General features: G+C 35.5%; 13 protein-coding genes and 1 long non-coding RNA gene across 20 annotated transcripts; 8 read left to right on the top strand and 6 right to left on the bottom strand.

Moving 5' to 3' along the window:
- The first annotated feature begins 13,490 nt into the window (after positions 1-13,490).
- Positions 13,491-15,070, top strand: LOC117787507. The gene is made up of 3 exons (XM_034626054.1): positions 13,491-13,773; positions 13,832-13,867; positions 13,920-15,070. Exons 1-3 carry the CDS (start codon positions 13,561-13,563, stop codon positions 14,574-14,576), a joined length of 906 nt encoding a protein of 301 aa, XP_034481945.1. The 5' UTR covers positions 13,491-13,560; the 3' UTR covers positions 14,577-15,070.
- Positions 15,071-18,794: 3,724 nt separating this feature from the next.
- On the top strand, positions 18,795-20,826 carry LOC117787408 (alpha-ketoglutarate-dependent dioxygenase alkB homolog 7, mitochondrial). 2 transcript variants are annotated; one of them, XM_034625922.1, is made up of 4 exons: positions 18,795-18,924; positions 19,036-19,226; positions 19,287-19,454; positions 20,273-20,826. In XM_034625922.1, exons 1-4 carry the CDS (start codon positions 18,864-18,866, stop codon positions 20,618-20,620), a joined length of 768 nt encoding a protein of 255 aa, XP_034481813.1. In that variant the 5' UTR covers positions 18,795-18,863; the 3' UTR covers positions 20,621-20,826. The 2 variants fall into 2 exon arrangements, with proteins under 2 accessions (XP_034481813.1, XP_034481814.1); XM_034625923.1 differs by having other exon boundaries at positions 18,810-18,924; positions 19,002-19,226.
- Positions 20,827-25,317: 4,491 nt separating this feature from the next.
- On the top strand, positions 25,318-29,030 carry LOC117787491 (lysosomal alpha-mannosidase-like). Its single transcript, XM_034626033.1, has 5 exons — positions 25,318-25,468; positions 25,533-25,903; positions 25,964-26,434; positions 26,848-27,730; positions 27,791-29,030. The coding sequence occupies exons 1-5, from the start codon at positions 25,385-25,387 to the stop codon at positions 28,988-28,990; spliced, it is 3,009 nt and encodes a 1,002-aa protein (XP_034481924.1). The 5' UTR covers positions 25,318-25,384; the 3' UTR covers positions 28,991-29,030.
- Positions 29,031-34,326: 5,296 nt separating this feature from the next.
- LOC117788726 lies at positions 34,327-34,680 on the bottom strand. The gene is made up of 3 exons (XR_004617790.1): positions 34,641-34,680; positions 34,505-34,583; positions 34,327-34,435 (listed from the first exon to the last, which is right to left on the bottom strand). It is a non-coding gene; the product is annotated as an uncharacterized LOC117788726 (long non-coding RNA).
- Positions 34,681-37,262: 2,582 nt separating this feature from the next.
- On the top strand, positions 37,263-46,581 carry LOC117786705 (G2/mitotic-specific cyclin-A). Its single transcript, XM_034625056.1, has 7 exons — positions 37,263-38,088; positions 38,839-39,053; positions 39,132-39,417; positions 44,479-44,702; positions 45,012-45,216; positions 45,283-45,536; positions 45,605-46,581. The coding sequence occupies exons 1-7, from the start codon at positions 37,879-37,881 to the stop codon at positions 45,756-45,758; spliced, it is 1,548 nt and encodes a 515-aa protein (XP_034480947.1). The 5' UTR covers positions 37,263-37,878; the 3' UTR covers positions 45,759-46,581.
- LOC117786706 (RIB43A-like with coiled-coils protein 2) lies at positions 40,872-42,407 on the bottom strand. The gene is made up of 2 exons (XM_034625057.1): positions 42,162-42,407; positions 40,872-42,101 (listed from the first exon to the last, which is right to left on the bottom strand). Exons 1-2 carry the CDS (start codon positions 42,285-42,287, stop codon positions 41,082-41,084), a joined length of 1,146 nt encoding a protein of 381 aa, XP_034480948.1. The 5' UTR covers positions 42,288-42,407; the 3' UTR covers positions 40,872-41,081.
- An 842-nt stretch (positions 46,582-47,423) lies between the features above and the next one.
- On the bottom strand, positions 47,424-52,036 carry LOC117787643 (NADH-cytochrome b5 reductase 3). Of its 4 annotated transcripts, none has more exons than XM_034626216.1 (4): positions 51,689-51,946; positions 49,257-49,910; positions 49,098-49,197; positions 47,424-48,240 (listed from the first exon to the last, which is right to left on the bottom strand). In XM_034626216.1, exons 1-4 carry the CDS (start codon positions 51,710-51,712, stop codon positions 48,068-48,070), a joined length of 951 nt encoding a protein of 316 aa, XP_034482107.1. In that variant the 5' UTR covers positions 51,713-51,946; the 3' UTR covers positions 47,424-48,067. The 4 variants fall into 4 exon arrangements, with proteins under 4 accessions (XP_034482107.1, XP_034482108.1, XP_034482109.1 ...); XM_034626217.1 differs by lacking the exon at positions 51,689-51,946 and adding an exon at positions 50,469-50,627; XM_034626218.1 differs by lacking the exon at positions 47,424-48,240 and adding an exon at positions 48,355-48,617 and having other exon boundaries at positions 49,099-49,197; positions 51,689-52,036.
- A 278-nt stretch (positions 52,037-52,314) lies between these two features.
- On the top strand, positions 52,315-53,804 carry LOC117787339 (60S ribosomal protein L10a-2). Its single transcript, XM_034625839.1, has 3 exons — positions 52,315-52,427; positions 52,752-52,907; positions 53,250-53,804. The coding sequence occupies exons 1-3, from the start codon at positions 52,423-52,425 to the stop codon at positions 53,740-53,742; spliced, it is 654 nt and encodes a 217-aa protein (XP_034481730.1). The 5' UTR covers positions 52,315-52,422; the 3' UTR covers positions 53,743-53,804.
- A 532-nt stretch (positions 53,805-54,336) lies between these two features.
- On the bottom strand, positions 54,337-56,244 carry LOC117787193. The gene has a single exon (XM_034625645.1). It carries the CDS (start codon positions 56,212-56,214, stop codon positions 54,793-54,795), a length of 1,422 nt encoding a protein of 473 aa, XP_034481536.1. The 5' UTR covers positions 56,215-56,244; the 3' UTR covers positions 54,337-54,792.
- A 3,811-nt stretch (positions 56,245-60,055) lies between these two features.
- LOC117786629 (ral guanine nucleotide dissociation stimulator-like 1) lies at positions 60,056-86,546 on the top strand. 3 transcript variants are annotated; one of them, XM_034624967.1, is made up of 6 exons: positions 60,056-60,388; positions 63,726-64,051; positions 78,507-78,608; positions 78,737-79,609; positions 79,669-79,821; positions 84,598-86,546. In XM_034624967.1, exons 2-6 carry the CDS (start codon positions 64,025-64,027, stop codon positions 85,780-85,782), a joined length of 2,340 nt encoding a protein of 779 aa, XP_034480858.1. In that variant the 5' UTR covers positions 60,056-60,388; positions 63,726-64,024; the 3' UTR covers positions 85,783-86,546. The 3 variants fall into 3 exon arrangements, with proteins under 3 accessions (XP_034480858.1, XP_034480857.1, XP_034480859.1); XM_034624966.1 differs by lacking the exons at positions 60,056-60,388; positions 63,726-64,051 and adding exons at positions 67,218-68,166; positions 73,682-74,248; XM_034624968.1 differs by lacking the exons at positions 60,056-60,388; positions 63,726-64,051 and adding an exon at positions 67,218-68,166.
- Positions 80,678-82,089, bottom strand: LOC117786631. Its single transcript, XM_034624969.1, has 4 exons — positions 81,597-82,089; positions 81,414-81,544; positions 80,928-81,305; positions 80,678-80,872 (listed from the first exon to the last, which is right to left on the bottom strand). The coding sequence occupies exons 1-4, from the start codon at positions 81,832-81,834 to the stop codon at positions 80,831-80,833; spliced, it is 789 nt and encodes a 262-aa protein (XP_034480860.1). The 5' UTR covers positions 81,835-82,089; the 3' UTR covers positions 80,678-80,830.
- A 5,811-nt stretch (positions 86,547-92,357) lies between the features above and the next one.
- On the top strand, positions 92,358-132,650 carry LOC117786977. Its single transcript, XM_034625411.1, is given in 15 exon segments — positions 92,358-92,519; positions 110,057-110,945; positions 111,022-111,154; positions 112,797-112,927; positions 114,661-114,947; positions 115,010-115,330; positions 115,394-115,565; positions 115,636-115,746; positions 115,827-115,856; positions 118,449-118,520; positions 125,889-125,894; positions 130,385-130,471; positions 131,238-131,432; positions 131,496-131,588; positions 131,653-132,650. Coding segments are annotated over 14 exon segments (3,501 nt in total). The 5' UTR covers positions 92,358-92,519; positions 110,057-110,072; the 3' UTR covers positions 132,643-132,650.
- LOC117786976 (forkhead box protein B2) lies at positions 118,779-124,395 on the bottom strand. The gene is made up of 2 exons (XM_034625410.1): positions 124,219-124,395; positions 118,779-119,470 (listed from the first exon to the last, which is right to left on the bottom strand). The coding sequence occupies exon 2, from the start codon at positions 119,431-119,433 to the stop codon at positions 119,116-119,118; it is 318 nt and encodes a 105-aa protein (XP_034481301.1). The 5' UTR covers positions 119,434-119,470; positions 124,219-124,395; the 3' UTR covers positions 118,779-119,115.
- Positions 132,651-137,423: 4,773 nt separating the features above from the next.
- LOC117786975 (tetratricopeptide repeat protein 36 homolog) lies at positions 137,424-142,968 on the top strand. The gene is made up of 3 exons (XM_034625408.1): positions 137,424-137,771; positions 142,584-142,759; positions 142,821-142,968. Exons 1-3 carry the CDS (start codon positions 137,459-137,461, stop codon positions 142,890-142,892), a joined length of 561 nt encoding a protein of 186 aa, XP_034481299.1. The 5' UTR covers positions 137,424-137,458; the 3' UTR covers positions 142,893-142,968.
- The last annotated feature ends 1,211 nt before the right edge of the window (positions 142,969-144,179 follow it).

Below are 144,179 nucleotides of genomic sequence, written 5' to 3'. Positions count from 1 at the left end.
TTGGAAGTCGGGACAAATCTTGCTGAATGTTTCGCATAGTTTCTGAAAATCAAAACCGTTGTGTGGTCGTGCCTCTCCAAGTGCCATTATTCTGCTGCGTAAATTCGAGATCAGAATTGGTTTAAGTGTAAACAAATCAGGAGAATACACATGCATACATACTCCTAATCTGTCGCGATGAAAACAAAATATATCTTTCGCTTCAGGCGTTCAATACTCGACTGCTTGTTTCCGCCTCAGCTCGTAAAATATAAACTCTTGAAATAATGAGAGAATGCACACTTATATTGCGGCAGTTCCTCCTTTGCTTTATACCCTGTACTAAGGCGTTTCTTATATTTGTTGTAAAGTATGTAACAGGCAGAGAGAGGCGTGGCAAGTCTTATATAATACAAGGGAGCAAAATTCAACTTGTTTTTATTGCTTGGAACTGTATGCCTGTTGGTTCCTAATTTTAGTACGCTGACTTCAAATCTACCCTCATTTTTTCTGTAGCAGCCTTAGTTTTTGAGATAGAGATAGCAAAAAAATTCAAAATTAAAAAAAACAGCTAAACTTAGTCGGAATTTTTACTGGTTCACAAATAAAAAGTTTGATAAAGGAGGAAAAATTTAATAGTAACACAACCGATTTTGAAAAAAAATTACTTAAATGAATTTGTTTGTAATGCACAAAATTTTCAAGGACTGATTTTGTTACACTTCCAGCAGCTTGGTTGTAACAGCATTAAGGTACACTACCTACAGACATTTGGACCGAATTTGATAAGTATTAGTTTTTTTGCAAATGGTTTTCGTAATTAAAAATAGAGCTTTCTTTACAAAACGCTTTAATTATATTTCAAAAACTAAAGCTGATACAAACAATCTAACTTTAGAAATCAGCACCTTGAGAAAGTATTATAAAATTAAAGACATAATATTTCGTGCAACAAAAATGAAGTTCCGTTGTATTATCGTCAGCGACAAAATCCAAATTGATTAAGATATGCTCGACCGTCTGCCTGTCTGAAGAAAGTCGTCGTTCTGTGCTGTGTAGGTGCCTTTCAGACATTCATAAACCAAATATAAAAGATATTTCAAAGCTATATGAGTAGTCCTATGTTTTGTAAATATATACGCATAAGTATGTATTTCATATCAAATTTGGATCCAGTAGTATGACACCTTGCAATAATTTTATCGCACGAGCGCTGTAAAAACGTAGTAGGCTGATTTGTAAATAATTTATATATATATTAAATCATTTTTATTATAATTTTTATTGAAATTATGCAAAATAAAAATTAAATTTAATTTAGCGAAGTAGGTATTATATATTATGCTTATTGGCAAACTAAACACCAATAGATACTAACAACTCCAAGAGAACTAAAAAATATTTATTTTTGATTTAAAAAAATTTTTGCGGAATGACTTTTAAAAAAACAAGTATATTTTGAACTCTTAAGTTAAAATAAAAGTTTAATTATAATTTTTCAGTTTTTAAATACAAATTAAAAATTAAGAAATAATTGGTGGACTAAAATTTTTATTCTTAAACTTATAAGTGTTACGGTCTCTGGGAAAAACGCAGGGTATCTCGTATTTGAGGGCACTTAACAATAATGTAATGACTTGTTGCTGTAAGATTCTATTCAATAACTTCTCCAGCCCTGGTTGCATTTAAATATCAAAGCCACGTCATGTATATATATGTATATATGTGCACATGTATCACCATATCCAGTGTATCAGTTGAGTTCTCGGCGTGTGTGCATAAAGAACGAACTTCAGTTCGTGATATAAAATCAAAACGAAAACATTGAAATATCGTCCAGTCCTTAATGTAAGATCTAAGCAAATTAAACAAATTTAATAATATTAAATTTAAAAAATATAACAAATAGACACTTTTTAATTTTTATGGCAAAAGCTCTAATACAAAAGTTCTCAAAGAAATATTTATATATTTATATTTGTTAAATTATTCATTGAAATAATAAAAACAAAAGTATATTTTCATACACAAAATTGGATTCGTTTATACCCTGTACTAAGGAGTATCTTAATTTTATGCAAAAGTGTGTAACTGTCAGAGACACAAGTGGCAAGCCTTATGTAAACTATTCGCGATGAGCGTCAAAAGCCAAATGGATTAAGATATGTGTCTGTAGAAAGCCGTCGATCTCAGCAACTACAAGAAACACTCTAAAATACAATTTAAATACATAAAAAGAAGATATGTATAATATTCATTGTTAAGAATAACATAAGTTATACTTATATTAGCGATATCAGCTATAAACTCTTATTTACGATTAATACATCTGTATAATGTTAAATATAAGACTCTTTGTCCTCACTCACTATATCACTTTACTATGGGAAAAAAGCCCAATATTTAGGCATTACCTTTAAATTTAAAGCTAGAGACTTAAAATTTGGCATGGATATTCTTCTAATCACCACTGCTTCCCAATCCGAGTATAACATAAAGGGTAATTATAGGTGGTTTTGTTAATAAACTTAGTTTCGCGTTTTCCTTAAACATATACATTCTTGTGTGCTTTACAGTGTACAGTGCTCGCACAAGTTTGTTGTTATTGTAAGTAGAGCGATTTTTTGCTTGCGCTTTCATTTCCTTATCTCAGTTTCGGTGCTTCCCATATCTTTTAACAAGTGTTTGTATTCTCTTTTTTTTTGCATCGCGCTCCTTTAAGCAATTGTTTTTGTCTTTCGCTCTTGAATACGATTTATTTACTAATAGGTGACGCCTTCCGATGTGCTGTGGTCCGATAAACTATATTCATCTCGCTCTTTCGGCAAGCACTAAAAAGATATAGAAAAAGACAATTTGGAACCTCGAAAGAAACGAGCTGTAGTTTTTGGTTTTGAATGCCTGCCGCTCTATTTACGCGCGCCGTTTTTATACTTATTTACACTGGTCGGCATATTTATTTTGACAAAACTTAAGGTTAAATCTACTCATAATTTGAACTAACTTTTTTAAACATTTTCGCATCAGTGAAAAGGTCATTTAAATCCTGTTTGAATGATACAAAATGTTCCTTAACCCATTAAGTACCCATTGAAAATCTTGAATTTGAAACTTTTTTTCTCGGGTTTAAACGAAAAATGTTTTGATGCAAAAAGTTTCTTCAAACCATTCTAATAGTGACTGAATTTTTTAAATCTTTTTGTTTATATTTTTTATGATTTTTTGTATGGTATGATCTTAGAAAAATTTATATGAAAAAGAGGAAAAGGTGGCTAAAATAGTAATTTTTAGTCATTTTAGGCAATTTAAAAAAAAAAATAAAAAATATATATTCTTTTGAAGTTTAAATGGCGAAAGTAACTACGCTATTTATCTCACATGGGCTTTATACTTTATAAATCGAGGGCAAGACAGATAGACAAGACAGAACTACAAGTTTGCATTTCCTTAAAATAATTTCGAAGTTTTTGCACAATTCGGCTATTGAATTAAGTGTGTTAATAATTATGTTAAGTAATCTATTATGTTCGTTGTATTTACTACTTTTTTACAAATTGGCTTAGAAGAATATATAGTCTTTCCGGCACATTCGCAGCCGTTGCTCTCTAAAAATCCATGGATTTAAAACCCAATATCGTACTCATCATCTGATACTATTAAACTGCGTTTCACATAATTGTCCGTCCATAAATCCAATGTTATCTATTGATTAGCTCTGTTTTTTGTCTTCAGCTCTTTTTTTTTTTGGCATTTACGTTCAATCGTTGTTCCTTTGGGCTACAAGTCGTCCACGTAAACAAACTCTCGTAGGTAGCACCCATCTTAATAAAATTGGCACCATTGCCTCAAAACAAGACCCACTAACGGACGTAAAGAGGTGACAATCCGCGATAATCCACTTGCAATTCGGTCCAAAGCAAATTGCATTTTAGTATTTTTATAGCAACACGTCTGCTTCACAAAATCTTAAGCGCATTACTAAGCTACATATTACTGAACAGATCACTGGTAAAGAAAATAAAACAAGTTGGCGGCTACAGTACTCAGGTACTCTGTACTAAAAGTTGATTTTCGACCGTTTGTTCCTATGGCAGCTATATGATATGGGAAACTGATCTCTACCAAATTTGGTCAAGATAAATAACACCAACTTAAATGCATATTTTATGAGTTTGGTTAAGATATCTCAAAAAACAAAAATTACTGCGGACGGCAGTTCGCGTTAGTGACGAAAGCAGCACGAAGGGTGCGAAAGGCGATTAACTATATATACAGCTAAGTTGGAAAATTTGCTCGACTGTCCGATCAGATTTCGCTTTTTTTTTTATTAATTTATATTTTTATTTAAAATTTTTAGATTAAACTGAATTTTGTTCGTCACAAAATTGGATATCAGAAATTTTGGTTCTATAAATTGCTTTCGTCACTAGACTTTTACCTCGTGTAGAGGTTTTTTTGTGGGATATCAGAAATTTTTGCAATTGCTTTTGCTTTTGACATTGTAACTTTATCATTGATGCAGGCAAATAGTAAAATATAAAAATTCAGTTGTTGAACGTATTCCATATTAAAAAAAATTTTTTTCTTTAATTATAAAGAAAAACTAGTGGGCTCCGCCCCCTGATCGATATAAACCGATCGACAGGTTTAGTTCTAACTTACAAAATGGCGTACTAAAACTTTTTCTAACCAACCTGGGTCATGAGATACGGGGGTGTAAGTGGGAGGGGAAAAATTTTGATAATTGCAGCTTATGGGGCTGTTGAAGCTTTTTGGTAAAATTTTTTATTTTTTAAAAATTCTACTTAAAAATACGCGTCGATTGATACCTCAATCACCCAAATCCGATAACTGGTTCAAAAGATAAATAAATTTGAAAATTTTAGTGGACTTCTCAAAATAAAATGAAAAGTCAGTTTGTTTGTCTGTTTGTCTGTTTGCATCAAAGCGCTAAAGAAGCTAAAATGTAATGATGGGGATTTATTCCTTTTCAAAAATCTAGAAATGTTTGTTCTACGACTTTTTTAAGAAACCGCTAGTTTAGCGGGAAAACGCTAAATCCCGCTAAAATTGAAACCTCAACAGATTCCAAACCAAACAAACCATAAAAGCTACCGATATGTTCTATATACCATTGAAAAGGTGTGATTGAGGGCTCTTATGCGTACCTTTAGACTTTATTTCTAAAGTACTCAGATAAAATTATACAGATGAAATAAAGTTTTTTAGCTTACATTTTGGCGATTTTGGACAAAACGGCTCTAACTTTTGTTAAATTTTAATATGTTGTAATACGTACAATTTCGCGTTTTTTGGTATATGAAACATTAATTTTGGTTGAGTGGTTTGGAAGGTATTACCTGTTAAGTGAATAAATACATATTTCTATCGGTCGAAAATCACGTTTTAGTACACTGATAAAAATAATGTTCTAAAATCAAGATTTTGGTCTCAGAACTAAGATTTTTGGTCTAAAAAATGCGTCGAGAACATCAAATTCTTGAATTAAGAGAACACATCTTGATTTTAAGAACATTTTAAATAAGACCAAGTTCTTATTTTAAGAATAAATGTTCTTAAAATTAAAATCAAAAAATAAAATAAATGAATATTATTTTTTATATTTATATTTTTTTTATTTTTAAATTTTGATTTATTTATATTTTATTCTGTTGTAGTAATTTTATAAATGCTATTTTAATTTGTTACGAGGGGGATTCGAACCGCCGCCTACTGCTTCACAACTGAAGCGGCCTCTCTAACCAGAGCGCCACGCTGCCATCATTTATTTGATACGAAATAGTACCTATTTATACTTTCCTAACAATTTAAGATTTTTATTCTTATATTAAGATTATAAGATTTTTTAGATTAATAATCTTAGTTTTAGTAATTTGGTCTTAAAATAATCTTATTTTAAGAACAAAATATTTAAGATGAATGTTCTTGATTTTAGAACTTGGTCTTTTTTTTCAGTGTACGAAAAACTTTTTGGTTTTATGAGATATCTCAACCCAACTGATACAATATGCATTTAACTTGGTTTTATATATCCTGACCAAAGTTGGTTCAAATCGGACCACTATATCATATAGCTGTCATAGGACCGATCGGTTCAAAATTAGGTTTTAGTATTAAAAACTTTTTTGTTTAATGAGAAATCTTAACCAAACTAATACAATATGCATTTCACTTGGTTTTATATATCCTGACCAAAGTTGGTTCAAATCGGACCACTATATCATATAGCTGTTATAGGACCGATCGGTCCAATATTAAGTCTTAATATGAAAAACTTTTTTGTTTTACTAGATATCGTAACCAAACTAATAGAACATGCATTTAATTTAGACTTATATATCCTGACCATAGTTTGTATTAATCGAACCACTATATCATATAGCTGTCATAGGACCGATCGGGCGAAATCCAAGTCTTAGTATGAAAAACTTTTTTTTTCATAGTAAGTACGAGGTCCCCGACATTAGAGTATGCTCGGCTGCACTATGGTCCGGATGAAGATTTTTTAGGAATAAAGTCATTTTAAAAACATGTTCAAAGTACCGATATTTTGATGGCGATGTATTCAAAACACAGCAAGCTCAAATCTTGCATAACTAAAATTTTTACATTTCTCAACACTGTTCAGCAATCAGCTGTTGAACAGAGTTGATTTGAACAAAGAGCACATGAAACGGATTTTCTCATTTTTAAGGTTAATTTGAATTGTCTTACAGCACGTACCTAAAAGCTTTATTAACAAAATTAATCATGGATTATATTCATTGTGGTTTGTATTTTGTGTTTATATATCTGTGTTGCTTAAAATGAAAATGCTATATATTGCCATCTGTAATTTAAAAACTTGCCTCGAAAAAAAATTTTTCAATCAAATTTTATCTTTAATAAGATATAACTAATTTTGTCAGCTCTTGTCAGCAATATGACTATATGCATTTTGAAGATTTTGTCAATTCTTAAATTGTACTGTTAAGCTCAAATTGCGCATTTTTGCGCAATTTTCACAATTTAACTTTATTTCAGCTTACCTCACGTTATAAAATGCGTATTCGCTTAAAGTGTGGCAACAACACATGAGACAAAATGACCAAAATTATGATTTTTGGCTTATTTTATTGGGCGCATTGGCGAAAATTACTAAAACTTGTGTTTACGTATTAAATAAATGTTAAATCTTTACAATCGAAAAAAAATAGAAATTTCTTGTTTCATACAAAAAGTCAGTTCACGACCGATTTTAATAATTTGAACAATATGATATTATAAATGTGGGGAATGTGGGGAGCATAATATCACTTATATACGATCAGTTTAGTTAGATATTTTGGAAAAAAATTGCGTATTTATAAAAAAAGTGACTTTTCGACTGATAATTCCTATTATTTTTATATGATATAGTTGTCCGATTTGGATGAAATTTTGCCAACACGCTACGGGCATAGTAACACGTAAGTTTGGTCCTGATAGCTTGAAAAACAAAAAATTTACATATCGCAGAATCCGAAATAAAGGCGGGACCACGCCCACTTTTCTTGGCTATTTGCGTATTTATATCATAGGCCCAATGCAAAAGACTAGACCAAAAAAACTCTATTCGTTCTCGAGTTATTAATTTATTCCTAAAAAATCTTCATCCGGACCATAGTGGGCTGTAGCAACGCGAGCAAAGCGAGCAGGGGGCGGAGCCCACTAGTTTTTCTTTATAATTAAAGAAAAAAATTTTTTTAAATATGAAATACGTTCAACAACTAAATTTTTATATTTTACTATTTGCCTGCATTAATGATAAAGTTACAATGTCAAAAGCAAAAGCAAAAGCAATTGCAAAAATTTCTGATTTCATAGTACCCGTAAAACTTGATTTTCGACTGAGCATCTCTAATTGAACCAAATTTGATCAGAATGTATAATACCAGCCCAGATGTATATTGTGTCAGATTGGTCGAGATATCCCAAAAAACCAAGAAGTTTTTCATTCTTAAACTTCATATTCGATCTATCGCTCCTATGGCAGCTATATGATGTAAAGGTGCGATTCAAAAAAAAAAAAAAACTTTATCTGCGTACGGTATCCAGGAACATACTTATCAAGTTTGAAGTCTCTAGCTCTTATGGTCTCTGCGATCGACGCGTTCAAACAGACGGACAGACGGACATGGCTCAATCGACTCGGCTGTTGATCCTGATCAAGAATATATATTCTTTGAAAAGTCTGCCACGCCCTCTTCTGCCTGTTACATACATTCTGCCAAACACATTATACCCTTTCAAGTATCACAAAAATTGTATGCTACTGAAACTTTCTGCCAACTGCTGATAATCCAATTATCGATATTAAAGGTTACGAACAGCGCAGATAGGAAATTAAATTAAAACTATCTAAAAAAATTAAAATAAATTATATGGAATTGAAAAAACTGCAGCTGCAGTTGTACATTGATACCAAAGTAAACTTTGAAAACATATTTAAAAATGGCTGACAGAAACAGAAAGAAGAACAAAGTAGAAGTCTTTTTTTATGATACATGCTCAGGTATGATGATACACAAAATTTGGTATCATGATACGGTATTAGTTTCGTTCACCAGAAGTATCAGAGGTATCACAAAAATGATCAGGAATCAAACGTGCCTGGTGAACGCGACACATCAGTCGAAAATTAATTTTTAGTATAAAAAACATATATACATATATTTAAGTTGGTCTCATACATCCTGACCGAAGTTAGTTCAAATCGGCTTGCTACATCATATAGCGTGCCAAGTCGACCAAGTACAGTCGACTAATCTAAATATTTAATTTTTACCAGTTTAAGCGTCTTCCATAATCCCAAAAAAAAACCTCTACACGAGGTAAAAGTCTAGTGACGAAAGCAATTTCTAGCCCCAAAATTTCTGATATCCAATTTTGTGACGAACAAAATTCAGTTTAATCTAAAAATTTTAAATAAAAATATAAATTAATAAAAAAAAAGCGAAAATAAATAATTTTACCAAAAGGCCCCAACAGCCCCATAAGCTGCAATCATCTTAATTTTTCCCCTCCCACTTACACCCCGTATCTCATGACCCAGGTGAATTAGAAAAAGTTTTAGTATGCCATTTTGTAAGTTAGAACTAAACCTTTCGATCAATATATAACTTGATAGTCGCCTTTCGCACCCTTCGTGCTGCTTTCGTCACTAACGCGAACTGCCGTCCGCAGTGATAAGTACGGGGTCTCCGACAGTCGCGTATGATCGACTGTAGCACCGCGAGCTATTTGCTAACTTCTTCCAATCAACCTACTCTCCTATTCTCCCAACCAACTTATCTTAACCTTTAACTATATTTCCATCTAACACAATGTTTACTCCGTATATTTCATATAACACCAAAGGCAACTCCGTTGACCTATAAGGAACTACAAGCCATTATTCTTATCTACATGCACAACTGATTACGCTTTGCACAATTAATTTCGTACTTTGTGCACAACTTACAATAATCATTTCCACGTATGCTACAAAGTAGAGATGGGCACGGGCCTTTTCGTGCTTCGTGTCCCGCGGTCCTCGTAAGCGGTCCTTTTTTGCGTTCGGGCCCGGGTCGCAGCAAAAAGCCGGTAGGCCCGGAAAGTCACGATTTCACAGTTTCTTTTAATATGGATTGATAGAATTTTTTCTGTAATAATTCGCTGTTAATATCATTTCCGCATTTCTTTAATCGATTTGCATCAATATTTTTATTAAGCTTAATTTTTTACCTATCAAATGCGTAAATAAGAGGATACAAATATGAATCCATCTCTGGTCCGAAGAACTCCCTCTCACTTCCTTAAAATCCACCCTTATTTTTCCTTGACCTTATTATAACTAATACTTGTGCCATCACTAGTAACTATTTCTACTATCTATTGATCTGATGTTAGTTTTCTGGGTTTTCCCCCAATCGTTGCAACACATGTTGGAACATTTAATCATTTTTTAACACCTCAAACTTTTCAGCTTTAAATATTTGTTAATTTTCTTTCAGTTTTTTAATTAATATATATGTATACCTTTATTTCTTTTAATATTGGTAATTGAAAGAATTTAATTCGTAACATTATTTTACATTTTTGATAAAATGGCAATGATATGTAAAATATGTAAAATAAAATATATATTTTTTGCAGAAGATGACCGAAGGAACTTTCAATTTCCAAAAGTTAGTGCAGACATTTACGGAAATATGTCCGGATTTCATCGATGAACCTGATTTTAAAAATGCAACTGTTAGTCGGCGATTTGCGGAGCAGGTGATCTTCGAGTACAGCAAACAGGCAAAACTAGCCAAACACCTACGAATGGATAAAACATGGAGAATGAGACTGGATACTGAAGGAAAGCAAGGCAAGTTAGGAGCGGAGCTGATCATAACAAGTTATGTTACCAAGTCACCTCCGCTGTATCAGCCTTTCATGCTGCATGGGTATCTTCAGCTCACATTCAAGCAGGCTAGTCTATTGGCGGTGGCCAAGTATTGCCAGATGGTTCCCCATCTGGTAGAGCGCAATCTGATTGCGTTAACCCCCTTAGCCGGGCGTGTTTTTACGAAGGATAATATGTCAAAGCTGGCTTCGGCATTGGGCGAACCTCTGCCAAAGGTGGTAATGGCTGTCATCAGCAGTTGCCAAACAGACGGATATTATTTGGAGCACAGTCGTTGTTACATAGCTCTCCGTGCGCTTCAAAAGACGGTCGTTGATCGGGATATGCGTGTCTCCTTGTTAAAAAAATGTTTGAAATTGTACCAGCTTCATGGAAAATACTTTGATCTAGAGAAATATATAATATGCTGCAGGTTCGTTCAGCCCAACAGCAGCTCAAGTAGCACTTCTCCACCCGATGACTTGGACTATCTGGTTTCCGAAGTAATGTCGCTGGATAATCTTATCAAATTCCAACTGAAGAATTCTTCGCCTGTAACCGTTAAGAAGAAGCCGAGATGCGCTGCAGTCTTTAATGGTCAAAGTAACAAAAATACAAACAAATGAAAAAAAAAACACAAAAAAAAAGAACTAAAAAGATTGGCAAGTGTAAACGATTAAAGGTTGCACTATTAAGACCCTTTAATTTTGGTAAGTATACCAACAAAACTAAAGAGTGTACCAAATTACCACAATTACTCTTTAATTTAAAACAACCATTTGGCTCTGTATACTATGGTTTTGGTTGAAATACAACCAATTAACATATGTATATTTAATATGTGAAATACATAAATTTTAAATATACTTCTTAATAAAGAGCAAATGCGTTCAATAAATCTTCTTAAAAAGTACTACAAAAAAAATAATATAACACAAAACACTTTAAAAATATATATCTTACATTCAATTCTACATATATACATTTTATATTCTGTATTATCCTGTTTATCTAAAAAAATTGTTTCTAAAAATAATTACTTATCAACACAAAAATATAAATAATACTTTAATATAATCATTATAATCATGGTATTATAATAACTTATATTTTCACACATTATTTTTATTCAATATATACCTGTCATTTAAAATTATATCTCAGTTGTTAAACGACTTCTTTCATTATGAATATATTTTGTGTCGCTTAAAAATGTATATGCAAATTAATTTTATTTTTATAAAAAAAAAAGAGTAAATAATAATAACATAATCATTATATTCATGTCACTTTAATTATACTACTTTTCTTTCATGAACATTAAATTTTATTGTCTTTAAAAATTATATGAAAAAAATGTATATCTATTTTCAATACATATTTTGAATCGTTCAAAGGTATTAATTACAAAAAATGTTATATTTTTAAAACTAAAATGAAAATAAAAATGTATAATTACTATATTTACTTTAATAATATCATGATGATTTATTCATGTTATTTTCTATATTATCCTGTCAAATGTAAACGATTACTTTCAATAAATAAATATTTAAAATCGTTTAAATACATACATATATATTATTAATTATATTTATAAAATACTGATGAAAGGATCATAATAGAATTATATTTATAAAATACTGATGAAAGGATCATAATAGAAGTCACTTGCAATCAAGAGAATTTGTTTGAATAAGTTTGCTTTGTTGTTCGCCATTTTGAGTTGAACGAAAGAGCTTAGGTAAGATTTCAGCTTGTTCTTTGTGGTGTTTTCTGGTTAAAGTTTTGCAACGAGTAATGTTGCTGTGGCGACGCCAAAGCCACTCGAAGATTATTGCGTCTGGTCAAAAGGAAGTGAGACTGGCAGACCCTTTTGCGGTCTGTGCGTCGCTAAGGAAAACTTTTCCACTGTGTATGCCAACGCCGTAAAGCCTTTAAGTTGCGAAGGATATCGCAAAACAGGCATTAAGACTATCCGAGAGACGGTCAGAGCAAACAATGCATAGTTGATAAGCGTAAAGGGACCCAGACTAAATATCCAACAACAAATGCCGAGTGTCCTACGCCTACGGCATCCAAAAAGGGAACAAATATAGTACATGTTAAATTATTATGTATAAACGTAACTTTTGTGTCGTATCTATTATTAAATTAATCTTTCTGTCGCACATCATATTTTAACATTTTATTAATTGGCAAATGTTTTCAAAGCCTGCTAATTGATACTAGAGAACATTACAAGTTTTCGAATAAATTTGGTTTTATATAATTTGAGCAAATGTCTTAATAGTACGTAGACATTATTTTATTTTCTGTGACATTGATTGGGAACATTCAGCTGGTTCAATCAATTAGTGCATAATTAAATAGCAATTATTTCTTCCATTCACATGAGTAAACAATACAATCATATGTTAACACACACACATACATATCTACAATGTGTGTATGTACGTGTATCTGTGTGTGTATGTGGTATACCAAAGCACATCAGTGGCATTCAGCCACAGCCAGGGTAATTAATCATATTTACATCACTAATGTGAGGGGAGTTGAGAGCTTTGTCGTGGTTCGAAAATGCAGTACTACGAAATTCGTCTTAATTATTGTAAAAATTTAATTTTGCTCTAGTGTCGATCAATGCCAAATTCAGGGCTGCATTTCATGAAAGTGTACTTTAATGCATTGCCAGCAATTTATTAGAACAATACATTTTGAACAACTGCTTAATTTTGAAATAAGATTATAGTTGAATGAATGCTTTGATCGACCTTATTTTTATTAATTAACTAGAATAAAAAAATTCTACTTAAAATGCATGCAAAATCATTAAATTTTCTAACTTTAAAATTGAAAAATGACAAAAGAAAAAGATCCTTTTAGAAACTTGACCTTAAAATGGATATCTGGGAACAGTTTTAACAGTTCGCAAAAACACCACCTAAAATAGCTTAAATGGCAACACTGGCCGGCACACGATCGAACGAATAAAAGAACTAAACGACTGAACTAATGACCCACAATCAGAGATTCAGCTCGCTCATTTACTTTAGTGATTAGTTCAATTGAACTTAATCCGAACGATTCGATGCAACTCTATACACAAAATAAGCGGCAAAAATAGCATCAAAACAACTAAAAATAAAAATAACAATTGTTTGTATTAAATGGAGTGCATTAATTTTAATGATTTTTCTGTAAAAGAGCGCCATGAAATTATCACAGCGTTTCTTATCAAAATGCGCAAGGCCAATTCAATGCAGAGTGCGCACAGCTTTTTCGAGTATTACTTAAAGCAGTTCTATAAAATGCCCGCCAAGCTTATCGAAGATATAATCTACTGTCAGCGCGCTATGAAAACCTATTTAAGTGTACATCAGGTGTGTAATTAGTGTATTATTCTATAAAAAAAAAGTTATCTATTAATCAATATTTCAGAGAATTTCACGCTTCTATTACCGGAAAACGGATGCTGTAAGTTTACATTGTTATCACACAACTGTATCTCAATAAAATATTCTTTTAGGATTCCGAAGCCAAGAAGAGGTATCTACTGGAGATAGAAGACGTGCTGCACGAGATAAATGCAGAGTGCAAGTATATGGTGATTTGTCTGGAGGATGATATCGAGCAGTTCTGTTTGCCATTTACGGAGCAACAGCTGCAACCAAATGGGATCTTGATCAGTGAAATGGTTAGTAAAGCCATTGTCCCTCATGTCTGTGCTAGCCCTTTGCAATTCAGGCCGCACTTTGTGGCTGAACGGCCAACGGAAAGTCAGTTGCTGAACAAGTACCTCATCACCAGCAGCAATGACACAAAGACTTCGTTGAACGCCAAAGATGAAAGCGCTAAACCAACAAGGATTGTGGCGCCAAACAAGAAGCCTCTTGTAAGTGCAGCAACAAATGCAGCACGACCAGCTCCCAAACAAGCAGCAATCCCAATCTCGGCAGAGGTTGCCAGCAAGAACGATGCGGTAAATGCCAGTCGCCTTCATTTGCAGGAAGCCTTGAAGCGAGCCCGTTCAAAAAACCAAATTTTAAAATGCGAACCAAAAGCACCGAGTGCAAAAGAATTGTTTCTGCACTCCATTGGCCTTTGCACACATCTGGAACACAAGAGCATAATGTTGTCCCAAACTCTCAGTCATAAGCGAAAGCCAAAACCTTTTAAAAAATAGATTTCTTATAGTTATGTAGTTTAGCAAGATAAGTAGTTACTAATTTTTATAAAGCAGCTGCGGCGAAAATATCTGTTTTTACAAACTTGACTCAGGCTTTAAGTTTTCTGTGAATTAATACTAAGCTCATAAACTCGAGAGTACAATAACTTTTTGTACATTATGAAAAATATAGAACAATAATTTCATAGTAATTAACTGTTATATAAAGTAATCTTTTATCTATGTGCCATTTTTGCCGCTGAACCAGAGAAGTTAATTCAAAAAATATCGCATGAAAATATTTTATAATTTAAAAATAGATTTCGTATATGCATTATAAAAACTTTTATTGTAAATGACGTAGCTGTTGGCTAACTTATTTTACTATAGATCTACACAAAGATCATATAGGTTTTTAAGCACAGAAATTTGGATATTTAATAATTATTTGTACAATATCGAACATGAAGAAAGAAAAAAAGGTAAAGTAATAAACTTAAGGTACAACTGTATGTACATATTTTTTATCCATGTGCCGAAAGATATTCACCAAAGAATTTATTTTAAAAAGAAACAACTTGAGAAAAAGACAGGGTAATGGCCAGGAAAACGGCATTTCACGGTAGCTTTCAGTGTGCAAGTTGAAAGCACGAAAAAAACGAGTGAAACAAAACAGAGTAAAAGGACAATAGCGCGTAATGGTCCGTTAGTGGTGGTGTTGCTTTAGGTGCCGGAGCAGTTGAACGTTCGGATGACGGTGTCGCTCATTTATCATTTACACACCAACGCACGGTAACACAGATGAACAATGCTAGATACACATATACAGACGAAAGTTCCAGGAGACTTCTTTTGTAGACTGAAAGAAAAATGCCATTAACATTTAATATAGGCCCAAAGTATTGTACAGGCTAACGGCCAGTAGGAAGCCCAATTTCATTCACTTCCTTCTACCACCGAGCATGACATTTGCATTGATGAAATCAGCTTGCGGACGGTTTGCCAAATTGGTTCAAAGCAAAAAAGTAAATCCGACTTTCAATTACCTACAAATGTTTGTATGAAATCGCAACTTTAGAAAACATCTTAAATTAATTCTGATAATGTTAAATCTTATGAAAACAGAATGATTGAAATAATTCATGGCTTTGCTTTGTACCGAAACCTTTACAAAACTTTTTTGAAACCATTTTTCCCTTCCCATTTCCATGAGTAGAGGGTATAAAAATATCAACCCATTTTCCGCTCAATTGCTGTGCCGGCATTTTAGGTCCTTGCCCCATATCGTCCCTTTTAAATTGCGTTACAAATTGTTTGTTTTTGTACGCAACCCTTTTAATTTTGTGGCAGGTAAAATCTGTCTACGTAAATTGTAATATATTAGGTTTTACGATATTTCTGAATTGATTGGACTGAATCTTGATTTTAAAACAAAGTTTATGTAGTATAAATTTATTTTTTGTATTTATTGTAATGCATATGGGCATTTCTGTAATGCCGAATGCCACAACTTTTTTTTATTTTGATTAAATTGATTAATTTGTATATTAATACAATAATTAGTTTATGAATACTATAAGGTTGATATTGGGCCATTTTATTTTTTAAGATAACGCGACATGTCACAAGTGACATTTGGTTCCATCAAACTTTTTATGTTTTTTGTTTACCTCGTTTTAAAGTATATATTTTAACTTCTTTAGTCATTAACAAGCTGTATTACCAGAATTGAAGTGTGCTCATTTGCATTGTCATTAACTTTTTGATGCTGGAAGAAAGGGTTCGTCAAATAATCATTATGCTATGCACACTCCATTTTGGAAGTACATTTTATAGAAAATAGACATAAATATCAGGGACTGTAATCATTATAAGTTTTATTAAAGAAATCACTGGGGTCGGCAGTTCTCGCTAGTGACGAAAGCAGCACGAAGGGTGCGAAAGGCGACTAGCAATATATACAGCGAATTTGGAAAATTTTCTATGACTGTCCGATCAGATCAAGTTATGTACCGATCGTAAGGTTTAGTCCTAACTTTCAAAATGGCATAATAAAATTTTATCTATCTCACTTGGGTAATGAGATAAGGGGGTGTAAGTGGGAGGGCAAAATTTAAATTAGAAATTCGCGTTGATTGATACCTCGATAACCCAAAGCAATAACTGGTTCAAAAAATACTTAAATTGGAAATTTTTAGTGGACTTCTCAAAATTAAATGAAATTCAGTTTGTTTGTTTGTCTGTTTGCATCAAAACGCTAAAGAAGCTTAGATGTAATGATGGGGACTTATTCTTTTTCGAAAATCTAGAAATGCTTGTTCTACGACTTTTTAAAAAAACGCTAGTTTAGCGGGAAAACGCTAGATCCCGCTAAAATTGAAACCTCAACAGTTTTCAAACCATAGAAGCTACAGATATGTTCTATACATCATTGGAAAGATGTGTGTATGTACTCAGTTAACATTTGACAGGTGAAAAAAAATTTTTAGCTTACATTTTGGCGATTTCTGACAAAACAGCTGTAAGGATTTGTATTAAATTTGAGTATGTTGTAGTACGTAAAAATTTGCATTTATTACCTGTTTACTGAATATATAAATTTTTCTATCGGTCGAAAATCACGTTTTAGTACGAAAATCTTTTTGGTTTTATGAGATATCCCAACCAAACTGATACAATATGCATTTAGCTTGGTTTTATATATCCTGACCAAAGTTGGTATGAAAAACTTTTCTGTTTAATGAGATATTTTAACCAAATTGATAGAATATGCATTTAAGTTAGTTTTATACATCCTCACCGAAGTTGGTTCAAATCGGACCAGTATATCATATAGCTGTCATAGGACCAATCGGGCGAATATCAAGTTTTACTGTGAAAAACTTTTTTGTTTTATGAGATATCATAACCAAACTTATACAATATGCAATAAACTTAGTTTTATATATCCTGACCAAAGTTGGTTCGAATCGGACCACTATATCATATAGCTGTCACACTATCGTTACCAAACGAATGGAATATGCATTTGAGTAAGACTTATAGATCCTGACCAAAGTTGGTTCTAATCGAACCACTATATCATATAGCTGTCGTAGGACCGATCGGGCGAAATCTAAGTCTTGGTATGAAAAACTTTTTTTTTCATAATAAGTACAGGGTCTCCGACAGTAGAGTATGCTCGACTGGAGCCCCCTCGTTTTCTTTATAAATGAAAAACAACATTTTTTTAAATATGAAAGAAATTCAACAACTAAATTTGTATATTTTACTATCTGACTGCATTAATGATGCAAAAGCAATTGCAAAAATTTACACGAGGTAAAAGTCTAGTGATGAAAGAAATTTCTAGCCCCAAAATTTCTTATATCTAATTTTGTGACGAACAAAATTCAGTTTAATATTAAATATTAATTTAAAAAAAAAATAAACGAAAATTGGCATTCGGCATTGCGCAAAAAGTAATTTTTATGTACAAAAAAGCTCACCCTTTTTGAGCACAGTGGACAATGCCAATTTTCGTTCTTTTTTTATTAATTTATATTTTTATTTAAAATTTTTATATTGAACTGAATTTTGATCGTCACAAAATTGGATGTCAGAAATTTTGGGGCTACAAATTGCTTTTGTCACTAGATATTACTGGGATATCAGAAATTTTTGCAATTGCTTTTGCATCATAAATGCAATAAATAGTAAAATATATAAATTTAGTTGTTGAATAAAAAAATCAAAATAACGCCTTGAGTTTCAATTTTTGATTCAAAAAAATAAAACTCAAGAAATAATTACTATTATATGAGTTTTATTTCTTTGACTCAAAATTAATGATTATTTCTTAAGTTTTATTTTTTTGCTCAAAAATAATGATTATTTCATAAGTTTTTTACAGTTACAAGAGGTGATGATTATTTCATTTGAAAAAAAAAATCATTATTTACTGTCCCTGATAAATATACAATAAAATTGCTAAACCTATTAAAGTCGGTAGGCTCATCCAACTGAATTAATTAATGTGTATTGTATATTAAGTATATTTCTCTTATCTAAATCTTCTCTAATTTTCTATAAAATTAATATAGTCCATTTGCATTCAAAAACATTGAAAATATATAGTGCAAATGACCTTTGTAGTATTTTGAAAAGGCCGATAACAATAACTTGACGACACAAATGCGCGCGCATCGCACCAGGGCTGGGTTGTTACTCAGATGTATCTGATGTCAAATAGCCGAAACAGCTGTTTACCCCCGTCAGTTGGTTACTGCAACTTGTTTTGTTTTCGTAATATTTGTTGGATACAACATGGTTATTTTTAATAGAAGTGCAGCAATTGGAAAAATTCTGCGACGTTGTCATCGTGCAGGTATTTAGTTAGATGTTTTTTAATTGTTGAATCAGTGTTGTAACGTCTTTTTTCATGTGTGAATCTTGTTGTCGCAGCATTATGACATTCAAAATGCGTATTTACTTTTAGTTGCAGCAAAGAATAGCGGCAACCACTTGACATGTTTTCATGGTCTATGGCCAGTATCGGAACAAAATGATTTCGAGCAGCACATGCGCATTATTCCAGACTTTATCAGCGAGACGGAGGAGAAGCAACTACACGAGGAAATCGAGCCATATATGAGTCGCTTGCGCTACGAGTTTGACCATTGGGATGATGTGAGTACATGATCCACAACATTTAATGGTTTCTCAATAAGCATCTTTCCTCTCTTGCAGGCCATTCACGGATTTAGGGAGACTGAGCGTAAAAAATGGTACCCAACAAATCGAGATGTCTTGGAGCGTGTGCGTCAAGTGGCTTTTGAAGGCGCTATTATGCCCTATGTACACGTTCTAGATCTGGCTGCCGACGGCGTCATCAAGCCACATGTGGATAGTACCCGTGTAAGTCTAAAAATCACTAAATGATAAGGAAATCAGATGCCGTAGATAAGGCAAGTCGAGAATTTGAACAGATTTGCAGAGCCCTAAATTCAACTTTCGACTGATCAGTCCTACAGCATCTATATAATGTAGTGATCCTATATAAAACAAATTTGGTCAGAAGTGCATAATCTGTGAGATTGGTTGAGATATGTCCAGGAACAACAAAGTTCAAACTTAAGTTTAATAACTGTTTCTATAGCTGCTATATTATGTCGAGCCCTATTTGCAAGAATGACGCAAGCGATATTTATCCGAAGTTTGTTTTTCTATGAAAATGTATTCATAATTACCATTAACATCCGCACTCAAAATATTAATATTTAATTGTATATATTTACGGAAATATTGGCCTGTCAATTATAACGTAAGCGACACATCACATACGATGTTTGAAAAAAAAATATCCTGTAAAATTTGCTTTTTGTCGCTTGCGTCATTTTTGCAAATAGGGCTCGATAAAAAATTTTGATACGGCCGGAATTGCTTATAACAATTGAGCTCTATATCCAGATCAAGAATACATATACATATAAACAGTATGTCAAGTAAACAAAATAAATTAATGTTTTTTATTTTTTTAAATAAAGTTAAGCCTAATAGATCTGGCTTAAAGTAAAAAAAAAAGAATATCAAAGAAAATTATTTTGTTTGCAAGATGAAATATTGAAAAATTTTTAATTTTAATTTAAAACAGTCTATTGACCAACTGAACAAAATTATAGTACACTCTGCAATGACATGAAAAGGTTGCTCAAATGACTTTATTTTACCCACAGTACTGCGGCAATACCATTTCAGGAATAAGTTTGCTCAGCGATAGCGTGATGCGTCTGGTACGCGCAGATGCCGAAAAGTATCAACAAAGTAGCACAGGTACTACGAGTAAAGAAAATGATGTGGACGCCGATGCAAATGATGCCGCATACCGCCATCAACCGGAGGCAAAGCTGGAAAACAATTTCTATGCGGATCTGCTGCTGCCACGTCGGTCCCTCTACATAATGAGCCACACGGCGCGCTACAACTTTACACATGAGATCTTGGCAAACGAGCGTTCACTGTTTTTGGGCAAACCAATTAAGAAGACGCGTCGCATTTCCATCATTTGCCGCAATGATCCTTAAATTCTGGAATTCTATTATTATTAATATTGTTGACATTTTCAAGTTAAAACGTTAATTATACATCATTTTTTTTAAAACTGTGATATATGTAAAAAAAATTTTATTTATGAATTCAATTCGATATTTTTCTCGCAGTTATTGTATAAATTTAAAAATGTATGAGGTAATGTGGTAATAAATAATTATTCTGATTATAATCAGAAAAATATCTTTAATTACAATCGAAACACAGATAAATCCCGGGCGTATGAATATTTTTGAGTAGAATGGAAAAGCTTGGTCAAACAGATTTATTTTGGTTCTGTCAATGACCATCTAATAGAATTTATTTGTCTAGCGCTTGACACCTTTTTCCCAAATATTTTGTTTACTGGAGGCTTTTCCCACCCCTGTATGCATGAATTTATACGATTGGGAATCAACCCGCCCTATTCTGATTCCAACCTCACAAAATCCCTGTGTCAATACATTTGGATGCTCCACTGTTGACGCTTTTAGACATTGCCGATAACAAAGCGTGACGATTTGCAAATGATACCATTAATTTGATGGAAAACAACATAAAACGAGAGCGGGCAGGCAAAGCGCTCCTTATGACTATTGTTTATGATGTATGATGAATGAAAGGCAGACGAAGAATAAGCAAGAAAAAGCGCTAAACATTTTTCATTTTGTCACTCTCTTAACCCACATTGGGATGTAGTAAGAAAAGCTCGCTCTCTCTCGCTCTCTTAAGCTGTTACGCGGCAGAAATGCCATCCACATTACTGTTAACTTAATTCTTAATAGTAAACAGATTAAATGTAGTTCGAAATCGTATAGGAGGAATGTAGAAGCAATAATAATGGGAAGATTCATCAGACCGAGTATTCATAATACTTTTGAGTGATTATTTTAAAGATAAATTAATAGATTAAGAATGTTATGTTTGAGGATAAATACCCAATTTACAGAATGACTACTTAGATTAAGAATTTTAATCGGATTCTAATTGAAAAGCTTGGCTTATTAAGAAGTTCTTTATAAGTTACGAGCCGGTCCCAGACGCTTAAGAGCTCAAATCACTTTAAATGAAAACAGAAATAAGGAAAACACCTGAACTTCTCTCCTGCTGCCTGCTGCAGGTGAGTCAATAAAAAGACCATCAACATTTAGTGCTTCTCGAAAATCAGCTCAACAACAATGCGAAAACTTGAGAACAGAAAAGTGGCCAACCTGCCTACCCCCCCCCCCCCCTTGAAGCAGACCTCAGCAATACAGGAAAACATTGAGAGAAACCCAACAGCAGCTGAAACTTTGTACAAATTATCAACAGTTAAACAGTTTGCAACTGGGACGACATTTTCAAGTGGCAACCCTAAAAAAGGGACAAAATGCTGAAAAACTTTTATTTGAATTGCCTTTTTTCGGCTATTTGGCCGTTATTATTATTTGTATGGAAAACCGCAGACCTATTCAAGGAATCCACTCATAACAATTTCATCCTTTCTGAAAGTCAGAAAGTTGCATATTTCAATTTCGAACTTTTTTCTATCTATCTATCTCTCTCTTTTTCTCTCTCTCTCTCTCTCTCTCTCTTATTATTTCATTTGGATTTTCTGCATTTAACACTAAATCGTGATATAATATTAATATGGTAGGAACAGAATATACAAAAACCAAAAATACTCAATTTTTATTAGTTTCCTACCAAATTACTAATTTGAAGCCTACAAGTTAAATTGTACACTTCTTATTTCAAAGGTCACACTTCTTAAGTATATGAAACCGCAAGAATTCGCTTTGAATTTTAATAAAGAGGTTGATGTCAGAGCAGTTGAAAGTGGCAAAAGGCAGTTGCATAGAATCAAAAGGAATTTCGCTTGAGGCGCAACTTTGTAGACGATGTTAAAAAGGACACATTTCTGTCGCGTTTTCAAGTGGATTGCAGTGAAAGACTAAATACTTTTTTAAGTGCCAATGCTACTTCAGGGCAGCTAAAGCGCATTTTCTGCGATTCCTCATCCTCCATTCTACCATCTTAGAAGAAATCCAATTAAATTGCATCTTTTTTCCTGATTTTTTTCAACTATTTTCTGTCATAATACTCTACAGATAAGCAGTTAACTTTGGGAGTATATCAGTACTCGGTTCGGTTGAGAATAAAAATATAATTCAAACTATTTTTGTTTGTTTAATTATAAATCTTGGATAAATAATATCAAAATACTTTCTTAAGTTAGAATCCTAAAAAAGTTATGTTTATTTAATTAGGTTATAAACTTGAAAATAAATTATTAAAATATAAAAATGTTCCCCGCAGCACTAGGAATAAGTAGATACCCTACAAATTGGTTAACCTTAAGATAAAGATATTGTCTTTATACTAAGAAGAAGCCTCATAAATGAGCAACACATTTAACGAGGCATTCTCGATTTCATAAAGCTTCACATTCTGATAATGTTAATCAAGAATTGATAAGGCAATTCCTATCTATCTTGGTTGTTTCGAAGTATGACTCTTTTGAAACGCATGGTTTTTTTCAGTACAACATTACTTCTTAAGACATTTGATCAGACTGCTTCCTTTTAATACACTGCCCTTTCTTGGCAAGTAAGCGAAATGCGCATTTTCCATTACGGAAGGGCACTGTCAAACCCTCTATTAAATATTTCACTGACAGTTGAAGCACAATGGACTCGACATGTAATTTTCCACAAAAAAATCAGCAACTGTTTTTAATTGCAATAAAAATAACATGTTTTTTTCTTTACCTTTTTTCTCCAAATATTGGCATTGATTAAATTACTGATTAAATATATAAATTGCAAATTATGTAGTTATTATTTACAGAAGCAAGTGCCAATATTTTTGTTCGAGTTATGGAGGTATTCGAATTATGGAAGTTCGAGTTACGGAAGCAGATTTGTTTGTAATTTGATCAGTAAACGCTATTGCCACTCAGTTCGAAAATTTTCGTTCGAGCCAGGGAAGTTCGACTGTATATTAATATTAATATTTTCTTGCAAATGCTTCCATTGTAAGCGGCTATCTATGAATTGTGCATTGTGTCAAACTGTCAGAAGCCAAGTCCTTTCTACGACTTGTCAATTTTTTTCCACTTACCCACATTAATTGTGCATAATTTGTTAATGTTCGTCGCTGGAATTATTGAGCAAAATGATGTCTGGACAGGGATAAGAGTGAAACACCAAGCGGAATAATTTAATAGACTTTTAAGTCACCTCCATTGAAAGCACGAGATTAAGTGTGCAAATCTTTTACGTGAAATTTTTTTATCGGGTCCTGTCAAGGACACACGTCTGAAATGGGTGCCACATTCTTTATTCATTAATCATAGTCGTGATGCGACCCTCTTCCATTTTCATCCAATCATAATTTAATATTATTTATTGACATTCCGTTTTCAATATTTTAAATTAAATCGGACAACTTGCACAGTTGCCTATAAGAAATTGGCCAATGATTGATCTACGTACTAATTTGAAAGATACGGTCGTGTTTTGAAATTTTAAAGTGATCGTATCTTCCTTAAATCTACTTTTAAGTTGGGTTAAAAATTCCGTCCAATAAATGGTTAATCATTTAAGAATGAAGGTGTACACATCCTTATCTAGAATGCTTAATGTATATTTTTGGTAGCTTAGTACGAATTCATAAAAATAGTAAAGCAGTTGGTAAAATAATCAATAATCAATTAAAATCCAATTAAGTGAAACCAATAAGCCAAAGATTACTTATATTATGACTTTGAAATTTGAAGTGCTTTTCGTATGTGAAATATCATTAATTATAATTGCCACTTAAGATTACGCTTATTATGATTGTATTACGCAAAAACGATCAACATTGGACACCTAAAGACCCCTACCCGGATTAGAGGTTGTTTTGTTATTTGTTGAGCCGAAACTTATCTACTCCTGGAAACTTATACAATTCGAGTGACTATTAAAAACAAAAAAAAAATAAAACTTGTACTGGCTCTAAAATTAAGTTTTCATTCAGGAATCATGGTTACTGGTCCGTTTTCTCAATCTCTCGTTAATGTCTAAGTTAACTAACTAGAAACTTGATGAAAATGTATAGAAATTATTATCACATCACATACTAAGAATAAAGTGTTTAATATACTATAGAACTGCGGTGAAGAGCCAGTAGTTCAATTTGGTTTTATAGCTTAAGACGCTGTTTTTAAAATTATACGTTTTTATCCTCTAGAAAACACAAGCGCCATCTTATTTTTCAGCGCAGCTTACAAATAAATGATGACCCTACCCAAAACAAGAAAACAGAGAAAGTGCGGTGATTCGAGTTGAGGCGCAGAGCACAGTTAATTTATGACCCTGCTTGCAGCAATTACAAAACAAGAATTTCTGATATTGTCGATGGTTTTGCAGAGTTCCCTTGCAAAATTTGGAGGCACATTCCTGCTATAGAGTGAACTTAACCAATTGACAATGAGCACAAATGGTATCCAAGCTAGTTAAGCCCTACTGTTCAGCGCTTATCATCAACTTAAAGAGCTCAATTCACACTTCAAATTTATACATACACATCAGTACTCTCATATATAGTATGTTTGAGTATGTGCCTAATCCGGTCGTTTTTTCCTTATCGCTAGAAGGCGCTCGTTGTGGGGTCTAATCGAGGGGTTGAGCACATATAAAAGCAGTTTGATTTGCCTTAGTTCCCAGTTGTTATTTGGAGTCGTTAGTGGATCTGACGTCTGAGTAAAGCATTTGTGAATACGGGTACCCGAAACCATGCAGTTTCTTTGGGGCGTACGTTGTTTATTGGCTGTGCTATTGCTGGGCACAGGTCAATCCGAGGCGGTGTGCGGATACGAGGTAGATTCTGTATGGATTAAGTTTCCCAATGGTTTCTTATGCATCTCATTACATGTTATTACAGTCATGTCCGGATACAAAAGCAAACATGATCAATGTACATTTAGTGCCGCATTCGCACGACGACGTCGGCTGGCTTAAGACAGTGGATCAGTATTATTATGGAGCTAAGAACAATATACAACACGCCGGAGTCCAGTATATTTTAGACTCGGTGGTGGCGGAACTTCTTAAGGATTCAAAGCGTCGATTCATTCAGGTGGAGACCGCATTCTTCTTCAAGTGGTACCAGGAGCAAACGGAGCAAGTTCAGCGGCTGGTCAAAAAACTGGTCAACGAAGGTCGCCTGGAGTTCACTGGAGGTGCCTGGAGTATGAATGATGAGGCCGCCGTTCACTATCAGAGCGTCATCGATCAGTTTTCTCTCGGCTTAAAGTATGTGACAATTTGGGATGCATTTGCTGACTATTGATTGTTATATTTTTACCCCAACAGGGTTCTTAATGACACCTTTGGAGCATGTGCCAGACCACGTATTGGCTGGCAGATTGATCCCTTTGGTCATTCCAGGGAAATGGCATCCATATTTGCCCAGATGGGCTACAACGGTGAGTTCTTTGCCCGCATGGATCATGTGGAGAAGAAACAGCGACTGAACGATGTAGCTATGGAAATGATTTGGCAATCGAGTGAGTCCTTAAAGGACTCGGATATCTTTACCGGACTCCTCTACCGCCACTACTCGGCTCCTCCTGGCTTCTGCTTCGACATACTCTGCAGTGATGAGCCTATCATCGATAGCAAGAGCTACGACAATAATGTCAAGTCTCGAGTTGATGACTTTATCAACTACGTCAAGACCCTGTCAAAGTCTTATCGAGCTACGCATGTTATGGTGCCGATGGGAGATGACTTCCAATACGAGGATGCTGAAATCAATTTCAAGAACATGGACAAACTGATTAAGTAAGTAATTACCACAATCAAATTAATGTTAACATATTTATATTTTTAATCAGTATCAAGAGTCGAGTCGAACGAACAGTTTTCAAAGATGTTGTGAACTAAAAGAACCAAATTTGTTATTCATATTCCGTATATGGTATGTTCAGGTATATTAAGTTTATTTTAAATTTTGAATACCCTCCTCTCCGTGGAATCGAAGAAGATATAAAACCTTCCACGAATCATTTGATTAAAAACATGAAAGTTTTTTAAGAAGCAATTTCCCCTATCAATGCAAAACGAAACAAGAAGAAGTATACACTAAAACATAAAAAGAAAATTTGTGCAAATACATGTTAGAGTATCTAAGCTTCGGGGCTCAGGGTATCTGTTGTTCAAACACTCTCAACTAAAGCCCCCTTACTAATTAATAGATATGTCAATGAGCGACAAGTGGAGGGATCCAAGGTGAATGTGTTCTATTCGACGCCCTCGTGCTATCTCTACGAGTTGCATCAGATGATGCAAACTTGGCCTAATAAGACGCAGGACTTCTTCCCATACTCGAGTGATTCACACTCCTACTGGACGGGCTACTTCACCTCGCGTCCAACCCAAAAGCGATTCGAACGGGATGGCAACCACTTGCTTCAAACCGTGAAGCAACTGAGCGCATTTGCCCATTTGACAAACGAGAAGCAGACCGAAGATTTGGATGCACTGCGTCAGGTGATGGGTATCATGCAACATCACGATGCCATCACTGGCACTGAGAAACAGGCCGTTGCCCGTGATTATGATCGTCTCCTGACCGATGCCATCGTCGACTCCCAGGACAACGCTCGAGATGCGCTTCGTGTCCTGACCAATCTAACGACCGGCGAGTTCGACAGCTGCCTTGAGCTGAACATAAGTGTCTGTGCCTTCACCCGGGATAGTGCCAACAATGTGGTGGTTACTCTGTTTAATCCCTTGGCCCATCCCTCATCCCAATATGTACGCGTGCCCGTCAAAAAGGATAACTACCTGGTCACGGATGAGAAGGGTCACGAAGTTCCTTCGGAGGTGGTGCCAGTGCCATGGCAAGTCCTGGCAATCCAGTACCGTTCAAACAACACTCAACACGAGCTGGTCTTCAAAGCATCTGTGGACAAGATTGCCAACTTCTACATACGTGTGATGCCCGCTCCAAAGGATGCTGAGATGCCGACTCTCACTCGCTTCGAGAGATTGCACTCCATCAAGCAAAAGCTATCCAGGGCTCGTCCCGACGATAGAGCCGACGCAGATGCGGATGAATTCGTAGTCCAGAACTCGGTAAGGTTTTCAAATATTAATATGATTTAACTTACCCATCTCCAACCATATCCATTACAGCTAGTCAAGCTGGTATTCCTGAGTAAAACAGGACGGTTAAAGACGGTGGAGATGAACGGGGTATCGGAAAATATTGAGCAGACCTTTGCCATCTACAAAGGAGCTCGAGGCGACAACGGAGCATCCGAAAGACGATCTTCTGGCGCATATATTTTCCGGCCCGACGGGGACGTCAATATTCTGGCAGATAAGGTTGACTATACGGTTTATGAGGGTGATCAAGTAAAGGAGGTTCATCAGCACTTTAACCAATGGATCTCGCAAGTGGTGCGCATCTATGAAGGCATCAGTCGGGTTGAGTTTGAATGGCTTATTGGTCCAATTCCAATTGATGACGATACTGGCCGAGAGATTGTCACCCGCTTCAAAAGTGATTTATCCTCGAATGGCGTCTTTTACACAGATTCAAATGGTCGTGAGATGATCAAGCGTGAAAGAAATAAGCGGGAATACTTTGAACCAGATATGTCCGAGTCTGTGAGTGGCAACTATTATCCTGTTACAGCTCGAATCGCTCTGCAGGATGAACAAAGGCGAATTGCTCTTTTGAACGATCGTGCCCAGGGCGGATCTAGCCTAGAAGATGGTCAGCTGGAACTCATGCTTCATCGCCGCCTTCTTAACGACGATGCCTTTGGCGTGGGTGAAGCCCTGAACGAGCAACAGTTTGGCACAGGTCTGATCGCTCGTGGTAAAGTTTATCTGATCCTCAACTCGGTTGCGGATAAGTCAACTTCTGTGGAACGCTTAGCTCAACAGGAAATTCATTTGCCCTTCTGGAAGTTCTTCAGCGGCTCAAACACCGCCAGCGCGGTGAAACCCCAAAGGATTCCCGATTTCAGCGACTTCCCTCAGTCGGTTAATCTACTTACCTTGGAGCCCTATTCCAGCAACGAACTTTTGATGCGCGTTGAGAACTTTATGGATGAAACGGAGGGACACATCGTCAGCTTTAATATTCGTCACATCTTCGACACGTTGGGTGGCAAGGAGATTCGGGAAACCACATTGGATGGCAACATGCCGCTAAGTGACATGAAGAGGTTCAAGTTCCACCACGATGGCTCAATGCCAAAGGCGCTTGAATACTTCACCTCTCCATTTGACCCGTTGCACTCTTACGCGTGGGACGACTCCTCCAGATTCAGCGTCACATTAAATCCCATGCAAATTCGCACCTTTATCATAAAGTGGCAATAAGATTCCTCCGCATTAATAAAACAAATATATCGAAAGTTAATTGTCTTCCCATTTAAATTTTTTAGATCTTTAACAGATATTCATGTATAAGGATTAAAACTTTCTGTCGCTTTTCAACAGCAACAAAAGGCAACTAAGCCAAGTCGAAAGTTTTCGCATTGAGGAGATTGAAGTTTGAAGATAGCCCTCCCTCAACCTGACCAATTAAAGTCGTGACCCTTCGTACTCTTCAATTTCACACCACAACGAAGGGGTTGACAAACCACCCACGTGTGGGGACAACAAGACAACAGCCTGGCCACTAAGACAAGGATGTCGGTTGAGCCACATCTGAACGCTTGTTCGAGTATTTCCAGAAAGTGATCAATTATTGCCTGCTTTCAGTCTAGCTACACTGAAAGCGAAATGACCGCGAAATGAAAACCTTCATACAACAAAAAAAAAACAATTGTTTACTGTTATTATAGGTTAGTATGCAAATTTACATACAATACTTCAACATGAAAACCATCAACCACTTAAATTTTCGTCGAGTCCTGTATATATCTCATAAAATATTTTAGAAACTCTAAATCAATAAAAACAAGATTTTGGACTTAAACTGGAAACAGTTTAATACACCCAGAGAAAAATGTTGTCAAATTTTAATATTTACACTTTGATATGAATGATATGAATTTAGTCAGTTTAGACTCAATCTTAATATATTTCACAATAGAAATGTAAAGTTTGTATAAACTTAATTTTAGTAATGTAATAATTAATTTAAATAGACCAAAGATTTTAAACAAATATAATTTTCATTTTGTTCAACTAATTTTATATTTCCATTAAAGTGCAAAAACATTTAATTCAAACCAAAAGCAAATAATACAGCAGGAGTGTTCATTTGTGCACAAGGAGGTCAAATTTATTCGGCTTTTCACACAGGCACGAAGTCGCACGAAATCGTCTCTCAATCTCTATTTTCAATTTATCGCAACTAAATCGATTAAATAGAAAGGCAGAAATGGTTGTTTTTATTTTTCTATCAATACAAGCTCCTCCAAGTATGTAACGGGTATTCTAATGGTCGGGGTCTCGACTATAGCCTTTCCCACTTGTTTAATTATTTTTTTGATTTTATATACTAGGTTTACTATCAATGATAAGATAAATTTTTATTTAATTTTTAGTTATTTTATTTCAATGGATGTCAATGGATTTGAAAATGACCATGTTTAAGTACTCGTGTATAGGTATGTACGTATGTACATTGTACAATCGATGAGATTTGCCGCTCTGCAGATGTTTATCACTGCCACCAGGAGCCAAAAGACAATCAACCGACAGCTGTGTGACCAGAAGTCTTTCTTGTCCTTAACTCTGCTCTACCTGAGGTCAGGTCGCTCTCATTTTTTGGTGCGATTCGCAGCACAAAATTGTTGCGCAAAATGCACAATAGAAAACTGCAGATCCTTTTTGCTATTCTTATCACACAAACAGTACATAATCTTATGTACTCTCATTATTTACGGATCAAGGTATATTTCGAGCTGCATTTTTATTGTTGTTTTAATTTAGCATTCGAATTCAGGATATCCTAATACCTTACAAATACAGGTAGAGAGTGTAAGCGAGACTTTATGCATAGCTAATTTGAGTTGTCACACTGTATAAGATTTTAAGTTAAAACGGAAACAAATGTATGCACAAAATTTAATCGCAAAATTGATAAGTTTAATTTTTAATTGTTAAAATTTATCCAGCCTCCTAGCACTAGAAGGGTTACTAGATTTATTGTATTTGGGAGAATTACATATGTTTTTTTCATAAAATATTTTTAGTTCGGTAAAAGCCCATTGTTTAATATCTTGTCAATATCAGTTAAATAACCTAAGCTTTATAAAACGCTCATCATTCCAGTGCTGCTATATACTGTGGAAGCTTGGTCAGTAGCACAATCAGATATTCTAAACTTCTAGGCGCAGGATATCCGATGAACAATTTGAATTTTTTTATATAAAATGTATGAAATTCAGAATTTGAAAAGATATTTAATAAATAGTAATGGCAGAAAGGAAATCAATAAGGATTTTGACATTATCTTTTTCCATTGTTGCAGACATCCTCCAACTTGGTTCCATTGTAGATTTCAGGCGACTCGCAGCGGATATCATGCTGATCCTTTATCTGTTAAAGCATATGTGTAATTAATTGCTTGCATTTTTTCAATATATGAATAACTTCTTACTTTTAATTGATTGGCCGTGTCGAGTTTTTAGAATTAAAGCCCTGGAAAGTTTTGCTTCGTATGGTGGAAATCCTGTACAGATGGAAGGACCGAAGAGATCAGTAATGTCTTTTATAACTATATATATATATATATATATCCTTTTTTTTTTTGTTAAACCGTTTGCCAACAAGTTGGAAAAGTTGGACGGCGTTTTTAAAAATCGACCTCAATCAAAGTTCGCATTTACTTTGAATATACATTTGATAGTCTCAGAGTTCGAATGATGCTTAGTCATATTTAAAAGATGGAGAATTTTATTGATTTTAAAAATTTATTTCAGGAAACAAAGACACACAAAGACTTGTACTACAGGTGTAAGAAAATATAAAATTTTCCTTTTTGCTTGAATAAGTATAACTTTTAGAACTGAGTAAATAATATTCACAACTATAATTTCGTCAATAATTTTGAATAAAGCTTTAAATTAACTTCTAGGAATAAGTTAATAATAATTAGTTTCTTTCGTTTAATTTACTTTTAAAATGCAGGCAGTAAAATGCTTAAGGCATAAGTACATTTTTAAAATGCAAAAATAATATTTATTATTAATAACACGTTTTTTTTTTAATATCTTCAAAATAAAATAATTCATATGTTTTCAATTATTATTTCTTTGTCATACAATTTATTTTGCCATTCAATAATAATTATAATACAAACTAATTAACAAGAGTACAAAAAATACATACGCGTACGTATAAGCTCTCAAGCCTGCATAACCATACCCATACTTATGGGTATAAGTACCCATACTCATACCCATACTAGTGATGTAAATCCAAACTTTAGATCGAGTTTTATGTCGAAATAGAAAATCGACAAAAATAAGTATCGAGATGGCGATGTATCGGAAAATAGTAGATCGAGTTGCAAATATACAGCTTTTCAATAGAAACATTTTTTTATTTGAAAACGCAATTGTAATCACAAAATACACGCAGCGCCGTTTCGAGGAAGGGGCAAGGGGGCAACCGCCCCGTGCGCTAAGATATTAGGGGCGCCGATATTTCAAAAAGAGTTTAAACTTAGAAAAAATTGAAGGGTTGAGTCTGAAATTAAATAAATCAGACAACGAAAAGTGCGAAAACAACTTTAATATGTGGCTGCAGATGATATCAAAAACATACCAAAAACTGCTACATTTCGAATTCCATTTTTAGAATCAATCGATCCCATCATTTAGCAACTAAAATTGAGATTTGAGGCACTTTTTATTGTTTCTGATGATTTGAATTAATAAACAGGACCTTAACACTAAATCCAAATTGGACAGTGAACTTGAAAAGCATACAACGAATTTGACAACGATTTTTTAACGATTCACATCACATCCTTCACATCACATCAGCATTAGCACATCGTTTATTTAGCAAACTTCAAATAAATTTGAACCACTTACGATCATCAATTGGACAAGATAACTTAGCAGTCTCCGTTTGCTATCAATCGAATATCTCCAAATATGGGTAAAGTAATTTATGATTTTGCTTTCATAAAAGCTATCAATTAATACCTCAATTTGGGGGACCTTAAATCAATTCACAATTTTACAATTTTAGAAATAATAAACCATTATAAAAATAAAGTTTAAAATTCTTAATTTTATCATGTTTTTTTAAAGCATGTATTCAGGATGTTATTGTTAAACTCAGACAATATGCTGATAAAATGGCAACGACTTAGCATTTTAAAAGTCAAAGAAGTCTAAAATATTTGATTTAACTAAAAAAACATGGGCTGACGTGGGCCTGCCCAAATTTTTAAATTAACTTCCGATAGGTCAACATCCTGAGAGCATTGTCACCCAATTTGGTTCCTCTAACTCGAATAGTCTCGGACATAAAAGTTTTCAAACTGGTATACCATTATCTGTCACGAATCTAATAGTACCCATTTTTTTGTAACGAGCTAATTATCATGTTATAAGTTTTTATTGTAGTAACATTTAATTAATTTTAGTAAACATTTTTGACACTGGAGTTGTCAATTTAATATATCTTTGTTTTGTTTATTTGGTTAAAAAATGTGTTGCTAAAAAGAAATTGTAGGGGGAAGAGGGGGCGACGACAAAATCTTTGCCCGGGAACAACTTTTAGTCGCAACGGCGCGTACTTTTATTAGAAATCTTATTTTTTTTGAACAGTTTTCATGTTTTATTCAAACATTGTAAATTTAGTAGGTTATTCATTACGGTCGTTCAACAAAAATTGAACGACCAAACTCAATTCTACATATTAACTACGATGTACAATCCTCTGTGAGTTGTCGATTTTTAATGGAAATCCATTTATTCCATTAATAGATCGTCAAAAAAATCATTGAGTTGAAGTACTCGATAATTGCTTCCGCGATATATTTTTACATCACTAGTTAAAACTCTTCAATGTATCATTGTGGTCGGCAGTTCGCGCTAGTGACGATAGCAGCACGAAGGCCGCAAAAGGCGACTAGCAATATTTACAGATAATATTGAAAATTTTCTACGACTATCCCAACAGATCGATCTATCGAGTCTTTATACCCAAAATAAATAAAATAAAATAGCTTTTTTGCACAATGCCGATTGCCGAACAATTTTTATTTATAACTATACCCGGTAATAAAAAAATATGTAAAAGGGTATATTTTGTTCGTTGGAAAGTATGTAACAGGAAGAAACGACCCAATAAAGTATATATATTCTTAATCAGCATCAACAGCCGAGTCTACATAGCCATGTGTGTCTCAGAGACTATAAAAGGTAGAGTAACGAAATATGGCACCTCCACTCAGATCAAGTTTGCTTCAAATTTAAGCCACGCCCCTCTCCGCCCCCACAAATCACGAAAAACCACCACACCCACAGTTTTTAAGATAATAAGTATTTTGGTAATTACATAAATATATTTTTATTATTTATTATTCCACTGAAACGCATCAAGATCGGACAAGTGGAACGGCATCTATGGCGAAATATTTTTTCAAAGTAATACGAGTAATTTCTTTAAAGTAATCTTATTTATATAGAAGTAAGTAACGGGTATTCTATGGTCGGGATCTCGACAATAGCCTTTCCGACTAGTTCACTTAATGAGTGTAATATTATTTTACATATAATAATTTTTTGACAATTTTTTATTTGTAAACGCCATATTTGGTCAGCATGTAAAGGACAAACCCAGCTGAATAATCTGTATAAATAAATAAATCGGTCCACTATATTATAAAGCTGCCATAGAAACGATCGGTCGAATACTCACATTCTTATGCTGCTCACCGAAGGCTAGGAATAGTTTCGTGGTTTCTTTGAATTCAACGTAGATTCCGATTGGAATTCCACTGTAACAAGTTGACCCGCATTAATATACATATAGTAATTTTATGTTGTTTTCTTACTTTATTCAATAAGTTCCATTAACAAAATAAATTATTCGCAAAATTTTTCTGCAAAACAAAAAACGCTTTTCCATTTTTTATTTTAATAAAAAATCGAATTTTTAAGTGAACGAACAAGATTTTTTGGGTTTTAGTATATTTTAAATTAAAATTAACAGTCATAAATTTATTCTGACAACAAAATCCAAAATTGACAATGTCGAGTCGACATGTACACGTAAATGATAAAATTATTGACTCCAATCTTATAAGACTGTAAATAAAATAATACATTATTTTGAAAAGAAAAAAATTTTAATTAAAATTTTAAACAAATTTAGCTTAGATATTAACCGCTAATTATTAATTCAAAAATTCTTCAACGATTTTATTCACTTTAAGATAAAACTAAAATAATATTTCAATTAATACTAGATGATTTTTTTAGTTTAAAAAGAAGTATAGATGTTGCAATGTGGACAATAATTTTTGTGTCCAATGCATGAGTTACCAAAGTGATGTCCACATGACAACACTACCAAACGATGAGAACCACTCAACATCGTAGGCTCGTGGCATAAAAGGCAATGTACTCGGGATTTAAATTCTTTAAGCTGGTGTTTTAGCTCCAAGCACATTTTATCTTTTTCCTCCAATCCACTTTTAAATTCTTCAAGTTGTCGCTTTAGCTCCAAACACATTTTATCTTTTTTATCCAATTCAATTTTAGATTGTTCCTTCAACTTTTTTATTTCATGCAAATAGTTTTCATTTAATAGCTTTGGTAACTCTTTTATTGGGTGCAAAAATAAATCTCTTTGAATTTTTAGACCAGCTACGAAATCCTGACACAATTTATCCATCTCCTTTTTAGATTGTTCCTTTAACTCTTCAATTGTATGCAAATACGTATCCTTCTGAGTTTTAAGGCCAGCTCCTGTAAGTCTTTAGACCTTTCATCAGACCGGAGTTCTAAAGCTTGAAATTTCTGCTTTTGTTTTTCCATGTCAAGCAAAAAATTTTCATTTTGATTTTTTAGATCAGTTATCAATTTTTGACACATTTGATCCTTCTGCAATATTTGCTTCTGAAAGTCTTTAGCCTGCATATTGTGCATGGATGTCAGATTAGCGACGTGCTCTTGCCACAGACGGTGAATATCATAATGAGATATCATGATGTTTTGTTGATCAACTTCTTTCTGATCATCATTAAATGTCTCCTCTGATTCCAGAGTTTTCTCTTCATTTGGATTGACCTGTATTTGAATTCCGAAATTTAACTTACTTGAGAGTTTGAAAAAATGAAATAGCTTCATGCGCAGAAACCAATTGACTTCAAAAAAGTAAGTGCGCAGCGAATTTGAATCGAAACATTCATTACGGGCAAAGTTGTCACATGAGTTTCAAAAAAAATATGTCTGGCAACGCCCGCTTTCAAATGTGTGCACAAGCTTTTGTTTTTGTAGGGTTGAGATCAGTGCTGCCAACATGTTAGGGGAAAAATAGCTGTTTCTGGTGGGAAAGCGTAAAAAAAATAGCTCTATTTGTTGTTATTGTTAATTGCATTTTAAATTTTGATAAATAAATAGCTTGAGTAATTTTTTTGCATTGCTATAGCTGTCACAGATGGATTTGACAGCAAAAAAAGGTCTAAAACTGAAACACAAAAATAGGTTAAGGAAAATAGAGATAAAGAGGACGTGATCATGGAATTGCAGCTGAAGAAATAAAACTATATAATAACATTCTAATTATACTATTCTGCAAGCAAAATATTATTAAAAAATATAATAATAAAAGTGGTCACACTTTCTCGTAGAATTTTTCTCGTTTTTCTTTCAATTCAAGAAAAACAAAGCCAGTGTGCAGTAGTATGGTAAAAAAAAAAACATCGTTGCATCGATTATAATTAATGGGTGATGCTTCGCGATTTTTTTTGATGATACCGATGTCCATAGATGCATCAAAAACATCGGTCGTTTAATTTTACAATTATTCAAATAGAAACATGTTAAGACCAGACCGACTAAGTCTCATTTTATGTTTGCAAAGTATCGGCAAAAAGTATTATATCTGAAAATGTGGTTTTAATAATTAAGAGTGCTATGAAAGCACAACATACATAAAATATGACTACTACGGAAGCATAAATTGTTATACTTTTAAATTAAAACATTGTTAATCAAAAATTCGGATCAACGGAATTAAATCAACCGAATTTATTGTGATAATTTAAATTTTAAACATTGTCAGTAAAAAATTGTTAATGTTGTGAAAACTAAAATTTTATTGTTTTATTAAATTGGAATAATAGATATACGATATCAACGCTTAACTAGTAAGCTTTTTTCTCAAATAAATTACGTTGAAATACCGGAACATCAGACACCATCGATGCATAAAAGTTTCTGGCCGATTTTGTATTATTTGTTGTCGTTACTGCAATTAATTAAGTTTTGGTTAAATATAATCAATATTTAATCATAGTCGGTTTCAGGAATACCCCATCAATTTCAAAATGCATTAATTTACGCGATACTTTTTTCTTATCGAAATTGACAAGCTCAACATATCGATAGGTCGATTATTATTCGAGATCGAAAATAAAGGAACGCACAAACTCGCTCGCTTGTTTGACCGGGAAAAAATCAAAAACCAATTGCTCTTTGGCCGCGCGACAAGCATAATTTCGGGACTCGCGAAAGGTGACGGAATAAAACCAGTGCGATCTAAGGCAAAGCGTGTCTATGTAGATGTGAGCGAGGTCTTGTCATTTTTGTATGTAAATTGAATTCAGCCGCCTTTAAGACGCAACAATGCTGTAATACATTTGGATTTTAAATGTTGAAAGTCAAACAAATTTATATCGTGTGCGTCGTGAATGTTGATTGTAATTGTGCTTCCAATTTTTATGATAAATCTTCATTGTGTATGTGAATGTGTACAAACGACTTCGAGCATATGTACTTACACATACTTTAGCATTTATGTTGGTGTGTGTAAAAAATTAAGCGACTCAAAAAAACGACGATTCGAAGTCGAAGTCGACAACGACGACGCCGACGCAGCAGCTGAGAAAAAAAGAAACAAAATAACGCGCACAGAGTAAAGAGAGAAGCGCCGATAAAGCCACCATTTTACAGTGACGCAGAAAGAGAGAGCAAAGGCGCATGTTAAACTAGTCAGCGCCTTAGGATACAAGTTAAACAAATTAAAGCATTTAAGATTGTCGTGTAATACTAATACAAACACGAAATATGGCTCATTTTCAAATACATCGTGACAACGAAAAGGAGAATCCCAGCATGCTGAATCTTAAGGAGAAAACTGCTGGTGCAAAGCAGCCACTGGCTGTCATCGGTGGCAAGGAGAAGGCGATGCAAGCGCGCGCAAATTTGGCCGTGCTAAATTCGAATATCAACCATGGCAATGTGCAACGCCCCATTCCCGCGCCTTCCGGCAAAGTGGTAAGGTTCCATCGCAATTTCATCCCAACTTTGTTGTTGAGTGTACATACGTGTGTGTGTGTGTTAGTGCAGCTGCCTTGTTCCAACATTGTTGGTGGTGCGATCGTTACGAGGATTGGACACAACGGTGGTGGTTTTTTGTCTGTCTATCTGTCTGTCAGCTCGTCTGTTTCTGTGTTGATATCACTATGCTTTCTCATTTAGTGCGGCACCTTAAAGCATGCATTTCAAATGTGTTTAAAACATATTTACAGATAAGCATTTGCAGTTTGGAATTTCATACACACACACACACACATACACATGCAATTTTGAGTGCGCGCCTAATCTGCAAAACTAACCTAGAAATGCACACTCCAACTGCGAATCTTGCGCGCTTTTTTTTTTGTCAAACAACTACAAAAACAAAAGAGCAGGGACTTGCAAAGAGTAAAAGCAAATGCAATTACAACGCTCACACATGCACAGTATGTGTGTGTGTGTGAGAGATAGAGAGAAAGATAGAGAGTGAGCCCTGGGAAGCCAGCAAAGGGCGCGCATAGCGAAGCAAATACAAAAGTGACAGCGACTGCGCGACTCACGTAACAGGATTTTTCCCAAGAGTGGAAAACGAATAGGCGAGACAGAAACTGATGTTCGCTCTCCTGCTGTTGTCATGCTGTTCTCCCTTTAAGCACACACACACCCAGTGAATTGATTTTTATTTATTAATGCATTTGTTTTGTGTGTGTATTTGTTTTTACTATCCAGGCTTTTCGTGAAGTTGGAAATCTTAGGGTAGATGAAAATGCGGGCTATTGCAACGCCAAAAAATCGAATGTGGTGCCTGTGGAAAAATTCAAGACATTCTCTGTTTACGAGGACAACATTGATACACAGGTGCAGTTGCAACTGCAACCTCACGTTGGAAAGCCCGCTTCCAATGCCGCCGAGAAGGAGAATGTGCACAATGACACTTGCAAGTTGTAAGTACTCTTCCAGAGTTGCCACCTTCTCTTTATAATTACTCCACATTGAACTCTCTTCACTTGATATTTCACCAGTGACTCGATCCACAAGGAGTATGCCATGCAGCATGGCTTTGATCTGGACACCACGCCCATGTCCGTCACCGATGTGCTCTCTCCAATGTCGGTGGACCGTTCCATGGCAGACGCCAGCAATGGCCAATTGTCGAGCGAGAACAGTCTGACCGAGAACAGTTTGGCCAATTCCATTGATGCTTCTGTTGCCTCCAAGTTGGAGCTGTTGCCACGCAACGATCGTCAACGCTTCTTCGAGGTGGTTCAGTATCAACACGACATTTTGCAATATTTCCGCGAGAGCGAGGTAAGTTAAGAGAGTAAAGAGAAAACTAACACATAATTTTACCATATTTATGGGAATTACGTATGGACAAGTAAAGTTGTGAATCCTCTGTACACAAACAAAACTAATTTCCATTTCCCTCGAATAATCCATACTGTTACTCAAGTAATTTTTCTGACACATTTTTAAAAAAAAAAAAAAAGGAAAAATTTTTGTTTTTTAAATATAATTATTTAAATTTTATTTTATATAGTTGCTTATGGTTCTTAAAACAATTTGAGTAAAATAATGAAATCCATTATATTTTACTATTAAAAAAAAAAAAAAAGAAAAACCAAATATATGCATATTTTATCTGTCAAAACAATTACTTGACTCACTGTATGTGCACGTACTTGCACACACGCACTCACACATACACTGAGACACAGAACCCTGTCGCACCCTAATGGTTAATGGTCTCTTCGCGCGTCGATGCCTTTTTCTTTTCTTTCCTTTCCTTTTCTCTGCCTGCACCGCTGGTTTTGTGTCTTTACCATGTGTGTTTATAATAGGAACAACTCGGGGCATTAACTGAGCGCCTTCTTCATTTGTTTATTATACGAACCCTATTTCTGTCCCTGTCTTACTTGGACTGCAATGTATTCCTAGAAGAAGACGCCTCAATGCGTTCCTGTTTTGGGTTGATTGCGCATCTGAAACAAACGCAGCTGGCCAACAATTTTAAGTTGTGTTCAGAAAAGGGTCTAAATTTATTAAGTTTAGTTGGTGAGCTCAACACTCAGACTCCCTGTTAATATTTAATATAATGGATTTTATTGTACCCGCTAGTTTTAAATTTAGATTTGTGCATTATTGCATATAATTCAAATTTGTACATTTAAAAGAATTTAATTAATTTAAATAATTTTCTTTTAGTAATATGTCTAATATATCTTCAAAAATCTAAAATTAAATAAATGTAAATTATGATGAGTACAATGTAATAATTAAAGGTATAACTCCACATTTGGTCAATTCTGACCGATTTCCGGAATGAAATTAGAAAACGTTAACATTATCATTTCGATAAATTTTTTTAAAAGTGAAAACCAGAACAGGCCTGTATAAGTTTCTTAGTGCATTTAGCAAATTATATTGCAATTATATTAAAATCAAGGCTGAAAACCTCCAAAATGTTGTTGAAGGTTAGGATTGGTGGCTCGAACCATAGAGCAAGACTTCGGTTCGCGAATCGGTTTATATATCGCCTGAACCCAAGGTTTGGGTTCAAAAATAATTTTTTTTTTCGAACCTTTTATTTGAGAAAGCTGTTTGGTTAAGGTTCGTGTTCGCGAAGTAAATAATTTCAAGGGTTCGGTTTATGCTCTGGTTCAGGCTGCTTAAAAACCCGAACCGTTTCTACGATGTTCGGTTCAGAACCGGCTTGCGGAATTGATTATAATTAATGTTAATATCGACTGCAAACGAAACACTCAACATTTAATTTAAGCTTTATTAACTTGTTCTGTAGGGACTTCAATTTTCGAGGGTATTAGCCAAGTTGCCTCTCTGATTGTGACAGTGTCCGCCAATTTATCGTGTGTGGAACTGCGTCCGCAGCCAAGTACAGTGCCTGCCAAAGCAGTTCCACACACGGTTGAAATGGATGACAGACGGACAGATGGATTAAGTAAATGAAGAAATTAACGTGAAGTCTTGTTGAACTGATCGTAGAAATCGTCGTAGACGGCATTGCTGAGCTTCTCCAGGGAATCCTTGCGCTGCTGATCCTGTTCAATGGCCAGTTTGGCATTGTCCCTAACGAGATCGTCCAGCTGTTGTTTGTGCTTGCGATCCATGTCGATCTGTTTGTGCATGAGTGTGCGATCCATGTTGATGGCATACTGCTCCCACTGCTTGTCCATGAGCTGGGCCTCTGTCTTTCGCTGCAGGGTGTCGGCCAACTGCTGCTCCTGACCCTTGCGAAAGTCCCGCAACTCGTCGGCCGTCATGCCGCGATACATGAACGCGATTTTCTTGTTGGGATTAGTACGGGACTGGGCTACGTCCGGATTCTCAGTCAACATATCACTGGACAACATGTTGTAGATCTCGGCCATATCATCCTCGTAGGTCTCCTGCTTGTTGCGCAATCGATTCTCCTGCTTCTGCTTGGCCAGATTGATGTTGAACTGGCGAATCTTGTGTATGATCTGATGGCGCATGCGGTGATCCGACTTGGCCATATCCTCCAAGTGCTTGTCGCGACACCAGATGCTCTCCATGTAGACATTATCGGCCTTGCGACGCGCTTCCTCCGCCTGCTTGCGCTCCATAACCTGCTGATCGAGCCAGGCACGTTGCTGTTCACGCTGACGGACCTGTCGATCGCTCTTGTTTAGATCCTCGCCGTAGAAGATCTGGGCACTGGATACGCCCAGTGTAAGGTCGGCATCGGCAATGCGCACAGGCGTGGATTTCTTAAGGAAATTAGGATCATTGAGATCAAATTCTCGGCGCTGATCTTTGCGTTGGTAGCGGCAACGATAAAAATTAAGATCCGAGTCGACAATGCGTTTCTCCTTCTCCAGTTCCTTTTCTTTGGCTGTAATCAGGCGCTTCTGCAATTGCTCCTGTTCCTCAAATCGCTTATCACACTCTAGCTTTTCACTCTCCTGCTTCTTTTTTTCCCTTATCTGTCGCTCCAGCGTATCTAAATCGAGCTAATGACAATGTAATATAAGTAAAAATGCAGCTCCTTTCCTTCTTATGTCTATGCTCACCCCAAAAAGACGCTGCTTAGCATTGAAAATGCGCTTCTTGCGTTCCTCCTCGTACTGCTCCCGCTTCTGCAGCTTGATGGCCTCACTGAGGTCATCCTGGGTACATAATGCCATTTTGAGCGTCATCTTGATCCTTTACTTTATCTCGTATCTAAAAAATATACACATACAAATATTGTTTGTTCCAGTGTGAAATAAGTTTGCTTTCTGAAATTCAAACTGGTTTTGAGTTCCGAGTTTGTTTGCTTGGTTGCCGTGTAGATTGTTGGTAGGTTGTTAGTTTTTATAGCATAACAAACAAACTGAACAACACAATATGGTATGGTTAATGGGACTGCTGTCATCTCTATAATTATTTCAGATATTGGGAATTGCACCTCAAATATATTTTAAACAATTTCATTTTTAAAAGAAGTACTCTTAATTTAATGATAAATACATGAAATATTGGTTGCACAACTTTGCTCGTGCCATTTTTCTAAAGATGTCTACAGGTGTAAATGCTGATTGATATGAATTGATTAAAAACTTTATACAGTTAGCTTCGACATTTGTCATCATAATCACACTAAAAAAATTTGTTGATATCTGTTCGAATAATAATCTTTTTCGTCATTGAACACATCGATTTGGGAAGATTTCTTTCTTTTCCAATTCAAAAAAATAGTGCAGCCGAATGCTCTCGGATACGTACGACGAGGCTGCTCTTAGTGAAAGAAAGTGTCACAAAGGGTTTTTACGCTTAAATATTGGTGATTTTGACGTTGATTACCTAACATTCATGGCGCAAAGGTCACGCTCTGCATTTGGTTGACCAGCTAGGTGCTATAATTAATAATGTCATTATCCATCATGAAAATTTTCAACCACACGTCGCAAAAGTGGTCAAAAAGTACTTGGAAAGGAGATCTAACTCCACCCGCTGTACTTTGCAGACATTGCTCCATCTGACTACCACATTTTCCGATCAATGGCACACGGTCTAGCTTACGAGCACTTCCGAAATTATGAAGAAGTCAAAAATTGGATTGATTCTTGGATCGACTCGCTACCCGAAAGATGGGCAAAAGTAGTAGCTAGCAACGGTTGTTGTACACCTAATAGTTTAATTTGTTAAAAACAAAATAAAAAATTCAACCAACGCGGATTTCGATTCATTTAATTTATTTTAAATTAATTCTAGCAGACCACACAAAGTATTTGCATAACTTGGATACGCCTTGATAGTGTGAAGTCCATAACTTAATTTTCTGCCCTTCTTCGGCATCACTGCTTTAATTTGATCTACCTAAAAAAACTTATTGATTCAAGTCTTAAGTAAAAAGCTTCATCATCTATATTAAAGGTTGGGAATTAGAAGATTTTAAAATGGTTCAACAAGGGACTCATTTAAAAATTAGGTTGCCGCAGTTTGCAGAATATTTAAAAAAAAATTATACTAAAAATAATTGAAACCATGTTGCGGGTGCCTACATCTTTACTGCCATATTTGATGGCGTTTGGCGTGTCCAATAATCGTTAAGCTGACCATTAAATAAACACCTAATGTACATCAAGCTCGAATTGGCGTTTCGGAAAAAGATTTGTGCGCTGGGAGTGGCGCATATCACAAATTTGAATGTGGCTCACGTACTTCGAAATAACCAATAAACAAATAAAAATTGGTAAATTCGATTTCCTACAACTGAGGAGAGGAAAGGAGCAGGCAATGAGGGGAAATGTTGCTTGCGGACAAGTTTAGTTCCCAAGCGTAGTCAAAGTTTGCAAGTTTTTTGGTTACCTGAATGAAACACACACAACTACGAATACTAACGAGTGCGAAAACTAGAAAGAAGCGAGAAAGGGTTAAAAGATATTCGTATGCTATGAAATAAGTAAACAAATATTCGTTTTTTCTTTGTTTTAACAAATTTGATTATAGTTAAATCTGTCAGCCATCAATTTTATGTTTACACAATCAATATTGATAGACACTTATTGTTAACGCAAAGCTTTGTATTTACCTCTTAACACCTGAAAAAATCATAATTTATACAGGCAATACAATAAAAAAAAAAAAATTTTAAAATTAATTAAATCGATTATTAAATACAATAAAATACTTTAAACTATGTATAGAATAAGGTAACAATTAATCAACGGCATTTCATGTTAAGTCTATAGTTTACTATAGCTTAAATTAGATAAATTGTGTAGCACATGGTCCTAGACAAGAGTGCTGCCATGTTAACTGAATAAATAAATAAATAACACTTAAAAGACTCTTGTTTACGTATCCACACATATGTTAACTTGGCTCCTCTTATTATATTTGCAGAAAAAGCATCGGCCAAAGCCACAGTACATGCGTCGACAGACTGACATCAATCACTCGATGCGTACAATTCTGGTTGATTGGCTGGTTGAGGTCGGCGAGGAGTACAAATTGGACACGGAGACACTGTATCTAACTGTCTCATATCTGGACCGCTTTCTCAGTCAGATGTCGGTGCAACGCTCCAAGCTTCAATTGGTTGGCACTGCGGCCATGTACGTTGCTGCGTAAGTACACCAATGTTGCCACCCACATTTAACTGTTTTCAGCCAAGTTATGCTCAAGTTGTTGCTTAGGGACAAACATGTCACCATTTATCTTAATGTGCACTGACTGCAAGCATATTATGATTGATTGATAGTTTGTGAAAGCGTACTTAGCTAATCAAATTATTGTGTCACGTAAGCCAAATAGATGGACACATCACAACATGTTGCAAAACTGTTGCCACATGGCCTCTTGACCACATTATAACATAGTTGTTCAAACTTGTATAAATAAAATATAAATTAAACACGAAATTCGTTTATTTACAGTAAATATGAGGAGATTTACCCACCAGATGTTGGTGAGTTTGTCTTCCTTACTGACGACAGCTATACGAAGGCCCAAGTGCTTCGCATGGAGCAAGCTTTTCTAAAAATTCTGTCCTTCAACTTGTGCACACCGACAGCCTATGTGTTCATCAACACTTATGCTGTGCTTTGCGATATGCCAGAGAAGCTAAAGAACTTAACTTTGGTAAGTACTTAGCACAACTTTTTTAAGAAATGTATAGTATACTAATTCTATTGACTTGTTATGCAGTTCCTTTGTGAGCTATCACTGATGGAGGGAGATTCCTATATGCAATATTTGCCATCACTAATGTCATCTGCTTCGCTCGCTTTATCGCGTCACATTTTGGGCATGCCGATGTGGACAGCACAGTTGGAAGAGATAACCACATACTCTTTGGACCAATTAAAGGATGTGGTGCTAATGCTGTGCAAGACACACAAGGCTTCGAGCTCCAAAGAGCTAACCACTACGGCCATACGGGAAAAGTACAAGAGAGACAAGTAAGATCAGTGTTCATTAATTATCGGTGTAAGAACATTGATTCTAATAGTCTATTCCTCTTTTACAGATACAAGAAGGTGGCTTCAATCGAGTCTATAGAACTGAGCGATCAAGAATTCGATGGTCTTTTGCAGTCTTACAAGGCGGCAAGCCGATGCTTAGCGGATCCGTTGCCTGGACTGAATATGAATTCGAAAGTCAATTTGTTTTATAAGTTTTAAGTGTTTTACAACAGCATCAGCCATGATCAAATTGTATTGTAGTGTAGTTTAGCGTTTTCATTGTAATCTTTCGATTAGTTTTATTCGTTTTAAGTGTAAGTACGAGTATTATAAGAACTGCTGCCAGCTGCCAAGACGCACGCGGAATGAGAAGAGCACTGCCATCTAGATTAGAAGCAGCATATGAATTGAATTTGAAACAATTTACACTGGCGAGCTATTGGACAATTAAATATGCTGACATGAGCTACCACCAAGAACTCAACACACATTACTGAAGAAAAACAAACAACGAAGAACAAAGTCCAAGTCCTCAGCGCAAGTTTGTCACGCAAAGCGTGCGCAGCAGCAGATGATTTCTAAAGAGCACCACAAGATGAAATGAATAAATACTATAAACATAACTAACAATTATCTTAAGCTACCTAAACACACATTTTTAGTTATTTAGTTGTTTTATTGGCTCGATTTCCTTGTATTTTTGTTTTATTCGTATTTATACACCAATATATGATATGTATACCAGATGACTTTCAAATATGCAACTAAAACTCGGTCAAAATAACATAATATATTTATGCTATATGCTAACAAAATAGGCTATAAATGTTCTGTGAACCACTCAACAAATGTAACAAATATATCAAGTTTACTACCAATATAAATTACATTTTACTCAGCCATTAAATGTAAGCTAGAAACTCGCCAATTAACAATACTAGTTCTTACATTATCTATAAATATTTAAACACGCTTACTAAACGTTTAGTTCAACTTTTTATCGTAATAAATCACTATTTATTTGCCAAGAGCAGCAAATCGAGATCAATTTGGCCAGCGCTACATTAGGTTAATTTCAATTCAACAACTATTTACACTTAAATAGAATCTGTTTTACTTGTAACTACATTTGTAAGTCGAATTTTACTAATCACAAATAAAATTTAAACGTATCAGCCCATAATAGCTACACAACCTCTTTTATACATAAAATACAAGTGAGATCGTTATAGTCTAGATCCCGACTATGAGACCACTACACAATTTAGATCAGTGATCGTCATGGCCAATGAGAGCTGCGGAGGATGCGGATGCAAACATATAGATACAGAGCAAGATCACGCAGCGAAAGCTCAACAAAATAAACTATCAAACAAAATACCCTTTTTTTTATTAAAAAAAATATGGAGGGAGATGCACAATCCGTTATTTGCCATAATATTTTTTGGAGATCAACTTTAAAAAACAGATTATCTTTCTACAATACGATCGCATCTTTCAGTGCAAAGCAGAGGTAGACAGTCAATCTCTGCAAGTGATCTCTACTAGTTCAACAAAGACAAACATGCAGTTATAAAATACGAGTATATCAATATGAATTCCTGAAGCAAATACATTGAGCGAAATAAGAAATTTAAAAACGAATGACAGCTGTTTTGAATTTTTTCAAGTCATACAATAAGCAAATTTTTGTGAACTCAATCCACTTTATTTTGTACACATGGTGCTCAAATAGGGGAATATTTAGGTGCTAACTTTAAGTGTATCCGAAAATCCTGTACATTCGGAAATTTAATTTTCGTATGAATAACTTTTTAACGGCTGCAGATTTAGCAGTAGAAAATTAGATAAGTGAAATTTATAAAAGAATAAATACTAGCGGTTTTGTTTTTAATAATCTTTATTAGTATTTGTTTAAAATTATGCGTGGCCAATTGTCTTTTAGTCAAATTGAAGCCTTACAGTTTATTCACACATTTCGATAGATACACGTATTGTCATAAAGCTTGCTTGGAAATTGAAAATAAGGAGCTCAGACTTGAATCAAAGGGTTGATGATATTTAATTATATGAAAAGCAACGATCAAATGACTCATATTAGCATACTCGTGCTGAATTAAAGCGAATGAATGAATGAATTGAATGCAAATGAATAGACAAATCGATCGATTCGAACTGAATGTCAGATCAGAGTTCATCGACTACAAATTGTTTGTTATGGAAATTAGATAACAATTGAATTTGTTCTGGTTTCTTCTTGTAACAGTTGTTTATTAAAAAAATAAAATAAAAATAATGTTCTAGGAGAAAGCATATGTATCCTCAGAGCCTAATTCAGTGGGTATCGGACCCAAGTACAGATGTGGCTACTCGGTTGAGAGTATTCATTGTTAATTCATCTTGATTCGGATACAGTTAAAAATGCAACTCTTGAGCGTAAAGAAATTGACAAACAGAAATGCAAATAATGTCTCCAATGCATGTGTTCCCATATATAACGGAGGAATCGATCCACGGGTCCTTATTCTCTAGTAGGCAAATCGTGTGTCCGGATGATAGCCGAGCTTGTCTAGCGCTGGATTGCAGGCAAAGTTGATCATGGGCGGTGGGCCGCAAAGCAGGACAATTGTCTCATCGTTGGCCGGCAACAGATGAGCGCCAATCATTTCGTCATTGATGAAGCCCACGCTGTAGGTCCAGCCTGTGTTAGAGAACACAAAAAAAGAAGAAAGCGATTAGATTGAACACTCCACTAAATATTGAGAGACTAAAGGAATAAGACCTACGATTATACGTTAACTTTTCCCTTGCATTGTGAAATCAAAGCAAAACTCTGTGTAACTAGTTGCTAGCGGGTTAGACTTAATAGCTAAAACGTTGCTCGGACCGATGGCCAAGCCGCTCCAGACCCGGTATACATGTGTAGTTGACCATTGGCGGTGGCCCACATAGCAGACACAGCGTCTCTGGGTCGGGCGGATGCAGATGCTCTTGCATCATCTCATCGTTGACGTGGCCAGTATTGTAGGACCAGGCTAAAAAGCGCGCGTGCGCCGTGCGGGGCATCCGTTTGAGGGCAGCATGTGACCAAGGGGGGCAAACACGAAAATTTCAACATAATAGATTGCTAAACTTATTCGACCGGTGATAATATCAATGAGATCTAATTGTGAATGGTTTCAATGAGCTCCTTCTTCTATAATTTAATCAATAAAAACCTTTATGAATACAAAAGATAATTAAATCTATGAATAAACATAGAGCATTCTTTGATTTAAATTAAACAACTATATAAATATCCTTTACTATTCCATCTATAAATATCTTTAAGTATCAAAATGAAGAATTCGTTATTGTATAAGAACTTATCCCTACAATTGTTACGTTCTTTGCATATGAATATGGTTAAAATGGGTTTTTACTATTATGTAATAAATGAAACGTTGCTTACACTTAAAAAATTAAATTCCAAGTGTTATACTAAAATAAGTGTGAGTTGCTAAGTGCACACAAGTGATTATGGATAAGAAGGGGGATACTCTGGAATCAGCTTCTCACCTTCGGCAGATTTATCAACGGTGTACCAGACCTTAAACTGGTCAGGATGTTTCTTGGCTAATTCATCCAGCTCGTCACGCAGCAAAATATCCTTTTCACTCTATAAAATAAATAAGTAAGAGGCTATGGAATTATAAATGTTTAAATATGGAAACTAACCTGGTTGGCAAATAGAAGAGCTATTTGGGTTTTGTCCTTGTCGTTTCGCTTGAGCACTTCGCGTACCAGCTGCAACATGGGAGTGATTCCTGTGCCACCGGCAATCATGTTGACATACTTGGCAGTCACATGCTTGGGAGGATCCTTGCGCAGTTTCTTTATGGAGAAGGTACCATTGCCCAGATATTGCAAACGGCCTGAAGGTCCACGGAACGAAATCTTATCACCAAGCTCCATTTGCTCCAAGTGTTGCGTCATTTTGCCGCCGGCTGGGAACTTGGGATGCACATCCTTGAAGTACACCTTCACAACTAGGTCCACGTAGCCTACATCCTCATCGGAAGAGATGGGCGTGTACGGGCGAATAACAAGCTCGTTGTCAATCGTGGCTATCAGATGAATATGCTGGCCAACAGGCAGTCCCAATATGTGTTGCTTGGAGGGCAGTCCAAAGCGGAATCGTCGTGTATCATGACTGAGCACCTCCTTCTCAATCAGTGGCAGTTGATACTTATCATTGGGATCTACAAGCGTGCGCAGACGTGCTGTCCGGTTGGGTTCCCGGCGGGGCTTTGTCGACTTCTTGTTGATGAAATAGTGGACTATCAGGGCGCCAGCGACTACGGCTATAACGCCCACAGCAATCGGAACAAACTGTAAATGGACAGATATGATTGAAATTGTGTAAGTCGTATGTTTATTTGCTATAAATAACTATTAAGATTATACATAGTTAATTTGCCAGACTGATGCCTTTGCTGATTAAAGGTCGAATTGCGTTATGTGAAAATTTTCCTAATGAAATACATGAATGATAATTTTACAATCGTCGTCAAAGCAACATGAATTTAAAAGTATCTATCAGCTACACTATGTATCTGCGGCTTTTTTAAACTTTAAGCGCTGTCTGTGAAGCCATACAATAATTGAGGTTATTTATATAGCTTAAACCACAACGACTTGGCCGCGACCTTGAAATCATAGTCCATTTTAGGAGTACGGTTCTCTCCACAATTATTAAAAATTGCACAGGCACTTAAAGCGCTCTGGGTGATAATCTACATACATATGTATATATAATTATCTATGACGTCACAATACACTCAAAGATAAACAGAGAGCGCCAGCTGTGCAGCTAAGAGAGCGGCAACATTAAGTGCGTGGCAACTCTCGTATTTTCTCTCGCTCTTTCAAAATGTATTATGCACTTACATCGAATTCCGTCATTTTGCACACACTTGTTAAAATGTGTTTGTTTTTTGTAATTTGTATTTGTAATTTAAATTTTCCAGCTATTGAACTTGACCGACTATTAGAAGTAGCAAGCGTTTGATGAACCGACCGCGTTCGAGCACAATTTCCAATTGAAATTGAAATGAAGTCAACGCGGTGAAGTCAACACGAGGGCTGGTGCCGCAGTCACACAGTGAGTGCGCAAAGTATGCTGGTGAGTCAGGCACTATCAAAAATTGAATTTAATTCAATTCAATAAAAATTTGCCATTTGTAAATAATGTATGAATTGAAAATGTCATCTGAAATATTTTGATTTCATTTTATTTTAAATAAATTAAAAGTTCAAGTTACTTGTTTTTATGTAAATACGTATTTAAAACACTGTCCCACAGTAAACGTTTAATAATGATGATAAGCTAAAATTAGCACTGCGAGAGAGCTGACACAGCACGCCAGTAAGAGAGCGAACTTACAATGACGGTTGACAAAAAAAAAATTGCTGGTTCAATTTCAATTTATTAAAGAGAGTTATTCCGTTTTGCCCAAAGAGAAAATATATTTGTGAACAGCTGATTTTCGAAGAGTGACTCTGTAAACTGTAACTTTACCTATGCCAAGTTTATACAACTTAAGTCGATTCACAAGAAATTAGTTAAGTTACATCGCATAAACTCTTTTTTAACGCACTTTGACTTAAAAAAAGATTTATCGAAGATGGCTTTAAAATTTATTATTTTTTGAAGTTGGTTTAAATTGTGGTATAAGAACACAATTAAGTCTGCACGAATTTGGGCAAATTAGGTTTACCTGCCTTATAAACTTTATATATCAGCTGTTTTTGTAAGATTGGGGTGTCAGTTCACTATATATAATCATTTAATACATGACGTCATTAAACGATGTGTGAGTTATTGCTTAAATAAACTTCGATAGCAGCGACTACAGGCATAAATATAAATGTATTTATATATAGCCAAGTACAACACATTTTTAATATTATAGAATTCTTTTGTGGGAGATGACAAATGGTAAATACTTGCATAAATAAAAATGTATATTTTTAACAATTATGAAATGTGCTGTACGATACGTGCAGTTAATGGATAAGGGGCGGGGGGCGGGCAGGAGGTTGCTCGGCAAATGGGGGAATATCAAGAATTATGCAAAAGCTGCATTGCAATGTGTTTCGTAACTTACATTGCTCTCAATGAGACGCGCCATATCCAAAGGCTGGAGACGCTGCTGCTATCCTTGGCTGTCAGAAAATCAATCAGTGCACTTTTGGATAAATTATATAATTTGTGAATTTGAATTGCACCGATGGAGCAACCTCACGCACAGACAGCAGTTTTATTTTAAAACGCAAAGCAGGCCCAACGCGAATGTCAGCACAGAGCAGAGATAGTGAAAGCAATTGTTTTGTTTGACCACCAAAATGTACGCTTCCACTCTTTCTCTCTCTCTCTCTCTGTCTTGAAGCAAGAGACACCGTGAGACTCTTGCAATTCTCTTGCGGTGCTCTTTCTTTTGTGAGTTGGAGCGTTTTTGATGAAATAAATTTAAATTACAAATAAATATACATATGTCATGAGATCATTAAGCTGAAATTCTGTCGAACAAGAGCTAAATGATATGCATAACAGATAACAAATTTATTGTAATAACAAACACTTGCAATTTGTTGAAAAACTTGTTTATTTCTTGTCTGTTCGTTCAGAACAAATTCTTTTGAACGAGTCAATCACTGGAGCTTCGGAACTGGTTCAGTGGAACTATGAACAAACAAATATAGTGCTGCCACTGCGTCAAACCAGAGGTGTATATCAAATAAAATGGTACCGCATCAACTCTGCTAAAAAGAATCGATAGTCATAAGTTTATCGCTGGAACTCTTTTCTTTCTTTCTGAAACGCACGTCGCAAGGTGTAGACATGTCGTAAGTAATTCCGTAAAAATAAATCTTTAAAAATATTATGCATCCGGAAAAGTGTAAAGAAATATTCAGGGCATGTTCATAAATAATATGCTGATTTAAATTCTCCGCACTGTATTTTTGGTGTGCGGCAATCAGAAACCAGCTTTTTGGACCAACATCAATGACCACATCAGTTTGGAAATGATTGCAATATTAACTTAAAATGCTGTGTTAAATATGTGACTACTCATGCAAGTTGCAACCATTTACACAATTCTTATACATTTCTACACAATTGTACACAATGTGAATGTATGTATCTAATTTGTACTTTTTCTATTACAGGTCGAAAGTTTCACGTGACACGCTCCTCGAGGGCGTCAGCGCTCTGTTGGAGCACTCGCTGAAGAAGAAGCGCGGCTTCCTGGAGTCTGTGGAACTGCAAATTGGCCTGAAGAACTACGATCCCCAAAAGGACAAGCGTTTCTCTGGCACTGTCAAGTACGTTGGCTAAAATACCTGCGCTGCAAGACTCCCTCCAACTCCCCTCACCAGTGTGTGTGTGTAAGGGGGAGAGAGATGGCTTCAGTGTTAGGAAGTCGAGAGAGTGTTGTCACACTCACACTCTCGGCGGACCTGCACTCAGGGTCTTTAAATCAAATTGAGTAGGCATCAGAAATGATTCCGAACACCTTAATTAAATAGATATATTAACAAACGCCTGCTCCTCTGCGAGCTGTGTAAGTTTTGCCTAATGAAATGATGCACAAGCCTTGAACCAAATTTTATTTGTTATTCACATTGACATGTTGCTAATCTTCGCATTTTAATTACCATTTTCAGGTTGAAGCACATCCCACGTCCCAAGATGAAGGTGTGCATTCTGGGCGATCAGCAGCATTGCGATGAGGCCAAGGCCAATGGCGTTGAGTTCATGGATGCTGAGGCTCTCAAGAAGCTGAACAAGAACAAGAAGCTGGTCAAGAAACTGGCCAAGTCTTATGACGCCTTCTTGGCCTCCGAGTCTCTGATCAAGCAGATCCCACGTCTGTTGGGTCCCGGTCTGAACAAGGCTGGCAAGTTCCCTGGTCTTTTGTCCCACCAGGAGTCGATGATGGCCAAAATCGAGGAGGTCAAGTCCACCATCAAGTTCCAGATGAAGAAGGTTCTGTGTCTGTCCGTTGCCGTTGGACACGTTGCCATGAAGCAGGATGAGCTCTCCCAGAACGTCAGCTTGTCGATCAATTTCTTGGTCTCCCTGCTCAAGAAGAATTGGCAGAACGTGCGCTCCCTGCACATCAAGTCATCCATGGGTCCACCACAGCGTCTGTACTAAATTATGTACTATGTTGAACTTAAAAACATTTTAAAAACAAATAAAATTTACATTGCAATGTATCTAAATTCGCTTGTATTAATTTCTGTATATGTAGTACATATTATGTTTTCGGTAGATATCAATGGTGTCCACCCATCTGAAGGAAACGGCCCGGAATTTTTATAAATAACGACAAGGGAATTTAAATTGCGAGTTCCTACGGTCTAGGAATGAAGAATCTTCCTTCTAATTAACACAAATATTAGCCATCAAGAATGAACATTCCGAATGCCTATTTGAATAAATTGAGTTTTTCTGTATTTTGCCCGTTTTCTTTAAAATCGAATTCCAAAATAGAGAGTATGAATTAAAAGGATTACTTGACAAAATATTTTTTCCATCAACAAAAGCTGATCAAAATGCAAAGAAAACACTTCAATTAAAAATTACAAGTTTGTTAATTCCTAAAAAAAATTTAATATTTATTAGTTTATGCATGCATCAATTCTCTATAAAATGATAGAGAAATTATGTAATAAAATGAAAAGAGATTTATAAATTAAAAAACCTGCAAAATTAGCTAACATTTTTTCAGATGATATTAAACAAAAGTTTTATGCAAAAAGGTTTTCCCTTTTTCGGAGAGTTTTCCTTTATTCAATTCCAACTTAAAACCAACCTCTAAGTTTGTAACGTAGTGTCATCTCATATTTATGACTTTCGTCTTTTAATCGGAAGGGTCGATTGTTGTCATCTTTTTTACTAAATCTAGTCCAACTGAATAATTACTATTATTTAAAAAAACAGCTTAACAAAAAACTGATAATTTTACAATCGTTGTCAAAGCAGTATTTGAAGTAGCAAAGTATCTAAATACCGATACAGATACCGAGTGTATCTGATAAATACTTTTAAATTCATTTTGCTTTGACAACTATTGTATAATTATCAAATCATACGTGATTAGTCTATTTTCTAATTGTGAATTACGTTTAGATATAAGAATTACTCGGTAGATTTCGAAGTTGTCTAGTTATCTGCTATTATCTATTATTACAAATTATTCTACTACATTTCAGTAGAACTAATGGTTCGTGCTAGGAAATCGCGTACTTCCACGGCACGATTCAAATCCTCGCTGGTGTCTCGTCTAGGGGCGATTGGCGGTGACCTGAACCTGGACACGTCCACTGTGTTGCCCCATTCGAGCATGTGGGGCTCACTCAGTTCCTCCAGGAGATTGTGCAACACAGTGGCAGCTGTGATAATACAAGATGCGGTCTGGAAACTGATGTCAAGGGGTTGGCTGAGGAAACGCCAGCGAGACATCAGGCGGTGCAGGGCGCAGTCGCTCAGCTCGTGCAGATGGTCGGCCACCTCGTTGAAGTCGTACTCGTGAGGAGCCACAGGATCGGAGAACTGTTGCAGCAGCCAAGGACGCATGGGATAGTTCTGATTGACGGGCGCCAGGACAAAGGCGGGCACCATACGCCTATTTATACAACGGGCGGGCAGCTGGGACAGTGGATTCGGTGGCTCCGCAAACATGGGCGCCTTGGGGCCATTGCCGTTTCCATTGCTTAGCTGTAGCTCACGGAAGAGCATTCGATCGTCTAAGAGGAACTCCATGCGCAGCATTGGCACAAATTCAGCATCACTTTTGCCCTTGCCACGCAGTGGGATGCAGCAGACGCCGAGGACACCGACGAGGGCAGCTGGCATGTTGCATTCCCTCTGGAAACCTGCCACCACATTGACGCAGTCTGCCTCGCTTTGGGGCAGCAGACGGAGAGCTTTGCCCAAGTTGGTCATCACGGCATTGCAAAAGACCTTGAGGCATTTGATGGTGCGGGCACGCGGCAGTGCAAACTGCTCCGCTATGATTGAGATTCGCTCTCCACTGGCCAGAAAGTAAAGCGCCAGTCCCACGCATTTCTCCGCCGAGATCCTGTCCAAATGGGGAGCTGCCAACTCCGGAACGCTGCGTAAGGTGGGCGCCAATTGACCGCAGAGCGACTTGAAGGTGCTGCGGGTCACGTGCAGACTGTTGAGGAACTCCTCGTCGTTGTACTGGGGAATGGTGTCCTCCCAGAACTGCGTCTGACTAACGCCCACAAATTCCGACTCTGAGTTGTCCAGATTGAGATCATCATGAGTGTCCGGCTGGGTATTGTCCGTGTGAGTGTTGTCCAACTGGGCGTGCTTCATGCGCAGCATGGCAAACATGTGCAGGTATCTGGACTGCAGCTCCATCATTTGTTGCATGAAAAACGATCGCAATTGTTTCAAGCGTCTTCGAGATTTTTGCTGCCGTCGCCTTCGATTTGTTATCACTGTTTGTTGCACGTGACGCACGTGAACTTTTATCAGCATGGCGATTTTCTGTTTGCGCTCCTGCAGAGCTGAGTCCGCGCCTGCCGAATCATCGTTAAGCAACTTGTACAATGCATCATTTAATTCGCTGTTTATTAATTTTAGTCCTTTATCCATATTTTAAGACCATACGGCACAGCTGATTTCCAAATGTAGTTTCAGCGCTGCCAACTGGTTTTAATACAAAATAACAACCAAACAAAACAATAAAACGGGCTGGCAGGCTTATGATCAATTTCCAAAATGGACTTAAATATGAAACTTTTATAATTTTAAAGCTAGGATTTTAAAAAAATTTTTCAGAATTTTTGTTATAATTTTGTAAAGATGTTGGATTTACCTTAACTTATCCTGGTTGTACAAATTCTTTTCCTCAGGCACAAAAAACTCCCAACATTCATAAAAAACTTCGCCTTTATTTGATCATATTTTGATTTCATAATTTTTTAATAAATTGTTTATTTTCGGCCAAATTATTGCTTAATAAATAAAAAAAAGTTTTATTACGCGCCGTCTAGATTGTGCTCAAACTATGCACTATTGCCAACTTAGCTGTTCTGGCTACTTTGTGAGTTTGTTTGCTAGAATAATTGCAACATCGGCTATTAGTTGAAAATCAGGATATTTTATGGCTATTTGCAGAATTTTTGTTAGAATTTTGGCAATTTTATTTATGTTTTTTTTTTTAAATTAAATTTGTAACTTCTCTGCCTTTGGGGGACGAACTTTAAACCTTCATTATATTGTTTTCCTTAATTTTATCTAATTTCGAGATTTTGATTTTCATCAAAATATTAATTTATTGCAAGGCTATTGCGTTTTGAAATTTGCAATACCTAAAATTTACATTTATAAGTATTTAGTAATTAACAATGTTCTGGTATATTTTAGGTATAAAATTTGACGACATTACTCCTCATTATCAATTTTCTCCTCACTTAACTCTTGCAAACGCGCGCAGTTTAATATTTTTTTTTTAGTATTTTTGCAATCATTTTTCGACAGGCCGGTGCTAAAAAAGTTTATTTTAGCTATTTTGAATCAAATTTTTAGCTGTTTTTCGAATATTTTCAAGCCAGAAACATCTATTTATTCCTCTAAAAAGTTGGCAGCAGCACTGTAACTCCGAAGTATAGATGAAAACGAAACAGTTTTTTTTTAATTTTTTTTTTCTAAAAAGTTGGCAGGACTGATTTAACGTTTCACGAACAAAATAGGTGACTTACAAGTTATTTTTTAATGAACAATTTGTATTGATTGTTATGCAAAAATTGCATTAAAGCTGTAAAGCGGTCCGAAATAGTTTTTTTTTTTTTTTTGCAGTGTTGCTGAATGTTAAAATTTATTGTGCTTCAACTTTTTAAACAAACAAATAAAGGACAAAAAAAGGACGAATGAATGAAAAAATTAATGATGTTATTATGAATGAGGATTCAGCATTGCACAAGGAACTGATTGAACTGATTGATCATGCAGACTGCTGTTCATTCAGGATGATTCCGACTTTGCGAATTTCAAGTCAATTTTCAGCGAATTCAACGATCTGTCGGTAATGGAGCTTAAGGCAATTGTTCCACACGACGTTTTGCCAAGAATACATTCCTACAACTTGACGGAAACAGTTAATAAGCGATTGAAACTCTGGGATTTGCATACAGGCTTTCAAAAACTCCCCAAGGATATCAATATGCCGCACTACACATGGGAGCCTCATTTGTTTTGACGCCAAGGTGAGATTTTAGTCACGCTGAGCAGCTGCCCCAACTGCTGGTAAGCTTGAGTTCGAGTTCGAATCCGAAAAGGTAACATACCCTCGCAAAGGGTATCACAGTGCTCTCACAAGGTGTCTAATGCTTCAAAAAGAAACACCGTCAAGTAATTGTTTCGACAAAGAAAGTATTTTGATTTATGGTTAACTTCTTATACGCTGTGCGGGTATATTAAGTTTGCGGAAAGTATGATCAGCAGTCGATATACGCTTGTCCATCTGTCCGTATAAACGAAAAGATCTCAAAAAGGGTAAGAACTAAGAGCTCCAAATTTGAAATGTAGTCTTCTTATGATGTCAGGCAGATCAAGTTTATTTTAAGTTTTTGCAACACCTACTGTGAGCGGAGCAATTCGCAAAAAACCGTGACTATTATAAAACTTGATGGTGAGTTTTTAATACCCGCAAGTGTCTGGCTATGTCGTTTACTTTCCAAGTTTGGTTCAAATCGGACCACTATATCATATAGCTTTCATAGTAGCGATCGGTCGAAAATAAAGTATTAGTATGTTTTCTGAGATATCTCAACCAGGGTAGCCGACCGTCGAGTGCGCTCGACTAATCTGCTGCTTAAAAATATATTTATAAATATACACTATATGCTTTTGTTTCAACGATAGGATGTACAACGATGTAGTGCCGCATGCGACTCCCAAGGTTCAACTTAGTTCAGAAATTGAAATACTGCTGTCGACCATGGTATCTACTGATCTGGAGTTGTCTTCTGCTTCTGCAACGGCAGGATGCTGCCCTTTCGAAACAATCTTGAGCATCTTAAGCATTATATCGTTTTGTTCGAGAATCTCAAGATCAAACTTTGCAGGGCATTAGATAGTTTTTAGTTTGCATTACGTGATGACACTTATTTTTTAATTGCAAAGGTGTAGTTTAAGTAATTTAAATAAAGTATTATGATATATTGTTTGTTTATTTCAGAGATTATATCGCTTGTTTAATAAGGCTATATCGTTATTTTAAAAAACGCTTTTTAATTATTAAAACATTTCCATTCTCGTGACTTAATGTTGACAACGTTTGTTATTGAGTCCTCTTCAGCGTTAATATAATATATAAGTTTCAAGTAGTAATTTTGACAAAATTTAAGAGTTTGCATTTTCTTAGTTATACCCATTAAAAATGGCCAATAAAGGGTATCATGTGTTTGACAGAATGGCAGAAGGAGGCGTAACAGACCCCATATAGTATATGTGTTCTTAATCAGTACTAACAGCCGAGTCGATTTACCCATGTAATAGATTATAAGAGCTAGAGACTTTGAGCTTGGTACTTAGGTTCGTTGACCAAGTTTGTTTACATTTTTGGATAGGACCACTATGTATATCATATAGCTGCCATAGGAACAATTGATCAAAAATCAAGTTTTAGCATTCAAAATTCCTTTGTCCTTGAGATATCTCATCCAATCTGGTCCTGTACATCCTGACAAAATTTGGTTCAAATCTGTCAACTATATAATATAACTGTCATAGGAAAGCTCGGTCGAAAACTAGGTCATAGTACAAAAAACATTTTTGTTTCTTAAGATATCTCAACTAATCTGACAGAATAAGCTTCCGTGTTGATCATATACATCCTGCTCGAATTTGGTTCAAATTGTATGTTTCTTTATTATTTTAGTTGCTAGTTGCTAATGGTTAGAACAAATTTAATAAAACACAAATAATTAGATTTTTGGGCTTTAGCTATGTATTTCTAAATATTATTATTGTTTTTTTTTTATAAAAATAAATTTTTTTTTTATTGAATACGCTCGTGCTACTCAAAGCACTTTCGTGTCATGATCATGGTTTTATCTATGCAGGGAGATTATAGGTTCTTGGTATGATGGGGATTTAAATAAACGCGTTAGAACATGACTCCATCAAAGGACAAGGCGAAGCCTGTAGCTCTAAATAAAAACAAAAAAGGGCTGTTAACTTGGCTTAAGTTTTTATATTATTGTGCGATGAATCCCTTTTAGTGTTAATTAAATATCAACTCTGAAAATGAAATTTTTCTCTGAAGAGACCTACGATCATCGCTCATTGACGGCAACAGGTAGCCAGGTATGTAGGTAGACGGAGTGTGTTGCCCCTTGCTCTCTCGCTCTCTCTGTGTTTGGCTAAGAGTATGTGGTCTCTGGGTGCACACTCTCCAAGCCAGCTTCAGTTTGTGGTTTGATTCAGTCGCAAACTACGAGTAACCAAAGATAGTCGAGGTGCGGATGCGAAGTACCACGAGTCCGTCGCTTGGGTTCGTTTACGTTTCGGTCTCAAAAAAAGCCAACAGTCGGCAGTTGGGAGAGCGGAAGAGCGGGACGCGAAAGTGCGGAGCGTGGATCGTAATGTCTGACAAAGCGTAACGAAAATTTTCAAGACAACAAAAGCGGCAGCAGCAGAAGCAGTAACAATAACAGCAGCAACAACAACACATCATTTATGGCATTCGAGTTTGTGTGTGAAAAGTGCACAAAAGTAGTAGCTAAGCAACAGCAACAATAAATGATAAATGAAAATGTAAAAGGTATACGAAAAGTTTCTGCAAAATGTAAAATAATCAAATATTATTAAAATTAATTGCAAAATTGACGTGCGGGCTTTTTAACGAAAAAACCAACAAATTGGTCAAAATGAATGAGAAAATTTCTACTTAAAATAAAAATGGTATATTTGCCATTTACACACCTGCAGCTCTGTAGCTGTGTGTGTGTGTATTGGTTGTGCGCTTGTGTGTGTGCGTGTCGTTGCATAGCTGTAAACCAGTTGCCAATTGCAACGTGTTTTCTGTTTTTTCTTATTTCTCCCAAGAGACGATCATAAAAATGCAACAGTCGCGATTATATGAAAAATTTGGGATATAATCATTTAATGAAGTGCAATAATAATTTCGATATATTTTGTAAAACCTTAAAGGAAAATCAAAATTGACAAAAAATAAAATTGGAAAAAAGCTTCAAAAATAAAACCTAAAAAAATAAAAACTTTATCTTTACTCGCGGATTTCTGTTGCCAAGTTGGCCAATCTCGATATGTGACCAATGAAACACGTCCGAAACGAGTGTCGAGTCCAAAATCATCGCTTAAGCTGCAAAGAATATCAAAAACAAAAAATTAAATAAAATAACAGCAAAAAATTCCAAAAACTATGAAGAGAGAATCGTATATAAAAGATTTAACTGCTTTTTTTTGGTTATTGTCTTTTTTGGCTAATAAAGCAATTTGATATCGTAAACTGAGAGTAAAAACAGTGAGATCATTAATATTTTAAGAGAGCACACAACTACATACATACATTAATAGAGCTGAGCGAGATTCAAACGTACGCTGCGCGAGAGAGAGTGTGAGAGAGAGAGAGTTTTCAAGCTGTGCTCTGCTGGAGCGTAAAAGGCCAGTGCAATTGTTGTTGTCCAAAATAAAAAGAATGAAAGCCATGAAATACGTTTTCATTTCAAAAAATTGCAAAGTGACAAAATGATACAGATACAAAATCATCAGCTGTTTGCATAAGTGTACTTATATCGTATATGAGCTTCAATCAGTGTGGAGGTGTAAAAAGCAAACGATCAAAAAGCGCGCGTCATTTTTTTATTTGCAAGCAAAAAACGAAAAGTTGAAAGCTCTCTGTATCTCACAGAACAGTGGGAAGAAGAAGCAGCAGATACAGCTTGTTTTAATTTGAAATGCTAATGAATTTGATGCTCGTCAGTTTCACGGAAGATCGCCCAAACAAGGCAATACATACACACAAGCAAATATACATATCTGTATAAATATGTATAAAGTGGCAGCAACTATTCATAATTAAGACCTCTCTTATTCTTCCACATAATCTGATCATTCTTCTGCCTGCCAAGTTGTCAGTTTGTGAAAGGGTCAGTTAGTTCTCAAGGTAATCAAGGTTGATGATGTCTTGTTTTGACAAAAAGAATTGCCCCAAATGAGCATTCTGTTGAATATCGTAATCTGAATGAGTAAAGTCCGGAAGTAGGTGAAAAGTCAAGTCATATTAACTAATATATGGATGTGTTTATATTATATCCATACCGTATTATATACAAATGTATATTATTATCTAAGTCATAGTCAACTAAAAGCTTCATTTTACAGACAACAGTTAATGGTTCTACGCTTGCGCTCTGCGTTTTAAAATTACGATATTCGCTTAGGCACTCTCTCATTATGCAAAGATCCGCTTACAAAACTCAGCTGATGCTCGACCGTCCTCTCTTTTAATCTCTTGAGCGCTGCTTACGATATTCGTGGTCTACCTGTTGCTTCTTTTGTTTTGCTTTATGTGTTTGCTTTAACGCGTATTCACATTGTCTGCACAAACATTTTCCGCATTTTTTCATGTGCCCCGTTGAGGTATTCAGAACACACACCAACAATGAAGCAACAACAGCAACTATAGTACATGTTAACTTCGCAAAGCACAAGAGATTGGCGAAAATAACTTTCATTAGCGTTTTGAGTTTGCTAAACATTTAGACAAGGCCCGCTATCTTTTGGAACTGCGTACAGCAGACAAGCAATACGATTACGACTGGCAAAAAAGAAATTCATCATTTGCGCGAGTGACAAGCGTCGCCGTTGACGTCGACGTTTCGCGACATCGCCTTGCACAGTGGTAACACATCAGCCACACTTAACTTCATGATACGAAAAAATGGATGCATTTACAATATGAATTTAAGTTGAGCTTAAGAAAATTTAATGTAATTTGCACTTACGATCGCATTTAATATATGGATAAGAATATTTAAATAAGCATCTAATGTAGATGCAGTCCTGTCAGACTAAGCAGTAACCGTCCCTAAAGTAAAGATATGATATTGGGAACCAAAAACTTGAAATTAGTTCAAAATTCACATCAAATCATTTCCAAAAACTATAGAAATCCAAACTAACCGGAACTCATACATTTTTGGGAGACTTTCGGTTGGTTTCATTTCTGTGGCAACCCTGACTAAAATAAGCCTATTCAAATAATTTCAATTAAATTCAAAATTATATGATAATGAGCATAACGACTGCACATGTGTAGAAGTTAATCCATGTTATTAATTATTTTCGTTAATACTCAATAAAAAATGTTTACACCGAAAATCTCTTGCAGCTTTAATAAACTAATCAAAAATGTCAAGAAATCTCTTTAATTCGGATAAAAATGTTTATTTATCACTAAAAAAGTTCCAAAAAAAAGAAAAGTGTTTTTTAAATTTCTGTAACATTGAAAATAGCTTACATTATTCCAAATTCATCGGAATCAACTCAAAATTTCCTTAACGTAATGTCATCATATTCAATCATAAAAAAATTTGACCTTTAGAAAGAATATTATTCTAATTTTTTTTTTAACTAAAGGTCGGTTATATTTTGTATTGCAAATTTTTAATTTTTTGTGTGTGGTTCCACAGTGCACAGTGGTAGGTTATGCCACTACTTTCTGTCGCTTAATATCGTAAATCAGCTGCTCGTCACGTTCAGCTCGGCGGTGCTCAGTTGTTATTGTGGGACGATGGGAGTCGCTTGGGTCTACAATCCAGTAATCCATGGAATGGGTCTCGAGGCTTTTGGACTATAGGCTTTGGTCTTTGGCAGTCTTTGGTATGCGAGCAATGTGTATGAGTTTTATTGGCCATTTCAGTTGCGCAGCGTCGCGCACTTTCCTTTGAGCGGTATAGAAAACGCGTTTACTGTGCGAGTTTAAATGCTTTTCACTGCTTTTACCAATTTGTTGTTTTTGTTTTTTTTTGTCTCTTGGCTTTCTTACAGTTGCTGACAAAAGAAAACTTGAAATTCGGTGCGACGCATCGATCCCATTCCAAGTTTTGGCCGCAGATACTTACATCCGCTTACAGCAAGTTGCACAACTTTAACGACTACTACAAAAATAAAAATAATCATACAAAAAAACAAATAAAAATAAAAGGAAAAAAAAAAACAAAATTATCTGTGTGTCGTCGCTAGACGTTAGTCGTATATATCGAGTCAAAATGCGCGTATCCAACAGATACAAGTCATCGTCATCATCATCATCATCATCATCATCATCATCAGCAGCAACAGCAACGGCAACAACAGCAATTGCATCTTACCAAAGTCTAAGCACGCACATTCAAGTAATTGCAGCAGCTGGACGCCTTCGAGTACTCGTATAATGAGTCAAAATGTGGCCGATAGTCTGGTGAGTACCACAGTCATTATCTATGTATACGAGCGTAATCTTAAAATATGCATAACCAACTATGTGTAAGTAAGTGTGTATGTGTGTGTGTTCAAATTATATAGAAAGTATATCGAAAAAGCATAGAAAGTATCGCGAAAGTTGCTTTAAGGTCATGCGTATCTGTATCTGACCACTTTTCTTGAGCCTCTAAAAAGGCAAGTCCCCAGCCTCATGTGCGACCCACTTGAACTGCTAATTACTATGGCTAATATTTGACGCCTTTGGGCTCAAAAAATATTCACATCGCCTATAAATAGCTAATGATAAGTGAGAATGCAGAGCGCTAAACTGAAATGTACAATCAAAAATTAAAATTAGTATCAGCGACCATATTCCTTATAAGTGTTAGTTTTACTATAAAAAGTACATCATAATCATTATTTGTAATTTGTATTATTTCATATTTAATTTATGCAGCAAAAATTAAACAATCATTATTTTTTGGCAAAAAAAAAATAAAATTCATAACTCAATTTTGACTTTTTTATTTTTGAATTTTTTTTATATGAATATGGACAACATTTATATATGTTCCTAGTCAGTAGACTAAAACAAAGATCTGAAATACATTTTTAAATTTAAAAAGATTCTGAAAAAAAGCTTCTTCTGTGATGATAATACCAATATTAGGGCAGAAAATGCCCTTTTGACTCTGACTTGCTTTGGTGTGTGATAATAGTGATTGATGATCATGGGGAAATTGCAAAGATTACACTTAAACAAAAATATTGGTATATTTTACGCTCTTTTAAAATTACTATAAGTGAATTTTTTCAGTTAAAAAAAAAAAAAAAAAATAGTCAATATTTACTGTCCCTGATTAATATTATAACACTTTGGCTAGCATTGTTAACGAATATTGTTGAGCGTATATTGTCAACTTAAAGGTACAATAAAAAAGTATCTTTTATTATGTTATTTTATTCATATTTAAATTGAGTTCGTTAAACGGTTCCACAAATATTTGCATTATAAATAATCAATGATCTCATGGTTTTATTATCATTATTGTCGTTAACTTTATTCATTTTTTTAAAAGCCTTTAGCTGGGTTCACACGATTAAGTTCATGGAGATTTTTTTATTTATCTTTCAACTTCCAAGTTGACATTATTTGTAATTCTTATCAAACGATCATGTTATTTTTGGTTTCCGTCCTATCAGAATTTTCTTTTGTGGCATTCAACATTTGATTGCATCGCTTGCCGCCTTGACTTTTGTCATTGCATCTCCTATTGATCAATTGACTTGAGTTATATTTTACCTCACAAATAGAAAAGAAAACAAAACGTTTGATTTGCGCTTACGTAAATTAACATTTATTAATATTCGTTTTCTCTTTCATTGCATTGCCATTCAACTGGCTCTCTCTATTATTGTCGGCACCTCAAAAAGACACCAGGCCGGTCCAAACTTGGCTGGTAAATGATTTAGCTATGCGTATTTACATAATTATATCATAGAGTATCATATATTTGTGGTTTTTTGGTACACAAAACGGAACGTGAAAAAATTTAATTTTCTTTATCGCATAAATCAAAGTTGATAAATAATGCTGGGGACTGTCTAGATATTTTAACAGGTTCATAAATATTGTTGAGCCAAGCGCCACGTTAATGAAAACAAATGTAAATTCTTTTTTCTTTTTTTCATCTAGTGAATGGAAAACTCCAATTATTTTTGTGGAAAATAATTTTAATAATATTTAATGATTATTTCATAATTATCAGGGACCGTAATGATTATATTTTTCTTATAAAAAATTAGAAAACAAAAATAATTTTTTTAGTTTTTTTTTAAGAAATCATTCTTAATTCATTAAATTAATTTAAATAATAATAATTAAAAATATTAATACTATATTATGTTTAAATTTTTATAATAAAAATTAAACTCAAATATTTTTGAAGCCGAATTTAATTTTTTTTTTCAATTTTTATTATAAGAGTTGAGAAGTTATTCTTAGTTTTAATTCGAGCATACTCGACTGTCGGAGACCCCGTACTTACTATGGCAAAAACTAACAATGAAAAAAATTAATAAATAGTTAATTTAACTGCATATTCTATCATATTGGTTACAATGTCTCATAAAACATAAAAGATTTTCATACTAAGACTTGATTATCGCCCGATCGGTCCTATGCCAGCTATATGATATAGTGGTCCGATTTAAACCAACTTTAGACAGGATATATAAAACCAAGTCACATGCTTATTGTATCAGTTTGCTTTAGATATCTCATAAAACAAAAAAATTGTTCATACTAAAACGTGATTTTCGACCGATTGTTCCTATATGATATAGTGGTCCGATTCAAAAAAGAAACAAACTTGACCTGCCTGCAAGATAGAGGAATGGTCTGCCACGCCTCTTATTCTCCTTTTCGTTAAAACAAACCCAATAGACCCCTGTACTTTTTTTAAGTACGGGGTCTAAAAATAAAAATTGATAATATAAGTATTGGTTCAGTTTTTTATAAGAATATAAAAATGGAAATACCAAATTTATGTTTTAAAACAATAACAAATTTTAACAATTAAAAATAATTTTGCAATTGAAAATAAAAGTACATCATGCTTTCTTATTTGCAATTACAAAAATATATTATGCGTTTATCCCCAATCTTTTTGAAGACTTTTTGAGCGAAAATTTGTTTAAACTCATAACTATAACTTGCGGTCCCTGATAATTATGCACCTTATTTTTCAACCAAATTGATGGCAATTTTAGCAATGATTTTTTGCTTTACTAATTCATCAAAAGCATTAAGAGCAGAATGTCCACTCTATTAAAATTTCCCTCTCACGTTCGTATGTGTGTGTGTAAGTAAGTGACGCAGAGAGGGAACACAAAGTTCTGAAAAGAACGCACAAGAGATGAGAAGCGGCCCATCAAAAACATAAACAGAGCGAAATGGGAATAACGAGTGGGTGCGAAATTCCCACGACCCAAACAAATTACCTGAGAGCAAACTGTGGAGGCAGGTACTGTGCATACGCCGACGCGACGCGTGAGCAGAGGTTGCTCGACCAACCCTCGTTCGTTCTGTTCTGAGAGAGAGAGAGAACGAGAGCCAGAACAAAAGCCGAGTGCTGTTTATAGCGACGTTGGGGCTGTCACGGATCTCGGGTCGACCTGCCCGTTGAGTGCGTTTTCGACAGTTGTTGGCGACGGTTGCCCCGTCACTGTCTCGGTATCGGTATCGCCAGAGAACTTTTTTCCCAGTGTAATGTTCCGTGTGTGATACGAAACTCAGAAAATCCCCCCGAAACGTGAAATTTTGTATAATGTTTTCATAACAATCGTTCCTGCTGCGAAACAAGAGAAACATGGCGTAAAATGTAGCTACTTGCTTGTTTTTTTTATGTATGAACGCGAAAATAAATAAATAAATAAATTGAGAGAATTTACAAGCAGACGCCACGCGGTGACCGAAGGCGTACAACGTGATAAAGTGCAATACCTAACTACGAAAATAAGCAAAAGAATAGTCGAAGAAGAAAGACAGAATCGCAGACAAGGAGGACGCCTGCAAATTGAACGTAGTGCAACGAACCCAAACCGAACTCGAAGTCCAAAGCCCGAACCCCAACCCTTAGTTAAGCGAGGGTTGCACGAGCATCAGCCCAGTCACCCCCTTGCCGCAGCTGACTGACTGACTGACTGACTCATCATCAGAGTTAGACTCAGCGACGACGTCAACGTCAGAGTTCAGGACAGAGAAGCTGGCGCTGTTGCTGCATTCGCTTGCGGTGCGTAGCCAAAAACAAGAAAAAAAAAAACAACAAAACAACTGGCCAAAGCAAAAACCAAAGCATAAAGCATAGCTTCTTTTATCGAATTGTACTCGTACTTCTACATCGCAGCAGCTTACAACAAAAAATCAAATAAATAACAAAAAAGGGCAGCGATTTTATTGATTTTGCTTTTTTACATTCATTCTATCGATATCGAATCCATTAAACCGCATTTGTAAAAAGTAAACATAGCAAAAAGCAAAACAATCGGACGTCGTGTAAATTACAAACATCTCTACGGCATTTTCCCAAGGAAAAAAGTCAATTTCAAATGGTAAAGCTGCGAATAAAACAACACAACCGTCTACTGAGACCCAAACAAAAGACGCGCGCATAAAAAAGTATGCGAACGGCAAGAAGCAACAACTCTTCCAAGCCGAAGTTTAGATACTCTTGAAATTATGTATAAATAAACCATTTTAACAGTAAAAATTAAACAGAAGCAAAACTATTTGCAGTGTTTCGCAAAAATACTTACAACGCATTCAAATTGCAAGAGTATCAAACAAAGCAAATGGAAAACCACAGACATTCTGAGTATATGCATATACATCGAATGTTATATGGGGAAACCCAACCCACCACAAAAATTCCAACAATAACAACAACGACTCATTTCGAGCCTACGCCAATTTTATGCGCACTCTTTATTTTTTGTAAATATTTCCCATAACCATTAACCCATCCCAACTAGAATCAGCGTGTTTTGTACTTGATTTTGATAGCATTTGGACAGGGCATACATATTTACCGAATTATAAATATATAGCCGATTATCTTTGAGTAGTACATAGTAATTTATTACGTTTTTTCTTCATCTTGCTGTGCGAGTCTCAACGATTCATGGAAAATGTCAACAACAATTATGTGCAAACACATGAAACTATAGACAAAGCCACTGGCATGGAAAATTAGCGTGTAGGCGGGGAAAAGATTGACTTGGAAGCTTCTCACTGGTAATCAATGTTAAGTATTTACACTTGAGAGTACTTTCAAGCGGCCCGAATTGCGACAATGTGGTAACATATTGACCATACACTGAAGTTTTTTAAATATGTTTCTGTTTTAGCAAAATATAAATAAGTCGATTAGAGAGCGATCTGGAATGTTAACATAATTAAATAAATTATAACTTAACTGCAAAATTAAAATAACTTTACTAAGGACATGAATAATCGAAAATAAATTTCTTAATATTAATATGTATTTCCAAATATTGTGTTGAACTAGACTGGTCTACACAATAGGACAACTGAAGGTAGTGGCTTTGGGTTCAGATGAATTCGCTTACAACTTTAGGTGTATCTTTAGCTGTTGTAATAATGACTGAAATCTCGAGTATCTTGTTTGGATGTAATTTTGAGTACCTAACAGCTAATTCATACGCTCAATGAATGTTCATAAGTATATTGCTTCACTTTCATTCATCACTTGTAAGATTCCCAAGCAATTTATCATCCAAATCTCAGACTTTTACTCGTACTACAGACTTGTATCTGTACATATGTTAATAGGTTTCTCAAGCGCCTTCATTCATTGAGCTGTGCCAACAAAGAATGCATACACATAATTTACGAGTATAAACATGCCTATACATATACCGAAATATATACTATATATAAATAAATACATTTGTATTAAATTTACAACAAAAGTTTTTGCTTTCATTTCTTGTTATGCTCATTGCCTAAAGCTCTAATTCAAGTTGATATTTTTATATCCGCTGTTTGTTATGTCTGCTATATAATACTACATATATATCATTTCTGCTGCACAGCGGATGTGGTTTGATAATAGCCTCTACCAGATAGAGATGGCACTCGAGGTGAGTGAAACAGAGAGAGAGAGAGAGAAAGAGACTGCATTGGATGCAGTCAGTTGTAACTGACGAAACAAATGGACACGGGATGTTGTTCACTCATTTAGTCAGTCAGTCAAAAATGAGACATGAGACGTGAGTGCAACGTTTTAGTTATACTTACTCGTAGTATTATTATTTTTGTTTTGTATTTTACATCTTCTACGAGTACAGTTTTTATTTTCAATTTTGTTTTGTGCTTTTGCATTGTCTGCTCACTGTTTATCAATGCAAGAGCCAACTCGTGTCAGGGCTTTGGGGTCGTATCGTTATAAATAGAGACAGCAATCCAACAGCAACAACCTCCTCCCATCGAATATTCACTTTGATGTTGTTACTGGTGGTGCTATTTCTGCAACATCTTTTGCATTTGCGTCGTAGCCATGTCAATTAAGCCGTATCAACTGTCCACACAACGCGTCATTCAATAGCTTTTGCCATTAGCCATAAAGCCGCACAAAGGTTAAATCCCACAGATCTATTTATAGCCGGAAAGTTCATTTGAAGTGCCTTGTCGTCGCCATCATCATCATCTTGAGCAATTTGACATAATTCAAGTTTATTTTAATATAATAACAGCAAAAAAAATAAAAAAATACTTTAAGAACATTTGACAATTGATATGAAAAAATTATTTAATTGTAGCTAACATATGCTTACTACATTTATTTATAGCTTTATTATTAGCTCCCGCGCACTTTTGTTGTTATTATTATTTGGGCAATTTTTGCTGGTGATTCATATCGCCTGCTCGTAATTTGAAACTTTGTTATTTCCTCGATTTTATTGTTTTTTGTTCCGAATGTAAATGACGCCGGCGAGTCGACTCGAGTCTCGGTCAAATGAATCGAGAGGTGTTCCAACGGGTACTCAATTTGCATTATTACTATGTACGAGTGCGAGTCCGAGTCCGAGTAATAATAAACCCGAGTGAGTCTTTCAACAGAGTGCAATGTATGTGCATACTGATTGGGGGGCAAGTCATATGTATCTGATTTACAAGTATTTACATACAACTATACATATGTATGTGGTATATTGAAACTATGGAACTAGATCTAGGTCTGGGCTATGTTTATACATAGATAATGTCAATCAAACCTTGTATTGATATAAACTATATTGCACATAATTAGAATCGAAGGCATAATTACATTCAATTACCAATTTATATATAGCTCCGAGTTAATTAGAAATAACAAGTATACAGGTGTGTACCCGTATTATGTACCCATTTGACCTAAATGTTGCTTGATAAGTTTTTACAGTAGTCACAAAGGACTTGGTTTTGCTGACAAAGTCCTTAGCTTCCTGTCATAATGGGGTGACACCATTTCCTAGGAATTTTCTGACAGTTTCTGTTTACTGTCTGTTTGTGTTTACTGTCCTCTTAGATTATACTTTTTCTTTGAAGACACAATGGAGTTTTCTATTATAAATAGATCAAAAGTGTTAGTAAGGCTATCTAAATACATCGCAAAAAAGAGTTACATTTTAAAAAGTAGAACCTAAAAACTAAAAGGAAAATTAGTATTCTGGAAACAAATTAAAGTTTTGTTTTAAATTGTTATCAAAAATTAGCTCTTATTTTAAAATTAAATTATGCAGTTTCGGAATAATCTTAACATGTTTTTAAAGTCGTAGAACAGATCTTTTAAATCGTTTATAATTACTTTTTAATCAAATTTTTCTGTTTTATAAAATACATTTTCAATTAAAAAGTTAATTAAAAAGGAGTTAAAATTAGTTTTTATCATATAAATCAAAGAATAAATTGTATTTATAATTTCTATTTTAAAATATTGTGGCTCTCATTTCTCTTGTCCCTTGGATGCCTTTACCATGTGTGCTACTCGTATGTCAATTGCTTCAGTTTAACTACTGCGTGTTGGGGCAGCCTTTTTGTTATGCCACAGCATCTGCTAGTACGTGTCTGATTAACTGGCAATTTTTATATTTTATTGCCCTCGATTTAATTTTATTATGACTGTGAATCTGTGTGTGGTTAGCTTAATGCCTAATGCGTTTATATTGGGATTCTATGAGGCAGTCGAGAGTATTATTTCAGCGATTGTAGCACTTATTGTTGATGCATTTGTTACATTTACAATGTGATGTGTGCCGCCGAATAAGGCACGTTTCATACTGAAGCTGTTTCCATAGACTTTTATAGACGACAAGCTCCTCCCCCCGTTACGCACGGTTTGGGCTCTGACCTCCTGATCTGTTTACTCAGATAACTGACCAGTCGTATGACATTTTCAAGTGAAAGAGCAGCCATTAAGAAAACAAGTTACACACAAGCACAGGTATATAATTTGGAAGAGTGTGGCTAGTGTCCAAATTGAGCTCACTGGAAATTGTTGGCCTAAATTTATGGCTAAATTCGACATGAAATGGGCTGGTCCATGGCAGTCAGTCAACACAATACTGGCAATAACAACACCATATAAACGATGAAATGTGTGTGTGCTTCAAGGCAACATGCAACATGCCATAAACTGGTGCGAAAACTAGGAAAACGAAACGCATTTTCCGGCACTGACGCTACAAAAATAGCATAAATGTATGGAAATGGAAATTGCACATAGTTGCTTATGTTTAGCAAGTCGAAGCTTAAATACTCTTAAATTGTAACAGTTGCTTAGTTAATCTTTAATTAACGAAAACATAATTACATCAGTGATGTCCAAGAGTAGTATAAAGTAGGCTGTAAAATATTTTTTCGCAGCAAGTGTGATAGGAAAATGTAATTTATAGCCTACTTTGGACAACACTGATTAAGAATCAATGGAAAAATTTAAATGGTAAATGATACTACTGTGGTTTTTACTACCACTAAATATAAATATGAATGTGAATGAATTTTCAGTACGTATTTTGTAGTGATTTTCAACTCCACTAATTGATTAACTGTGATTTCTTACTGTTACTAAATATTTAGCTAAGAGATTATTGTCAAAAAATCCTTGCATAAAAATTCCTCTTATAAAACGGCAGCTTAATTTGAATTGATTTAAAAAATAGTTGAGGGAAGAAGTATACTTTTTGGTAAAATACTCAGCTAACTATTTCAAATAATTATGTAGTGCTAGAAAATCGCCAGTAAATAAACAACAAATTTTAGTTTGCAGGGGCTGCTTGAAAATAAATAAAGACTACTGCTAGCTCAGTTTAAAAGTATCTTTAAAATTACATTTTACTATTTTTGAATGCTTATCATACGTCGTATAATTTGTTTAACGTATTCAAACATCTTGGCTGTCTCCTTTCGCCTGGGTATTGAAATGAATGGGCGTAAAACAACAAAACACGCCACAATAATAACAACTTCCTGGAAAAGTTGCGTTGCACGTTTGGGGCCATTACCTTATGTTGTTTATGAAGGTGGCAAGACAGGGTCGAGAAAAGGGGCAGGGGCAGCATGCCTAATAAGACAATGTAAAATTGTTAAACAAAGTCACTGACAAAGCAGTAAGAGCCACATTAAATTGCTGCTGCCTCTAATTGCAATTGGGGAAGCGAAAGTATTTATCCAAATATGGAAGGTGGTGAGTGAGTAGCATCTCGAGACGCCACTTGACTTGTTGTTGCTATTGCGGTTGTCTATTTGTTGCCGATCATAAAGACAGCTGTGTGTTCGTCTAAGTCAAATTGTAGCCAAGGTCAGAGTCATAGTCATAGTCAGAGTCAGGGGCGGACACAAGCCCTAGGCATTGTTGCAGACTCAACTCTCGAATTGACTCTCAAGTGTGTGGTGAGTGATGAGTTAACCGAACGCATGTGAATGAACTCGCTTCACGGTTAGTCAATATGTCCAATGCCAATCAATGAACCAAGATCAAGTACAAAACTCAGCAACAGTTTGAGGTCTCAGCTCCCAGTATCCCCAATTTCTCAATCTCTCAATGACCCATACAACAATTTACAGAATTTCACAAGCCAAGCGAACTGTAATTGCCAACACAACAATCACCGTCATCATCATCATCATCAGCAGCAGCAGCCGACGCTTATCAAGAGCCATACTTGCGCGTATCAGTTGCAGGATTTGGCTGGCTATAATCGTGCGCTCATGCCACCGCTGGACAATACGGATTTCAGCAGCGCCTGGCGACATGTCAACAACAACAGCAACACACCATGTGCCTACCATCAGCAGCATTGGGCCAAGGCAAAGTCATCGCCACAGCACAGACAGTATCATCACCACACGTGCCCGCGCCAAAAGAAATCAGCCACATCCACACCGACGTCTACCATGTGCCGACAGCAATCGCAGCAGCGTCGTTCACGCTCCACATCCTCGGCGAGCAAACAGCGTCGGAATAGCTCATATCATTCCTATGATGACTTGGATTCATCCTCTGCGGTGACGAACGCGGAGCGCAAAGTGGTCGCCAGTCTCAAATATTTGTGTGCTTGCACCGGCGCCACACTGCGCAATTTATCGAAGAAGACGAAAGATTTGCATGCCAAGAACTATACCTACACCAAGGTAAATGCCAAATGGGGAAATGCATGCAATCAGATATATCTGACATACATATGCATTTATCTACACACATATGTGTGTGTCTTTCCTATTTGTAGTTTGCAATTTGACTTGCCATTAATATTTGTTGATTTTCTGTTTACCTTTTATCTTTTTGGGCGCAGCTGTGTCAGTCGTTGACTGACGGCGACATCGCCAATGCGTCTGTCTCTTATTGCGCTTCATGTTTGTTGAAATTCTTTATTTTATATGCATCAATTAAATAGTTGATTTTATTTATGCCCAGAATTGCATCAAGGCCTATGGCATAAGTTCAACTGAACGACTTAACGAGTGTTCAAAATACCTGACTATGGATCAACAAGTTCGTTCGTGCAGTTGTTGCGCTCACTCGTTCGTTCTTTTGAGTCCCAAGAACGTCGACTGCTCGAGTTCTAAGCCTGTCAATCGATATACTTTGCAATTATCGATACTATGCTTACTATTTGATTGATTAATGCTGTTAAGCGACTGCAGCTACAGCCGTTAATTTTTTAAAGTGTACATTTCAAATACTATACTTCCTTATTAGTAGTTAGTTTAACTATTATTAAATTGTATTTTTAATAAACATTGCGATTTTTTGACGCAAATTAAAGTGATATAAGCTGCTATAGTGCGTCATTAATTAAACAACAAAATAAATGAAGCAAACATATGTACATGCGATAGCCACAGCCGGCAGCAACATTTAAACAAAAAAAAAAAACATACAAAATACCAAATAAATAACAAATAAATTAAATAAATACATACTTACACACAAAAATATAAAGACAACACCAGAAACAACAAATTTCTTTTTTTTTTTTGGCAGCCGCTGAAAAAAGTCAAGCGACTTTGCTGATCTTTTTCTGTGAATTGATTAAAAGTTGCCTTCACATGCATACAGCTACAAACAAGATGTATTTATTTATTTGGGAAGTAGTAATCATACATACATATGTATTCGTAGATCAACCACCCGAAGAAAACAGCGCACAATTAGAGGCTAAGTACGCAGCAATTAGATGAAAACAATTGCAATTTGTTTTCGTTGCTTTTACTTTGAATTCGTGTAGTTTTATGTATTTTGCAGGAAGCAAAAAAAACCACAATGTTTTTGCAGCTGTTGTTTTTTAAATGTATTTTCGCTTGATTTCGCTATTCACTTAATTTTCAACCATCTTTACATTTTAAATAGTAACTGCAAATTAGCCCTAATATATTACTTACTATTTCGACATCTTGCTAACTTTACAAAACTTGTCAAGGCCATATATTTTAAGCATTTTGAAAAACTTTCAACTGTTTACTATATCTTAATCAAATTTATGCACAATTTCACAAGCAAATAAAAAGTGTTTGTTGCAGTGTAAAATACCCTGTATTTTTATGAGACCATTGCAAGACACTCTATGATTTATAAGTACTTCCTGTTATTAAAAGTAGCATAGAAACAGTCTATTGTGTCTCTATTTACAAAATTGGGCGATCTGATCTCTAATATATGTTTACTTATGTATATGTACTTGTCTGGTATTTGAGATTGCGTGACGAAATTCGTATACACTGCGATTTGTGAGGGTATAGGAAGAAACATAAAACAATTTGTGCCGACCACTTAACGCCCAAATGTTTTTTGTTGTATTTTTACGAAATACTCAAACAGTCCACGAAACTTTACGAAATGGGGCCAGACCTCAGACATGGCACAGCCAACAGAAAAGTAAACTAAACATTTAATTTTTTTTGTTGTTGTGTTGGATTTGTACGTGTAATTAAAGCATGCGGGCAATTAATTGGTCGAACAACGAACAAGAAATTCGTGTGTAACAGTTGTCCATTTGTCCAGAGATCCGTGTAAGTAGTATCCCGATCTATACATAAATGCATGTACAGACGTGAACAAAATAATAAGAGCAGCATAATTTCTACTAATTAATTCTTGAACACTTATTCTAAGATATTCTTTTATTATTTTTATTATTTGAATATTAAGTAAGCTTTTAAAATTCGTCAGTATAAATATTTTGATATGTCCAATAGGATGCATCGGTTTGTATAGGCCAACAAAAAAAATTTAAAAATGGTATCCCAAACTCTTTATCTATTTAAGATGTTTTCCCCAAGAAACCATAGTTCTAAAATGAATTCCTAGTCCCCGCTTTTTTAGGTTTAAAGCATTTAATAGTGCTGGTCCATTGAGCCGTTCACCTAATAACATACATATTATGGGAAGATGTTCTTATTATTTTGCACACGTTTGTACATACATATACACGTAGGTACGTATTTTTGTGGTAGCATCCCATGTTTATGTTTTGCATATTAGGGGTCGTTGAGGGGTCAGTAAGTAGCGTTGTCATCGCTTACTGAGCAAATCTTTTTTTATGCGTCCTCTTATTTATGTACCGGGAGGGGGCTGGCTTTAATTTGTTTGTGGCTTTACACACTCACACACACACATATGTACACTCAGTTGTAGATTGCGTGATATCGCTTTTGTTGCTCATTTATTCAGTTTTCTTCATGCTTATTCATTCACTTTGCGTTGAATGCCTTTTCACGCTTCGACATTGCACGTTTCTACAAAATTTATTATTTTTATTTGTAATTATTTTTTAAGTAATCCATACATACATATGAATATAGATGCGTGTGCGTTATTTACATAGTCTTACATATGTATGTATGTATGTATGTACATACAAACAAATTCATTTGCTAAGCTGTTTGTTGCATGTTTTCACAAGCAAATATTTAAACTATTTCTGTGTTATTCTCGCATACAAAGTACGATGAGTAAAGCTCATAAATATTTATGCCAATTAATTATCTATGTAATTGATAAAATGTCATTGCAAACCCGATGTACGTACAAATATTCGACTCCGAATATGTTCATGCTAATATGAAAAAACAATATTTCAGATTAATTTTAATAGCGAAATATACATTAGGCCCAGCAAATTTTATTTTCTAATTGATTAAAAAATTCAGGAGCTTAAAGACACTGCATTTTAAAGAAATTACTTAATTTAAAAAGTTTAAATAAATGATTGAGAGAAATATTCATTAGCTTTCAGAAAAGTATGAGTAGAGATTTTTAAAATCGGTTATGATATTCTGTACTGATCACAAATGGAAACATTGTTAAGAGGTTTTTTCTTATCTGGACCTCATATATATTAGAAAAAGTTGGTTTTTTTTTTTTAAATATATACTCACGTTGATACATAGGATAATGTGAGAAAAAATATATATTTTGATAAACTGTTTATTTTTTTCTGTGGGTAAGGTAGTTTTCTCAACATGTGGTCACAAAAGAGCCCCAAAACCTCATTTTTTTGGTTTGGCAGGCATACAAAAGTGAAGCTCGAAGCATTCCAAGTTAATTCGCTGGTAAAAAAAAAGAACAATACTTGAAAAGTTAGAAACCGAAGCAAATTGAAATTTTTCTTTAAAAAAACCAGTCTTGAACAAAATCTTAAAAAAAAATGTGTAACTCAAAAAAGTAGTTATGTATTTCGATCCCTAGGACCAATGAGTCAAATCATGTCTTTTTTCCGACTTGCACAGTGTAAACAAAAAGAATGTAAGACACACATAAAAGGACAAAATTTTTTCAATAAATTCAATTTAAAAAAACTTAAAAATTCGTAAGAAAATAAATACTTGTGTTTGTGTTTTTCATTGTGGGATTCTTTTGTAATCTTTAGTTCCTTAGTCGCACTGGCTAATTAGTAAGATATTTATTAAGCAATTAAAATTCCAACTTGTTTCTAGTAGCAATCCGAAATAGACAAGAACAATATTTGTGTTTTAGCCAAAAATTGCCAAAACAATGTCGAATTAGACGGGAAATGGAAAATGGTATATGGAAATGTCGGCCAGTTTCCATCACAACAAATTCGGAAATTAAATCCAACACTTTTGAAATGCTTTTCCCCATATACAACGTGTCCAACAAGGAATTCATTTTTGTTCTTTTAAGACATAATGTTTATATTGGAAATATTTAAAATTTGCGCGTTCGTATTAAAAGAAATAATGAATTAAAAATAGTCGAAAAAATTGTGCTAAAATTAGATGAATGATTAATTGTGGCAATGAATTGAATCAGTTTCGATACACCTACACACACATACAAATACTTGTAGATATATAAATATAATTTAAATGATTCAATGTAGCATTAAGCACTTTACTAATTTGACATTTTTATTGTTTTTCTAAATAGCCCACGTGGCGCCTTTGGGGCGAAGAGCACGAGAAGAATGCAATTTTCACCGTCTACCTGAAGAAGGTGCGCTACCATCGACCCACGCCCACGGCGAGCAATGTAAGTTATCAGCGAATCGTTCGAATTGCCCGAAAAGCAATTACTTAACTTGATAGCCTTGGCAATTGCCTTGCACATTTTCACTTTACACTTTACACTTTTCAATTTTCCTATTTTCCACATTGCAGCAAGACTCGGATGATGAAATTTCACATCTGGAATGGGAGACGGTGCGAGTGCGATTTGTAAAGGCAGCCACATTGGCCCGCCTGGTGGAGGCACTGGCCACAGACGACGGTGAATTGGAGTCGACCTTTATCAATGTCTTCCTGTCCACATACCGCACCTTCTCGACCCCCAAACAGGTGCTCAGTCTGTTGACGCAACGCTATGATGCCCTGCATGAGAAGCATGTTGAAGAACTGGAGCTGGCACAGCAGAATGGCACGGCAGAGGACCAGAGCTATGATTCACCAGCCTCCATACACGAGCAGCACAAGAAAACTCTAGTCTCGGCGTTGCACGTTTGGCTCGATGGGTTTCCCGAGGATTGGCATGAGGATAATCTGCAGCAGATTCTCGCTTTTGCAACTAAGCGTCTCAAACGCTCCGATTTGCACGTCAAGGTGTTGAATCGCCTGGAACGTCTGCTAAGGCAGCAGGTCTATGGCGGAGGCGCCTCCAATAATGTGGATAACACTGCTCTTCCCTGGCTCTCCCCTCAAGGCGGTCAACAGTTCATGATGCATACGCCATGTGGTTCAACCTATGACCTGAGTGATCAGTTCAATGGCTTGTACCTGGCGCCCATCTATCGTGGACCCACGCACTTCATGCAGGCGTTTCGTTTTCCTCACGTTCCCGTACGTCGCTTTGCCGAGCAGCTTACTCGCATGGACACGGATCTCTTCAAGCGCCTAATCCCACATCAATGTCTCGGACACACGTGGGCACGGAGGGACAGTGGGGGCTCTGAGACTGTCGTCGCCACCATCAACCAATTCAACGCGGTGCTGTTCCGTGTAGTGTCTAGCATACTCATCGATCGCCTCAAACCGCAGGTGAGTTCTCTAGCAAAGTATTTATTCTGGCCTCGTCTAAAGTGTTATTTCACTTCTAGGAACGCGCCTTGAACATATCGCGCTGGATTGATATTGCCCAGGAACTGCGCATGCTCAAGAACTTCAGTTCCCTAAAGGCCATTATCTCGGCATTAAACTCCAATTCCATATACCGACTCTCCAAAGTCTGGGAGTATTTGCCCAAAGAACGCGTAAGTTGACTAATAAACTTGAAAATATAGATTACTCTGAATAAGGCTAAGGATTTAAACTTAATCGATTAAAGAAAAAATTAGATGACAACTATCAGGATAATTTACATTTTTTTTTATCAGTTGATTTTATCGATGTTATTCAATATGACTGAAATATGCTCTTATCTTGACTGTGTAGTGTAAAGCGACTGTGAATGGATTATCAATAGATAAAATGGGCAGTCGAATTGCCTTTTTTATTGCAAACGAACCGTAGCCATAATTAACTGTTTCATATTTAGCACCATAATTTATTGACACTATATCCTCCCACCTAATATAGTATTAGGCCATTTCACAACCTTTTCACAACCGTATTAAAAAATTAATCAACCCAAAAAATTCGAGCATTTGCTAATAATAACGTGCCTTCTTTATGCACTGCACACATTCCAATAGAACGTGTCCGACTAAAATGTAACGGATATTTACCGATTTTGGTGTCCTTAAAAATTCTGGCTTTAAAATGCAAAAAGTAACTAAGCTAACTAAGAAAAATTATTTTTTTTGTTAATATTATCTTTTGGGCTTTAATCGCAGTTATCTCGGATTTTTTGAGCTTTTGACCGATTTCCATTCTAATGTACATATCTGTTCATATAATTTTGTTTTTAAAATCTCAAAATTTTTTTAAATTTTATTGTTGGACCAATACGTACCGGTACTGATACTGGAACCGAAAGTATAAAACCGAAATAGGATACTTTACCGAAATGGTTGTTTCGGGGCGTACCGGAGACGATATTTTTTTCGGTTTGATTTCCTGATAATAATTATACAGTTAAAATACGAATAGTTGCTAAAGAGTTCATTATTCGATAATATCCATTTAGAAACTTATTGAATACATTGGCATTAATCATCTTTGACAAAACGGACTTATAATTTTTTTAATATACAATAACATCGGCGAATAATAGTGTACTAGTTTTCCAATTAAACTATCGCATAATAGTCGTTGTAATTTTTAAGCAATTTTTAATAGTTTTGAATTCGGGAAAGATACAAGCTGAAATAAAAGAACTAATTAAAAATATATCATTAATATTTCATTTTGTATTTACTTGAGTTATTAACTTTGATTTGATTTCAAAAACCTCGATACTTAGGCAGAAAGGCCGCTCAGGCTGAAAGCCTCTCGCCTCCACTAAATCCAAAAGTGTACGTAGAAATTCCTTATCCATGCCATAACCATAACAACCAAGAGCATTTAATGAAGAGCATTCTTTCACCAATCGCAATATATCAATATGGTCAATAGATTTTGTATAAATTTGCTCCAATGACATTTTGACAAGTACATTAATTGAACATGGTAAAATTCTTTTACAGAACAGCTGTTTGAGAGTGTGAAGTTTAGCTAAGTGTACGATTGTCCTTTCGCTCACAGATAAGCAATTTATGTCAAGAACTTGTAGTTGACCATTATATGGGCTGTCCAACTAGTAAAGAAAATTATATAGAAAATGTATATTAAATATATCAAAATTGATAGGAAAATGTGCAAGAAATTTTACCAGATGTATACATTGTTTTGCCAAACGACTTACCGTGATATTAGTATTATATATTCGTAATATACGAAGATGTCCAAGCAAAAGGAATAGATCATTCATATTATCCACTTTAATAGAATTAATTCTCAATTCCTCTAATTGATTCAATTTGCTCAAAAGTGTGACTACAGATTGATTAAATTATTATAATATTCTGTAAAATTCAAGGTAACTTACTTTCATTCCTATCCAAATAAACATAAGTCATGTGTAGACAACGTAGACTTTTTAAGTTGCTCAATGCTTTAATAAGCATATTGAAAGTTGGCTTCAATCGATCACGTGCTTGAAACACTTCAATTTCCTTGACCATTCTCAGTTTTGACAAATTATCTTTAAGTTTTTTAATACTGTCATCTTTTAGCGTGAACATTATGTGTTCTAAATTGTGGCAATATTTAGCAGCAATTTCCATCAGTTCTCCTGAGTCAACATTATTACCGATACTCTCGATTGAGGTAATACTTGGACCCCACCACTCTAAATAAAAGTCCCAAAGTCCAACATACTTTCCACTGCTGTTAAAGCGAATTGCACTTTGAACTTCCTTTCGGCTCTGATAAACAAACACCTCCCATAGTTTTGGATGTGTCTTGGCAAAGTTTTTCTTATCATCGAAGTTATCAAGTTGTTCGCAGATAAGTATTAAAATATCAAAATGTAAATCTAATATATTAATATCCATTTTATCGTTAATATATTCCGACAGCGAAAGACAAGCGTTTGTTTCTATCAGAAAAAGGATTTTCAAAAAAGAATTAAAATCTGTAAAATTATTGATTAGACTTAAGGATCTGAATTCGGGGGTGCTCAAAGCTGCCAATACAAATAAAATAAATCAAAACAATCAGGCAACAACAAATTACATTCGGATTAGCGAAACAACAAAGTCTATGAAATTGTTGTTGCTGAGCTCGGCGACATGTCAGAAAATGAAAAGAAAGAGAGCGAAGGCGTAAAATTGTTTTTGTTTTAAAAGGATCGAAAGGGACGGAAAACGAAAAGTCAAAAATTGTTTGTGTGATTTGTCAATGTGCTCTAGGAGCCTACTAATGTGCAAGCTCACACATTTCCATATGCTATGTGCACAACAAAAACAAATGTGCGTCGAGTGTATAGGCAATGAGCACCTCTTCAGATTCAGAATCATTAACTTAAATCGGAATACTTCTCCTATTTAGATTAATTAATTTTAGCGTATATTTGGTATAATCGACTGAACACTTACATATTTACTTTATTGTACGACCGAATCACTCGGCTGACTGAAACAGACTGAACTAAGCCCAATACATCCGTGCTGCCATAAGTCGATAAGAAAGACAGGATAGACGGACTGCGAAAAAACGACAAAAATATGACAAATATTTTAAAAAGAGACAGAAAAACAGGACAAATATCGAAATTTCAAACTTTTTATAGTACACAAACATATTACCATGCATTATTTTTTGTGTTATTGCTGTTTTTACCCCGAGGTTGTCAATTTTTGACCGTTAAAATTATTAAAATTGGAAAAGAATTTAAAAACTTGTAAATAGCTAAAAAAAAAAAAAAAAAGCTAAATTGGCAACGGAGATTTGTAATAGGCGTGACTGCAATTGAAATTGGGGCAAACTTTTTTTGATTCGTTTACAAGTAAATCGACTCAACTTTAACATGGATGCCACTAACTTATTTATTTTCTTTTATTAAATAGATTTTTTAGTCGAATATTAAAAAGTATAACAAAAATTTAAAAAGTATAGATTTCCGGATAGGGAATGTTTCAGAAAAATTCAGGTAAATTCATTTTAAAAAGGGACAAATAGGTCCGGAAAAAGGATGAAATGGCAGCACTGCAATACATCAGTCATCAGTAGTGCTGCCAACTTTTGATATTAAAAAAAAATTGTTCTAAACTGATGGAGCAGGCAAAATAATGCTAAAAAACTGAAGAAAAATGATTAAAAAAAAGTAGCAAATATCTATAAAAACAATAATGAAGCTGTCACTTTTTATACTTTTATGTAACCCTTGGCAGCATTAAGAAAAGCGAAAAAATAGCCAAATATATTTCTAAAAAACCCAGAGCTCCCGCTTTCCGCAATTCACAAATATTTTTCGCTGTTGGCCTTGAAAAACATCCAGATTTGACGGGAAAAAAAAAATCGGTTTTGGCAGCACTGGTCATCAGCCTACCAAGTTTAATGAGTAAATGTCACTTTTTTTGACCCAAAATATTAAGCTTTTCTACAATTGCGTAATTAATTGTACTTAATAACATATTTATCCAGATCACTTTTTACAGCTTTGGTTTCATAAGCTGGTGCGCAAACAAAACCGAAATCTATCTCCAATATGCTTTCTTTTTTTGTTATATAAAAATAGTAAAAGTCTAGGCCAACTCCAAATCAAAAAATAAAAAACCCAAATAGAAGGCAATTTATCATAAATTTTGCCGCAAAAATTGGTTCGGGGACACAACTAGTTTTTTTTTTAAATGTTTAAAGTTTTCATACAAAATTGCCTATTTTTGTTGTTGCTTTGTGCAATTTGTCACTACTATGGACCGTTTTCCAACACTAGTTTTGTTTGACTTGTCCATTTTATGACCAGTTTACCAAGTACATAATGGATTTGTGAGTTTTGTTCAGAAAAATCTGAATCGAAAAGTAATATAATAAAAAAAGTTTATAATTTTGAATATTTGGCCAAGCTCCAATTCCAAAAGAAGTTCGAAGAGCAGTGGATAAGCATTTAAAAGATTTTTGTGGTCATTAAGTCAGTATGCAACCGTGAATGCATTGCGTCGCAGACAAATATTGTTTTTAAAAAAATCGCGGGATTTAAAAAAAAAACTTTTTGTCTACGGTCCTCTACTTACACTCCCTATCACCTCTAGAATGAAGTTTATAGAGATGTTTAAGAAGCTACTTGTGGCCGTGTGACCAAAATAGTGTTGGTAAACAAGCTGTAAAGTGACAAGTTGCACAAAGCAACAACAAAAATAGTCAATTTTGTATGGAAACTTTAAGGATTAAAAAAATTAAACCAGTTGATCGGTTGATCGGTCTCTGCTTGGGGTTTTTTTTTTTCATTTTTGATTTGGAGTTGGCCCAGACTAATAGACTTTTACCGAGTTTAATTAAGTTTATAAATCATTACAATGATTACATATTTATCATATCCTTTTCAGATGGAAATTTTTACGGAGCTCGCTCGGATTTGCTCTGAGGACAACAATGCTTGGACACTGCGTGAGGTGCTGAAGCGGGAGGGAACTGCCAAAAATCCGGATCCGGCTGGTGATCAAACGGATCGTCATCTGCTGAAGTTGATACAGAATTTGGGCACACAGACTTCGCATGGGACCATCCCATATCTGGGCACATTTCTGACCGATCTGACCATGATACACACTGCCAATCCTGATTACCTCACGGAAGACAAGCTCATTAATTTCGATAAGAAGCGCAAGGAGTTCGAGGTGCTGGCGCAGATCAAGCTGCTCCAAGGTGCCGCCAACACGTACAATCTCCATGAGGATGCGCTCTTCGATCATTGGTTTGGATCGATGCCACTGCTGGATGAGAGGCAGGCGTTTGCACTCAGCTGCCAGTTAGAGCCGCCGCCGCCGGCGCCGAGAAAATCAGTGGCCAGCACAAACACCTCGCTAACAAATACGACAGCCTCTTCGACGGCCTCGATAATGGGGAGCGGGGGGCATGGTCATCGGAAGACTGACTCCATACACTCCAATTCGAGCAGTGGGGCGGGCTCTCAGTTCTACTGTGAACTGAACAGCAGCAACAGCTCCAGGCACAACTCGCTCGACCGTGATGCTCATCACGCTTCGCTGATGTCCGCCTCGAGCAGCACCTCCAATCTGTCCATGGACTCCAGCAACTCGGGCGGACGGCAGTCGGCTCATAGCAAGCTCACGCATTCCCAGTCACTGGGCAATGGCCTAAAGAATGCCGCTTTGACCAATGGCACCACAAACGGATCCAATGGATCGCCGCACACCCACATCAATGCACAGCTAGTGCAGCCAGCTGGTGTCGTCACCCAATCCGCACCAGACTTCTACATTATCCGAGTGACCTATGAAACAGATAACATCGAGCTGGATGGCATTGTGCTCTACAAGAGTATCATGTTGGGCAACAATGAGCGCACGCCGCAGGTCATCAGGAATGCGATGCTGAAGCTTGGCCTGGAAGATGATCCCGATAGATACACGCTCGCCCAGGTGCTGCCAGACAAGGAGCTGGTCATGCCCAAAACGGCGAATGTCTACTATGCAGTGAACACCAACTACAATCTCAATTTCATACTGCGACCTCGCAAGGACGATGTCGGAGGAGGTGGAGGAAGCTAGTCCTCAGCTGTGCCCCTATCCCAGTTGTGGTGCTTGGGGTACGAGGGCGAGGAGTGAGAACAGAGCAACAAATATGTGTATATACTTATACTATACTCTATATAGAAACACCATCCGCACATGACAACAAATTTTAGTTGATACGATTAATGTATTAATTTATTTATTATCTGCATAGCACAGAATAGAATGCCAGAAACACAGGGAGCGATATAGAGTATCGATAACAATTTGGTTGTCGACTAACCCGTCAATTAGCTTGTACTTGTGGAATCTCCATTTCCGTTAATTACTCCACAGAGTTTGGAATTGTATATCATACATCTGTATATGTTTATTTGTAGACTCGAAAACTGGAAAACTTGCTGATATTTATTAATTATACACATATTCTTTTTACTGATATGATTAGACTTATTAAGCGATTGATATTCAAAATGTGGTACAATAATTTTGAGGTTTAGAATCGATATTAATTTAAAGAGGAACCACGAATATGTATGTACTTTATTAAGCAAACATTCAACCAACAATTTATATGTATTTGTATAGATGTTTTATTGCTGTACGTGTACGTGTATTGTAAATACAACAATACGAATTGTAACTAATTATTTAGGGAGGGATGCATTCAAAATATGCATTACCTTTTTATAGGCTCTCTACACTTTACACTTAGTTAAGATATTGTATTCGATTGTATATTTAGCATTACAGTACAATTACAAGAATTATATACATACATATGTGTGTATCCAAATCTACATATATAAAAGTATATTTAATATCAGAGCTATTAAATACAAAATGAAGTAAAATACATTAAAAAGAAAAAGTGTGTAAATATAAAACCGAAAATATAAGTCTTTTATTTATTACAATATAATTCAATTCTTAAGTATTTATGATTTGGGCGTAATAAATATTCGAAAGACTAGGTCATTTAGAAGTATGATCCGAAACAGATTATTATTATTATAATTTATTATTCTAAGTATTTTGTTTTTTAAGTTTCTACCAGAAAAATGAATGGTACCTCTACACCTTAATCTTAGTTTATTGATTCAATATCATTCATCACATCCTAAGAATTTGACTTAATTTTGAATTCATTTGAAAACATTTTTCCAGACGAAGAAATGGATTCTCTGATTGGTTCATGAAGGACTGCTTCAACCCACAGTTGTAGTTGAAATTGACTAGACTAGGCTAAATTTGTATGAAACTGTACAAATACCCAATAATACTTAAATCTATAAATTTGATATTATTATTATATAATACAACTACTTAGCTGGCTAATCGTTTAATAACACCTGTTGTATTTAAAGGATTGTGATTATTTACAACTTTTACAATATTCACATTTTATAAACTCTCATAAATGTAATTATTTCCCCAAACATGGATAATACCGGACTTCACTATGTTTTGTTTCTTGAAATTAAGCTAAATGCAATGCTGATGTGTATTTTTATTCCCGACCTACTTGAAGGTCAAGTAGTCGTCTAAGCATGCAATTACGCAATAACTTGAAAACGTTTGAAAATTTCAGCTATCTAGCTTTAACTTAGCCTTGACTGACAGTCACTACAAATAAAGCTGCACGCCTCAAAAATCCTGGACCCAAGGCTTTAGGTTCGAACCTTAGTTTTACTTTATAATAAATATTATTTTATTTTCTGGGTTGTTTTCCTAATTTATAATTTATGTATTCGTTATATGCGTCAATATCTAAGTGTATATGCTTTAACGTTATCAGTTGCCCTACGCAGCTGATCATGGTTTGTATGTAACCTATCCATAACTTTTTAAATTGGGTGATTTAACGCGTTCCGTTTAAAAACTTAAACAAATTTTAAGGCTTATGTTGAAGAGGGTCGCTTACGAGAGCCTTCCACCTTTCGTAATATCAGCAATGTCATCCGTCCGTTGGCAAAGCTTGGAACCCTTTCAGCAGACAGAGAGCAAATCCCAGGGATGCTAGAAAACAAGTTAACGGGTCAGCACATTTCATTACATTTGCCAAACGAGAGGACAACTAACGTCAAGACAGTAAAAGTAAAAGTAATATAAATTACTTTTTGGATACTCGTACCTAGCGGGTTTTTGGGTTAAACGAAAACAAGTTACATCTACAAACTCGTAGGAAAAGCAGAAAAACAAATCTAGTCGCTGTCTCCTTTTTGTTTTTTTTAGCTTTGTTCGTAATTTGGTCCAAACAAACTTTAATTAGATCACTCGAATGACAAAAATAAATCTTTTGCCGCAATAATAAAGGCAGCCAAACAAATTGAGATTGAGAGCTCAAACCCGGATCCGTTTGACGGGTTGACAGCTGTATAGATGCGGGGGTGAAAATGTGTAGAGGAACGGGTATATTTGATGTCTGCTTGAAAAGCTCTAGAGCAAACTTTTACAAACTAGTCAGTGAAAATGCCAAGCATGAGTATGAATATGGAAATGAGTAGAACTGACGTTTCTCTGCTGGACTGGTGACGAGGGGGACGGAGCGGTTTTTGGGGGGTCAAGAGCAATAGTGGAGTGTGGGGAGCGACAAGTTGACAACAAACTGAGGGCAATGCTTGAAGTTTGTAGTGTTGTTTTGTAGTGCGCGGGTTAAAAGCTCCGGGGTTAACAATGACGTCATAGTTGTGTGTGCAAAACTATTTTGGCGTACGCATTTCGTCATAAACGAGAATAATCAATAACCTCGACAGACACAATGACGCAGCTGACGTGACATAATTCCCACGAACAGCACCAACTGATAAGACGAGGGGCAGGTCGCGGAGATCGATGGAGAAGGATGACAGGTCATGGGTCGTACTTGGCCAGGCAAAGACGTAAACAGCCTCAGTTTCAGTCTCAGCCTCAGCCTCAGCCTCAACATCAAATTCAATTAGAAAACTTTTGACACGACTAACGAATTCGTCGATGAAGTAGTCCATGACGACAACCTTCAAGTTAGTTCCCTTTCCTATTTTCCTTGTCATTTCCCTCTCGTCTTTTCTTAAAGCACGTGTACTCGTTTATAATCATCAACACCTTGGAGCAACCTTCGTCCAGCCTGAGCCCCTTATTTCTGCTGGTCGCTGTTGCAAAATATGTTGCCTGCTTTTGAGCGTAAAAGTGTGGGATATGCAACAACGTGTCGTTCACACTCACGCCATCAACTCTTTCTCTCTATCTCTCTCTCTCTCTCTCTCTCTCGCTTGTGCTCGCACTCCCGCTCGCAGACAAGGCGCAGCATCCAAAAGAGATTGTGGGATTGCGGCAGAGGGAGTGGGGGGTGTGTGGCTGTTATTCTGCTACCTGGCGAAGTTTACTTTGCTTTGCTTTACTTTGCTTTCGCGTTGCTCCTTTTCCTTCAATATTCGCCTGGCTGTCACGCGCTTTTGACGTTTCGTACGGCCATGTGTTGAATTTTGCGTGGGAGCGACACACGTTGACACTAAAAGAGAGCAAAAGAGCGAGAGAGCTTGAGAGTGAGCTTTTCCCCATAGTCGCCTGGTTCGCTGTCTGGTCTCATTTGACTACTTCGTTGGTTTTCGGATTATTCGGACTATTGAGTGAGATTTGTGCACTAACAAGATAGGTGCGGGTGTGGGTAGGTGTGGGTGACGGTGTAGGTGTGGTAACTGGGTGGTTGGGGACAGTGTCAGTGAGCTTGGTTGCGTGCCGTTTGCTGCATGATTTTTATAGGACACTAAAAGAAATACTAGAGCACTATAATAACCAATTAAATATTAAATACTTTGTGCAGATTATGCAATTGCTTTCGCGAATATACAATTACTTCAGTTCGCTCGCGCTCAAACCCCATGGGAATTTTAAAGGTAAAGAATTATAAACGTTGGACGAGAAAAAAAAGTCGCACGTTGTTTATAGGTATGAGTGACCTATTGTTATCATTTGAGCTTCTCCATTAATTTTATATTGAAAACTTTCATTTTTAGTTGATTAAAGGGTTTAAGTAGCAAGTTTTATTAATAAGAAAAAATTGGCAAAGAAATTACATATCTGTTGGTTTTTTCTTTAAAATCATGAACAACTAAATCTAAAACGAAAATATGTTTGAAGATTAATGACATATTGTATATGATTTAATTGTTTAGTGTTTATAGTCAACGAATTAATCTAACTGTTTTATTTACATTTATAGACCATCATAAAGTTTTTTAATGGAAGTTTTCCCTATGATAGACTCAAAAAACTATGAACCATACAAATTAAATAAAAATCAAATTATATCTTAATATTTGATTGGAATTTCCTTAGAATATTTATCTAGGGAATAACAACTTTAGGATCAGAAGCTATTTTTTAATTTTGATAAAGATTTTTTAAATCAAAATTGCAGTGTAGAATTACGTCTACATTTCACACATACCACTTATCTCGGATTCTGGTATTTCGTCTGTTTCAGTTTCTGTTTCTGGCGACCATAACAAAAGTAACGCACGTAACGAACGTAACGAAAACAATTACACGAAAGAAATCCTCAAAAAGCACACGGGACTGAGTTTACACCAGCCACATTAAAATAACAAAATCCAAACAACGCAAACTTTTGAGTGCAAATTCAACAAAAGCAGAGACCAGAGACTGAAACTGAAACTGAGACAGCGACTGAGAATAAAAATGAGAATGAGAATGAGCCCGTGAGCCGATTCGAGACGGAGCTTCAGTTTATGCTCGCCAAACAGTCGCCAGGCTGGCCAAGGGGGGATTTATGCATTCGTGCTGAGCTCGTGGGCTATTCGGGTCCGATTCATGGTCTCGCAAAGCCTACATTTTGGGGAAAAGCTTTTGGCCCGAGCACGAATGCGACGACTACAAAGTTGGGCCCAAGTAGTCAGAGTAGTGGAGCCACACGGTCAAGACGGGGTGCTCCGCGAACGCAACTAAAACGCGCACTGTGGAAACGCAATAGAAGAAAAGAAAATAATCAAATGGAAAAAATAGAATAGATTAAGCTACAATTTAATATTTTAATGTGTTGAAATCAAATGCAAGAGCGAGTGCTACTCAGTTCTGCAAAATGTTCAATTTCAATCGAATTGAAGTTTTAGTGAAACAGTTTGGCTTGCACAAATTATAAATGTAGATACATTGTGGAGCCTAAAGCCATGTGCAGAGCTGTAGCCATCGCAGCACTGAGAAAACCCAGCGAGATTTCATTCAAACCAAAGTAATGTGCATGAAAATTCAGCAAATTTAACAGTTTTTTGTAACAGGAAATAACCTTGAAAGCATCTGCGAATACAAATACGAATACGAATACGAATACAACTGTGATTGCGATTGCGAATGCGAATGCGACTCCTCATTTAAGAGCAAGTGAATGCGGTGGAGAGTGGGTGCGTGTGCACTGAAAACACAGCCGTACAACATGGCGTATGGATAATGAATGTGGTAGTTCGACATATGCAGTTAATGTGCGAGTCGGCTGTGTTTCAATATTCGCATTCAGCATGTGTGTGCGTGTGTGTCTAACGTGATACTCGGGTTAGTGTAAACATTGTGTATGTGATGGTGCCAAATAAATTATTAAGCAAATTGATGCACGTAAATACTCGAGTTTCCAGTATTTATCGTATTTATTTGGCATTCAACAACAACGACAAAATCAACAACAACAACAATAACAACAATAAAACCAACAACAACAACAAATTCGATGACGCATTCGAGAGTAGGGCAGAAGGTTAAAATACAATGGCAACGGCAACAACGGCTACTGTCGAAATTCGCCACGTACAGTAATTCGGATTCGGAGTCCGAAAACATCAAAACCGATACCAATACCGAATCGCAGCACGCAAGTTGGCGATTTATAGGCGTGCGACCAACTATAAGCAGCTTCAGCTGCCGCTCCTCATCCTCCGTCTCCATCTATGCCTCCGTCTCCGTCTCCGCCAGCTTTGGAGCTCGGAGCTTGGAGCAGAAGCACCACCCGCAATAACAAAGAGGCCCAGCGATGGTTGTTGTTGCTCTTGTGGTGAATTCGCAACAGACAACAACTCAAATGAGCCATGGGCTATATTTACAACAAACTTGAACCGATTACAATAAGACTAATTAAATAAACGTATATTGACGGAAATTTAACAAAATTGTTGAAATAACGAAAAGTTAAACATAATTAATTAAATTTACTGAGAGAGTGAGAAAGAGAGAGAGACAAAGTGGGAGAGCGTGACAGTCAAAACTCACCACGAGGTGGCCTCTCATTATAGCTGGCAACGTTGAAAAAAACTTTCACTCTCGGCACAACGTGGCGGCGGGCGGTGCGAAAGCATCGAGCAGGAAGCGCATAAAGTGGCACACAAACACACTCACACACTCACATACACACACACACACACACACACACAAGAACACACAGGACACAAATGAGCAGCAGCAAACTGGAGAAAGCCCACAGAAAGTAAACTAAACAACACTAATACGAATACGAATATCCGCAGTAGGAGGAGCAACAAAGTAAAACTTTTGCATGCAAGCAGCTGACTGCTGCAGGAAGCGTGCCAGGACGCCAGAACGGCAGGACAACAGAAGGAAGAGGAGTAGGACGACGGCACCACACCACAAACCACTAGCAAAGCGGACCGTCCGGTCCTGCTTGCCTGTCACAGCCATTGAATAGGTCTCTTCAACACGAACACTGGCACAGGATACAGGCCGAGCACACACGCAACGCAATTTTAATGTGTCCTTAGAATTTCAAACAGGTGAGCGACATTCATTGAGGAAGTAACAAAAACAAAAAGATTCACTGTTTGTGACACTGCGAGGGAAACGAACTAAAAACCTAGCAAACTTACTCAGGCATTCAATTGTTCAACTTGGTGGTAATTCCACACACAATCTATTTATCTTTTTAAAAAAATGACTAAAGTATTAAATTTATCACAATTTTTAACGATTAAACAAATTCCGCTACTTCTAATCGATTTAACAATGCAACGGAAACTTAATAGATGATGTATGATTTTTGGGATTTATAGTACATATATTGATACATATCGCTGGATAAGTTAATTTTGATTGCAGAACAAGAAAAAAACAAGTGGCTATAGTCGAGATCCCGACCATAGGATACCCGTTACTTATTTCAATATATATAAAGTACTTTAAAGAAATTTCTACCTAATAAAAACTACTGCATACTTTTAGGTGATTGTATTGAAATAATAACTATATTAATAATTTTTTCAAGCTATTACTCCCATTCTACTTGTCCGATCTTGCTGCGCTTAAATAAGACTGTAGATAATATTAATAGGTAACGTTATTTACCATAAAAACTCTATTATCTTAAAATCTGTGGGTGTGGTGGTTTTTTGCGATTGTTACTTACATTCCAACAAACACAAAATACCCTTTTAATTATTTTTTAAGTAACGGGTACACAAAATTTGTTAAATTCTCTTATATAAAGTTTCTGGAATACTTTTGCAGATATACATTTGTTTATGGAAGTTATATCTTTTGGATTAAAGATTTTTAGAATATGTGCGTTACGTTAAAATATTTCTTGTGATTTTAGTTTTACAAATAAAATCAGATATATAAAAAAAAAACGTTATTCGGCCCAATTCATTCAGACTGAAAGTAATACATATTGATCGTCAAGACTTTCTTAAAAAAGTTACATATTAACGGGTTTACAGGCCAATTTTTTAATGCCTATTTAAGGGGTTTGATAATTATGTCAGACATATTTTGACGTAAAACGTATAAAAATTAATGTAAAATTTGAAAATACCTCTATGAAATAATTTAAGCAGACATTGAATAACCGGCCTTATGAATAGAAGCTCTAATTTCCTAATTCTCTGGAATTATTAATTCTGAAAAGACATGTTTAAAGCTCTACTAAATAGATGCTGTCTATCTTTTTGGACAATCAATTGCGCTTTCATTGATCTACCGAGGTTTGTATATAGGTTACTCATGTGTTTTCGCTATTAAGCTTTTTATCATTCGGGCCTACCTTGACTGTTATTTATGTAACGGTGTCAACATTGTTTGGGGATGGGAGGAAATTAATAACGTAACCGTTGCTCGCTGACATCGACGCATAAGTAATAGTTATTTAATGAGTTTTTGGTCGGAATTCTGGCCAAAAAGTTGTTTGGCGCCATGGCATTTAATTAAAAATTGCGCCTAATTAAACGTCAAACGTGAACCGAATAGAATAGAGTCGAGCAGCTGACAGGACATTACTAGGCGCACCAGGCGTATGAGTGATTTGCATTTCCACTCTCCAATAAATTTACCAGTCTCTGTCTGTGGGTGTCTGTGTGTGTGTGTATGTTGGCTTTTGTAGATTTCAATTTCAAAATATAAATCGCACATCCAGTTGCTGTCATTTGCCTCAATTTTCATTCGCTGTCTGCTATTAATTGAAAATTAAAATTTAATTCGAGTTGCGGAAACACTTATGTATTTACGAGTATGTCATGATTGATTTGTATTTGTATTGGAGGCATTTCCAAAACTGTTAACCAAAAATAGAATAATGCGTTCTCATTATCTTCTCTTGCCTTTTTTTCCTCGCAATGCTCCTAATAAATTTATTTTTTCTGTTGTTGTTGTTGTTGCTGCATCGCTCTCGCTTTAATTGCTGGTCGAGTTCTTAATTGCAACTGCGTTGAGGTTTTGAGAGCGTTGAAGAATTGTGGGAGGTGTGTGTCGAGGGGTGTCGAGAGGTGCAGCACCAGCGCCAATTAGTGCACAATTTATGCAAGTGAAGACGTGCTTTAATTGCCGTCGTGTAGCAACAATGAAGCTGCAATTGAAAAGGATTGTGGATGTTGTAGTCAAGTGAATATTGCTTAAACCTCGCTATAATAAGAGAGAATCGATAACTCGCAATATGCAAATGTATATGTATAATCAGGTGTATTCCAGATATCTCAAGAAATTTTGAATAGAAATGTTTTTGAAAACAACCGTTAAAAATGTTGGTGTTCCTTAATTGGCAGACTTTTAATCTTTTCGAACATATTTTTTGTATCTTAAATCCATTTTAAAGACATTTTAATGCAATTTAATTTTGTTAAATCTCTCAAATTTGGTTCTCAGATTATTCAAAGCCACTATTTTTTCTAATTAATCTAATACTCGCTCTTGGTTCCAATCATTTAATCAAGTGGTAACAATAAATAGTAAGCCGATGGATCAATGTCTGATGAATACAGAGGAATAAAACAATATTTTTGAGAGTTTTCAGATTTTTATTGACTACCAATAATGCTTGTTTGGGTTGCAGCAGCTCATAGTGTAAAACCACAAGATCCCAATAGCCAATGATATTTACATTTTATAGCCTGTGCCTATTAAAAATGGTCTTAAAAGGGTATTATGTGTTTGGCAGAATGTATGCAAGAGGCAGAAGGCGTCGTGGCAGACACCATAAATCTATATATATAAAATTCTTTGTCCTGACTGACTCACTCACTCACTCATTGATCTTTGCACAGCCCGAACCATAAGACCTTGGAGGCTGAAATTTGCACACAATATAGCTGCGACAATTTTATCGTGAAATAAGACGGCGTTTTGCGAAGTTTGAATTGCATGGGGGTCAAATTCGGGGTCAGAGTTCACGCTTTGAGAAAATTGCTTAGTATGAAAAATTTTGTTAGTTTTTAAGCAATCAAAGTCACAGAATATACATTTGGGACTGCCTGTTACACCCTGACCAAGTTTGGTCAACATCGGGTTACTATATCATTTAGCTGACATAGGAACAATCGGATGCAAAATAACCTTTAGTATGAAAAACTTTTTTGGTTTTTGAATATACCAATATATTAAAAATATCCGTAATTCATCCATACACAGTCTAAGATTTAAGCCAGTAGTTTGAGAGCTAATAATTTTTGATTTAAGAAAATGTTGTTTATTTTTAAGTTTTAATTTTTTGCTTTTTTTACTTTAAAATTCAAGGAAAACTCAAAAAATTTCTGAACTTCGGTTTTAATTTTTTTTTTGCAAGGCTGCATTAATTTAGTGTCGTTTAAGATATGATTCATTTAAATCTATGGACAAACAGCGATATTATAAAATTTTATATCTATGCATGTTTATCTTGACTTTAATGACTTCTTTGTAGAGCGGCATGACCTTTAGAGAGAAAATTGTTTGTGTTTTTTGAGATATCCTTACCAAGCCCACAGAATTTGAATTTGTTGTTGTCTTACATATTATGACCAAAGTTGGTTCAAATCGGTAAACTAAATCATATAGTTGCCACGGGAGCGATCGGTCGAAAATCAAGTTTTAGTATGAAAAACTTTTTTTTTTTTGAGTATTTTAACTAAACTGACAGAATATGCATTAAAGATGGTCATTTGAACTATTAAATTTGTTTCTATATATATAGCTATATTTATTACCCATCTTTAAGTATGTCTACCGTTCAAATCTATGGAAAGACGGCTAAGTAATTAGCACATAAACAATAAAACAAGTTTTTCGCAAAGATTGATTTTCGACTGTTCGGTCCCATGGCAGCTATATGTTATAGTGGTCCGATTCCAACCAAATTTGAACAGGTTCTTAATATGTAAGTTTGGTACAGATAACTTAAAAAATAAAAAAGTTTTTCGTATTAAATGTTGCTTATCGACCGTTCGTATCGATCGTTCCTATGGCAGCTATATGATATAGTGCTGCGATTTCAACAAAATTTGGTAAGGATGTAAAGGGAAAATAAAAATATCCAATTCATGAGTTTCATTGAGCTATCTCCAAAAATAAAAAAGTTTTTATACTTAAACTTGATTTTGTACCGATCGGTCCTATGACAGCTATTTGATATAGTAAACAGATTCGAACCGAAATTGGTGGAAATGTAAAGGACATTAATAACACAATTTCTGAGTTTGGTTAAAATATCTTAGAAAATATAAAAGTTTTTCATACTTAAGGTGGATTTTCGACCGATCTTCATTGCAGCTATATTGAATACTGATCCGACTTGAACCAAATTTGGTAGGGATATATAACACATTACCATTGGTGCGATTGGTTGATATATCTCAAGAAATAACACAACTTTTCATACTAAAGATGGATTTTTGACCGATCGTTCCTATGGCAGCTATATGATATAGCTATCTGATTTTAGCCTAATGTGGTCAAAATGTGTAAGACAACAGCAAATAAATTTCCTGTGAACTTGGCTAGGATATCTTACAAAACACAAAAAATGTTCATACTAAAGGTCATGCCGCTCTACAAGGAAGTCATAAAAATCAAGAAAAACATGCATAGATATAAAATTATATTATATCGCCGTTTCTCCATAGATTTTAATGAATCATACCTTAAAGAACGCTCAATTAATGCACTTTTGCAAAAATTAAAACCGAAGTACAGACATTTTTTCGAAATCAACAACTACTGGCTTAAATCTTAGATTGTGTATGGATGAATTGATGACAAAAGTGGGCGTACCTCTAAAAAACGGCTCGAAAATAAGCCAAATTTAAATTTCAAATTCTAAAAAAAAAACTCTGCAATAGAAAAAAAAAAACAAAAATGTGTTGCGTCGTTTGGGGCCCCATATTTATTCAAAAAAGTCGGTTTGGTTAAATTCAGAATTGGCTGTTGCCTAGTATAATCATAATTTGTAGACTTTGAGATGACACTGGAATAATTTCCTTATATGTCTAAGTTTATATTTTAATACAATTTTGGGAGCACTATTTAATTAATTTTCCAATATAATCAGTAGGTTTTAAGTGATCAAGATGCAAGCTAAAATTAAAATAATAATTAAATAAACATATATCTTATATATCACATACTTTAATTACTTGGATCATTAATTTTGCTTTATTTTGAAAATATGTAATATTTAGGTCGTATTAAATGGTCGATCACGTTGAAAGCCTTTAGCTTCCAATATATCCAAAAGTGTAGGGAGAGAGTCCTTACCGATCTCACAACCATCACAGCTAAGACCTTTTAATGATGAACATTCTTTCACCAATTTCAAAATATCCATTTGGGTTATACGATTCAATTTTACTCTTTCTTGCATTTTGGGAAGTATATTAAGTGTACTTTTTTAAACGACCAAAAGGCGAGGTCCTTGAGAGCTTTAGGTAAACGTGCGATATCTATTTCGGTAACAACTAAATTTGGTATAAAAAGAAATTGTAGATGGTCATTGTATCGGCTGTCAAGCTCGCTGTACAGATATCATGCAAACAAAGTATGTCAATTTCGGAAAATATCGAAGTATGGATCTACCTCTATTGTTGTAGTTGTAAATCATCAAACTTTCCAGACTTGGCCAATGTTTAGAAAAATGAATTAAAAATGAAAAATTAATTAACGTTTTTGTATCAGTGTATCGGATATCTAATGTACCTTAATGTCCAAGTAAAGTAGAGAGCTCTCTAACATCATCGGCTTCAAGAGAATAAATTATAAATATCTTCAATTGAAATAATTTATTCCATTGCTTTCCTGCAATTAATTAAGTTATCACTTTATTATGTAAGAGACAAGTTAACTTACTTTCTTTTTTATTTTTCCGCTGTTGTCAATTAGGGTGAGTCGTGAACCCCACCATTCTAAATAAAATTCCCAATGATTCACAACATTTCCATTTTTTTTCAAAGAATATATTTATTTTAACTTCTTTACGATTGCAATAAGCAAATACATTCCACAATTTTGGATGTGCTCGGGCAAAATTTATCTTATCATCCAGTGTTTCAATTTTTTCGTAGATAAGTATTAAAATATCAAAAGGTAAATCCAAAATGTTTATATCCATTTTATTGTTGATTAATTCCGACAACGAGTGATCAACGTTCATTTCGATTATTTGTGAAATTAAGACTTGTGATGTAAAAATACATAGAAATATTGACAACTTGATTTCCAAAAAAACCGATACTAGATGTTTTTTTTTTACGATCTATCGGTTCACTATATTATGCACAGGGGATCCTTTGGTTTGGTTTATTTTTGCTTTGTTTTTAAAAATTGGAGTAAGCATGATAGCCTTCTATCAAAGTTACAATGTCAGAATCAAGTGAAATTCAAAGAATTGCTGATGCATATCTTACGAAAAGATAAAACCTCTTTACGAGGCAATAGTCTAGTTTTGTGACGAGCGATATTAAATTAAGTGAATGAAATTCTCTTAAAAAATTAATGTTCGTCGTTTGGCATTTCCTCAAAAAGGTTCAGAATCTTTAAGCACCAAAATTTTTCTTGTGTCAGTAACTAAACAATTTAACTCGAAGTCGGAAAATGGAATTGTTATGTTGGCTAAAAGTAGGTATAGGAATAAGCCTCAATAAACCACTCAACGGGGTGGAAAATGCGAAATCAATAAAATAAAGCAACTTAAATAATTCAATAATCTAATTTGACATCAAATAATAAACAAAGTACTTTGTAAGTAGAAGTATGTATAGTATGTCATAATCAAATAATCGTTTACTCGCGTGGCTCAAGCTCACTGAGCCAGCGTAATAACGGGACTCGTAATAAGCCCGCAATTAGTGTCATTGATAGATGTAATAAAACTGGGTTTGTGTTGTGTAAATTAAGGGTAAGAGGAATAGCTGGCTAAAGGCTGGGCCAAAATGTTACGAGCTCTATTGAAGATTCCAGATCTACTTCTTTGACTTGTCCCTTTTTGTCTGGGTTTTGCAATCAAATTGGAAAAGTTGGCGGGTCGAAGGGCAAATCGCAATTCCACTTTTATTAATATTTCTATTTGCCTATGCGTTTTCAGCTCTCTCGGCATTGAATGGAAAACTACTGAACATTATTTTCCACTCCTCTTTTCCTGTTACTTTTCAATCCAATACGGGTTTTCTTGTATGTGTGTTTGTAAGCATTTCCACATTCCCATTTCGCATTCAGTGTTACAGTTTCAATGGCATCGCCAAGGCTGTGTGGCTGATGCAGAGAACTTTTCTAATGCGACTACAAGATACTTTAAGGACGCACACAAATGATGTTGTAAGACGGCAGGCTGCGAGGCTCGGCACAATTGCCTCCTCGTTTCTCCTCTCATCCTCTCGAAGTCCTTGCCCAAAACTAAAGTCTTAAGTGAATTAAGAGGAAAACTTGTAACATTTTCTTTACCTCGTTATTCCGACCTCTCTCTCTCTCTCTCTGGCTCTCTCTCTGGCTCTCTCTCTTTTACCCGCACTTTCTTGCGGAACTCTCAAGGTTTTGCACTTAATAAGCGACTCTTCGGCGTGTGAAGTGTTCGGGAGTTGAGTTCGTAAATAAAAATGGATTACTTTTATGGCCCCGACCAGTGCCCAGTAAATACCTATTAATGATTTTTCCCCTACCAAGCGACACCTGTGTCCTGTCCGTGTCAGCTACAGTTTCTGCTCAATAGAACGCCGTACACTAGCTCTTTTAATATAAACAAGATTGATTGTTATGGACCGGCTGAGTAAGCCATGTAACCACACACAGCCTGACGCTATGTTTGGTCCTGATGGCCTCCGGGCATCGAGCCAAAGCCAACCACTTAATGATATCGAACAAATTTTGCGGTGACCAGAGCCTGTGCCTGGTCTAAGGCAGCAGCTTGGTCAAGGATAAAGAATGGGTCAGCTATTGAATTTCTTTATATAAGACTAGCCCATCTCCCATTATGTTCTATTATTTATTTTTATTGTGCGCAGTTAAAAATTTTTAATTTTTGTATAGAATTCGAGTAAAGATCAACATTTTCCGATACAAGAAGATTTGTGAATTCTCATATTAAGATGGAGATCAGCAAGGCTGCAAATCACCAAAATGTTGGAAAATATTCGGTTCGATGGTTCTAACCATAGAGCAAGACTAAGGTTCGGTTCGCAATCCGGTTTATAAACATCCTAAACCTATATTGCAGGCAGATCAAGTGTGTATAGCTCCCATAGGACCGATCGGCAGCGCCGTTGCGACGAAAAGTTGCTCCCGGGGCAAAGATTTTGTCGGCGCCCCCTCCACCCCCTACAATTTCTTTTTAGCAACACATTTTTTAAGCAAATAAACAAAACAAAGATAATTCCTTTAAAAACATATGAAATTGACAACTCCAGTGTCAAAAATGTTTATTAAAATTAATTAAATGTTACTACAATAAAAACTTATAGCATGATAATTAGCTTTTTACATTAAAATGGGTACTATTAGATTCGTGACATATTATGGTATACCAGTTTGAACACTTTTATCTCCGAGACTATAAGAGTTAGAGGAACCAAATTGGGTGACAATACTCTTATGATGTTAACCTACCGGAAGTTAATTTTAAAATTTGGCCAGGCCCACGTCAGCCCATGTTTTTTTTAGTTAAATCAAATATTTTAGACTTCTTTGACTTTTAAAATGCTGAGTCGTTGCCATTTTAACCGCATATTGTCTGAATTAAACAATAGCATCCTGAATACATACTTTAAAAATAAGAATTTTTTTTAAATTTTATAATGGTTTGTTATTTTTAAAATTTTAAAATTAATTTAAGATCCCCCAAATTGAGGTATTAATTGTTAGCTAACTAATAAATTACTTTACCCATATGTGGAGATATTCGATTGATACCAAACGGAGACTGCTTGTCCAATTGATGATCTTTAGTGGTTCAAATTTATTTGAAGTTTGCTAAATAAACGGTGTGCTAATGCTAATGTGATGTAAAGGGTGTGATGTGAATCGTTAAAAAATCGTTGTCAAAAATTCATTGTATGCTTTTCAAGTTCACTGTCCAATTTGGATTTACTGTTAAAGACCTGTTTATAAATTCAAATCATCAGAAACAATAAAAAGTGGCTCAAATCTCAATTTTAGTTGCTAAATGGTGATATCGATTGATTCTAAAAATGATTCGAAATGTAGCAGTTTCTGGTATGTTTTTGCTATCATCTGCAGCCACATATTAAAATTGTTTTCGCACTTTTCGTTGTCTGATTTATTTAATTTCAGGCTCAACCCCACAAATTTTTTCTAAGTTCAAACTCTTTTTGAAATATCGGCGCCCCTAATATCTTAGCGCCCGGGGCGGTTGCCCCCCTTGCTCACCCCCCTCGAAACGGCGCTGTAAGCACCTATTCCGAAAGGTCGCTAACCATGAAAATACAGCATTATTAAATGGTATTTAATTTTGGTAATTTGCCTTATTTAAGTAAACATACTAGAGTATGTTTTAAGATTAAAGTTAATTAATTATGACAATGTATTGTACTAAAAACAAGTACATTTTGGGTGTAGTTCAAGATTTGTGTGTACTTAAAGTAGTATGTTTTAAATTTTTTCAGAGTTGAATTAAACCCAAAGAGTTTAGTTTGCTAAATTTTTCTAAGAAATTTATAACTTTTAAACAAAAAAAAAAAAACAAAATAGATATATACAATCTTATCAAATTTTTTTTTTATATAATCGCACATTTTTTCGTTGTTGTCTGAATTTCCTTTAAAGTGTTTAGAATATGTATTTCAAATTTCAGACCGATTTCTCACTAAGGTAAAAAGTTACAGATATTTGAATTTCATAAAGTCATGCTTGTTCAAGATCTCAGACCTGATTCTTACCCATTAAATCTCGAAAGCATTGGAAACTATTAAGACCATTTCGGAATTCTGAATGCCTCTTTTTCAAGTACTGAAAAAAATACACGGGTCAATTAAGTTTGCTTTAAAATTAATGGAGCTAACAGCAGAAGGCAGACCCCATTATGTATATATATTCTTGATCAGCATCAACAGCCGAGTGAATAAAGCCATGTCCGTCAAACCTGCTGTCCGTGAATGAACACCTAGATCTCAGAGATTATAAGAGCTAGACACACCAAACTTGATATGTAGGCTCCTCTATATTCCAAGCCTATCAAGATTGTTTTTATTTTTTGGATCGAACCGATACGACATGTAGCTGCCATACGAACAATTGGTCAATAATTTAACTTAAATGTTATCAGAACAATTTGAAAAGGTATTTATTTTGTTCTTGTTCTATATTGTTCTTGTTCTATATTTATATTCTACCTCCTAAATTTTATCTTAAGAAAAATTTAATTGATTAAGAACTTTTAATAGAGCCTTCAATAACTTGCCATTTCAGGATTGTTTTATTAATAAATGTTATTTATAGCAATTTTGTTTCAATTGATTTTAAATTTGAGTTATCACTTAATTTTATTTTGTTGAACAAGCACTTTTCTAGTTTATAGTTGGCAATTTGCACACAGGACAGTGCATGATGCTTGACAGAGCCACGTAAAGTATTGCACATGTTCTGGATAACAGGGCTGTTGGAAAGATATTCGCCAGAAGAAATAAATGGAAAAATGAGCAGAGTAACTGCCACGTCGCATATTTTAAATGTCGAGAAGAAAGGCAAAGGAAAGAGTAGGAATTTAGTTGTCGTCGTTGTCGTCGTTGTCGTTGCCGTCCTCGTGACTGGTCGTAATGGCTCTGCTGTTCTGTTTGTGCCTACGCGACTGTTTTATCTATTTGTCTGAGTGTGTCTATAAGTTGCGTGAGTTCTTGTACTCTCAGACATGGTACACACTCCATAGTTGTCTATAGTCTGGGCTTCGAGTGTGCCTTGCTAACCTGCACTCATAGTTGTTAAACTAACTTTCGTGACTGGACAAAGTGGTGTGTGCTGCCTGACTGTCTCTCTGTCTAACTATCTCGCCGTCTGTCTGTCTGTTTGTCTGACAGTCTTCTGGTTGTCTGTCAGTCCACCCCCGCTCCTTGTTGGCACGACTTGGCACACGCTTTCATCCTTATCCCCATCCTTGACGTCGCAGCAGATATGTACTATACGTAGTTTCATTTGCCTTTTACATTTCCCCATTTCCTCCTTGGCTTGTTTGCGTGTCTGTGCATAGACAGCGACGTCGACCTACTCCGAGAGATGCCGCTTTGCATATTTATTTTATTTGATTTGGTTTGGCACATATTTTTTTTATTTTCTCGTATTTTTCGTAGGACAGCCCATTTCATAGTACGTCTTTGGCTTATATAACGCGACGTGTGATTAAAAATTCGTAATTTGTTCGCTTTCTTAGTCTCTTTTTATTTTGTATTTCTATTTTTGGTATTTATTATTTTTATTTTTTTTTTTGGAACATCGCTTTCTTTGTGTCATGTGGCAGCCCTTTCATTATTTAGCATGGCATACCTTAAGGCGTTCAGGCACGTCAGGAGCTCCTTTTCACATCTAGTTTAGGGGCGAGTCTCCACCATTTTCAGGCAGTTGAACTGGTGACTGTCCCGCTTTTATTTTTTTGCTTTTCGCTTTTCGAGCGTGTTTTTCTGCTCTCCGTTTTGCTGTTTTTTCTTTTTTGTGCTTCATTAATATTTAATTAAAAAATCAATAGTTGACATGTAAGTCAGCGACGTTTCGTGGCTGTTGTTGCTCTTGTTGTTGTTGTAGCTGCCGTTATTGTTGCTCTGGCTTCTTTCTTACATACTACATACACTTTTCAAATACCTTTCTGTCTTAACTTATGCATATGCATTGCGCATAACTTATTATAACAGATTTTCTTGTCTTTTCTGCTGCCATCTACGTGACGACCCACTTTTAAAATCCCGGAACTTTTTTTTACACTTTGTTCTTCTTCTTACTTCTAAAAACAATTTCAAAAGGCGAAGAGAGATAAATATGCAGCATATCCAAAAGGAGCTTCGAGTATAATACTCACTACCATTACATTAGTTACCATTACAGAAAGCGACTAAAGATGGAAAATTTATCTTTAATTTGCGCATTAATATGCGCATGTTTTATGTGATATTTTTTTAGTTAACCAGTTGAATTTGCTCAAAGATTTAGTTGCTTATTACCTTGATGATAAATGGGAGTTAGAATATCAGTATTTTGTTTTTTAAGTAAATGTATCATGTCAAATATTCGGTCATTAGTTACTATTATATGGGGAAAATATATTTTTATATATTTTGGTCTGTGCCCAATTAAAATAGATCCTATCGAATAGAATAGAAGGTATTGTTAATGTATGTACTATCTCTGTAAGCCTGTCCCTCTGTTTAGTGACGTTTTTACTTTTTAATTGGTGATTGAAACAATCTATTGTAAAATAAAAATTTAAGCTAGCTTTGTATAAAATATTCTGTTATTTCTGTAAGAGTCTCAGCCAAACTTACAGTTTTTATATATGTACTGAATAGACTATTATATCATGTAGGTATCATAAAAATGGTCGAACAGAATTGTACATTTAAGATCGACTCACACTTAAATTAAGAATTTTAGTAAACAGCAATCTTAAAATTTTAAGAACAAAGAGGTATAAAATATGGTACGGACTTACCAAATATTATATGTTTTTTTTTAGTGTAGTAGATATACATGTACAGTTGGTAACTCTTTGCAAACTATTTCGAATGATGTCTATCCACCCAACCAATTTTTATATTTTATAATATATAATATATAATTCTGATATATTATATGATTTTATTTTATCATATATTTATAGGTATAAAAAAACACGTCTCGCAAGAGGTTCAAACATTAATTTCCTTGAATTGTTCAACATTGTTAGCTAAGTTTGGTTGTCATACTGGCAAAAAACACACCTCTGAGTATTATCTGATGGCTGTAGTGAATTTCGTTTTATTATTAGCAGATTCGCACACTCACATGCTCCAAATATAAATAGTACTCGTATTTCAAAGTTCGGTTCGCTTAAATAGCCAACGGGCAGTTCTGTGCAGGTAATTGAGCTTTAACATGCTCAAGGCTTATTAATATGTACATGTAAGTGAACATTACATATTTGGGAGTGTTCTTGTGTCGGTGTGTGTACTTTATAAAGCTTTCTTTTGTTTATGGCTTGCCTTTATATATATTCAATGTTGTTGTTATTGCTGTTGGTGGTCTTCTGCCCAGTTGAGTGTGTTATGTGACATAATTATCCCACTGGACACGGGCTGACAGATGAAATCCCCTTGATAATCGTCAGCCTCTTTAATATTAAAGTTGTGTAGAAAAATTACTTTGTTATTAAATAGTTTTTGTTAAATCCATTTTAATATTAAAGTTGACCAGAAACTTTATTTTGCTTTTAAAGAATTACTTAACACAAAAACTTGCTTGAAAATGGAAAAAGGAAATTTCAAAAAATATTTATTTGTTGAAGAAATTCTTTTTAAAATACGCTCTCAGTGTAACATCATTTGCAACTCTGATTTCACGTTTTACACGTAGCTCAACAATTTACCTCCTGTGGCTTATGGAAATCTTTTAGATCTCAGATCTTTAAGATTTATTGACAGCAAGCGGAAATGTGCATACACACATGGAGCACACACTTTTATTTGCTACCGCACGTGTGTGTGCTTGTGTGTGTATGAGTTTGTTGTGCGCTACCTTTTTTTACGCGCAATTAACCCAGTTGCAAGTTCGACATGCCGCAAACCAAACACACCGACACACACACACATACATAGACATCCTGTATTTATCATAATTACTTCCCAGAATGTTTGTGCTCAGCTCTGCCAAAATAATGTTGAAAATGTTGATGAATGCTCAGAGTACAGCGTTCCCCATGCGCACATACACTCGCACACACACACACACTCACACACACACTCACTCACACACACATGCAGCATGTCACTCGCGGCCTCCCAAACCGTTAAAAAGGGGCGTTAAATGAAAAAAGCCAAAAAAAAATAACACAAAAAGGCAAAAAAGTTGGCTGACTGCTTAATGTTTTAATATGCCTTCAGCAACTATTAAGAGGAGTCCACATTAAGTGCCAAGCACATTTTAAACATCAATTATTTATAAATAAAAGCGCAACCCACTTACGCACAAAGTATTTTATAGCATATTTATGTGGGCGACGACAACGACAAAAAACGACGACAAGGCGGCAACAAATGCCCGGACATAATTGTGCTTGCAATTATTTCAGAAATGCAAACAACAACAGTGAGAATTGCAGTTTAGCATCAGAGACACTACACAAAACGATAAAACGAATAATAAATAAAGCAGCCACAGATAAAACGAGCCAACAAAATTCACACGACAGTCACCAAATGCAAATGCCAGGCGAATAGCAACTAAAAATAAAAATATAAATAAAAAGGAAAAAGATTTGATACACTTGCAGAGTTTCTCAATATTAAATAAAATTTAAAACAAACTGCATATCAAATTATCTCCAAAGTCACTAAAGATATTCATCCAAAAATTAAATATCCGATCTATGGTTTCGCGTCCTTTAAAGCGTTACAAATTTCGTGATTTTTTTGTAATAATCTCTGTAAGGGTATAAATTGAAATCAGCATAAATGTGTCGCTTGTATGTGTTGTGGTGTGTGTATGTGTATGGTATAAAAGTTATTTTTCAAATCAAACAAAAACCAAGCGGCCTTTGACGATGACAACAACAACAACAAAGCTAGAAGCCAGACACAAAAAAAACAATGCACAGTGGAGCCAAAACATATGCTAAGACAAAGAATGTCATGCACTGTCAACTGAGAATTAGGTTTATCACGTTTCGCAACACGATTTGCATAATAATTTATCGATTTGCAATCGATTAGCGCTGCATTAATTACTATTATTGTAAAGCTCTCATTTTGCCACACTGTGCACCGCCGTCGCCGTCGCCATCGCCTGGCACAAACCAGAGTAACAAATTCCAAAAATGTCACATTGCGCACATGAAAAATGTCCTTGTGACAGCGCCAAACGGCTGGCGACGCCACAGCAAGCGATGGCTGTGGTTGTGTGTGTGTGTGTGTGTATGAGTGTATATATATTTGTGTGTATGAGTATATATGTATATGTGTGTGAGAGCATTTTTGTTGGCTTTGCTAAGCAAGGTCATGAGTAAATACGCTGGAGCATGCTGTTTATTCTACAACAAAGCCAAGCCAAGCACAAAAAAATACACATACTCACAATTTATTGTTAAATATACAAATGCACGTCAAGCACACTCCCATCTATGTGTATACATGTCCATACGTATATATGTACATATGTATATCGAATATAGAAGCCAGATGCTTCTTATTGATGTGCGAATAAATGTAAAAGTATATTCATATGTTTGTATGTATTGAGTGCTTACTTGCCAATTTGTAGTAGAAACAAATGCAAATGTGTATCTGTAAATCAAAAAGGACATTATTGGCTGCTTGTTAGACCTAAGCACTATTGCTTGCTATTTACATACTATATGTGTTTGTGGATACGTACATGTCAACATACCCATTTGTATATCTAAAATGCTATCCATTTTGTTGCTTAAATGACCGACGCAATGACGTTAGCCGTTTTCAAGTCAAACATCAAAAAAAAAAAGTAAAAAGTGTGCACTCAAAAGTGCACAACCTCGAGCCCAGTGTCCAATTTTTAGACACCTTCAAAGAAATTACACTTACACATTTTTGATCGAATCACACAAATAATAAATTAAAAATTAAGTTCCTTGAATAAAGTTCCTTGGTTAACTTTCATAAAATAACGAATATTAAGAACAAAAACTTTAAATAAAAATATAAATTTATAAAAAAAATAAAAAAAACCGAAAATTGTCATTGCACTGTGCGCAAATAGGGTGAGCTTCTGTGTACACAAATTACTTTTTGCGCAGTGCCGAATGACAATTTTCGTTTTTTTTTTCTAGATTTTCGAAAAGGAATAAATCCCCATCATTACATCTAAGCTTATTTAGCGCTTTGATGCAAACAGACAAACAGGCAAACAAACTGACTTTTCATTTCATTTTGAGAGGTTCACTACAATTTTCAAATTGATTTATCTTTTGAACCAGTTATCGGATTTGTGTGATCGAGGTATCAATCGAGGCGTATTTTTAATTATAATTTTTGAAAAATAAAAAATTTTGCCAAACAGCCCCATTAGCTGCAATCATCTAAATTTTTCCCCTACCACTTACACCCCCGTATCTCATGACCCAGGTGAGTTATAAGAAGTTTTATTATGCCATTTTGTAAGTTAGGACTAAACCTTTTGATCGGTATATAACTCGATCTGATCGGAAAGTCATAGCAAATTTTCCAAATCAGCTGTATATATAGTTAGTCGCCTTTCGCACCCTTCGTGCTGTTTTCGTCACTAGCGCGAACTGCCGTCCGCAGTGATGAGGTCTGTTTTATCGACTTGTTTTATGCTCATAGTTATATGAGTACCACGTGTGAAGATGTACCGTAATAGGTACAATTGTACCATAATCACACAAACGGTACTTACTACATGTGAGGAGCAATCGATAAATGATGATAGTTTTTCAAAACCATCGATCGATAGACGGTTGGTAAGCAATTCTGTACAATGGTGGTCAAAAGTTTTTTACAACGGACTAATGGAGCATTTTGTTGTTGTGGGAATTACTTAGGTTGCAAAAGAGGGATTGGTTTGTAACAAAACTTTAGTTATAAAAATACTTTTAACCACTTTTGGTAAAGAGGCCATTAAATGGATAGATTTACTAAGCAAATAAGTGTTGGTAAACGGGCCATAATAGTGAAAAGTTGCACAAAGCAAAAATAAAAAAGTTATTTCGTATGGACATTTTTTAATTGAATAAAAAAAAATTAGTTTTGCCCTGAACCTAATTTAAATCTCTTAACTCATGATAAATCGCCCTATATTTGAAGTTTTGTTTATTTTGAAACTTTCTATATAAATCAGTAATTTACCCGTGGCGCTTGTCAAACAATATTAGGTGGCGATACCGGACGGTGTCCGAGGCCGAGTCCGGCTAAGTGAGTGCCCAAGTGTGAGCAGGGCAATTTTGTCTATGAATTTATGAGTGATGTTTTCCGCTGCCGAAGCAGGGACTGGGGTATTGTTCGGACCAAAATTGCATAGCATATGTACATGAATAATGAAGCCAAGGGGGGCGTAAGTTCTCTTATTGATTTCGAAACAAAAATCGCACACGCGGTGCTGCCAGACAAAGGATGGTTTGCACCAAATCCACAAATAGGCCAAATGCATGAGTGTGTTGGTGTGTGTGTGTGAATTTGGAAACATATGACTCTGGAGATTAAGCCATTGTTTGTAATGGGAACCAGAGCTAACGTCTGTCTGAGCTGCGGTTTAGCGAATGCGTTTCCAATGAGCGAGTGCAAACAATAAGCTGTGTATGAGATGGGATGAAATATGTAGGATGGGATTGAGGGTTAGTCTATTTAGACTTGTTTAACTAACTGTTCCACTCTCTTTCCTTTCATTCCGCTTTCTGTGTCAACAGCAGCCCCAACAGTGTAATGCGCCTTGGGGGCAGTGGAATACCATACGACGGTGACCCCCTGACAATGAGCGCAGCTGGCAATGACTATGCCGAATTATGCGATCTTGGACCCTCACGCTGGAGTGCACGTGCCTATGGTTACCATGCAAACGCAGCAGCAAATGCGACCGGTATCGGTATCGGAGGCATTGGCGTCCCTGGCGCCACACAGTCATCATCGAGCGTGCCCACGGGCGGCTCAGCCGGCCTCTCCGCTCATCATTTACGCAGCAGCGCGCCAGCCCCAAACAGTTACGAGGCCGAGGACATTGGCCTGTCCTTTGGCATGATCAGTCCGCCACCTGGCAGCGGACACGGACTCGGCCACGGACAGGGACAAGGGCAAGGGCAAGGTCATTACGGCGGCAGCGCCGGCGGCATTGGATCCCGTGTGGGAAACAGTACAAGTTCGCTGCGAGCCAGCGGGGGACGCTCGGGACTCTACTATTCGCCGCCGGGCACATCGTATACAATCGTTGAGCGTCCACACTCTCCACATTATTATTACAATTCGGCGGGTGTGCCGACGAAAGGTGGATCGTTGCCTGGTCGCGGATCCGCGTATCTCAGCTCCTCACCATCTAGTCACATGGCCGCCGGCACGGCGGGCACGCTGCCCACATCCACGGCGGCCAGCGGACGCCATGGCTCATCGGCGATGGGCAATGGCAACAAAAAGCGACCCATATCGCCGGAGCAGGTGCTGCGCATGTTCGGCGCAACACAGTCGTCTTCAGTTCCTACGAGTAGCTATCACTACAGCAACGGCGGCGCGCGGGATCGCGATCGGGACCGGGATCGCACAGGGCGACGCAGTCCGGCCAGCAGTCCGCCCTCGACGACGCATCAGGTAATCAGGTTAATCAAATATTCGTATATGTTTATTAATCAAATGATATATATTCGATTGCATCTTATTTTTGCAGATCTATCGAGATCGCGATCGGGATCGAAGTGTGCCCAACATACACGAACTTACGACGCGCACCGTTTCGATGTCACGTGATCAACAATATGATCATGGCTTCGGCATCTGCGTCAAAGGAGGCAAAGACTCAGGTAACCAAGTGCGCCTAGATGTGGGCTACAATAGTGAGTTTGGAATATGTGTGTAAAGCTGTACTGTCTCCACTGAACAAATCGTGGTTAGAAATGTGTTTAAAATATTAAATAAGTCGCCAAAACATTATAACTACATTAGGCAATAGACATTTTATTACTTTTACAAAAAACCCACTTTATTTGGCACACATAGATCAAAACAGCTAGCAAATATTTACTTTGGTAAGATAAAAAAAAAATGTAATAATGTTTTTAACTGTTTCTCGAGAATGTCACTACGGGTTTTAATGATAGCTAATTAATGACTATTAATCAACCGTTTTAAAGATTGTTTTCTTAAATGCAGGAAAAATTCAAAAAATATTTGTACTGTTCTGTATTTAAATTAATTGATCAGCACGTATACAAAAATACAAAATAAACCATTTAAGATACTCGTATCTCAAGAAATCAAATATTAGTTTTAAAATTGTAATATATAGGTCAATAACAAAGTTTTTCTTAGAAAATGAGAATAATTTGTTTGATAAAGACTGGCAAACAAATTTATAATGAACTTTTCTTCTTTTTAATGAAAATCCGATATATTTGAACACTAGTCTAATAAACTAGTCCGAAAGGATATAGTCGAGATCCCGACCATAGGATAGCCGTTACCTATTTGAATAGATATAAAAGTACTTTAAAATTACTTGTATTGCTTTGAAAACATAATCTCGCCATTACTGCCGTTCTACTTGTCCGATCTTGCTGCGATTCAGTGGGATAATAGATAATAATATCAGTATCAGTCCCGTTCACCACAAGTATCACAGGTATCACAAAAATTAACAGGAAGCAAACGTGCCTGGTGAACGCGACCAATGTCGAGTTGGAAAACACCGAGTTACATAGACATCGATGTATCCACCCAAATTTATATCCCTATTGAATGCTTCGACTTGTGCTGTTGATTCGAGTCAATGTTCAATTGCTTGTTTCCTTCTCACGTGATGTGTGGAGCCTCAATGATGGTCGACATTCGGCATTTTCATGCAATTTAATTTTCAATTTGATTTTATTGTCTGTCGATTTTTCTACACATTCGTTATTCTGCTTTACAAATCGCCAGCAGCTTTGACATTTCGTAGCACATTTTGCACCTGGCTGCCTCTCGGTGCCCATGACTCTGCCACCTGTCGCCCCCCTACCCCATGTCGGACATTTTATTTTTAGTTTTCAACGTGAAACGGCTTTAAAATCGATAAAAAAAAAGAATCTATTTAAGTCACCAAGCCCTTTCCATCTAACAATTTATCGTATCCATAGACACACTCTCTCTCTTTCTGTCCCTATCTCTTACTCTGTCGGTTTGTTTTCTGTTTCAGTTCAGGCACACGTGTTTTATAAATTAAAAATAAAATGGTTGCCACACTCTCACCTCTGTAGGGGCTTAATAAAAGAGGTTTACAAAAACCAAAAAAAAAAAAAAATAAAAATAAAAGAGACTTACAAGAAAAGGGCGGTGTAGGGCGAGGTCGTTGACGAGGGCGTGGCGTGTCTTTTATTAAATGTTTAAGTCGCATCGCTTGCTAATTGATTTTGTTTGCTTTTCTCATCCATGTGCTGGTCCTTGTTTTATACAATATTTTATCGGCAGGCTTAGGTGTTTACATCTCACGCATCGAGGAGAATTCGGTGGCGGAACGCGCCGGCCTGCGACCCGGTGATACAATCCTAGAGGTGAACGGCACGCCATTCACTTCAATCAATCACGAGGAGGCGCTTAAGGTGAGCAACCTGCATTTGCTTCTTATTATATTATATACGATACAATCTTTTGATATCTTTCAGTAGCTAATGTTGTTATATAGCGAAAATCGATTAGAGCATATTATAAAAGAGCAAAGAGAGAGCGAACTAGAGAGTGCACTATGTAAAAGTCACATGGTCTCAGCCTATAGAGGCATTCTTCTCGAAAAGATAATTTAATTGTACAGTTTATTGATTTTTAATGTGATTTTGTTCGATGGACTGCTTGCTTGCCTGTTAATAGTTGCGATAAGAGGCGCTGCATTTGAGCAGTAGTAGGCCATCGCTTTTTATGTGCGCTACTTGGCAAAGTACCTAAATCGTCTCAACCCCAACCCAACCACCATCAGCACCACTTATAACCCCAACAACAACGACACAGACAGCCAAGTTAGACAGCTGCCGTCTGACAACGAAAGACAATTTATTGTGGAATATTTTATGTGACACGTTATGATAGTCAATATAATTCTTCATATTCTACCAGTAGATGGTAAGTGTGTGCGTGGTTATTTGAAAGGACATTTGACTAGGACTAGAGACTAGGAGGAATAGAATTGGGAGACTATACTCGTAGCACATGTTGTGCCATTTCTCACGCCGCCTTGCAAAGTTTTCCATTTTTGACACAATTTGCTTGTCAATATTTGGGAAATTACCATTTTATAGACATTTCTATCTCGCTCTCTGTCGCTCGCTTAAGGTATGCTCTGAACGAATTTCTGTAGTTCTTTTTATTATATACAGTGCACTTTTCGTAATATAAAACATGAAACATTTTGTATAAATAATACTAAACGATAAAGAAAATACTTACGTTTAAAACACACTAATACAAATATACACTGAGAAAAAATTGGCAATAGATTAGTCGCATTGAATTCACTTTTTTGTCCAATTTAATTCTTAAAATACATTTTTCTTTAAGTATCTTTTTATTTATCTAATTTGTATACGTTAATAATCCTTCAAAACACGACAAGCACAACATGATTGAAAGCTAATTTGAATAAATTTGTTGATAAATATGAATATTAGTTACGATGAATGAAAGCTGTTGATATCCTAAGTCCTCAAATTAAAAGTGCCTAATCCATGGGAAAATATTTAGGAAAGTGTCAAAGCATTTGCAAAATCTTCTGCCAAACGCAAATATCACTTGGAGCTGCAAATTTGTACAAATTTGCTAACCACAAAAGGATACAAAACTTGCTGTGGTCAACAGACGGTGGGGTAGGGAATGGGGGGGTGATTGAGGTCAGGACACATGCACAGGACACAATTTAGTAGAGACAACCGACACTTGCACACGTCCCAAACAATTTGCACAAGTTAAACTCATATGAGTCCCGAGTCTTTTGGCCGAAACAATTAAAATAATGACAACAAAATGTGAGATACTAAATCCTAGCACTTAACAAAATCAACATTTTAAGACAATCCACAGCAGAGCACATAATAATCGTAGAGAGCAGATAAATCCACACGCCCAGTTTGAGTTTGATTTTCATTTTGATATTCATTTATTATTATTTGAGTTGATTGAAAATTTTTGTTTTTTGATTTAAAACTTTTTGCCACCCGTTTTAGTTTTGGTTCGACAATTTTTTCTCTCTTTGCTCCTTTCTATCTTTCTATCGCTCGTTAGTTTTGCTTGCATCTTCCGTCTCTCTTTTGTGTCTCTTCTATTGCCACATTTTTTCTTAACGCAGAGATGTGTGCAGATATTGAAATCGTCACGTCAAATCAGTATGACGGTGCGAGCGCCACCTATGCTGAACTCGACGGCGCCGCTCCACGGATTTGGTCCGCCTTCCCGGGATCCAATGTATGCGTCGATGGCACCTCTTCTACCACAGACTGCGGCGGGTCAGGCGGCGGGGGCCGGCGGTGGAGCGGGTCTGCCCTTTCGCCAGACTTGCTCCTGGATGGATCGCCACGGCCGTCCGGCCTCGCCGCCCATGGAGTACGGTGGCAGACGGAACGAGCGTAGGGATCGGTAAGTCCCCCATGAGCACCCATGAGTACCCATCTATATTGAATCATTTTTTGTCTGCTTAGAATTCGCCGCGTGGAGCTGCTCATTGAGCCCGGTCAATCGCTGGGCTTGATGATACGCGGAGGCGTGGAGTACGGTCTGGGCATCTTTGTGACGGGTGTTGACAAGGACAGCGTCGCCGATCGTGCTGGTCTCATGATTGGCGACGAAATCCTGGAGGTCAATGGCCAGTCGTTTCTCGATGTGACGCACGACGAGGCCGTTGGTCAGCTGAAGTATCACAAGCGGATGTCGCTGGTGATACGTGACGTGGGCAAGGTGCCGCATTCCTGCACATCCATCGAAATGGAACCCTGGGATGCGTACAGTCCAACGGGCACGAGGTGAGTGCGAACACAACTAAACTTACCAGTAATCGCTTATCGATTATCGGATATCGGTTTCAGAGCACGCCGAAAAGGTCAAATTGCGACCATGGTGGAGGAGAAGGCACGCTCGTTGCTGCCACGTCATCATTTTGCAAGTCTTTCGTATTATATTGCGGAATATAGTGCGAAAGCAATGACCATAGATGCCTTTGTTGCCGTCTTATTAGAGATGTTAGATACGTACGAAAAGGTAAACGATATCCAAGTTAATCGACACTTAATCATTGGTATTAACTGATTGATATTCTTTTGGAATTTAGCATACGCTAGTGACGGAAATTCGTGAGCTCGTCTTTCCGGAGGATCGTACACGGTACGATGAGCTTGTGTATCGCAGAGAACGCGATCCATATAGCGTAGATAGGCATAGGGTAAGTTCAACTAACCTCAATTATTAAGTGCATTTTCATTTTACAATTGATTAATAAATTCTACTTACGTTTCTTTGCAGCGTAAAGGAGACCCCTCACGTGATTTGCCGGTAAGATTTTTAGAAGATTTATTCTACGACACAGACACAATATATACTACCTAGCTCTACCAAACATTCCTCGCTGAGCATGTTAAACTACTACAAAGAATATGAAATTACTTAAATTCTCGCCTAAACTTAAATTTAAACTCTATACTCGTATCCAAGTGTCTTTGTCCCTCTAAACGTGTTTATAATAATCAATTTTGTTTAGATATTGTTGTTGGCGTTAAATGTTGTCACTGTTGTTGTAATTTTTAGTTTAGTTTTAATAATTTTAATAGACAAACTACTGATACATACACATATATATGAAGAATATACTTATTTATTACACTGCAAATACAAAACACTTGTCAGATAAAGCAAAAACTTGTAGTTTAATTGTTGTACGAGTAACAAAATCGAATAATACTACTTACTCTAATTTATTTGATTTGTTTATCCATAGTGTATGCTTTTTACTTTCTTGTTTGCCGCATGTTCTTCAATTTGTGATGCTTTTTGAGACTGGCTTTCTTTGATTCGATTTGGCCTTAGATTTTGTTTGCGTTGCGCTTTGACAAAGCAAACAAAATGCGATGGTAAACAAACACGAATGTCAATATTTTCTTTTGTTAAAGTCAAGAAAAAACAATCACATCAAAACAATGCAGTTTTTGTAGTTGCATTAATTCTTTTTTCTTCTAGGCATTACAAATAGCTAGTACAGTTGCTTCAAAGGAAGCAATTACTGTGTACAGCTTGAATAATCGATAATTACTTCGATAACTGATACCACAGAGCGCTTTTAAAAAGGCGTTTCAAATCTTTCAAATTGGGTTAGGCATAGAATTGTAAGAAAATCAATTGTAAAATATCAAATTCAAAAGTGTATAAACAGTTATAAGTATATTTAAAAAACGCACTTAAAACATATAATCGTAATCATTCAACAGCAGTCACCGATAACTCACCCAAACCTTGGCTTTCTAAATAACTGAGCACATGACTCGTATACAAAATGAACAACTGCACTTGATCACCACGAAGAATAACACTTAATTCCCATCTCGATCTACGAATCTTCCTCTCTCTGTCTCTATACCTCTGTCAGTAGATGGCTCTATAACTCTCTATTCAGGCCAAGAATTGTAGCCCCTATTTCATATTCGCTATTTCACTCACTGTCACTGTCACTCTCACTCTCACTCACTGTCACTCTCTCTTTCTATCGCTCTATCGCTCTCTCTCTCTCTCTCTGTGTGTGTGTGTGTCTCTGAATCGTATGCAACAAAACGTTCGTTCCATTCCATTCCCAACAGGTAACAGCTGACGATATGGAAGTAAGCGCCGCCACCGGACGCAGTCCCTCGTCGGACTCAGGGCTGGGCATGACAGTAACGGATATTCATAAACGGTAGCTAAACACTGAGCACCTTATCAAATAGACCCACAACAATCAAGAACTGACCTTTGCGTATCTGTATCTGTATTTGTATCTGTATCTGTGTTTTTGTTATCCGTTAACAATTCCGTTGAATAGACCCGCTCTACAGTTGCCTTATCGGCCCATGTCGGCAGGACCAATATTGCATCGTTCACAGCCAGCATCACAGCATTATCATCAGCCAGCAACATCACATGCAGCTAGCAACCAATCCAACCAATCACCACCACCGCCACCACCACAACAACAACAACAACAACAACATTATCCACCACTACATTCCTCATTTCGTCATTTGGGAGGTCCTGGTGGCGTCGTTGGAAATGTGCGTCATCATCACCAGCAGTTGGGACCAAATCAATTCAAATACAAACAAGCCAAAGACAATCAGCAACAGGTCAGGAACTTGCAACGAACAACATGCAACATGCAACATGCGTGATTCGTGAGCGTGTAGCGTCGTGTGGCACCACATTAATCTGTCTATTTATCCCATCTTTCCTGACCCTGATTCTGCTCAAGAATTTCCAGACCTATCAACGAGTTTTCACTTTTCAATTAGCTCAACTAAATTTGAAGGAAAAAATATTGAACGTTACTAAGCGAAATTCCAAAATTAAGCTTAAAAAAATCAATAGAACTATCATTTATTTCATAACTTCGCAATAATATTTTAAAATTGTAATAGAATTGCTCTCTTTTAAGCTATGTATTTTGATTACTTTGATTTTTTTCTCTTCTTTCACTTTCTTTGCTATTTAACTTACTGTATTTTGTATTGCATATAAGAAAAATTGACATTCGGGTCTAAAAATCGATGGCGTCTAAACCTTTTCCTATTTGTTATTGCTATAATGTTGTCTCTCATCTTGTGTTTTCTTTTTCTGTGAATTGTCTTTTGTGGTGTTTTTCTGTTTTATTGGTTTTGATTTCCATTTTTTACAACTGAAAGAAATGTTTGTGTATGTCTCTAATTGTCCAATTGTTTAATGTTGCTTATGGTTTTTAATTACATACTTTTTAACTGTTGTCTAATTGGCTGCTAAGTGTTGTAGACTAATTGAGCCAACATTGTTGTGAAATATGAAATTGGCTTTTAGTGATTATGAAAAAAGAGTGTGAAAAATGCAAACGCCTCAAATATGATTTATCGCTTTTCTCATCTGGCTTAGGAATACGGCTGTGATGAGCATAGAACTCGCCGGGGCAGCGAGTCCCTATTACCGGAATATGACCAAGATGCGGTGAGTAAGCTAAAGCAAATGTGTAATTTCAAATGTACGATTGGAATCTTTAGATGGTTTCACTTTGCAATTGAGAACTCCGAGTTGCGTTGAATTTCGATCGTCATTGAATATCATTTCACGAAGTTCATATCATTATCAGCACACTGATAATATTTTACTTCTAAGACCAACATTTATTTCTACTTACATATTACGTATATGCATACGAAAACATAAATTTTAATCCATTACAGAGTTTTAAATACCACAAATTTAAACAAAACACTAAACCAGCTTTAATTCTTTATTGTATCTAATGTATGAGAAAACTAAAATAATCACTAAACTTAAGCACTTAATTATGCAATAGAGCTTTCAACTCTTGATATTAATATATATTTAAGTAGCATGTGTTTTTGTGTGTGCGACTGTGTATATGTGTGTGTGTAGATAGCCAATGAGTGTAATCAATACGATATACACCTCCGATGTTGTTGTCGTTGTCGATGTCGATGTCGTTGCCATTGCTGACGCCAATGCAATACAATTTAAACCAATTCAGCTCAAACAGACCGCAGACCCGCACAACACCCCCTCACACGCCCCCTGCCGCCTACATTTTATCGTGCGTGGAACTGTCCTCCGTTGTCGACCAGGAGACGGCGGCACCAACAATAGGCAAGTGATAATCACGTGGAGGCGTAAAGGGCCGCACAAAGTGTCGCCATTGATGATGGGCGTGGTGATGATGATTATACTGTTGATGATGATGATGATGATGAGGGGGCGGCGGTGTCATTGTCGCGGTTACTCCCGCTGCCCCCGCTGCCGCCGCTGCTGTTGCATGTTGGTGCTGCTGGTGGCAGCTGTTGGGCTCGAATTTCGGGCGTGGTATACGCAACTGTTTGATCTCGGTCAAATAGGTTTCCATGCTGGATTTGCCAACGCTCTGTTGTTTGTCTGTCCGCCTGTTGATTTGTTAAGCTGTTTTAATGATCTGACTGATTTGTTGTTGTTTAACCAAGTTGCAAACATTGTGAAGTGTTTGACGAGTGACAAATTAAACTGGCCAACAGCTTTGGCATCTCAGCTAGCCGACTGTGAGCACAGCTGCAGTTACTCATATAATAAATAATTGATATACATACTATATACAGTGAGCCAAATTACAAATTTTATTTTACCTTTCAGTGGTTTTTTTTTTATTGTTATTTTGTTTTGATGACTCTTAGAATAAGTTTAAGAAGTTTATTTTTGAAAATTAATAAAAGTTAATGAATTTTGTATTTGTTAAAACAATAACTTGACCAAAAATTGCTATTCGCAGCAAGAATATGCAACATTTTCGTCTCTTTTTTTGTACACTCCGATGTAAAAGCTAGAAGTTGACTTCTCTCATTCAATGAACTGAATACACTGATACGGCAAATGTAATTTTACAGTTGACCATATTATCGTGGGAGGCCTAAATGTTAATTAGTGAAAAAGCTAAGAAATACATCTGTCTCACAAATAATTATTTTAATTATAATTAAACATTTTTAAAATTCTCACAAAAGTATTATTTTTCAGTGTCAACAATTATTAATTCTGAACGCTGTTCATAGAGTATATCTAGTTAAAAATTTAAGCCGTCTAGCTCTTACTGTTTTGGATTGGATGTTGGTTGCTAGTCACCAAATCCAAGTTATTAGTTAGGATAAATAATTTTACACATACAAATAAATAAAAAGGATTAAAGTATTAGGGTGCATCTATTTTTTCACAAAAAGTGGTAACCCAAATTCGTATTCTAAATTAAATTCTAAGATTGTTTTCACCGAGAAATTATAATTCTGTAATCAATTTTTAGTCCTAGCTATTTAAATGGAAAAATGTTGTGTTTTAAGTCCTTGCATGGGGAAAAACTATGTTTTATAGACAATTGGTCCTGTCAAGATCAGACAAAATACACTAAAGATATGCTAATAATAACCTGACTAAAAAAATGCCTTTTTTTAGGAAGAGGAATTGATTTTAGAACTATGGTTTCATGGTAAAAACATCATAGAATCGACCGTAGATTACAAACTTTGAAAACCATTTTAAATTATTTTTGGGCTTATACAAATCGACGCACCTCAATGAATATACAATGTAACTCACTCCTCGACAAAGTATATAAAACAGTCGTAATGCTTGCTCAGTGTAGAGTGTGCAAAAAGTGAAAGTAAATTTGTGGCATGAAATGAAACAATAACAACAACTGTTGTTTGTTGCATGTTGTGTGTTGTGTGTTGTTTTGTGTGGCCAGAAGACATGAAAATTGCTATAATTTCCGCAAAAGGCGTTCGGCTAAATCAACGCATCGGCATCGGCGTCGGTATCGGTATCGGCATCGAGTACAAGTTCAATGTGTGTGCTAACTTGTCTAGTTCTGTCAGAAGCCATTTGGGATATGCACTTCAATATGCACTGGAGTATGACAATTGGAGGATGAGAGTTAGAAGAGGGGGAATATAGTCGCTTAGCCCTGTTTACACAGCTGACACAATTCGACGGGAGCTTCGATGGCAAGTTCGACTTCTTTTCCTTCTCCTTCTCCTTTGTCTTCGTTGTTGTTGTTGTCTTTGAACGGTGACCAGCGACCGGCTGAGCAAGCAACCAGTTTGATTTCAACTAAAACAGACAAACAACTTTTTGTTGTTGTCGGCTGTTGCGGTTGTTGGTTGTTCGTTGTTGTGGATGTCTGGCCAATGCGACACTCACTTTTTGTTGAAATTACAACGGGCAGCAAGTCCATACTGGAAGAGGCAGAAGCAGAGAAAGAGGCAGCCAAAGACCAAAACTCAAAGTGGGTCATTAGAGAAACGTACTAAATAAGGTACAAAACTTTGTCAAGAGCAGAGCAGAGCAGAGCTGAGCAGAGCTGAGCGAGTGAGCAACATAAATGGAAAGTAAATGATTGTTGTTGCGGCCACGAAAGCGGCAAATAGGCAACTCGAAAAATGCTGTTTATAATGTAAATAGACGCTAAATAAATCATTTTGATGCGTACAACCAAAGTCCGGTCCAAAAAGTCAATGGCTGTAAAACATAAACAACATGCTTAATAAACATCCAAAGACAGGAAAAAACAAAGTGGAGAAAAATAAAAAAAGACGTTAATAAGCAGGCGGCTAATGAAGTCAATTGTAGAATGCGTATTGTAAATTATGGTAACTTTATTTACAGTTACATCGCCAAACATCATTAAAGTTCTCACAGTTCTCTTTCTGGCCTTAAACATTTTGGCTTTAAGCATCTTAAAGATGCTGTTAGCTGCTGTCTGTTGTCAGCTTTAATAAGTGATGATAATGACGTTATCGCTGTCCAGTTTTATGGTTATGAGTGTCTGAGACTTTATTTAGTTTTACGTTTAATTGGTCAATATATATACATATACAATATATTATATATTGGAAATTTGTAAAGAAAATGCAGTCTATAAAATTGTATAATACTTCCATGGATTGAATGCAACAACTTTGTTCTATCGATATTCAAATTACATGATGTTCAAGCTTGTGTCTCAAAATATTCACAAACTGACAGTATAATCTTTCTTTTGATCCATTCTCTGTCATTTGTGTATCCATTGAGTCCATTGAGTCTGACCCACTTAACTCAATATCACATTTAATCATATTGCACAACGATTTGGATTTGGGCGATTTGACAAACAGTTCAATGATCGGTCAGCTGACAGTTGTTTAATTTGTAGGTCAATGCGCAACATCCCCCCGCAGGGGATAGCCGGTCTTATAGACGGTGTCACAATACATGAGCTCATGATCGCTTCTAGCTCCCTCTGACAATGGTGTGAATTGAACAGCTTTGTTTACAAAAGATTAACTGGCAGCAAAAGAGTTGCTGAGCTTAAAGGCAGACTCGAGGGCGGGGCGTAAAAAGTAGAAAAAGAAGCAAATAAATAGAGAAGAAAAGTAGCTGGTTCTTTTGAAGGAAAAGTCGATGCGACGACGCGTTGAAAGGCGGCAAAACTTTCACAAACTGAAAGAGAATTTTCCAACAGTAACAATTATGAAACTGACGTCAATTGCCAACCTATTTAAGAGTATTCCATTCTGACTTTGCTCTCCCTGGCTATTATTTTATTTTATTTTTATGTCTATTTCTTAAATCATTTTTCAAGCGCACAGTTCGTCAGTCAGTCAGCAATTTTTCTTCTTATTTTTTTATTGTAAGCCGCTTAGGGCAAACAATTTAAAATCAATCAAATTTATGACTTTGCAAACTTCGCAGCGGTGCGTCCAATGTTCGTATGAGTTTGTGTAGCTGTTTGGGATTTGTAACCAAATCCAAAGCGCAGACAGCCTCACGGATACCCGGGTGCCATTGACCTCAATGCGTAGCGGTTGAAAAGTCGCATTTATATTTCGTATCTCCTAGATACTCGAGTATCTGCGAGTATCTCCGCCGTTAGACGCAGAGAAGACATTGCCAAATGACATTAGATACGCATTAAAATGTCTGTGCATACTGGCATTATATTATATGAATTTTATAATGTTGCCAATTTATTGCGTATCTGACATAACGAACGGGGAATTAAAAACCTCTTTTCAAGGTTAAAACTCTTAATTTTTTCAAATGATATTTTGAATTTGGAACACAGCACGGATGTTATCAATTGATGCAGGTTGCGATGTCTACCATTTTTAATTAAATTTAATTTAATTAATGCAGCGCTTGATTAAAGATATCTTCTAAAATATCGAGATACAATTAGAAGATTATTATAATATAAAAATTTTAATATTTGACAAATATGTTTAATTAAAACACGTTTAATAACAATTATTTTATAGATACTTTCGAAGCTAAAATAATTTGTAAATGTAATGTTGATTGTCGGAACGCAACTGCTTTTTCATCTGATTTAAATTCAGTTTTAAAGTTGTCTGTCAACTGCTTTCCCTTTGGATAAGTTAATGCCATTTCTAGGTTAAAATGTTTAGCAACTGCCTCGTAGATTTGTATTTAGAATCTCGACTTCCGACAGCAGGGGAAATGAGGGAACTTAAAAGCAACTTAATTGCAAAACCAGTCGGCAAAAACAAACTGAAGTTGGTGAGTCCACTGAGGCTTTTGCCTGCGGCTCTGGCAATTAAAAACACAACCATAAACAAAAGAAATTAGCGCGCAAAAACAAAAACTTAAAAAAAACTGACTAAAACTGGCTGAAGGTGAGAAATAGAAGTTAATTGAATGCAAATGCACAAAAAGTTGCCACAGTCCCAGACATTCATCCATCCATTCATTGTCTCTGCCCCGATCCGCATCTGCATCTCCATCTCCTCCAAATCCATCTCCATTTGGGTTTTGACACATGTGAGTCAAGATTGCAGAAGTCTTGCGGCAAACATTGCAAAAACCAAAACAGACAATGATGATATAACAAAAGAAAAAAATCACCAAGTACCCTGGGGCAATTGACGCTTGGCCATAGCATAAGTAAACGCAACCAGGTAACTTCTTCAACTTGGATTTCTTTCGGTTTTTGTATACATACTCGTATATAGTATTTAGCCAGTTTGGCTCTGTTGTTTATGCAACAATTTGCAGCAAACAGAGCGCGAAATGAGCGCCAACAACTCAACATTTGTCAACTCCACAACTTGAAGCAACTTGTTTAACAATGTTTAGTATTTACACGTAATTCGCTATTTATACGCACGTTTTGTATCTCAAATTGTGAACTCAGCCGGAGAAGCTGTATCCCAGAGTGTCAACTGCCACTGCTGTTGTTGTTTCGGCTTTGTCTTCGTTTTCGGCTTATGTTTCTGTTTGTTGTTACTGCCAATCTCTCCCTAAGCCTGTGTCTGGGCCAACCTTACGCTTCGAGCAACGACGCGCAACTAAAAACTGAAAAACTGAAAATGCAGACGCAGCCAAAACAGCAGCCAACTTGGATGTTGGCGTCGACAGCGGCAGCGGCATCGTCAGTGCTGCTTTACTGGATTGTACTCTATTTGAGGTATGCTAAATTGGACATAAGGTTTGTTTACCAACTTCAGATCGATCAGTAACATTTATTTTAACCTAGACACGGGAACGATCTGAAACGAACCTTTTCGACAGGTCAAATCTAAATCTGAATATAATAACATATATTATAGTTTTGACACATTACTGTCGAAAGTCATTATGTCAATCAAAAATTTTTATTCTAATTTAAATACTCCAAGTCAACAAATTAAAAGATAATTTTACGACAATGTTTCAAACATTTTAAAGGACATGTTTCATTTTATCAAAGAGATATTTTGATATGACAAATTTGAATTTAGATATTTGACATTTAGGTTTTAGTCCCCCTTAACTACACACTGAAAAACCGGCCCTTAGATTTAAATATCTTTTTATTTCAGCTTTAGATTCTATAAATTTTACGTCAATATATCGTTCAATTAGTTAACAGACACCTTGACTAGACATTGAACAAATGAGTCAGAAAAGTAAAGATAATTTATACAAAAGGGTATGAAATGTTTGTTATATCTTTTCCTAAAGTTCTTCGTGTCTTGTAGTTTGCATTGCGTGTGGCTTTCTTTAAGCTTCTCTGACGCGGTCTGCGTTTCAGTTACTTTTTATGGCTTAGTAATAAAAAAATTACACACAGCGACAACAAAGGCAACAGCAATTACAAATGATGCAGATTGCCCAAAGATTGTCAATATTTATGGCTAAATATTATTATAGAAAAATAATGTATAAGTATGAGAATGTATGTCTGTTTGTAAGTTCGAGTAAAATATCGTATTACGTATGTATAAGTAAGATAGATTTACATACATAGATAGATATGTATATTGAGATACAAGTAAGTGAACTGTAAGCGGGTTGTTGTAAACTTTTACGCAATGGCAAACAGCATCTGCGTATCTATGAGATACTGTATCTGCAGCTGACACACTGCAGCTGTGCGGCTATCGCTGCGGCTGTGACTGCGGCTGCGGATGCGTTTTTCTTTTGTCTTTGCTTGTTGTTGCTCGCCGCAGTTTGTCGGTGTTTTTGTTTTGCTCTTGCATGACGTAAACAGAAAATCGCTTCAACTCTTCTGTTTTTGCCGTTTAGCTGCTACCGCAGTTGATGGCCAGAAGATGGCAACGTTTGGCATTGAAAAGAGATGAGCGTCGTTAGCGTTTATGCCTCTTTTATTGTTTTTTTCTCTTCTCTTGTTTTTTTTTTTTGGGTTACTTTACTCTAATTGTTGAACTTTTATAAGTCACTTGCGCATTGCTAAATATATGTATTTTTTCTCTCTCTTTCTCTTCTCTTTTTGTCTGTCTCTTCTTCGTGGACTGGCTAATGAATAATCAACAAACGAAACTAAAATGAAAACAGGAACAGGTAAGCGCTTTGCATTCGTTTTTCGTATGCGTCGTCGTTTGTTACAATTTAAGCACTTTTTTCAAAACTATCTTTTATAAAACAGACAACCACAAAATCACACAAACACACATATGCACACACATATACAAAATAACTTCATAACAACAAGAAAAAAGAAAAGCAATAAGGAAGCAGCCAATTTAGCTTCAATTGCTGAAAAGTCTTTCGCCAAAGCGTTGTAAATATTTAGCGCTATTTTTACTATTGCTCTCTGATTGTTGTTGTTGATATTTACGAAGCTCATATACTCGTACATTAGCTGCAGTTCAAGTAAAGGCCCGGAAATGTGCATTACCATGCAATGCGCACTGTAAGATGGTGTTGTTGCTAATGAGAGTTACCAAACAATGGCCGAAAACATGCCTCACATAACCCAGTTGATTAGTTAATATCCAACGTCTTTTAGCCTCAGGCCAATTTCGATTTGAATTTGAATTTTTATGTAGGGAAATCCCGGTTACAGCAGCATTAAAATGCTCCCTAAAAGTATGCAACGCATATTTCACTTAAGAACATAAGTGCCAGCAACATTGTGTCTAGCAACATTGCAGCTAGCAACAAGCTGACAGGTTTAGCTGAATCTTATGTTATTAAGTTTAAGTAGGGAAATATATTTTTAGATGTACCTAGTATTTTGTAATCTACTGTAATTTGTTAATTATACGTAGTATATTATTTTATTAGCAATTTATACTTACAGAGTAACTACCAAATGACCAATACATACCCTATATATACATTTTGATCATAGTTGATTAGATCTAGCAAATCATATGGACCTACAAGGGCAGTGTTCGATAAATAACAATAGAAACACTCGTAAATTACCTGTAAACTTTATTAAAACCTCATTAGCTAAAACTAAAATCGTATACAAATGTAGCTTTGTATTATTAGCTATATTAATACATATTCATAGTAAATAAACGAAAGCAGTTTGTTGCTCTACAATTCCCACAAATCACATAAGACAGCTCCAGAATTCTTTTTAAATTTAATTTCTCTTGACCGATTTCTTGTTAATTTTACTTTTTCTTTTTGCACTTTAAGTTTTGTATACTACCCTGCCATACATACATTATTATATCATATTTATTTGAGTTCAATTATGTGTTTTTGTTCCTGTTTGAATTATTTGTGTGCTCTTTTACCTCTACCCGTGCTCCCCCCGAAATTGTTCTCGTTTGTTCATTTGTGTGCATTTCAGGGCGGCTACTTAGATGGACTACGTTCACATTTGGGTGGTTTAACACAACGTGTCAAATCATGGTATTGGGGACGACCTCTTGTAAGTGCCAATGTATTTTTCGTTTCACGAAAATAAGAAACTATTAAGACAATAACAATTGAAAACAAAAAAAAAATATATACAATATAAATGAAAAGAATACAAAACATCCAACCACAAAACAAAAATTGTGTTACAACTATGTTATTGAAAATTTCTTTGCCAATGTTTGAACGACTTTTGAATTTGCATCTCGTTGCATATCAGCGCATAAATCAAATCTAGCCTGAAATAGTGTTGTTGCTATAACGTTACTTTATGCTCTGTCTCACTCTCACTACTCTATGCTCTCTGTCTATTTCTCTCCAATTAAATAAACTAACTAACTAACTGTTTGTATGTACCTTGCAAGACTCAGCACATTGCGAGTGCAATAAAAAATATAAAAAAAATTGCATTTCCATTATTTCACACTTTATTTTTATGTTGTAATTGTAGGAATTGTGTTTTAGTTCTCAATTTTGATCTAGATATCGACATCAATTTTTGATCTCGATCATTGCAATCGATATCAATCGTGTCTCGTCTTTTTTTATTTCGATTTCAATTGCTTGCCCTCACACACTCTTGACTTGAATTCATTTGTTTGTCTAGTTCATAGATATAAATCAAAACGTAAATGTATTAGTATTTTAACACAAATTTAATGTTCGTTTTTGTACTTTTTATCTTGGCGCACACAAAAGCATAAAATACCAATTTGATTCTTTTAATAACTAGAGTTTTCTTTAATCTCTTCTTAAGTAATTGTCAATGTAAGTACAAATATTAACAAAATAAGCAAAAATCATGCTAAAAAAATATAAATAATAAAACACGTTTAAAACAACGTCAAAGCAAATTAAAGAAAAGGCCAAAGTAGTACAAACTAAACCAGGAAAATATAGCAAAGAAAAAGAATAGCTTGAAAAATACATTTGCACATTAACGCATGAGTCAACCTAAGTTATAATTTCTGATTTCAAAACACTAATTTCACCATAACCACAAAGCCACAAACACCCCCACCCCCACCCCCACCAAATGGCATTGACACACATGCAATAATTTGGTTTTGGTTCATCAAGATATTTTCACGTTTTGTTTGTAGTACAACTGTAACTGGTATTTTGATATAATTTGCCCTGTAATTATAATTAGACTATCGATTCTCTCCCCTCATTAATCTTTTGTAAGTACATTTGCGTTGATCCATTCCTCTTTTTTCTGTATTAATCTTAGCTGCTGCCGCCCTCCACACACTCACACATATAAATACACTTACACCTATAGCTGTAGATTTAGATCTGTAAAATAAGTTCAAAGTTATTGAAGTTATACTTAGCGCTTTTCTATAAAAATCGATTATAATTGAATCTATAGCCAAATATTAGTCTTGTTGAAAAACTAGTCCAAATCTAAGTGTCTTAGTTGCTATTTTGTAAGCCGTTTTTTGTAAAGTATTTACACTCTATAAATATTTAAACACATCCTCAATTACACATCTGTTATGCCTCCACTACTAATATGCACACAGACTCGATACAAACACAAGCACTCGCATTCTCATAACTTGCACCCAGATACACAGATACTCGTACACACACACACACACACACACACATACACACGACAGGTTACTAAAGTATAATACACACAAACTACACTTTAAGCATATAAAGCAAAGATCTGTATAATACCATTATTATAGTATTTTTATGCATATTGTTGAGATATGTGATTCAAGGACCTTTATGTATAACACTAGGCTACAGCCCAAATCTGAACTGAACCAAACCCACTTTTTTAGATAGATATGGGGCCCAATATGAAAAAAAAAACTATAGCAGAGTTTTTTTTTTAGAATTTTTTAAAATTTACCTCTTTTTTCTTGCCATTTTTTAGCGGTTGAAATCTTAGACTGTGTATGGATGAATTACAGGTATATTCATAAGCTTTCAGGAAAATAAAGTTTTTGAATCTCGGTTTTAGGATTCTCAAGTACTGATGACAAAAGTGAGCGCACCTCTAAAAAAACGGCAAAAAAAAGAGGCAAATTTTAAAAAATTCTAAAAATAAAACTCTGCCATAGAAAAAAAAAAGTTTTTTGTCGTATGGGGCCTCATATCTATCTAAAAAAGTGGGTTTGGTTCAGTTTAGAAGAAAAAAGTCGAAATTTGTTGCCTAGTGTTATCAATGTCCTTGTCCTTGTCCTTGTCTTTAACTACCCTGTTATCGATTAATATTCATATACGTTAACATTTCTAAATGCAGAAGTTAAGGTTTTTATTGCTTAAAGTCGCATCTGCATATTGTTATTTACTCCTAAAAACATTAATCTTAACTGAACCAATAAAATAAATATTCTTTTTTAAAAAAAAATCTAAATAGTTGTCGTCTTAATGACAAAGGCTTAATGTATAGATCTCAATAGATCCTTTAATCAATGCAATAAATACAGGGGATTAATATCTCAGCCATAAATCGACTTTTACTAGAATTTGGATTACAAATATAAAATATTTGTAAATAAGCTTTCACGAGTTCTCGTATTTACATAGCTACGTATATCTTTTCTGATTTTTGATCGAAATCAAATTAAATTTTTATCAATATTCACAATTCAAATCGAATCACTCGAAGCACGCAAAATGCTTTTGCATATGCTTTTCTTCCTAAGTGCATTTTTACCACTACCACTTTTCCCGAAACCCTCCTTCACTCTATAGTAAATTCCTCTATTATCTCAACTACGTATATATTCAACTCAACTGCCATATTTTATTCAATTTAAATTCTATCTGTATGTTTGCAAGTGAACAAACCAATTGAAATGTACAATATAATAATATTAATAGTAACAGAAATAACAACACATAAAAACAAGGAAGCTATTCAGTCGTTGCAATATTCAGAAAATTTTAAACAACCACACAATAATTTAACAACAAGCAAATACAAGAACTAATAAATTTTTATCAAGCAACAATTCCAAGTATAACTACAATCAATTCTTATGCAAATATTTCTACTATTTTCATTTTACATTCAACTTATTGTAAAAACAACAAAAAATCAAAAACAACAAAAATTGTTTGAATCTTTGCGCACTCTGCATAATATTTGGTAAAAAAAAAAATGTGACCGTATGCCAAAAAAATCAAATATTGAAAAAAATTAGGAGTTGGCCACAAAACTCTCAAGAAGTTTCGATATGAAGGAAGAAGGCGGCACATTGCTGGGCGATAAAGGTGTACGAAGGCATCAGGTGAGTGCTAACATTTAGTGCGACATGCAAGCACACTAAATACCAGAAATACCAAAGAAATACCAGCATAAAATTAAATACTAAAATACTACTTGTATTTACCGATCTACGACAGCAGAGAATGCCAACAAAGTATTAAAATACTGTTTGCGGTTTGACATTGAAATTCACTCTATCGCTATTTCTTTATCAATATTTTTTTAAGCTTAGTCATTCTAGAAACTTAAGCAAAACAACACATACAAAAAGCACACTAAACAAACACTTTTTAGCCGAAATATCTTGTACAATTTCGACACCAACAAATAACATTTCATGATCCATTCCAACACGAAACCGAATCAAATAATTATAACCAATACTATTACTATTAAATATATTGATTACTTATATATTTGAAAAATTCATTGAATTGGCATTTTTAGCATCAAAGTTGCATTTTGTTTGTCCGTACACGTACACTGAAAACAAAAACAATAATAATAATTTTACTTCAAATACGTTGTACAAAGACCTTAAGAAATACAAGTTAGCTTTTGCTTGCCTTTTGAAACCCACAAAAAATCTACTTTAAACCATTTTCAATTTTAACTTTTGATAAACACTATTTGAATTTCATTATAATTAACCATACGTACTCGTATTATTGATCGTAGGCTATTATTTATACTAAAACTTATCTAAGTTAAATGTCTGATTATTTGTGGTATTATTTTCAATGTTGGTGTCTATGCTTGACTCTCGTTTCATGATCCTGATCCTGTAGTCCATGCAGCGTCTGTCAGCTGAGCAGAACGGTGGTTCAACGACTGAACAAACACATGAACACAATCCAAACGTCGTACCTGATCATAGAGGCAACTTACACATTACAGTTAAGAAAACCAAACCAATTTTAGGTATTGCTATCGAAGGTGGTGCTAATACAAAACACCCGCTTCCTAGGATAATCAATATCCATGTAAGTTACAAAATTGTACATGTATATAGGAATACCATTAAAATATATCATCAATATCTATAGGAAAATGGTGCGGCATTTGAAGCGGGCGGCTTAGAGGTCGGGCAGTTAATTCTGGAGGTGGACGGAACTAAAGTAGAAGGTCTACATCATCAGGTGAACTTCATCATAATTAATAAAAAAAACAAAAATAATATAAGACAAATATTTATAATTTTAGGAAGTTGCTCGATTGATAGCAGAATGCTTTGCAAATCGTGAAAAGGCTGAAATAACCTTCTTAGTTGTCGAAGCGAAAAAATCAAATTTGGAACCGAAGCCAACAGCGTTAATATTTTTAGAAGCCTAACATTTGCTTGCCCTGCCGGCTAGTGACCCATTGGAACGACAAAAACTCGAGTTCCTCTATGAATGGGGCATCGATTTAACGGAGACGCCAAAACCAATGCCAACACCGATACCGCTGACAAAAGCTAAAAATCCACCGCCTCTGCCTCATGAGCTACATAGCAACAGCAACACCAACAGCAACAGCCACAGCAACAACAACTATGGCAGCAATACTGCGCTTAACAATCATCATCTTCATCATCATCAACATCAATCACCATCACAACAACAGCAACAGCCACATAAAGAACCATATCATACAAATACACCCACCAACACACCAACAACACAACAACAAGCAACAACTAGTACAACAAAACAACCGCAACAACAGCAACCACATCAAAGGCAACACTTGAACAACACCAATACACCAACGAAAGCATCGCGAGAGGCAACGCCAACACGTGAGCAACACCAGCAGCAACACCAGCAACAGCAGCAGCATGCCACGCCTACACGCGAACAACATACACCAACACGCCAACAGCAACACCAACAACAGCAACAACAACGGGAGCAACAACATCGCGAGCGGCAGCATCAGCTGCGCGAGCAACGTGAGCAACGCGAACGTGAATACCAATACGAACACGAACATGAACACCAGCAACACCCCCATGGACATGGGCAACACCATTTACACACACACCATCGTGATCACCACGAGCAACAACAACAACAACACCAACATCAGCATCCACATCCGCATTATCAGCAGCAATCATCAGCATCATCATCGCATTATCAGCAGCAGCAGCAACAACAACGCTACAACAGCAACAGCTACAAAACTCATAATAATTCCGTTTACCAGTAAAAAAAAAAGAAAAGAAATCTTATCAACACCAATAACAACAGCTAAATTGGAACAATTTTGGAACATTCTTTCAAACGGCTTTCAACAGTAAACAGTTAAATTGTGCTAACAAATTTGCAACAACTCCCCAAACGCAGGTTTTCCGATCCTCTCTCCTTCTCGCGCTGTCCCCTCCCCTTCTCTCTCATGTATCAATGTTTCTCACTCACGCCTCTCTACACAAAAAGCTTCTTACAGTATGGGAAAAACCCCAAACAAAATTGGAAAACTCTTAAAATGCTGTGAACGAGTTGAAATTCAATGTTGTTATTTGAGCTCTCGTTAATTAATTCCCAACCCAGCCCCATTAGAAATCTATACCTATAGAATCCAAAAGAGACGTCCCGCACGCCAGTGTTCTTATGTTGTAGTCAAGGAGCTGCTCTAAAAAAAAAAATAAATATATATGTATTTTATATGCAATAATTCCGTTGACTCCTGACCAATTTATATTATTCTACTGCTTACCACGATTTTTGCAATTATTTAAGCTCAATTACTCAATTAATTTTAAATTAAAAATATTTGATTTTCTATTGACAAATTAACATCTGTACGTTATTTAGTTCTAATTCATTTCAAACATTTAAAACTTTAGAAAATATCAAAGAAAAACATATAAGTACACTGCCAAAAAAAAAAAAATATTTAACAATATATTTACGAAAAAAAAGAGCAGCTCTCTTCTTGCACCCAACTTTGTCCAATACAATGAAACCTCTTTCTAACAGAGCTCGCCAACTCTCTAGGCAGCAAATAATTAGTACAACCCAAAGTAGAGCCCCAAACAAAACTTAGTACTTCTAAAACTCTCGTGTAAATCTGTAACTGTAAAACATATTATTGTATTATGTATTAATAATATGCTTATGAACAAGTAACGTAGTCTAAATGGTTAGTCGTAAAAATGATTTAAAACACAAAGGATAAACTAAAAATCAAATGAAAGCATATTTTATTTCACAAATTAAGATAAACCCCCAAACCCAACCAATTACTTAAAGTATGGCATACATTTAATTAAATAAGAAGAAGAAACGAAACCAGAGCTTAACAAGTTATAAATAAAATCCTTAAACCGTAAGAAAACAAAAATTATGCAGAAAAAGCCGCAGACACTGTAAAAAAGAAACAAGCGAATAATAAATGACAGCTTTTGTTATGTAATAAAAACATACACATTCACACACACATTGCACTCACAGACATTCACATGCAGAATGCTTGACTATTTAAGTAATTAGCAGCGACAGCAACAACATCAACAACAAACAAATATGAAGCCCACCTAAAAGCAAATAATTTGTAAAAATAAACGTAATACACACACACACATACACACACACACATAAGCTACTACAATACATATGTACAAATGTAAACCAAGTGAATGATATGCAAATACCAAATACCTACTACCAAACACCACAAGATGGCAAAGTGTCGATAAAGTGTCGATAATGTGTCGATAAGTCAACAACCGTCACACGTCGCCATCGTTCGTCACACAGTAAAACAATTTATCAGAAAACTTATCAGCAATACAAATTATGTAATATGGCGCAAAATTAAACGAAAAATTATCAAAATGTTATTAGTACAATTTAAACTGCACACTGCACTCTTTTTGAATGTTTGTTAAATGTTTTAAAAAACAACAACAGCTGCAAAATTGTATTCCTCTCACAAAAATCCTTAAAATGGTAAACGAATTATAAATCTACAAAAACAAAAGCTATGCTACTCTACCATTAAACAACTAGCAAATTAAATAACATATACAAGAATATGCAGTAGAGAAAACGAACGCTTAAAATTTGAGGTTGATTGGCATTAAGTAAAAGCATTAAAGACAAGTTAAAACGATGTTAAAGCCGACAGGGCGCGATAACGAGCAACAAACACCCAAAGCACGACTCAACAACATTTTGTGCAAGAATTTAATATACATTTATTGTAAAATATGTATTCGAAAATGAAAATGAAACTTTTTAATATGAGAACTAAACAAAATACATTTTTCGCTCTCTTATAGTTACTCTCTCTCCGTCTCTCTTCTCTCAGCCTAGCACACATTTGTACCCAAATCATTTGACAAATTGTTGATTTTGTTTGTTGTGTGTGAAAGTGTCAACAAATTGATGATTGAAGAAAAATAATTATGAACTCTGAAGTCATAACTCTGCATGTCGCACGAGCAATTGTTTCCTTTAAGTCAAATGCTTTGCAAATTGGGCCGCAAGTTATCTTTGTGTCTAATTGTGTAATTTAAAAAAAAATACTATTTATGCCTGGCTTGTTTTTTCATTATAAACCACAAGTTAAAAACTAATAAGATTTGTATATTTTCCCAATCTTCTCTCTATATATGTATGTATGTAATGTGCGACTCAATAGTGAGTCAAAAAGATGAATTTGTTTAAAATGTTAAATTATATTGTAATTGTACTTTTGTTGACTATTATGTAATAACGCTTTGCTGTATATTAGTTATGTACATTTTTAGATAAATTACTAAAACGCTAAAGCAAACAAATTAAACTAAAAGAACAACAACAATAAGAGACGTTATTGTTGGTTATCTATCATATGAATTAATTGTTTGTGTATAAAAAACAAAATGAAATATTTCGAAATTCAAAATTGACTTTAAATTGGAAAAAAAAGCAAAAAAAAGTATGAAATTGTTTAAACTTAAATGTGTTTATGCGTGCTCAGGTGAGATCGGAATCGATCTCATATATTAATTGACATGCATAGATCTAATTGTAAATTGCAGAAAATTCTGATAAAAACGCTTACTTAATCTTAACTTGAACATATTTACACAAAACCAAATTCATAACACGATATTAGATAAACAAATACACAAACAAGTACATTAACTAAACTTATATTCATATATGACGCATATAGAGCATACTCGTATACTAACTATGTATCTACATATACTCGTACTTATATCTAAAGTAAAGACAATGACAAGCAATTTGAAACAAACAAAACAAACAACAATTTCAATTTCAGATACATTTCAGAACAATATGTATTTGTATGTACAACGGGCGATGTTGATGAAAATTATGAAAATGATTTTGAAAATGAAGCAACTATTTAAATACGAGCAACAAAAGCTACTATGCTATGCTAAAGGGTAAAAGGCATTTATTCATACCAACAAAAAGAAAAACCAGCTTATAAATACCATAACTTAACACGTACCACGTAATATCGTAACGTAAATAGCAATAGCGTATACTAGTTGATATTAGCAGAGCTATAGCCTCAGCAAAACTTGTTGTATAAAAGATTGAGCTAGACTTTTAAATGGTGTAAACGTAAATGTTTATAATATACATATTACATATAATTGAGATCGAATGCTGTAGATAAATGTGTATAGAAAGAAAAACAAAACACAAAACTAAAACTAAAAACAATTATGCAAATATTTTCAATGTACTCTACAACAACTTTTCTATAATTTAAGCTCTCGCCTTTGATTTGTCTCTGATTTGAATACACATTATGAATTAATTATATTATATGGTATTTCAATTTCTTGGAATATCAGACCAGACAACTACAACAACAAAAACAAACTGTGCCACCTAGTACATAACAACAAACAGTTATATATCTGCAATATATAAATATAAATATATATATATACATATATACACATACGACTTGTAATATATTAATAGACAACAAATTCAAGAAATCTCAATGCTCACTTTTATATTTTTATCATACATAACATAGTACTACAAGTATATCAAGAACACAAAACCGAAGCACCGTATGCAACCCTGATGGAACTACTTAAGAAACGAAACAAAACAAACAAGACAAATTCGCATAGTAAACTTTAAAGTGATGAAACATATTTATATACTATACAGGTTATATATTGTATATATACATATATATGTACGTGTATATGCATACAAATGACTTTGCATACAAATTGTTGTGGAATTCCGAATTAATCGGAAGTTCAAGACAACTTCTATCAGAAGTCAAAGCTTTCTAGCGCCATTGCTTCTGCCTCTAAATACACATACTAGTATATTTTATTTAACGCGAGACACACCCCTTAATTATCCTATGTTAACCACTTTATGATGAAGAATTCAGAATTTGACGAAAGAAAAAAGATAGACGAAAACACCAGGCATAAACGCAAAAGATCGAGCTAAACTGCATAGTGCATAGTGTTAATGAGTAATTATTTCAGTTGTGTATATTGTAAAGTCAATAAATATTGAAGAAAGCATAAAGTTAAACATTTAAAATAAAAAAAATTAGAAAACAATTTATTGAGAATTAATAACATGTAATTGTATTTATCAAAATTTAAAAGCAAAGTAAAAAGTAAACGCATTAGCATAGCAATAAAAATTTAAAAGCCACAAAAAAAAACAAATTATATGATATATGATATGAAATGATTCAAGAAGCGCTGATTTATTATTATATTATTAATTAAATAATTGCAAAACAAGAGAAAACAAATGATATTGTCCTTGGTATTTACATATACATACATAAAAAAGAAAGAAAAATAAAAACAAAACGTTTTTTTATATAACAATCATTTTCTAGCAGTGCATTCGAGTAGTTTGTTAAGTTATTTTTCAATCTTTCGATTTCTCACTGATGAACCGGTTAAACAGCCTATTTTACATAAGCACTGAATCGTGGTTTGATTATCTAACTGGCCTCAGTTAGATTGAGAATCGCGCTCTATACGGAACTAATCGGGAATCTAGCTATGCCACAGGCCAATCTGAAGTTAAGCGCACACGATCAGCAGGTCTTGGAATCTATATTCAATCCCTTAGAGCTTGCTGGCATCACAACCCACAATGACACCGTCAAGGCAGAAATGGAGCTAGTGGATGAGGAACCCGACACTGAACTGTTGCAAGCTTCTAGGGAACTGGAGTTCCAAGCTGTACGCTTGACGGAACAGGGAGATTTGGATAACGCGCTAATGAAATTCGAAAAGGCGTTACAGCTTACAGAACGCGCTTCAGTCTATAACAATCGAGCACAGACCCTACGCTTAGCCAAACGTGATCATGGTAAATACAAAAAATCATCCAAAATTTAAATCTGCACAGTTTCATTGAAATTAATTTAAAATATTTGAAAATAGTGATTTTATAAAATGATAAAATTTATGTTCAAAAACTTGTCGAGACCCAAGGAGGATTGGAAAACTTGATACGACTGTCCGATCAGATCCTGTTATACACCGATCGAAATAACTAGCAAGATTGCGTACTAAGAGTTTTGGTAACTTTTGGTAAACCTGAGAGGAGCTAAGTTTTAATGATTGCATCAAATGGGGCCGTTGGAAAAAATTCCTTAATCATTCAATCCGACATCTGCACGATGGGGAAAATGTCCGATATTTTTCCTTTAATTCAAATTTATTGTTGTAAAGTATTTTAAAACTTTTTTGATTTTCTTTATTTAAATACTCAGGCTAAAACAAAGAAATTTTTTAAGGGACTACCCTTAATGTTTTAGGCTCGATCCTTTTTCTTCAGGTCCATAGTAAATTTCGCCAGTGCACTGTGGGAGAAAGCCCAAAATTTTTTCATAAACTCTAAATGTAAAACTAAAGACTTGAACTTTGGCATGGAACTAAGTTAGACTAATGTATAAATTAAATTTTTTTTTTTAATTGGACCAGGCCTTCATTCCACCCCCTCCCAATTAGACTATGAAGGAATGTGTAATATATTTACAAAAAATTTAATTATATAAAGCTAGAAGCTTGATACTTAGCATAAACGTTAGTTAGCCTAAATGGAACATAAAGTATTTTTTATTTTATAGTTGGATCTTATCTTCACCCCCTTCCTCTTCGACTAATACAAAAATTACAAATAAAAATATAATCTAAATGTAAAGCTAAACACTTAAAATTTTGGATATTTATTAGTTAAGCTAACGTATAATTTATAATTTTTATTGTTTTCATTATTTGACCTTGTATTCACCCCCCTCCCATACTGACTTTCAGAAAAATCCGATTTTTATCATAATTGTACATCTGCAACATGTGTGTTTTGAATGACATCTGATTCTAGATAGTTTAGTTAACAACCTTTCAACAAAACTCTTGTCATGCACTGTGATGTACAAAAGTAATACTCCCCGGAACACGAACAAATTTATTAGTTTTGACCTAAAAATACACGAGAGCAACACAGTGCTGAATTGAACTATTAAACACAAATACTAAAAATTTTTTATTACAACTTATTTAAGATATCATGATTAATATTTTTTAGGTTAACACTTTTTTTCTATGTCTACAAAACAAACACAATTCGCGCTGCAAGTTGCAAGGAAATTTGACGCGCTACTTCAGTTCACATGGCAACTTTAAATCAGCTCGAGCCTCAAACATTGAGGGTAGTCCCTAAAAATCTAATAAAATTATTTTTATTCTATTCTGAGTATCCAGATTTAGAAAATCAATGGTAAATTTTTTATTTTTTAAAAATTCTACTTAAAAATACGCGTCGATTGATACCTCAATCACCCAAATCCGATATCTGGTTCAAAAGATAAATAAATTTGAAAATTTTAGTGGACTTCTCAAAATTAAATGAAAAGTTAGTTTCTTTGTTTGTCTGTTTGTCTGTTTGTATCAAAGCGCTAAAGAAGCTTAAATGTAGTGATGGGGATTTATTCCTTTTCGAAAATCTACAAATGTTTGTTCTACGACTTTTTGAAAAACACGCTAGTTTAGCGGGAAAACGCTAAATCCCGGTAAAATTGAAACCTCAACAGTTTCCAAACCATAGAAGCTACAGATATGTTCTACATATCATTGGAAATCTGTTCTTGAGGGCTTTTAGGAGTATTTTTTCTAAAGTACTCAGGTAACATTTTACAAGTGAAATAAAGTTTTTTAGCTTACATTTTGGCGATTTTTGACAAAACGGCTCTAACGATTTCTGTTAAATTTTAATATGTTGTAAAACGTACAATTTTAGTATATGAAACACAAAATTTTGGTTGAGGGGTTTGGAAGATATTACCTGTTAAGTGAATAAATACATTTTTCTATCGGTCGAAAATCACGTTTTAGTACGAAAAACTTTTTGGTTTTATGAGATATCTTAACCAAACTGATACAATATGCATTTAACTTGGTTTTATATATCCTGACTAAAGTTGGATCAAATCGGACCACTATATCATATAGCTGTTATAGAACCGATCGGGTTAAAATTAGGTTTTAGTATGAAAAACTTTTATGTTTAGTGAGATATTTTAACCAAATTGATAGCATATGCGTTTAGGTTAGTTTTAAAAATCCTGACCGAAGTTAGATCTTATCGGACCACTATATCATATAGCTGTCATAGGACCAATCGTGCGAAAATCAAGTTCTACTGTGAAAAACTTTTTTGTTTTATGAGAAATCTTAACCAAACTAATACAATATGCATTTAGCTTGGTTTTAAATATCCTGACCAAAGTTGGTTCAAATCGGACCACTATATCATATAGCTGTCATAGGACCGATCGCTCCAATATTAAGTCTTAGTATGAAAAACTTTTTTGTTTAATGAAATATTTTAACCAATTTAATAGAATATGCATTTAAGTTAGACTTATATATCCTGTCCAAAGTTGGTTTAAATCGGACCACATATAGCTATCATAGGACAGATCGGGCGAAAATCAAGTCTTAGTATGAAACACTTTTTGGTTTTATGAGATATAGTAACCAAACTTATGGAATATGCATTTAAGGTAGTCTTATACATCCTTACCGAAGTTGGTTATAATCGGTCAACTATATCATATAGCTGTCATAGGACCGACCGGGTGAAAATTAAGTCTTAGTATGAAAAACTTTTTTGTTTTATGAGATATGGTAACCAAACTAATAGAATATAAATAAAACTTGGCTTTATATATCCTGTCCAAAGTTGGTTCAAATCGGAGCACTTTTATGTTTTATGAGACATTGTAACCAATATGATAGAATATGCATTTAACTTAACTAAATATTTTTTAATTTTTTCCATTGTTAGTTTTTGCCATAGTAAGTACGGGGTCTCCAACAGTCGAGTATGCTCGACTGTAGACTGGTTCAATAAAGGCCTTTCCGAAATGAGATGAAAATTCAGTTTGTCTGTTTGTTTCCCGTTCCCAGACATTTAGCACACATGTATCTGGCATAATTCGTTTCGACAAGACAATTCCTGCAGAGCGATAAGTTCAAGTTCCGGGGGCCAAAAGATTGCAACACTCACTTTTATAGAACATTTTTATAAACAAAAGAAAACTTACTCTATTTAAAAGTAAAACGATTAGAATTAATTAAATAATATTTAAAGTGAAGAGATTTTTCAAAAATAATTGTTAACGATTTATACAATTATTCTTGAGTTTTCAAATTAACCCGAGTTAAAACTGCAATGAAATGCAGAAAGTTACCAGATTTGTCGAGAGAGATTTAAGAAAAGTTCGCAAAACAGACAAGAGGTGGCGGCAAAAAAGCTCCGAAAAACTGACGAAAATTGAAAACGATCTTTTACTTTGTTTACTTTGTTGATGCTGATCAGGAATATGTATACTTTATACTTTCCAGGTGGCCAGAAATGCGTTTCTTTTAAATTTGAACAATTTTAACCTTCAGATTTTTATTCACTGCTGTACTTACTACTCAGCTGTAGTTCAAGCAGTGCGCCTTGTCGCCGACAATTAAATTAAGGGAACAAAAGCGCCATCTCTTGCTCAAAGTTAGACTTTTTCTTAACAGCAGCTGCATGCACCACACATACAGCAAGCAGTTCAAACATCAAGCAGTTATTTTCAGCGCCACCAAGCAGCAGTGAATGAAACTCAATACAGCAAGTATTCGTAAATTATGTTTTTTTATATTTATCTTAGATTTAAAATGATCTTTGCTGTGGCGCCACTTTTGTATCTTTTGCATAGCTTCTTTAACGCCACCTATTGTTTGTTTTGCGAACTTCTTTTTGGCGCCCTTTCTCGACAACTCTGGCAGCCTGCAACCCTGTGTAAATTTGAAAATTGAAGAATAATAAAATAAATCGTTTTAAATTACTTTTGAAAATTCTATTTACTTTTAATATTTGTGAAACTTTTAAAATCCGCGAAGCTATCGTTTACGGTATAGTTGAAAAGCTTTTGGTCCACTGGGTAGGCTTAAATATTATTGGTTAAATACTCAACTCATATTAAACTCGAGGGGGCATTCATTAGATTTTTTCAGCAGTTGCTTCTATACTTTTGATTTATAAGGAATGATTACCTGCTGAATGACATGATAACTTTTTAATATAGCGTAAAAAATCTATATTCGGAAAAGTATTGGGTGTATCCAGTTTAGCATTATGTAGTCTAGATCTGGCATCTTTTTCAATGATTTGGCCAACAGGTCTTCCAAAATTCTTATACCCACCAGTCCGTAAAGCTTGGGCTAGTTTAGCCTAATACATGATAAGTATTCACGTCCTTATCTGCCCTATAAACTTCAAAGTACACACAGTTCGAAGACGAAGAAATTACCAAATAATTAATTAATTATAATTCAAATGGCGATAAATAATCCAAAAAGTAAATGGAATTGGATGTAGATTAAATTGTTAGTTAATCACTGTATAAAAATAGTTTTAAAAAATAATCCTAGAATTTTCTATTTTTTTTTTTTGTTTATAAATCTTTGTTTTAATTCCGATATAAAAAGTGTTTTTGAAAGTCCAGCTGCTCAAATTTTGTTTGCAAATTATGACCATCATTTGATCAAAAAATATCCGAAGTTTCCTTGTCAGTCTAATAATGTTTATGTATGATGAAATATTGAAAAAAGCGTTATTTACAAATACACATTTCAGAGGCTCTGGAGAATCTAAATCGTGCTCTGGAACTTGCGTCTAAACAACAAGCGCGTACCAAATGCCACGCCCATTGCCAGCGAGGCGTATTGCATAGAAAAATGGACAACTTGGATGCAGCACGAGCGGACTTTGAAGCTGCCGCTCAGCTCGGTAGTAAATTTGCACGGGAGCAGGTGAGTGTTGATAAGTCGATGTCAGAGTAGTCATTGACTCCCCTTTCCTCCTCCTTTGCAGTTAGTGGAAATCAATCCATTTGCGGCGCTCTGCAACCAAATGCTGCAACAAGCCTTCGATCAGCTGAAATGAGAGCACTTATAGGTTGGCTTTGATTTAACTAAAAGGCGAACTCTCGTTAACATAAATAAAAATTAATTAAGTTCAAGACGCGTCATTTTATGCGATAAGCGACAGCAGGAGCAACCGGTGGCGGTGCCGCATTATGTGGCAAGCTGCAAATTCGAGAAGCGAATTCACATAAAAAGTGGCACGTGCAACGCACCAGGCAACAGACAAAACGGATAAAACAGGCAGAAGCACAGGGCAAAGACACGGGAATCGTGAGCTCTCGGGGGCCAATATACGAGTTCGGTTTTAGCAGCGGCAAAAACGAAAACAGTTATTAAATGCAGCAGGCCAGGCCGACTGCCGACTAGCGGCTTGTCAGATTGCAGCAGGCTGTAGCTGTATCTTTTTGGTTGTGACTCTGGCTCTGGCTCTGACTGTGGATTCACCGTCAGACCCGCTCCCCAGTTCCCAGTGTTGTCGAGCGGCGACGACCGCAAGCTAAATTAAAATAAACGAAAGTGGTTTACGCAGGATAACGAGCAACATGGGAATAGCCAGAGAGGGAGAGGAAGGGGGAAAGAGAAGAGAGGCTCTGGGATTTTTGCAAACGGTGTGCGGTTTCTTGGCACGAGCAACTTGAGCTGAAGCTACAGATACAGATACAAATACATTTAGAGCTACAGCTACAGCTACAGATCCTGCGCCATCCACACATGTAAACGGGCCAAGCTTAACAGTTAAGCTTAAGAGTTTGTAACAACGAGGGCGACGTTTTATCCTGACCCAGCATGTCCCGACCTGGCCGCCTGCTGTTGTAAGCGGCCTTTGCTTTTCAGTGCGACCTGCAACGATTGCGGTCAAAAGACGCGCGTCCTGCTCCTGCTGCAGGAGCAGGTGCAGGTGCAGCGAACATCGGCATAACGAACACAACAAATACTCGCACATACATGACGTTGAGGTAGAAATACAAATAAGAAAAACCAAGCAACAAAAACATGATAAAAAAAATAAAAAAGATACACTCGAGTGCGAATGCAAGTCGGACAGTCGGAGAGACACTCGCACTCATATTTGTAGATGCGCAAGCTAAAGACCTTCTAGACCAGGGATGAGGGTTGCATTGGGAATAGCGACCCTCGAAAACCAATTTTTGATTGATCTCTTGCAGTTGGAGCTGGCCAAAAGAAATGCCTATACTTGTACTCAAAACTCGTACTCGTAAGTATGTATATTGTATGCAATGAGAAGTTTTTAGAGGAAGGAGGAAGTCGCTTGAGCGTAGGTAGGTCGACAACAAGCAACAACAAC

The sequence above is a fragment of the Drosophila innubila genome (genome assembly GCF_004354385.1).
Source record: "Drosophila innubila isolate TH190305 chromosome 3L unlocalized genomic scaffold, UK_Dinn_1.0 0_D_3L, whole genome shotgun sequence".
In the NCBI taxonomy this organism is placed as follows: Eukaryota; Metazoa; Arthropoda; class Insecta; order Diptera; family Drosophilidae; genus Drosophila; species Drosophila innubila.
Note: the sequence above shows the minus strand (reverse complement) of the source record. Positions and strands in the feature narration are given on the sequence as shown.

Excerpts from the sequence above, each read along its gene's own strand:
- LOC117787643 (XM_034626218.1), bottom strand. The coding sequence starts at position 51,712 with ATGGCGCGTCTCATTGAGAGCAAT. Across the intron at positions 49,911-51,688 it reads CGCGTCTCATTGAGAGCAAT|TTTGTTCCGATTGCTGTGGG; the intron begins GTAAGTTACGAA and ends GTCCATTTACAG. Across the intron at positions 49,198-49,256 it reads CTCTTCTATTTGCCAACCAG|AGTGAAAAGGATATTTTGCT; the intron begins GTTAGTTTCCAT and ends TTTATTTTATAG.
- LOC117786976 (XM_034625410.1), bottom strand. The coding sequence starts at position 119,433 with ATGGAAACCTATTTGACCGAGATCAAACAGTTGCGTATACCACGCCCG.
- LOC117786975 (XM_034625408.1), top strand. The coding sequence starts at position 137,459 with ATGCCACAGGCCAATCTGAAGTTAAGCGCACACGATCAGCAGGTCTTG. Across the intron at positions 137,772-142,583 it reads CTTAGCCAAACGTGATCATG|AGGCTCTGGAGAATCTAAAT; the intron begins GTAAATACAAAA and ends TACACATTTCAG. Across the intron at positions 142,760-142,820 it reads GTAAATTTGCACGGGAGCAG|TTAGTGGAAATCAATCCATT; the intron begins GTGAGTGTTGAT and ends CCTCCTTTGCAG.
- LOC117786706 (XM_034625057.1), bottom strand. The coding sequence starts at position 42,287 with ATGACGCTCAAAATGGCATTATGTACCCAGGATGACCTCAGTGAGGCC. Across the intron at positions 42,102-42,161 it reads CTAAGCAGCGTCTTTTTGGG|CTCGATTTAGATACGCTGGA; the intron begins GTGAGCATAGAC and ends CATTGTCATTAG.
- LOC117787193 (XM_034625645.1), bottom strand. The coding sequence starts at position 56,214 with ATGGATAAAGGACTAAAATTAATAAACAGCGAATTAAATGATGCATTG.
- LOC117787408 (XM_034625922.1), top strand. The coding sequence starts at position 18,864 with ATGGTTATTTTTAATAGAAGTGCAGCAATTGGAAAAATTCTGCGACGT. Across the intron at positions 18,925-19,035 it reads GCGACGTTGTCATCGTGCAG|TTGCAGCAAAGAATAGCGGC; the intron begins GTATTTAGTTAG and ends ATTTACTTTTAG. Across the intron at positions 19,455-20,272 it reads CACATGTGGATAGTACCCGT|TACTGCGGCAATACCATTTC; the intron begins GTAAGTCTAAAA and ends TTTTACCCACAG.
- LOC117786631 (XM_034624969.1), bottom strand. The coding sequence starts at position 81,834 with ATGGAAATTGCTGCTAAATATTGCCACAATTTAGAACACATAATGTTC. Across the intron at positions 81,545-81,596 it reads TTATTTGGATAGGAATGAAA|TCACACTTTTGAGCAAATTG; the intron begins GTAAGTTACCTT and ends ATCAATCTGTAG. Across the intron at positions 80,873-80,927 it reads AATCAAAGTTAATAACTCAA|CTTGTATCTTTCCCGAATTC; the intron begins GTAAATACAAAA and ends CTTTTATTTCAG.
- LOC117787491 (XM_034626033.1), top strand. The coding sequence starts at position 25,385 with ATGCAGTTTCTTTGGGGCGTACGTTGTTTATTGGCTGTGCTATTGCTG. Across the intron at positions 25,469-25,532 it reads AGGCGGTGTGCGGATACGAG|TCATGTCCGGATACAAAAGC; the intron begins GTAGATTCTGTA and ends ATGTTATTACAG. Across the intron at positions 27,731-27,790 it reads AATTCGTAGTCCAGAACTCG|CTAGTCAAGCTGGTATTCCT; the intron begins GTAAGGTTTTCA and ends TATCCATTACAG.
- LOC117787507 (XM_034626054.1), top strand. The coding sequence starts at position 13,561 with ATGGAGTGCATTAATTTTAATGATTTTTCTGTAAAAGAGCGCCATGAA. Across the intron at positions 13,774-13,831 it reads CCTATTTAAGTGTACATCAG|AGAATTTCACGCTTCTATTA; the intron begins GTGTGTAATTAG and ends TCAATATTTCAG. Across the intron at positions 13,868-13,919 it reads ATTACCGGAAAACGGATGCT|GATTCCGAAGCCAAGAAGAG; the intron begins GTAAGTTTACAT and ends ATATTCTTTTAG.
- LOC117786629 (XM_034624966.1), top strand. Across the intron at positions 78,609-78,736 it reads CCACGCCCACGGCGAGCAAT|CAAGACTCGGATGATGAAAT; the intron begins GTAAGTTATCAG and ends TCCACATTGCAG. Across the intron at positions 79,822-84,597 it reads AGTATTTGCCCAAAGAACGC|ATGGAAATTTTTACGGAGCT; the intron begins GTAAGTTGACTA and ends TATCCTTTTCAG.
- LOC117787339 (XM_034625839.1), top strand. Across the intron at positions 52,908-53,249 it reads CGTTTCTCTGGCACTGTCAA|GTTGAAGCACATCCCACGTC; the intron begins GTACGTTGGCTA and ends TACCATTTTCAG.
- LOC117786705 (XM_034625056.1), top strand. The coding sequence starts at position 37,879 with ATGGCTCATTTTCAAATACATCGTGACAACGAAAAGGAGAATCCCAGC. Across the intron at positions 45,217-45,282 it reads AGCTAAAGAACTTAACTTTG|TTCCTTTGTGAGCTATCACT; the intron begins GTAAGTACTTAG and ends CTTGTTATGCAG. Across the intron at positions 45,537-45,604 it reads GAAAAGTACAAGAGAGACAA|ATACAAGAAGGTGGCTTCAA; the intron begins GTAAGATCAGTG and ends CCTCTTTTACAG.